The sequence below is a fragment of the Ictalurus furcatus genome, chromosome 14 (genome assembly GCF_023375685.1).
Source record: "Ictalurus furcatus strain D&B chromosome 14, Billie_1.0, whole genome shotgun sequence".
In the NCBI taxonomy this organism is placed as follows: domain Eukaryota; kingdom Metazoa; phylum Chordata; class Actinopteri; order Siluriformes; family Ictaluridae; genus Ictalurus; species Ictalurus furcatus.
Window position 1 is genome coordinate 29,108,094 of NC_071268.1, and position 144,179 is coordinate 29,252,272.

The window sequence follows — 144,179 nt, forward strand, 5'->3', positions numbered from 1 at the left end:
ATGTTAAAGCTTCATGAAGAGTTGAAGCATTAAAGCCAGATGTGTGTTTCTTTGGGCTATAAGTGCACACTAGAGCTCTAGTGGTTAAAAGACTTTAGTCCTGTGTAACATGTAACACTGCACTGTGTGTACAGGCCAATACGAAGTAAATGACTGATATAATCAATATCAAATAAATGAATTCCTGAAGGTGAATTACTGTGTTTATTTTACTCCAGACAAAAGCCCAAAGCTTTATATAAACACACGTGAAACGTGGACAGAGACGTGGTGCAGTTTCCTGCTTTTATTTCTGTCTTTTTTTTTTTAAATAAACCTTATAAGGAGAATTTTAATTAAATATATATTTAGGAAGAGCAGTTGTTTAACAGGAGCATTAGTTTTAAAATGTCCCCGTACTAGGAAGTAACTTAAAAAAAAAATGTTTTAATTATGTTACAAAAGATATATCTAAAATGTACACACACACACACACACACACACACACACACACACACACACACACACACACAGAGGTTGTTGTGAAGAAATGTTTACCTGTGATTAAAATGTACTTTACCTTTGCATACAGATTTGAAGAATGTAATATCAGTGAGACAGAATCAGCACTGCAATCCTGGAATCAGACATTAAATAGTTTAATATAAAGGCTTGTGATGTAAATAAAGTGTTAAAGTATTGATGTGATTTATCTTCACTGTATGTTAGAGGTGTAGACTACAGTAATACAGGAGTGTAGCACATGTACAGTATCCTTTTGCTGCCACCTACTGGATGGAGTGAATTTATTCAGTGTGTAAAGGGTTAAAGAATATAAAAGACATTGTCTCTTTAATTAGAGAGGAGATTATCATAGATGATGTACTAACACTGATAGTATACACGTAAAGACATGTGAAAGGATCTTTTGAGAAATTAAAATAGGTTAATTTTGTTTATGAGCAGGATTTTAATCTCAGATCCAGACTGTATTGTAAAATTACTTCTTCACAGTTAAGAAGCATGTAGGTAAGCGATCTACTTTTTCAGCAGGGTTATTTAAGGGTGTGGTGTTTATGGAAGAATTTTGTTGATATTTATACATCATGTTCATATTGAATCGCAGAAATGTGGATTATTTCAAGCATCAGTGACAGGAATACAGAAATCTAACTTGTGTTTATCTAAAGTTAAACAAACAAACAAACAAATAAATAAACAAACAAAACAATGTTTTAGTACCCTTTAGTTTTGCTCCTGTTGTTCTGACCAGTGAAAAAGCAGCACTACAGCCTGCCCCGCTCTGATTGGATGACAGTCTCAGTACACTGTGGGAAAAAAGTTAGGAAGAAAAAATATTCGGGGTTTAATCCGAATTCTATCCTTCAGTGGAGATGTGGCAGAGCCCCTTGTGTGATTCAGGTGATACTTCACAGAAGAATTATTTCTTATTCGGATTCTGGTTGTTTATTTTTACTCTCTCCTAAAACATGGTACACTGTGTCTCCATTCACCACAGAAACATCACTTCACTGAGGGACAGCAGCGCGCGAGGACCGCTCGAGCCCTGAACCTCTGCTTTACTAGGCAACACGCGCGCCGCGAAACTCTGAGAGAGAGAGAGAGAGAGAGAGAGAGAGACAGACTTGACTTTTTAACACATTTAATACATCAGTTTTGGTATATTTACATATTTACATTTTTATTTGTTTATTTATTTTAAAAGAAGAACCCTATAGACCCCCCACCCACACCTCCACCCAGGAAACCAACCAGCCCCCCCCCAATTAACTGCGCATCAATTTCTGTCATTTAAAGTCAACACACGTAAATTCCCCTCTTGCGGCTGCTGCCCATTTCCTCAATCTGTAGCGTCTCCTTGGTGACATTACGCCCATGGTGTGTTGTACAGATCTGATGAAGTTTCTCCAGTCCGGGAAGAATTTTGTCAGTATGATATTTTGTTTTCCTTTAGTCAGTTCTAGAAACCGGTTGATCTGTTCTGTGGTGTAGAACTGTTCAGGTTGTTCTGGACAGTTAAAAGTGTGTGGTTGATCTGGGGTGACGTCTTCCTCCTACATGTCTGTGAGGGGTTCCTCTCCTGTAGCTCCTGCACTGCACTCTGGGCCCAAGTCTTCCAACATCTCAACATTGTGCTGTGGCTGTTTGGACGATTCCTCCACCATGTCCACCCCTTATTGTTTCCAGTTCAGTTTTATTTTTCTCAATGTTCTTGTCCTGTGGGTTCTTCTGTTTCTGTTGTATGGAGTCACTGTCTCCGACAGCGATAGCAGTGTAGGGTTTGCTATGAGTGCTGTCTGTGGTGTTGGTTTTATTACTATCATGGGCACGGGTGTTGGTGCTATCACTGGGTGCTGTGATTATTTCAGTGGTGTTGTGTTCATGACTGACCTCTTCCTGCTGTAACCTCAGTGTGCTGTTACCCCCCTCTGCCCCAGGCTCCTGTTCTCCGGTGTCCCCCCGCTGGCTGTCTCTGCGCTGCTGCTGCTGCTGTACCCCGGCCGTGTCGCCCCCGGAGCTCCCCGGCTGCACCGCTCTGCGTGGGCAGCTCAGCTGTTTATGCCCGATCTCCCCACACCCAAAACACCTCAGGCGTTCGGCGCTGGCAAAAACACTGTAGCTGCCGACTTTACACTTAAAGTTAACATCAGTGTTTGGTCGCTGTTGTTAATAAACATATAAACCTGTCTCCGGAAAGACAGGACGTGTTTCACCGAGTTCTTACAGCCGAGCGGAATATAAGTCATGGGGCTTTCCGAAGCGGGCCAGCTCCTTCATGATCAGCTCGTCTTTGATGAAGAGGGGTACGTTTGAAATAACGGCTCGTGTCGCAGGGGCAGAAAGAGGGGTAACATGTAGCATAGCACCTTTCAGCAATATTCCATTTTCAGACAGCGTGTTGGCGAATATTTCTTTCTTTAGAAAAACAACCACCACTTTGTTCATTCGGGAGGCGGAGTAGATGTTTTCACACCCCACCTGCTCTCCCACCGCTAGCAGAACCTCCTCCACCTGTTCTCCATTCTCCGGTACACACCTGACACCATGGTGGAGAGACAGCGTCTCCCCTCCGGCCTCAGAGGCCATGGCGTCCCGCTCCCTCTCACGCACTCCCAACTTTCACCAACCACCGATAACTCAATAACTTATCATTCAATAAATTAAATGAAAGAAAAGAAGAAAAAAAAACCAAACTCGCAGAAAACTTTGGCAAAACGCCAAACCGTTCATACGCGCTCCACACACCACACTCACTCCTGCACCGCCCATGCGCAGAGAGAGAGAGAGAGATATTGTGATTTCTGAGGTAAAATGTCTCTTTTGCAGTAGTTTATTCACAACATAGTTGATTGCATTTCTTAATCGTGTTGTTCTCACACAGGAACAGTGAAAAGGAACGGGTCTGATCGAGTAATAAACTTCAGAAGCGGTTTTGAGATCAGACTGATGGCTTTCTCAGGACGCAACTTTTATTCCTAAATGTGAAAATGATGTTAAATGATATCAGTGTTACAGAAATTTCACCACCACAAGAAATATGTGTATTTATGGGACAAAAAAAAAGAAACAGGACGAGAAGAACTAAGAAAAAAAAAATTTAATTGAACTGTATAGTTCATGATAGTTCATTTAGCCTTAGAGAGTTTTGGTGAGCTAGCATTAGCGAGCTAATACATCAGTGAGCTAACGAGCTAACCTATGAACCAATCCTGACGTAAAAAAAAAAGAGAAAGGGTTTGATTCCTGCCAGGGCCCTGTGTGTGTGGAGTTTGCATGTTCTCCCCGTGCTGCGGGGGTTTCCTCCGTAGTGTATGAATGGGTGTGTGAGTGTGTATGTGATTGTGCCCTGTGATGGACTGGCACCCTGTCCAGTGTGTACCCCGCCTTGTGCCCGATGCTTCCTGGGATAGGCTCCAGGTTCCCCGCGACCCTGAAAAGGAGTAAGCGGTTGAAGATGGATGGATGGATGGATGGATTTCATACAATATGTATATTTTCATACAATCACCTCCTCCATTTTCTGAATTAATTGTGGCTCTTCCAGTAATTTGATGTTGAGTTAGCCAGCTAACACACGCTATGCTAATGTGATTTTTAGCCTAAGCCTATGATGGGCCATAGGAGACAGATTTGGACTGCTGGCAGGCCCATCAAGCACACGCACTCTGTGTCTACGAAGCCACGCTGTTGTAGCACATGCAGGACGAGGCATGTCATTGTCCTGCTGAAATAACCATGGACTTCCTGGGAAAAGACGTTGCCTTGATGGCAGCATATGTCTCTCTAAAATCCTAATATACACCTCCGCATCACTGGTTCCCTCACACATATGCAAGTCACCCATGCCTTGGGCACTGATGCACCCCATACCATCACAGACGCTGGCTTTTACACCTTCCGCTTATAACAGTCTGGTTGGTCTTTTTCTTTGGCACAGAGAATTCGATGTCAGTTTTTCCCAAAAACAATCTTAAACGTGTTCTCATCTGACCACAACACACATTTCCACTGCCTTTCAGTCCATCTGAGATGAGCTCTGGCCCAGAGAACTCGACGGCATTTCTGCATAGAGTTGATCTGTGGCTTCCTTCTTGCATAATAGAGTTGCACATGTGTGACGGTACCATTGATGTGGAGGTGTATATTGGGATTTTAGAAAGACAAAGATTCAGTACATCTCTTCATAAAAGGGGTTTAGACCTCTTTAATTTTCTTTGCCACATTCAAGGGTTTAAGCCCACCTTCTTGTTGCCTTTTGGTTTTGCACATTCACCCTGAATAGTACCGAATTTGTTTCCAACACTGTTGAGTAGGTACATCTACATACCTTGAAGTGTGCTTATGTCATCTACTCAGCAGCCTGTAAACATGTTTAACAACAACAGAACAATTACTCTGGATGGAGGACGTGCCACAGATGTAGGGCTGGAGTCAAACAGAACAAATATGGCAGTTCAAATTCTTTCTCCTTTTAATCATTATGGCTAATAAAATAGCGCTTTGTTAAGAATATAGGCATTCCAGTAAGAAATCGGTGAAAACAAACATCAAACCTGACACAGTGCCGGAGTGGACGTGGGTGTGAACCCTTGGGCTCTGCAAAGAAACTGAAATGGGTCTAAACCCAAGAGATGTACTCTGAAACTTTTTTAATGGAGCTTTTGTTTACAAAGGTGTGGGTTATTTCCAATGAAGGGTTTATGGTTATTAACACCTCCAGCTGATATAGAAGTGTTTTGGGTGTTGTTTTTCTGCTAATGAACACTGTCTTGACGTGTGTCTGTGAGATCTGTGGTCATATGCATAATCAGTCTGTAGATACACTTTCCATTACCCATCACCCTGCCTGTTAGGCCTCTTCACCTCTTATACGAGTGCAGGTTTGTAGAAGGACCTGAAGCAATCAGTTCATGCGAGGAAACCCAAAAACTTCCCAGAGTTGAAGCTGTTCTGTACTGAGGAACGGCATGAAATTCCTCCAAGCCGATGTGCAGGACTGATCAACAGTTACCCCAAACATTTATCTGCAGTTATTGCTGCACAAGGAGCTCACACCACATACTGAAAGCAAAGTTGCACATACTTTTACTCCTCACAGATATGTAATATTGCATAATTTTCCTTAATTAAAAAATGGCTTGCGTGAAAACCTGATGATGTTTTAGAAAATTCTGAAGGGTTCACAAACTTTCAAGCACCACTGTAGAAAAAAACTCAGCAGAAGCAACAAAACTCGTGGCTTTCACATCGTCAGGTGCTGGGGTGTGCGTGCGTGCGTGCGTGTGTGTGTGTGTGTGTGTGTGTGTTTCGCTCGCGGGTAATGGGAGGCACTGAAAGTACAAACAGACACAAATAAGTAAACTGGCGGTAATACAACACAAGTGAGAATCATCACGCATTACCTGCCAGTTTAGCCCGCCTCTTCTACGTCCACAGCTGACACTCGACCATATCCCGCAGCCACAATGCATTTAAAAAATATTATTAAAAAACACTATTTTAGCAACTTCTTTACCAGCAAGGCATCAGAAGTCCTGGGGTCTCTTTTATCAACGTGTGCATAAAACAAGTTCAATATTTGTGTGAAAGTGTCACCATTACTCAAGAAAATAGGTGTTTATCACACAACTGTACACAATGACCGTTAAGTCTCACTTAAAATCTCACTCACTGAATGTGTGAGAAGTTTCACACATTCTAAATTGATGTGCTTGTTCACAGCCTCTCTCATTTGCATAAAGAAAGCCCATAACTTGCCTTATATGGTAAATAACTTTAAAAAGCCAGGTCATTGGCTCTTGGCGCTGCGTGTTGTGGAGAACATGGAGCATGTGTAAAAATGTAAAGTTGAACTTCAATGAAATAGAGGGACTGTTACATGAAGCAAAACAAAAATATCTTATTTGGCACTTTTACGAGAGGTTTGTGTAATAAATACATTTTTCAAAGATTTATGAGTACATGTGTGTATTCTATTGCCCCAATTACATTTAGAAACTCTGCAGTGGGGTGAAAATTCATCAATTGTTTTCTGCTGCCAGTTTTGGAAATGTAATGTATTGCACTGTGATTGATATGAATGAAGGTTAGACGTGTCACTGAAATGTACTCATAGCTAAAAGCACTAGAATAGAGATCAACTAAAATGGCATTGTACAAATGAAATGGACTGATATTCCACTCCTCACTTTCAACAAAGAGTTTCCAGTGCTAAAAATGTTCTAAAAACTTTCCTCCCTATGTAAAGCTGCATGAGCCAAATCTTCAAACAAGGCATAATCCTAATCCTTCTTAAAATTTTCCTTTTATACGATTTTACATTTTATCTGTGTCACCTGTCTGCATCTTGTTGTGAGCAGTGAAATCAGTAATTACTCTTTCAGTAACTAGAGAACACCAAGAACAGTGTGTGTTATGTTGGGGGGAGGGGGGATGTATGTTAGGGGAAGCTGCTGAATGCTTGCAGTATGTAACCACAGCCCTGCTAATCAGTCTGATGGTGGGGGGCTGCGGAAAATCAGAGGATACAGAAGAAAAAAACTGATCGTTGTTCATTAAACCACAACAGCAGTGTTTAGTCACAGGCCCAGAAGTCTGATCGTATAATGTTGAGGAAAATCAATCCTTCCAGCCTAAGTCAAAAAACTTCAGAGACAGAGGGTTTGTAGATGTCAAAAAGTAACTTAACTTTATTGAAACAATAAAGTGAGACAGTCTGCAGAGGGTCTGAATTATACACACACAAACATGTCTTTATATACCTCTCTGAAGCAGTAAAATTATCCCTGGGCGGGGCATTCACCTTTTCTTTCTAGAACAGACCAATCTCCATCGCTTTAACTAATTATTCTCACCCATATGATACCTTATATTTGTAGCGCATGCGTATGTTCTTTAAAGCTTTTACCAGACCTGGGTTTTTTACTGTGTCACATAATTCACCCTATAGCCTCATCTTGTTCTTTCCTCCTGGAATTCTTATCTCTTCTTTTGACACTGATGTGCAAGCTTAGGGGGCTTTGTTTGGAAACCCAGTTCTGGAATGTGCATAATTGCTTTTTTATTGCCACAAAGTGAAGCTACTTTAGACAAACACACGGTTCTTAATTTACTGCCACAGAGTGAAGCTGCTTTAGACAAACCCAAAGCACTTAATGTTCACATTTCGAATACAACAGTGTTTTATAGTTTTAGATTATGCTTGCTGTGCAGAGGTACGGATTGACACAGAAAACAATTAGGCCTACTCTTTAGTAAGACACAGAATTCTTCTAACTCAATACACACTTATAACTTGATCAACAAGTTTACTATGAGTTTATATAATGCTTCCCACAAGTAATTCTTAACTGTTGGGTATACATTGGGTATACATACCAGATTATACCTGATGAACATATCCAAACATTAGTAAACTTTGTAGATACACACATTGATTACACTTTATACCCTATACTAACTAGCTAACCTACGAAACAATCCTGAGGTACAAAAAATAAAAATAAAAAAGCATTTCATACAATTTGTATATTTTCATACAATCGCCTTTCATTTTCTGAATTAATTGTGGATCTTCCAGTAATTTGATGTGGAGTTAGCCAGCTAACACAAGCTAGGCTAGTGTGACAGGGTTTGCTAGTCAACTAACTTCAAGGTCTTTTTTTTTTTTTTGGTGGGGGGGGGGGGGGGGGGGAGGATGACTATTTCTACCCTGTAATTAATCCATATTAATTTAATAAAATACTGTAGTAACCTCAGGGCTAAAGCCACTACATCTTATTGTTAGGAAGTTATTTACCTTCTTTATTCTACACTTTCTTTTGATATATTTTTCTGCCCACTTTAAAATGCTACTCATTGCAGAATGGTGCCGGTAGGTGGCGATAATTACTGACTGGAAGAAGAAAGTCATACATATAAATCTGGGTCCACAAAACAGGACAGGTCTTGAACTTTATTTTATATCTTTATTTGAAGAGAGATTAAATGTCAGTTATCAGATTCTGATGGAGGGTTAAATCTTTCTTCTAATCCCTGTAAAAGTCTTTAGATTTTAATACGGTCTGTTAAACCTGACTGCAAATTAATTTTAAGAAATTATAGAATTATAACAGACATATTAAACATTACAGCATTTTGTTATTACTTCTCTTTGAACATAGCAGATGAGAATATTAAGTGAGATCTTTTACGTGTCTGAGTTTAAATAGAACAAAAAAAAAATCTAATGTATTTTACCCAGTTGTTGGTTACTTCCTGTTCAGGACATGTGGTTTTAGTATCATTGTGGTTTCAGTGTTTGATCAAAACAGGTCCTCAGAACCACAGTAACGTGTTTTATTAGGTTTCTGAATTCTAGATAAAGGTTTTTAGTATATTGACATGCCATGCTTCTATTTATAGTTATATGTAATGTTGTGTTAGTTCCTGTTCTCACTTAGGTCATAGCAGCTATAAACAGTTGTTCCATCAGCAGCCTCTATTTTTTCTTTCACTTAAACTTAATGAGACAAAAAAAGCAGTTTGTCATGTTACCGGGAAACCGCAAACCACAAACTCCTCCATCTTAATCATCAACATTTCCTTACTGAAGCATTTTTATGTTTTTAATCTGTTTATATGGAATGTTAGCCATACCAGTCCCTGTGAATGAGCCGTTACTATAGAAACAATAATGTATTAGAACGAGCACATTAATATAAACCTGTGATTTGCAGCTACACTACTGAACAGTAGGGATGCACCAATACAGTTAGCCCATGATTCAATAAATACCTCAGTTTTTTAACCACGGTTTTCGGTTTGGTTCTGATGGCTTGGCACATCAGTATTTTTTGTTATTCTATGCTTAGGCGACAGGAACTGTAAGAGGTTAAGGAGAAAAAAAACACTGTTTTTTATTACAATACACTTTCTTTATTTTACTAAAAAGCAAAAATTAAAAAAATCCGCTTGTACACTTTCCTAGTGTATTGTATAATAATAATAATACTAATAATAATAATAATAATAATAATAATAATAATAATAATAAAATGCCTTTATTTGTCATTACATTATAGCACGGTGAAATTCTTTTCTTCGCATATCCCAGGATGTCAGGAAGTTGGGGTCAGAGAGCAGGGTCAGCTATGATACAGCACCCCTGGAGCAGGGAGGGTTAAGGGCCTTGCTCAAGGACCCAACAGTGACAGCTTGACGGTGCTGGGGCTTGAACCCATGACCTTCTGATAGGTAACCCAGCTCACAGCTGCTGGTAGCCCATATACAAACTGGGGAACACATGAAGTTCTAAATTTTAAAAATAAACATATATGTAAACATAAACTGACCATTTCAAATAAACATACCTGTACTACAGTAAACATAAATTAACCATCACAATTAAACTTACCAGAACTTGCATTCATTTGTTTTCCAGCCAATTCATCTATGATACTGCTGCGTCTTTTCATAGAGGTCGGGAATTACCTTAGTGCTGAACAAAGTGAGAAGGTAGTGTGTAACGCAGATCGAGCGCTTTCATAAGGTGGCAAAAGCACACATCTCCAATCACCAAAAATAGCTGCAAATCTTTAGCACTTTGTTATTTTTTGGTCTCTTGGAACCAGTTGTGTATGTATGCTGGAAGGAATCAGTGAGGGACTGTTGCTTTTTGTATGACTGTATTACCTGCTCTGCTACCCTGCTTTCAGACAATGATATCGCTGGGTGGTGGTGCCGCAGACGTGCAGTCATGTTGGAAGTGTTTCCATTTGAGTAGGCTACACATGTAAAGCAATACTTACACACTGTCAATTTTTTGTTTACCATTTTTACTTCCTCTGCATTATACTCAACTGCAAAACAGACATGTCCTCGCACCACATATTTGAAAGATGGTGGTGCTTCCTCGTACTGAGACCTCACTTCACTGCTTGCCATGTGTGATATCTTATACCAGCATTGCAAGCATGGTAAATCACCCCCTAACTTTAGTGCATTGTGATTGGATATTTACTTGCGGGAAGGCGTTTCCTCACCTCAGCGCATAGACTCACAGGCACACACCAACAGAGCCATTTTGGAGAGAAATAAAATGCATGGAAATGATTTAAATGCAAAACCGAAAAAAACTCAATTCACAAGCGCGTACTGAACCATGGATGTCGTACCGAACAGTTCAATATTACATTAAGACAGGTCAGAGTGCCCATGCTGACACCCTGTCCACCACCAAAAGCACATACAATGGGCACATGAACTTCAGAACTGGACCATGGAGCAATGGAAGAAGGTGGCCTGGTCTGATGAATCAGGTTTTCTTTTACATCATGTGGATGGCCTGGTGTGTCTGCATCGCTTACCTGGGGAAGAGATGGCACCAGGATGCACTATGGGATGAAGGTGAGCAGGGGGAGTGCAATGTTCTGCTGGAAACCCTGGGTCCTGGAATTCATGTGGATGTTACTTTCACACGTACAACCTAAACAATGTTGCAGACCATGTACACCACTTCATGGCAGTGGTATTCCCTTATGGCAGTGGCCTCTTTCAGCAGGATAATGTTCCCTGCTACACTGCAAAAATTGTCCAGGAATGGTTTAAGGAATAGTTTGAGGAACAAAGAGTTTCAGGTGTTGACTTGGCCTCCAAAATTCCCCAGATCTCAATCTGATCGAACATCTGTGGCATGTGCTGGACAAACAAGTCTGATCCATGGAGGCTCATTCAGAGGTCGTGTTGAGTCTATGCCTCGTTCCATCAAAGCTGATTTGGCAGCAAAAAGGGTAGTTTAATATTAGTCAGGTAGTTTTAAATGTTATGGGTGACTGGTGTATATTAGAAGTCAGTCAGTGTTTAAGTTCCAACTCTCAGAGATTCAGATCTTCCGGTGAATCCTGCATTAATTTTATTAATTAGAAATTTAATTTTATACTGTCATTTTCACCACATGACCAGGTTTATTTGTACTTGATCACAGATTTTACACTGAGATTGAAAGTTTTATCATCCAATTTTAAATGTTCTCATTTAGTCCTTATAATGTGTGATCCATTTCCTTTAAAATTGTTTATATCATGGCGCTGTTGATTTCTGGACTGTGATTGCTCAGAAGTTGTTGATTAATTTTCTATAACAGAAGCTCTGACAATACTGCAATTGCAAATCACAGGTTTATATAAATGCACTCTGAAAAAACTTGCCTCAAATATACTTCAGTTTCGGATTTGTTGAAAGGCTACAGTCTTGTCCAGTCAGAACAGTGATGCCACACTCAGATAGTTCCATTTATGGTTCTTTATTGTGCAAAGAGGCACAGGTGTATGTGGGTGTGTGTTGTTCCAAAATACTTAAACAAATATAAAGGTATAAATAAACATAGAAGTATTTACATGACAGAATAAGTACTTTTATACAAGTTATGAGGTTACAGTGGACATCAAACTCGTCTTCAGGTAAATTAAATAATTATGCAAATTGTACTTACTTTTAGATGCACGCACATGCACAATGGACGAAACAAATCTTTACTTTTCTGTTCCTCACCTCTTTGTGAGTATCACTCAGAGAGAATTCATGAAGTGTGTTACTCCATGCTCCCATTTTATGTCGGGGACTGACGGACACACTTTCTGCAGCGGCCATTGAGGGGGCTGACTGCGTGCGTTGTGAACGCTTCACAATTAGACAGCTTCACTCTCAGCTCGCTCTCTTCTTAGCTGAAGGTAGTTGGGTATTGGAGACTCACGGTTCATAGGTCCTGGTGATACCATATCTTTGTATAGGAGAAACCAGAGATGACCGTAGCTCTATCACTTGCCCTGTCCTCCGGACCCAACGCTCTGCTTCCGGGTTTTGGAGCTTGCGCTGTGACTCCTCCTTCCAGTATGGAGAGTCAACCCACTCTCTTTGACTCTGAGAAGCCAGTGCACCAAAAACGGAGAGCAGCTCTCAATCATATGAAGAGCTAGTTGAAGTGATCAGTAGGGCTGTAAAAAAATTTGAATTTATACTGGATGAGCGCTTCTCCTCAATGAAATTAAAACTCCCTCACACTGCAGAAAACTCCCCTTTTTTCCAGAAGTGCATGATGAAATATTGTACTTCTGGGGAAAACTATACACCAGCCATATTTATAACCCCGTGAGGTCTGATTATTCGGCCATCGGGGGTAATGAATGGTACATGTATTTGGCTATGCCAAAGGATAAGAATAAGGTCTCCCTGCTGGAAGCCCCGTTAAACATTCCGGCCCGTTTGGCAGCATGGTTAATGCAATCACTGACAGGTTTCGCAAAGTGAAACAGCAAACGGCAATGTTCAGCCAGTTCCTTCCCCATCATGTCGAGTGGCCATCACTAGTACGAGGGAGGCACAGAAGGCGAGTGTGGTGGCCAAAGCAAGGGGGATCAGGTGGCCACAGTCGTAACCTGCTAGTAGGCCTAATCATAAGAATGATCATTAATACCAAGCAGGCAAAGAAGGAGCGTTCCTGATGGGCCACGGAGGGAGCTATCAGGGGATGTGAGGTTGTTAGGGCAGTTAGCCCCCAGTATTACGGTAGGGCCTCCCCAGCCAATGTCGTCCCAAGTTTTCCATCCCATTTGGTCAGCGAACTGTCACAGGAAAGCAAAAATCTGATGCTTTCCCTCTGACAGAATGTGGAAAAGTTAACATCACTAAAAGACCATCTGGCAGCATGGAAACTACTGGTAAATCATTCTCCATGGGTTCTGTCCATACAAAATGGTTACTGGGTCCAATTCAGAGCTCGACCCCCTTGGTACAGAGGTGTGCTCACCACAGTAGTCAGAACAGAGCAGAGCCCAATTTTAGAGCTAGAAGTAAGATCCCTCTTGGACAAAGAAGCCATAGAACATGTACCATGTTCCTATGAGGGCAGGAGGTTTTTACAGTCATTATTTCCTGGTCCGCAAAAAAGATGGGAGTTTACGGCTACATCTGCTGCCCAGCCAGTAGTGTTGCAGGCTTTCTGCCCTCCTCCGTTCTACACACTGGAACAAGAAAAATTGCACCTACTGTGTCCAATAAGGGCTCTCTGTACTTCTATCCACCGCTCTGGAAAGTGGTGTAAGTTGGAGCAGTTTCTGGTCTGATTTGACGGTGACAGTAGAGGTGATGCTGGGTCAAAACAGTGCATCTCCAATTGGATAGTGGAGACAATCTTTATCGCTTATGAGGCGAGCGGTCTCGCTACGCCTCTGGGAATAAGGGCTCATTCCACTAGGGGGGTCGCCTCCTCGAAGGCTTTATCCAGAGGGGTACCCTTACAGGATGTGTGTGCTGCGGCGTGGAGGTCTGTGTCACACACATTTGTTTGATATTACAGTTTAAACATGAATTCCATGTCCCGGGTATATTCGTTTCCACAGCATGAAGCTCACGCAACATTGAGTTCCCTTTGAAAGGGAACATCTGTGTTACCCTGTTCCTGAGAAGGGAATCAGATGTTGCGTAGCTTTTTCATACTGGGGCATGCCTCTAAATTGCGTCTTCGCTTCAGATAATAGAGGCTGATGACGTGGTTTACAGGCACGGTTTTATAATCACGCGACTGGCGAAATGCCATGTCACCTGACCACAACAGGCCTGTAAATAGGCGTGATTTCACACAGACTTCACATACTGGTCACGTGAGAGGGCATGTTGATTTAAAAAATGTGTGTGATCATTGATATTGTGAAGTTTTCTGACACTATGAAGGTGAAGGTGACACTATGTCTGAAGGTGACAGACACTATCCTGGGAATACACTGTGCACACACATTCACAAACTCATTCACCCCTAGGGGCAATTTATTATTGCCAGTCCACCTACTGGCATGTTTTGGTGAGAAAAATGGAAACATGTGAAACTCCACACAGACAGTAACCTGAGCTCAGGATCTATGAGGAGTAGTGAGGCATCACTGCACCAGTATGCTGCTTCTTTCGGTTTATATATAGTTAAGTAAATAAAACATTATGTATATATTTCATGTTCTCCCAAGTTTCTCTAGAGCAGATTGGAACTCTTCACCTGCTGTGACCCTGACTGTTAGATCAGGTGACATCACACTGTACTGCAACATCTACCAGCACTGATATGGTCTGGTGTTTATGATGTTCCTGAATCAGGTACAGAGAGAGGTGTGTAAACCCAGGAGGCTTAGCCTCTCTATCAGACTGTGTGAGAAAATGCTAAACTGAAGTAAAGGAACAGAATTCTCGTAGTCTGGTCTTGTGAAGTCCGGAGTGGAGTCGATTACATGATACTTTTTATAATGGAGGGTGATTTAATAAATGCAGTCCGTGTGGATTCATATTCCAGGATTTCAGAGTATAAGGAAAGTTTTGCTTGTCTTCTGTTCTTAAGAAATGTAATGTAATGTGATGAGCATTATTGTATTCTAGAGTGCAAAGTTTGGCAGCCATGATAGCTCTAGTGAAACTCTGTGGCATGCACTTCATTAAAGGTTTTCTTTTTTAGATCCAGACATTGTGCTTTGGGTTTATTGAGAAATGGCAGTTTCTAGCCACAACCTGCAGTTCACCCTTTTCCTGTTCTGCATTCATGACTCACTGTGGTTTTATGTTTCATGTGTGGTGAAGGGCATCAGGGACTGTGCAGTGCTGGATGCCTCTCATTTCTATCTGCTCGCTCTCGTTCTCATGCTTAAAGTTGGTGTCCTCTACAAACGAGGTGAAAGGGGAAAGACTAAGGTTAAAGGCTGAAGTGTACGTGAAATTAGAATGCATTTTCATGCAAAAGTATATCTATTTCCTTGACATGCATTTTGGATATTAAATATATTTTAAAAATTATATAAATTAATAGGTAATAATATATAAGGGTATACCATGCTGCAAATACCATGCTGCACATTTTTAAAGTTCATCAGACATAAAATAACTGTTCATGAACAATTGCAAATTATATATATATATATATGCGCAATTTAGCCAGGGTGGCCAAGCTTTTGCACATAACTATATATCAAATAAACATTCCTAATGCATCCTTAAAAACAAACAAACAAACAAAGATTGTTGTGTAGTATTTATTCCTATGAACAAATAATCAGGTCAAATAATCAGCACAATTCGGCACCTGAAATAAAACCTACTATTCTGTCTGGCAAATTACTCCTATCATAAAAATAAATTATATCAAACCTGCACTAGTATAATGCATGAAGAGGCCTAACAGGCAGTGTAATGGAAAGTGTATCTTTCAGCTAGTGTGAAGATAGGCGTTTAACCACACAGTTCTCTTGTTTCTTGCTGGGGGGGAAAAAAACAACAACACACTTCTGTGTCTGCTGATTGTCACGTCTCGTGACGTAGGGAAGATGAGACGGATGCAAGCGCAGTTTAACAATTTTATTGAAGAGACACAGGCTGGTAAATCCAAATCGTAATCCGTAAACGTAATCCAAAACATGCAAAGGTCAGCTGATCGGCAAACAGGCATAAACTGGACAAGGCAGGGATCAAAGTCATGGTCACGGGATACAGGGTCGATATACCAAACATGAAACATAAACAACAGCGAGGGACTGATAGCGGAGAGAGCAGCGTGGACTTAAACTAAACTAAACTAAACTAAACTAAACTAAACTAAACTAAACTAAACTAAACTAAACTAAACTAAACTAAACTAAACTAAACTAAACTAAACTAAACTAAACTAAACTAAACTAAACTATCTAATATTCCGCGTTATGTGCTGGGAGGTGCGTGGTATATATACACAAACATAATCATCGTAAAGTCCTGACGGCTGACACCAATCTAGACACACGTGAAATCCCAGCCAATGACAGAACAGGGAGGAGACATCACAGTAACATAACAAATGCACGTGTCCAAATGTCACAACTGTCAGCAAATGAAAAGCAGGTGCTCGCGTGCCTGCTCGTCCATGCGCGCTCACATGATCTCCCGCGCGCTGCTTAAAGGGGAAATCGTGACACTGATGAGGTTAATAACCACAAACACTGCACATGAAATGATCACCACATTGATAAACATAAGCTTTGTTACAAAGCATTCAGTACATCTCTTCATACAAGAGGTTTAGACCACTTTAATTTTCTTTGTAGCATCCAAGCGTTTAAGCCCACCTTCTTGTTGCATTTTGATTCTGTGGATACACCTTGAATTTGACCAAATTTGTTTCCAACATGGTTGAGTAGGTAGGTACATCTACATACTTTGAGATGTGCTTGTGTCACCTACTCAGCAGACTGTAAACATGTTTAAAAAGAATAGAACAATTACTCTGGAAGGAGGACGTGCCACAGATATAGGGATGGAGCCAAACAGCACAAATATGGCTGTTCAAATTCTTTTAATCATTGTGACTAATAAAATAGTGCTTTATTGATAAAACACTCTGCCTTTGCCAGTCCCAAGCCTGCAAGTTAAAAGAGGAACCTGTAAAATCCCTGTAGGCTACAGAAATGTTTGCTGAGGAAAAAGAGAATATTGGGAAAGTATTGCTTTGTGGTTCATGAGATATGTTTACAGGAGCATATTGCTGATACAAACATCAAATACTTTCAGACATTACTGGCTGCTAATTTCTGTACTACTGTCCTTTTTGTTTAGAATGGTTTTAGGTTCATCCTTGTAAATTGGTATGCCATATTTTGCTGAATTGATTTTTTTTTTGTACTGTATCTACCTTCCTAACAAGCAACTAACCAATCAACATACAGTATCTCACAAAAGTGAGTACTATAATATATAAATAATGGTGGCCACACAAAATATTGACACTTTGGGCCCAATTTGGACATTTTCACTTAGGGGTGTACTCACTTTTGTTGCCAGCGGTTTAGACATTAATGGCTGTGTGTTGAGTTATTTTGAGGGGACAGCAAATTTACACTGTTACACAAGCTGTACACTCACTACTTTACATTGTAGCAAAGTGTCATTTCTTCAGTGTTGTCACATGAAAAGATATAATCAAATATTTACAATAATGTGAGGGGTGTACTCACTTTTGTGAGATACTGTATAAGTGTTTACTTTCAAATATAGGCATTCCAATAACACATGGGTGAAAAAAAACAACATCAGGCCTGACTCAGTGCTGGAGTGTAGGAAGTGGTTGTGAACCCTTGGGTGCTGCAAAGTGTCTAAACTCAAGACTTTATTTTGTAATGGAGCTGTTTACCAAGGTGTAGATTGTTTCCTGTGGAGGGTTTATGGTTATTAACACCACCAGGTCCACCATGGCTATATAAAGTTTTTAAACACCCTTACAATTAACACATGTATTTTAAATGCGGATATTCCAGTAAAGTTAGCACGTTCGCCTCACACCGCCAGGGTCGGGGTTTGATTCCCGTGGCTCTGTGTGTGCGGCGTTTGCATGTTCTCCCCGTGCTGCGGGGGTTTCCTGCGGGTACTCCGGTTTCCTCCCCCAGTCCAAAGACATGCATGGTAGGCTGATTGGCGTGTCTAAAGTGTCCGTAGTGTATGAATGGGTGTGTGAATGTGTGTGTGATTGTGTGCCCTGCGATGGACTGGCACCCTGTCCAGGAAGTACCCCACCTTGTGCCCGATGCTCCCTGGGATAGGCTCCAGGTTCCCCGTGACCCTGAAAAGGAGTAAGCGGTTGAAGATGGATGGATGGATGGACATTCCAGTAAAGGTCGGCTACATGGCAGTAAATGGCAATGACAGCTCATTAAATATGAAAACATCAACTCTCTCTCTCAACCAGCTGTCTGCACAAAGACAAATCATGAAAACATGAAGGAAAACACCCTTCCACAATTACTTATTAATTTAAACAATATGTATTCAAAAAATATTATTAAAAAAGTATTTCAGTCAAATGTATTTATAGCGGGTTTAAAACAACACAAGTGTTGTCCAAAGTGCTGCATATCATGCATAATAACAAATACATTACAAGAGAGCATAAGATATAATTAAAATAAATATATAAACAAATAATTACTATAAGGAAACAAACCAGCTATAACTTGTCATATCTTACCTTGACCCTTGCTTACATTCCCGACCTCGAATTCTGCCTTGCCCCGTATTGTTTATTTTGCCCAATCACCTGACCTTTGCCCGCTTTACGGCCACGAACTTTGAACACCCCTTGGACTTACGAACTGATCCTGCCGCCCGCTTCTACTTCCGTGCTCCCCACGGTACGTGACAGAACTAAGACCAGAGAATAAGCAGGTAGACAGGGCAGATTATAAATAAGTCTGAGCGAAGTTTTCAGAGACTATTTAATTTATTTACTGTAGGGGAAGATCTGATAGAGAGGGGGAAACTATTAGAAAGTCTTGGTGCCATTACAGAAAAGGCCCAGTGGCCTTTGGTTATTAATCCTGACTTCAGAATGTCTAGTAACAATGGTGAGGAGGATCTGAGCAAATGTGCAGAAGATAAAAAGCAGAGGAGATCTGAAATGTATATGGGGCGAGACCATTTAAGGCTTGAAAGACAAACAATAGGATCTTGAAATCGATTCTGTACTTCACTGGTAACCAGTGGAGTGAAGCGAAGGTGGGTGTTATTTGCTCTCTCTTTTTGGTCCCAATCAAAAAGCGAGCTGCAGTGTTTTGTTTAAGTTGCATGCGCGAGAGTGAAGACTGGCTAATTCCAGCATACAGAGCCTTTTTTTAGCCTTCTAACTTCTTTGCCACCAAGACATCAAAAGTCCTGGAATCTCATTTATCAAAGCATACATAAAACAAATTTTAAATTTGTGTGCAAGTGCCACAAGTATTCAAGAAAATTCATGGTTATCACACTTCTGTACACAATGTCCAGTGATAAATCTCACACATTCTAAATTGATGTGCTCATACACTCGCATTTGCAGACAGACAGGCAGACAGACACACAGGCAGACAGACAGACAGACAGAGAGATGGATGGATGGATGGATGGATAGATTGATTGATTGATATATAGATAGATATGCATATAATTGCAGGTGAGAGCAGGCAGTGAAAAAGGGAAACAAGAGAATAAGTCATATCTAAAAATAAAATAAACAAACCAGTACCATATCATATTCAGTTCAATTCAATTTTATTGGTTTAGCACTTCTAGAAGGCACATTTAGTAATTTTAGAACACTTACAGGTTCTTCAGTTGTCCCTCTGGGGATACCTATAACAAAGTACACTATATGGCCAAAAGAATGTGCACCCTGACACCCATATGTGCTTGTTGAACATCCCATTCCAGATTTAGTCCCCCTTTGCTGTTATAATAAACTCCACTCTTCTGGGAAGGCTTTCCACTAGATTTTGGAGTGTGGCTGTAGGAATTTGTGTTCATTCAGCTATGAGAGCATTAGTGAGATCAGGTACTGGTACTGATGGGTGAGGAGGCCTGGGGTGCAATCGGTGTTCCAGCTGATCCCAAAGGTGTTCAGTGGGGTTGTGGTCAAGGTTTCCACTCCAAACCTTAACATACCATGTCTTCATGGAGCTCACTTTGTGCACAGGGGTACTGTCATGCTGGAACAAGTTCGGGCCCCTTAGTTCCAGTGAAGGGAAATTGTAATGCTACAGCCTAGGAAAACATTCTATACAGTTGTGTGCTTGCAATTTTTTGGTAACAGTTTGGGGAAGAACCACATACAAGTGTGATGGTCAGGTGTCCACATACTTTTATAGTGTATTTACTATATAGTTTTATAGCATACTTACAACATACCATATAGTGTATTTTCCCTATCAAAAGGGCTTCTAGGCAGAAAGCTTTTTTTGGAAGCTAAGAACGTGTAATTATTCAATGAGCCCTTGAAGAACATTTTTTCTAGCTAATGCTAGCTGGCTAATGGATAACAGTGTGTGGCTGGTGTGACTTGAAGACTGCAACCCGAACCACATACATATCTAATATAAATATTCATGAATGGTCATTTTTGATTGATTTGAGCTAGTGTATAACTGAGGTAGTGTATATTTATATATCTATAAATGATGAACAAAAGTTTTATTCAAATCACTTCAGTTTATTTGTGCATTTTCATGTTAATATACATTAACATCAAGCGCTCAGGTTGGGCATTACATAGATTATTAATTTAATGTTGGAGTAAAGGTTTGTAACAGGTATGTTTACCTACTTTTAACATAGACAGACCAGTTTCTTATGCAGCGTTGTAGTACGTATCAACTTGTTTCTCACTGCCATTTTATTTCCACCAGTATCTCAACTTTTCATCTTGATCATATGGAAATTTTTATCAGTGAAGGAGGTAGGGCTTACATAGGCCTTATGAGCTGTCTACTTTGCCCAAACATTAAAAATAATTGTATTTATTTATCTAAATATCTAGATGATTCTTGTAACATTAATACATTCATTCCAAATATACTAAGTATTTATTTAAAAATAGCTCATTTTGTGTCCACAGAAATACATTAACAACATTCCCTATTTAAAACAAATTAAGAAGAGGGACAGTTTTTATGATGTAATATTAAATTTGTGACACCTTGTGCTGGTCAGTGTCTCCGTGGCTGTGAGGCGACTGTTGCGTAGGTCACACTGTCTGAATCTGATGCTGTGTTTTCCTTATCAGCTGCTCTGGACCTTCTTTTATACTGGATGCTGGCATAATGAATATTTTCTTCCTGTAGAGAGAGAGGGAGGACCATCGCATCACACCATGAAACAACAATTGTCTTAATGTTGCTGTTTACTACTAAATATGTTATGTGCTCTAAACACTTTTTTCCCCTCATTCATGCATTTTAAGTAAAATATATTTACAATTTATGTATGTATATACAGTGCTATGAAAAAGGTTTTTGCTCCATCCTGATTTCTTATGTTTTTGTGTATCTCTACTAAATAATGTTAGATCTTCTAATAAAATACAACATAAAACAAAGGCAAAAATAAACACACAACAGTTTTTATTCATTTTTTATTGAAGCAAAAAAAGTTATCAACACCCATCACCCATGTGAAAAACTAATTGCCCCCTTAAACTTAAAATCTGATTATACCACCTTTACAGCAATAACTGCAACCAAACATTTCTGATAACTGGAGATCAGTCCTTTACAGTGCTGTGGTGGAATTCTGGCCCACTCTTCTTTGCAGAACTACTTTAGTTCAGCAACGTTTTTGGGCATGAACTGCCATTTAAAGTCCTGCCACAGCATCTCAATTGGTACAAGTTAGGATTTGACTAGGCCACTCAAATTTTATTTAGCTTTTTTGAGCCATTCAGATGTGGACTTACTTTGGATCGTTGTCTTGCTACATAATCCAGTTGCGCTTTAGTTTCAACTTATGGACTGAAGCCGGGACAGGATAACTGGTCCCGGCTTCCTCTGTGGAGGATTTTCCTCTTTCAGAGCCCCGCTGCGACCCTGCACAGCTCTCTCCTCAGGAACATTTTCAACGGGGAAGAGGGATCACCAGCCCCCATAGACACTTCCTTCATGTTACCCTTCTCTATTTATTTAGGGTTTTTTTTAGTTTCATAAATAAAACCGGCACTAATTCCCCTCAATTCGCCTCTGTGCTCTGCCTGCTGCTGCGAGTTCGTTACATTGTGTATTTATATTTTACCATTCCATGGTAAAAAAATTATAATTTCATTAATTAATTAAAATAAAATAATAAAAATGTTTAACCCTCACTTGTAAATTAAACACTCCCTACATGTGTGTTCCTTTCCCCTGGTAAATTGATGTAGCATGCAGGTGCATTTTCATATCAGACCATAGCAGGTGTGTTATTTTTATTTCATGCAGTAACACTTGCCTATCACATGTTTAACACTAACTCACATTTTCTAATAAGATTTTAACTTAACGTTTAACTTTTAACATGTTTCTTAATACAATTAATCAAAACCTGCAACATTGAATATAGTGACTGTGTGCATAGGCCTACTCCAATTATTTCCATTGAGCAGATTTAATCATTACAAATTATTTAAGAGGTTTTTTATTATTATTACTTTTAAATTTGACTTTAATTTTTTTATATTATATACTTTGAAACAAATTGAAATTATTGAAACAATAATGAATAAAACCATTATAATATAATATAATATAATATAATATAATATAATTTTATATTTCTGGTACCTTTTTGGCATCTGTGGTGTTACTGCAACAGCTGCATGATGATACTGACTTTCCTGAAAGAGAAAATAATATATTTTTTTCCCATATACTAAGATAATGAATAAAAATGAACCAGAATTTTTATTTATTTAAATTTCAATGTTAGTTGACCCGTGAAAAATATATTTTTTTCTTTTTGCAGTAGTTACTGTAGTCGTTGCGTAGCAGCTAAATTCTGCGAAAGAATCTTCATGTATAAATGCAACTGGTAAAGAATTTAATGAACTCCTGCAAAATGATGCCCAATTAGAGATGATATGGATAAATGACGGCACCTTTGAGCCTGCAGCAGAACACACACATGAAGATGAGGTTCATTAGGACAGAAACCAGACACACAGTCATTGTAATCCAGAGCTCCACTTCTGTAGACTGCCGGGTATCTGGAGGCTTAGGCAAGTTATTCTCATGAGTAGTCTCATGGTTATCTGAAATACATAAGTACAGAATATCACAGATATCAATATAGTGTTGAGAAAAACCTGTTCTCTACCATTCAAAATGAACCAGACCCTCTGATTAGGCGCTCACTGACACTGTGTGTAAGAGTTAAAAATAGGCTGTCATATAACATTTTATTTACATTTATGGCATTTGGCAAATGCCCTTATCCAGAGCAACTTACATTTATTTCATTTATACAACTGAGCAGTTGAGGGTTAAGCAGTGGAAGCTTGGTAGGGCTGGAAACTGCACGTGCTATTTATGATTCTTTTATTATTGGCAAACTGATCTTCACTAACTTGAAACTTTACTCATATTATATGAATTTATATATTTCATTTAATTACATGGTCAGCTAGAAATCTCTGAGCTGAATAAGAGTGAAAAAGACCCTCATAAGCAGATATAATAAAAACTTATGCTGATTTGTAAAATCTAGAGTTGATTCTAAAATCTTTATTAACCTCTTTACAAGGGTTTAATAAATTTGCCAGATTATCCATTAAAATAGTGGGGGAAAAAATCTTTAATTATATGACAAAATGTTATACTAAACAAGTATACAAATATACAATAAGACAGTAGTAATATTCGGACTGAATAAAGTATTGGCACCCACCTGTAAAGTCCAGTCTGATGAGTTTCCCAAACTGAATGTGTGTCGTTCTGTTTCGACCTCCACAGAAATAAAATCCCAGATCTGTCTCTCTAACTCCAATAATCACTAAACTGACTGAACTGCTGCTTTCTGTCATATCAAAGTGACTCTCGTTCACATTATAAGAGAGGATATAGGTTTTGTCCAGGTTCCCTTGTTTAGCAGATATCAGCAGCTTCGCCTCCTCAGATCTCAGTTGATACCACGATATCTCAGGATAATTAGTGATGTTACAGAGCAGGGTGATGTTCTCTCCAGGATGGACAGATAAATGATCAGTTGAAGCGATATCAAAGAGACTGTGACAAAAGAAACCTGAAAGAACAACACCACATTAAGAGGTTCATCATCACTCTACAAACCAGCTAATCTTTCAATCGATGTAGACATATTTAGCATCTACTTCAGTTCAATGTTAACTTGCAAATCACATCAATTGGTTTTCAAATTTTACACTTAATAAACAGGTGTATGGCTGCATATGATCAGAGATTCTCCTCAGGACTAATAACTTTCAAAAAGTCCTGAATACCATTCATTCTTTCACTGCTACACTGAATAACAGTTCTTTATATTTCTCACCTGTCACCTGTGAGAACTCACCAAACAGCAGCTGTAATGTAAACAGGCTCAGGAGTTTGGCCATTTCTCCCTGAGATACGTCGTAGTCTATAAACAAGTGGGGATTTTTTAAAAACAAATTACTTAGTTAAATCAAACTAAGTTCCTATTGCGTGTCTTAAGTTCCTGTTAGCCACTTTAGCCACAAGCCTCTACATCCTGTTTTTCTCGAAGTGTCCAATAAGCTGCTGACATCACTAGTCCCATTTTAATTCTCAGAAAGCACATACCTTTGATGCACATTCATTTGTGTATCACATGGTGTTTGTGAAACGGCCTGCATTTATTCATGAACTTCAATCCACTCATGCACTTCAATCCACAAACTGAGATAATTCACTAACACCCACATTACTCCAACCAATCACAGCAGTTACATATGCAACCAGTTAACTTCACACCTCTGCAGCACACACCTGATCCGGAGAAATCAGGTCCCAACCCGGTCGCCGGCTTTTTCACCTGGGTGACTGATGTGACACCCGCTGCCAGCTGAAATGCTTCCCTCTTATCCACAATAAAGCAAGGGACCATTTCAAGTGACATCGCTTAGAAAATGAATAACTTGCTTTCAGAGATAGGAATCAAGAATCTTGTCCAAATCTCATTGGATGGGCCGAAGAGTGAATTGGAAAGTATTCGAAATACTTCAGAAGCAAGTGCAGAGTGATCTGGGAAAGTTACTAATCAACATTACACATAGTGCACAATGCGGTCAGACATGGATGTAAATCCACCTGATGGGAAGTCGAACACGGACTCTCTAGCCTGTATTGGCTGTTCCATGATTGCTTTGCCCGTAACGAAGATTTTGTGACAGCAACTGGATGTAACACGCCTATGCTTAATTTTTGCAAACATCGGTGGATTGAGAATGTCAACGTGTTAGAAAGACTGCTCTGGACACATGTCAAAAAAATACATTGAGATGGTAGAGAAAGGTAAACTACTCAGTACAAAAGTGCAGTCATTTGATGAGGTGAAGATGCGATGTGCTGATCCACTTCTTCCCAGTGAAAGTGGGGATATTCAACAGCATTGCAATAGAAATCAACCCCTTCCTCACTATGTGTCAGTCAGACCAGCCCATGCTGCCTTTCCTCCCTGATGACATGCACAAACTTGGATCGTGTGATTGCTAATGTTTTATTGTACACACTGCAGTAATTAGAAATATATGCAAACAACTCCTTATCTGCAGCAAGATATTGCATAAATTTAAGTAGATTAAACAAAGATTAGCGCGTTTTTGTGTTTAGAAATGCGAGGTAGAAGGTCTAGAGACTTTTTCCTTTTTTTTTTTTTTAAAGCTGAACTTCTTTTAACTTGAGCGACACCTACTGACCGGCCCGCAAAGTGTTTTCATTTTTTTTTCTCTCTCTCGTTTTTTCCACCTTATATCAGATTTTAAATACTCTGTCATAGAGATAAAAGGAAGATGTAAACTGTAATGGTCTACTTTTATTTGTGCCCACCAAAAATCGAGTGGAAAAATATAAATGTTAAATATATTATATAAAATTAAAAGTAAAAGTGAACGTAATGTGAATATTTAGACTATATTTCATTGGTTTAGTTTTGTTACAGTTAATGTTCTTTCTTGTAGCTCAATAAATTCATTGATATTTAAAAATGTTTACAAAAAAAAAAAAAAAAAGTAATTTGGAGTGGTTAGCTCTGAACAGGCTGAATCGTCAAGGAATCTGACCTTAATCACCAAATCCAACAGTTTCCGCCGAACTGCAAATGAAGAGAAAGCATCTCTGCAGAAGATCGATAAACAGATTGGTGAGAAGCTTGCGGAAATTACAAAATAAACTCTGTCGATTGTTTTTGGGGAATGTGGAATTCAAATACAAACATTAACTTGTTAAAAATGGTTATCCAATTAGGTTAAATTTATGTCAGTTAAAGTTAATGACAATGTTACTGGACACTTTTTTTTTTTAGTTTAACATTGCTGTCTCCCATTGATTTAGGTTAATTGCCTCCTATGGATTTATGTTAATAAATTTCTAGGGCGTTCTCAGGGTTTGACATTATTGAAATGTTATTGTGTTACTGTGTCAGCATTATTTAAATAAATGTTTATTTTGTATTAAACTGCATAGCTTGCTCATTAATTTTATTTAAGATATGCTGTGGTATATTTTAACATTTTTATTCTTATTTCACATGTATACACAGACGTTTCATGGAACGCTAGGTCATGAATATTTACCTCAAAGTCATGGAAAAGTCATGGAAATGTATTGGTAAAAATGTGTACGAACCCTACAACCTACACCAAGTGCTGCATGAAGCTCCGCTCAACCTGCCAGTGAAAAACAGGAATGTTGTTACCACCCTGGTGACAGTGCAGGCTGCGGATTGACAGGTGCTCTGGGGTCCTGCCCATGATCACATCACAATCATGACCCAGAGGCCTCTGTGGAGCTCTGTGAGCATGCTGCAGCAGCATGAACACGGTTCAAGTCCCAGTGGGCTATATGTCTACTTCTCCTGATGTCAGGCAAGGCCCAGTTGGTGGCCCAACAACTTCTTGTGTAAAATCAACTAGAATACCAAGACATAAAAAAGCAGATTCTGTAGCAATCCATTTGTGTTTGTACAAGAGTTCCAGTACACCTTCCTAAAGTGCTTGTCAGATTAAATAGATCAGGTGGTGCTGGAGGACTTCATTGCATGACTGCCTGTGGAAACACCCTGACGGTGGATGAGGCCATTCACAGATAATCATCTGATGCCCTGTCCTGGGACAGGTGGCACCTCCTCTCTCTCTCTCTCTCTCTCTCTCTCTCCCTCTCTGTCTCAACTTCATTCTACTCATATCCCCACTCCTCAGAAACAAGAAGCTGCCTCCTAAGCTCATTATTTGACTCTAAACTGACCTGATCTGATCTCTCCTTGCTCTAATTCCAGTTTTCCACTGAATGGTCTCACCTCACAGTACCTGAATGACTTTCTGGTCTATTATGATCCACCAGGTCTGCTTTGATCTTATTCACAAGTGATGAAAACAGAAAATGAAACAGATAGGCAGCAGCAGTGTTACAGTCATAGTTTTGGTCTGTGGTGGTGAAACAGGAACTCAGTGTGAAGCTCTCTGTTTATCAGTCATTCAAAATCCCTATCCCTATCACCTATGCAAATGAGCTGAGGGAAGTGAACGAAAGAATAAGGGCCCAGGTACTGGTGGTGATAGAGAATTCTTGACCGACCTGAAAAAGACTGTACTGAAGATGGTACTTATACTGAAGATCCTCAGTACTGTTTGACTTTATAGCAAAGGGTTGTGGATGAGTAATGACTCATAATTGAGCATGGGTTCCGTTCATGTGTTTGGTTCCTCTCAAGGTTTCTTCCTCATGTCGCCTCTGGCTTGCTCATTCAGCATATGAATCTAATTGTGTACCTAGACTGCTGTACAGCTGCTTTGTGACAATGTCCATACGTAAATATAATTGAATTGAATTGGAAGTTCAGACAGTAGATATAAACTATTGACCAGTCCAGAGTTTGGATACCTCTGCTTATACTGTAGGTGGTCTTCTTCTTTATTTATTTTTAATATTTTCTACTATTTTAGAGTAATAATGAAGACATTATAAAATAACACCCATGGCAGTGACTAAGATAAATGTTAAAGAAATAATACTTTGCACACTCTTGGTATCTTCTCAACTGGCTTCAGAAAGGATCTTCACCCATGATACTTTTCTTGAACTTCTCAAATGGTCTGAATTGCTCACTGTTTCTCATCAGTGACTACGTTTACATGGACAGCAGTAATGTAATTATTGACCTTAATCTGATTAAGATAATAATGTGATTAAGGTGTTTACATGAGTCGCTTTTAGAATTCTCCTGTCATGTTCCCGTTTTACATGTTTTAGAACATAATTAGATTAACAGCAGCGTCATTACGTCACCGCGCCACGCCGTCCGACGTCCCTCCAGAATTTCACGTATCAACATACAGTTGGTCTTCGTTATGGTACCGTATACAGTTTTGCGTGTTTTTATTTATTTTTTTTTTTACGAACGCTTTAAGTGCAGTTAATTATTTGTCATGCTGTACGTGCTAATAGACAACTGCTTGAAGCCGTGGGGGTGTCCCAAATCGCGTAGTTACCGTCTATATAGTAGCCGAGATACATATATTTTTCCCCACTACCGGCCTATAGTAGGAAAGTATGTGATTTGGGACACAGCCGAACTCTCTTGTTCGCCGTAAAACGTAAAACTGCCGTGTGTGATCGTATCCTGTCGAAAATGCGGTGAAAACTCCCACACGACGTTCATAATGTGATTGAGGTGTTTACATGTCTGTAATACACGTCAATAATGCGACTAAAACAGGAATACTCCACCTGTCTTAATTAGATTATTGCTTACTTCGATTATGACCTTAATTAGATTAAGGTAAGTAAAAATTGCTGTTTACATGGTAGTTTCTAAATTAGAGTATGGTCTTAATCGGATTAAGAGTGGATTATTGTTGTCCATGTAAACGCAGCTAGTGAGTCAGTACTTAGTAAAAATGGTTATGCAAGAAAATGTGTATTTATTTTCTTAAGTACGTTCAATTAAAAATACATTTAAAAAATTTAAAATTTCTTAGAAACAAATTTCAACCATAGATATTTGTCACGAGTTCCCCTTTAAGCAGCGCGCTGTGGAGCATGTGAGCGTGCGTGCACGAGCAGGTGCGCGAGCACCTGCTTTTCCCTTGTTGACAATCGAGATATTTCGACACGTGCATTTGTTATGTTTCTGTCATGTCTCCTCCCCGTTCTCGTCATTGGTTGTTGTTTCATGTGTGTCTGAATCGCCCTCAGCCGTCAGCCATTACAACACTGATTATGTTTGTATATATACCGCGCGCCTCCCAGCACACGGTGCGGAATATTGAATGAGTTATAGTCACTTAGTTTAGAGTCCTTACGATAGATAACCATAGTCTTAGTTCATGGTTCGGTTCGGTTCGGTTCGTTAGTTTAGTTCACGCTGGTTTCTCCGCCCCCAGTCCCGCGCTATTGTTCATGTTTCTTGTTTTGTTTCTTGACCCTGTATTTCCGTGACCATGACCTTGATTCCTGCCTCGCCCCTTTATGCCTGTTTGCCGATCGCCTGAACTTTGCATGTTACTGGATTACGTTTGTGGATCACGTTTTAGATTTGTCTGCCTGTCTCTCTCTTTAAATAAAACTGTTGTTTAACCTGCTATTGCATCCTACCTTATCTTCGTTGCGTCACGAAACGTGACAATATTTATCATAATGTTTTTCATACCGTTAAAAATATAATTCAGTGTGTCCAAATGTTTGACTGGTGGTGTATAATAAATTGTTGCTATTCAGAGAACAGTCTCAGATAAACTAGGTTAAGTTAAGGATGTTGCATCTTGTTATATAGGAACACAGCTGATGTCTTCGCCTCCTCACCTTTGGGTGTGTAACACTAGCAATCTGCTAGGGGTGTGCCACAGAGGGTAGCAGATAGATAACGGAGGTTTAGACCTCATCATAGCACAGAGATGGCGTTAGTTAAAGTAGTAAACAACCTACTGCTGACCTCTGATCAGGGTTGTGTCTCGCTGCTTGTGTTACTCGACCTTAGTGCAGCTTTTGATACTATAGATCACACTATTCTCCTTGATAGATTAGAAAATGTTGTTGGCATTAAGGGAACAGTCCTCTCCTGGCTCAGGTCTTATCTGACCGATTGCTATCAGTTTGTAGATGTAAATGGAGACTTCTCCACGCATACCGAGGTTAAATTTGGTGTTCCACAAGGTTCTGTTTTAGGCCCACTGCTTTTTACTTTATATATGCTATCTCTAGGTCAAATTATTCGTAAACATGGAATTAGCTTCCACTGTTATGCTGATGATACACAGCTGTATGTTTCAGCGAAGCCAGAGGACAGACAGAAGCTTAATAAAGTTGAGGAATTTGTAAAACACATTAGACGTTGGATGTTTATTAACTTCCTCTTACTTAATTCTGATAAGACAGAAGTACTTGTATTAGGACCAGGTGTAGCTAGAAGTAATCTTTCTGATCTCACACTCTCTGGATGGACTTTCTGTTTCGTCATGTGCAGCAGTAAAAGACCTGGTGTAATGATTGACTCCAGTCTCATTTAGATATTATTATTATTATTACGATAGCCTTCTTTCATCTCAGAAACATGCTAGAACCAGAAAGTATGACCACATCACCCCAATCTGATCCACACTGCATTGGCTCCCAGTGAAATTTTGCATTAATTATAAAATACTATCATTAATTATTAACCTATGAAGCACTAAATGGTCTCATGCCACAGTACCTACTTGATCCGCCACGCCTACTTAGATCAAAAGATGCAGGCTATTTGTCAGTACCTCGAATAGTGAAGGCTACAGCAGGGGGAAGAGCTTTCTCTTATAGAGCCCCACATTTATGGAACAGTCTTCCAATTAGTGTTCGGGACTCAGACGCAGTCTCAGTGTTTAAGTCCAGGCTGAAAACCTATTTGTTTACTCAAGCTTACTGTGGTATTCCGAAGTGGAGGTTCATGTTCATCCCAAATTTAGTAAATCCAACTACACCACCCTGGGGGAGAACCAGGGAAATACTCTCAAATAAAGGCACACAGATAAGTTCTACCAATCAGGGCAAGGGACATGAGAGTGAGACGTGAGTATGAATATAAAAATTATTTTATTTTAATATTATTATGACACTTAAGCATCATTAAAACTTGACATGTAAATATAAAATCACTCTTCCATGAAGCACAGTAAGGATTTTTAAAACTAAGCACTTCTCCAGGCCCAGACTTGGCAGGAACAAGGTAGGACAGCTACAGCTCGGGAGGTCATCCAAACCCACTGCAAGTCACACCAAAATCATCAAACACTACCTACACCATAAGGAAGTTGTTGTGTTGGCACACTGAGCACGCTGTGAAGCACACACCACCAAATAAATGCAGCTAGCCTCCCCTGTCCCACCAAAACTGACTGGCTGCTGGAGAGAAAGAAAACACCGGTTAACCCAAAATTACACAAACACTAAACAATAAAAAAAAAGAAACAAATTACAGACACCATGGGGTGGTGGCTAGATCACCCAGGCCCACGGACACCACCACATGAAATAGAGGCAGTTAACAGCACCTAAGCAGAGTCAAAATTATGGTAAACAGTAAATAAAATGAAAACTATAGCATGGAGACAGTAAGGCTTAACATATACCGTCTCAATAGTAAGGTGGCTGTGTGGAACAACAAACCTGAAACAGGTTTGAGGCTGGAAAACACTCATTTGAACGGAAATGCCAGGGGAGCGAGGAACTTAGAATCACCAAGACACATGTGTGCCTAACAAAATAAGGGTCTTTAAATAATCGGGTAGCTCCCAAACTATTGGTCTGCCGAAGCCATACCTTGAGCAGAGCCAAGCCACTTACCCTGCCACATTACCACGAATAGACTTTCTTTTACACAAAGTACACAGCCTTATCCATCACAGGGTAGTAAGCATAATGATAATGACATGAATGAATGCCTTGTATTGTCACTATACACATGTACAATGAAATTAAGAGCCACTCATTTTTGTTCCATGCCAACATGTACATAAAATAAACAAGAAAAGTAAACAAGATAAATAAACAAGATAATGGGGGGGGGGGGGGGTTCTATGAAATGCACAGCTCTGAGACACTATATACATATACTGTGAAATCAGTACATGTATGTGTTTCGAATGGTTATAGCTTTTGGGAAAAAACTATTCTTAAATCTATTAGTCCTTGTTCTGATGCACCTGTAACGTCTCCCTGAGGGCAACAGATTAAACAGATCAGAGCCAGGGTGAGAGCTGTCCTTAATGATGGTTTTTCCTCTGCTGAGGCAATGGGAGGTGTAAATATCCATCAGGGAGGGGAGAGGGCAGCCAATGATCTTCTGTGCTGCTCTTATTACTCTCTGAAGCCTCTCCCTGTCTGCCGCAGTGCGGCTACCGTACCACACCGTGATACGGTATGTCAGCAGGCTCTCGACGGACGAGTGGTAGAAGGTCAGCAGCAGATTGGGGTCCAGATTGACCCCTGAGAACCTCTTAATAACCGTTGTGATGTCTGTAATGAGTCTTAATTAATCACATATACAGTAGAGCACAGTGAAATTGTTTTCTTCACAAACCCCAGCATGTCAGAAAGCTGGGGTCAGAGCACAGGGTCAGCCATGATACGGGGCCCTTGAGCGGAGAGGGTTAAGGGCCTTGCTCAAGGGCCCAACAGTGGCAGCTTGGCAGTGCTGGGGCTTGAACCCCTGACCTTCCGATCAGTAACCCAGAGGCTTAACCACCAAGCCACCACTGCCCCCTAAGCATATTTAATAATCTCTCCCTCTCTTTACCTCCCTCTCCCTTTCTGTCGAGCCACACATGATTTTAGGAGATGCCAGTGATCCTGACCCTTCCTACACTCTAGACCTGCCTGATCCATCCTGATACCCTACCTCTGGATGGAGCTCTCATCAACTGGAGGCTACAGCCTGGAGATTGCTTAGGATGGTACCACTTGAAGTACCATGAAATGGTTTTGGATCTCAATTCCACATGGACGTTCTCGCTGTGGTTGCTGAGACTACAGTTGCTGCGATGACCTTGGGACTGCAATTACCACATGCAGTTTTACACTCAGGTCTCATTTAGTGAACAGTGGACTAGTTCAACAAACAGACTTCATATTAAACCCTAATGAACTTTCTTTTACTTTGACACTATCCGTTGTTACCCTGATGAGGACGGGTTCCCTTCTGAGTCTGGTTCCTCTCAAGGTTTCTTCCTCATATCATCTTAGGGAGTTTTTCCTCACCACCGTCACCACCGGCTCGCCAAATAGGGATAAATTCACACACTATCTCTAATCTCTCTAATCTCTATCCTGTGTTTATATGGTTCTGTAGAGCTGCTTTGAGACCATGTCCGTTGTTAAAAGCGCTATACAAATAAAATTGAATTGAATTGAAGAGGGAGGCTACAGGAAATAATGACAGTTAGGAGCACTGGCAAAAAATGTATTCTAGCATGCATGCAGATAAGCATAGGAAAATATGGTCTTCACCAACATATTGCTTTCAATTTTAATAAGTAAAGCATCTATAGCATCATGAATAGTGTTACGTCAGGAGACGTATTGTGTGTGTGTGTGTGTGTGTGTGTGTTCTCTCTCTCCCTCCCCCTGTTTCGCTCTCACAGGTCGTTCCACTCCAATTCAACGTGCTGACGTGCTGCACCGGGATTGGAGAGGAGAAGATTTGGGCGTCATTTAAAAAAGGCGGAAGATCAAGATGTTGGGAGGAATGCGGATGTGTGGTGTGTCTGTGATTGTGTGCGTACTATTGAGTAGCGAATATTTTTCCCGGTGTTTGAGTGAGGTCACCTGCTTGTTGTATTGTGTGTGAGTGAAAGAAGTGAGTGTTAGCATCTTGTGTTGTCCCATTCCCCCGTTTTGTCTTGTGTTGTGGCTGAGTGTACGCCTCTATTGTAAATATTTTCCATTGTAAATATTTCTTTTCTAATACTCACGAAAGCGGTAGGGGTTGGGTGCCATTTATTTTTGGGTGTATCTTTGTTCACTGTTTTTCCTTAGTTAGGGAGTCAGGTAAGACTCTGTATTTTCTTTTGAACTACCTTTTTGTTGTTAGGTAATTTAAATTGATACGGGACAAGATAGTGACTGTTCTGTTTATTATTTTGGCCTTGCCCAGCCCTGAAGACATTTGCATTCTTAGTGATTGTTTTGGATTAATTCTTTCTTCTTGCTTGTATCATTAAATTTGTAAGATTTCAAAGATTTTGGAAGACGTGTGTAACCTCTTTTTTATTTTTGTTTATACTTTCTTTTATGTTACACCTCGACCCTAGACCGGGGTCGTAACATAAATTGGGGGCTCATCCGTCCCATCGTAACTTAAATTGGGGGCTCATCTGTCCCATCGTAACATAAATTGGTCGCTCATCCGCTCCATCGTAACGTAAATTGGGGGCTCATCCCGGCCCGTTGTTCCACAGGGTCATCCGACCCCATAAAGTCATCCATGAAACCCTTGTTGTGGCTGTACATAGGGTAAGTCATTTCACTACTTTTTGCTTGGCTATTTTCCTTGTGGTGTGGGTAAAAAGAGTAGGATTTGAGGGTAGATATGGAGTTTGATTTACTCTCCTTTACACTCTCTCCTATACTAACACATAGGACTGTTTTTTATCCAGTGTTGAGAAGTGATAAGTCTACTGTTCATGGGGTTGACCGGCAGGGAAAAGGTTGGACTGCTGCTGTCAAATCCAGACGGGGAAATGACTACGGGAGTCCTAGAGCTGCTCAAAACCACTCAGTAAATGGTAGTGTGTTTTTACTGTCTTGAAGCAGGTCACTTTATTGCTGATTGTGAAGTCTGGAAGAAGAAAAACAGTTCACTTAAGCCTAAAAGTGGGGGTTTTCTGCAAACTGTTGGAAATGGATTGATGCTTTCCTCTGAGAACTCTGTGAATAAACCATTCATGCTACAGGGGTGTGTATCAAGCAGTAGTGATGGAGAATATTCGCCAGTAACGATATTACGGGACACAGGAGCTGCCCAGTCTCTCATGCTCTGTGATGTACTACACTTACATTCTGACTCGTACACAGGCTCTGAAGTACTTTTGCGAGGTATAGGGGTAGGGTCTCTGAAAGTACCTCTACACAAAATTGACCTCAAAACACGCCTGATAACGGGAGATGTTACTGTTGGGCTTTGTTCTCAACTTCCTGTGGAAGGGGTTGATGTTGTTATATTGGAAAATGACTTAGCTGGTGGTAAAGTTTTTCCCCAACCAATTATTGTAAGTAACCCTATTAGAACCTATTAGACCGGGGTCGTAACAATAGCATTATCTATGAAGTGTATATAGATGACACCGCAGTGCACAAAATAAGTAGTTCACTGAGCAACCATGACATTTTTTGTTTTGTTTCCAGCATGTTTATTACAATGCACAATAAATTTCTTGCTACCTGAAAAGTTTTGGGTGTATTTTCTTGTCACACACTGATTTTAGTGTTTTCATTCCTTAATTTCAATGTTGTGTACAATGCAAATGAAGAAATGTAGATCACATGACACATGCTAGGAATGCAGCTCGGATACACCAAATACTAGGTTTCATTTGTGAATAGGAAGCTGTGCTAGTCTCATTACATAAAATTGTGATGGTCAGACAGTAAGCATATGGTTCTAGGACAGAAAAATATGGTGCATAAAGCATTTGTCAACCCAACAAAAATATGTTTGCCTCTTTTTCATATAAAACATGGACTGATGTTTTTTGTGTGAAAGCAATGAACAAGGAAAATGAAGAATTCCAATGCAAGACAGATGTTTTTCAACATACCTGATGACAAGATAAAGGAAGGGTTTTTTTGGGGACCAGAAATCAAACAGGTCATCAATGACAGGCAATTTGAACCACTACTAGTGGGGCCTGACAGAACTGCAAGGAAGGCATTCAACAATGTTTCTGAAAATTTTCTTGGGAACTATAGAGCACCAAACTACATGCAGCTGGATGACAATACAAACTTACCCATGGGGTAAAAGTAAAATGTGTGTTTATCTAAACTCCTCCATGACACTACGAAATTGTATTTGTGTTCAGTTTGAAGAATGCTGTGGTGATCAGCGAACATTTCTGTGGTAGCAACACTTTTGTAAACAAATTGTTGTCCAGTGTAGTATTGCATTAAGAAAGTTTAGCAAACTATCCATAACCAGAAATTTCTGCAATTAACCGGTAACTGAGCTTTGATGACATGTGGGAGGCACTGATATACCATTGAAATGCAAGAGATTTTATTTGACAGGTGTGTGAGCCAGTGGTCTGATAATGGGTAGTCATTGCTTAATAAATAATTTATTTCCACACTTTCCTGTTGTTCGTAGATGATATTGTTCTCTTGGCACCTTCTGAAATGGGCCTCTAATATGCACTTTATACATTTCGCTGCTGAGTGTGAGGTGTTTGGAATGAAAATAAGCACCTATATGTGCAAATATTAAGCACATTATTACTTATCTTGGTGATTCAAACATCATCAAGCTGGGTCTGATTTTGGGTCTGATTTCTGTGTTTTCCATGGGACTGGTCCCCATTTAATAGAATTATTATTTTAATGAGTGCACGGTGGCTTAGTGGTTAGCATGTTCGCCTCACACCTCCAGGGTTGGGGGTTCGATTCCCACCTGTGTGGGCGGAGTTTGCCTGTTCTCCCCGTGCTGCGGGGTTTCCTCCCCCAGTCCAAAGACATGCATGGTAGGCTGATTGGCGTGTCTAAAGTGTCCGTAGTGTATGAATGGGTGTGTGTGTGTGTGTGATTGTGCCCTGCGATGGACTGGCACCCTGTCCAGGGTGTACCCCGCTTTGTGCCCAATGCTCCCTGGGATAGGTTCCCCCGTGACCCTGAAAAGGAGTAAGCGGTTGAAGGTGGATGGATGGATGGATGGATTATTTTAATGAGTGTTCGGCCACCAGAGGGAGCCACAGGACCACTCTGAAGTAATCAGAAGTAATAAACCACACCTGGACTCCTGGCTACTTAATGCCAGGAATACACTAGACGATTTTGTTTTCTGGTTCGCTTCCTGTAACAAGCAGTTAGCAGTTTTCTCCCTGGCATTCCGAAAGTTTATAATTAGTCAAAGTTTTAATATTTCCAGAAGCCTGTGTGTAACGTTTTCCCAGGTTTGGGCAGATAATGAGGAAGCTGGAGGCAGGTTTGTGTCATTTTGACACATCCGGCTTTGTGTCAATTTACTGACTCGGATCTTTGAGTCTCGTTCAGCAGAATGAGCGAATCTTTTTTCGAGTAATTTCACCAGAATAGAATTATCTCTCTCTCTCTCTCTCTCACAAAACAGATCACGACCTTAGACAAAATTACCGAGTCATGGTAAAGATTCGTTCAAAATGAACGAATCATTCATGAATGACACATCACTAGTCCGGGGCTTTCTAGAAGCACACAGAGACACAAACAAATCACTTCCAGTAATTACACACAGGTGAGAATAATCACTCTGCACACTGTACTCTTAATTCCACCTTTGGTGTTCGTTTTCATGAGCTTTTCTGTTTTGGCTTTCTAACCCTTGAGATTGTAGGCTCGACTCACAATTTGGGGGATCTTTAATTTCTGATTTCTTCTGTTTATTCCTATTTGCTTTGCACTTGGGCCCTATCTATTAGGAACTGTTAACTGGCTTACTCATTTTGCACAGATCTCCCATACACGGAGACCTGGGTTGGATTCCAGCACAGGGCGAGTAACCATGTTATAGTTACTAAAAAAAAAACAACAATTAATTACTCCCCTAATATATCTTGCATCCCTTTTATAAAGTTTTATTATTTTTTGTTTACTACCAGAGAGTTAAATTAAGGTTGCGTCTGGGTCAGTACCAAGGGCGTAACCATAGTATGGACATTGAAGGAATCCAAGCCTCGCCCCAACATCCAAAGTTTGATACTGAAAATTCGCATATTTAGAACATAGTTTTAGGATTACAGTTAACGTTTGAATTCACGTGATTTCTGAGTGATAGAAGCTCCCACAGCATGGGGAAATTGTGAGATGCTGTGGACGTCCTGGAGACATTTCTTACAGACTGAGCTGCTGAAATAAATCAACGAACTTGTGTTGAGTATGGGCGCAACCAAGTATACAATTGGAGGGGGGTTGCACACCTATTTTCCTTAACAAACGGAAATATATTAAAAAGGAATAGACATAAATAAATAGAATAGATGAAGAAAAGACAGATCCGTTGGCAGGGTTCATTAAAGTGGGACATATAGAACATATTTTCTCCTGTATATTGTGGGGGACAGATTGGTATTGCCTCAACATTGGAGGGATACGACCCCCCCCCCCCCCAAAGAGTGCGTGGTGATTAAATTACATACAATTCTCTCTCTCTCTCTCTCTCTCTCTCTCTCTCTCTCTCTCTCTCTCTATATATATATATATAGTGTGTGTGTGTGTGTGTGAAATTGCTGTCCACTCTCTCATAATTGGATAACCACCTCTTTAAGACAACAGCCTTTGACACAAGTTACATCACAATCATCATACATTTTATAGGTAGCAACTGCTGTGTACACAGGTAAGTATCTACACTATTTTCTAATTTTCATCGGCTGGATGAAGTCAGGGGACGCTTTCTGGCATAAAATTAGAATTTAATATTTTTTTTTGTCATTAATGTAATATTCTGTTGCAGAGTTTTACATTGCTTACTGTCAGCATTTTAACAGAATCCCCCCCCCCCCCCCCAATGTAGTGAAACTACAATACCCAGGATGCGATATGCAAATACAAAATTTCTTCATTAGTAATGCTTATTGTGATCAACCAATCCAGACCTCTAAGTGAGACACTCTGATGTCTTACTCTCTTGCATCTCCTGGTAGAAATAACATAGTGGGAGAGTGGTGGTTTGTAACAGCAAGCCAGAACTTCTTTTCTAAAATGTCACATTGTGCTGTTGTGTGTCAAAATCAGAAACATGTTCATGAACATAATACTAAGTTGATGTGCTAATTAAGATTTTAACAGGCTTGGCCTGCTAGTTACACAACATGCCTAATTTATATTGCTTTAACAAAACTTGCATGCCTAAAATCTACATCTCGGAACTAGCTAGCTAATGCTCACTAGGTCATGTTTTCACTGTGGAGTTGCTTTTAATGGACATGTATAACTAGCTAAATTTATAGAGTGCTGCAGGGATGAAGTCATTTTGTATGACCCAGAAACGAGTTAGCATTTCAGCCCTTCCGGTTCCATCATCCCGAAGTCGATGGGTTTTTTTAATGGGATTTCGGTTAAAAGCCTGAAATAAAGTCTGCGGTGAACACAAGCTCAAAATATTTTCACGTTTTATTCTATGACTTAAAATACACCAGTAATACCCCAATCGTGATTTTTTTAAAAAGCTTTTACGTGTGTGAAAAAGGTGGTTGCTAAATGGGACTGCAGATGTTGTCGGGGACTGGTTCAGGTGTACTGTGCACAATTCCCCACAAATTGTAAATCCGTATTATGGAAAACGTTGTTAAATAAAGTTTGGAGAAGTGGAAGGCTTCGTGATGGCGACGTTGAAGTCGAGCAACCGGGGTGTAGTTCGTTTATAGCGTACGGTTAGTTGTTTATTTCTGGAGATTGTATTTAGGTTTCAAACTTCATAAATGTTGTTGATGGACAAAACGTGTACCTTTTGTTGATCACAGAGATTATTTTTTGCGAAAATTCAAAAGTCTATGTGAAAAGCCTAGAGTTTTTGTCGTGGGACCGGTGTGATGATAACTTCTGGGTTTTGGTACAAAATGACGTCGTCCCTGCACCTCCCTATTGGGTGATTGGTCTGCATCTCTCCTCCTGTAAACACTGTTATTGACTTTTCTGCATTCGCCTGAATTGTTTTTATTTGGTTGCATATTATATTTGATGCATATTTTCATTTGGTTGATGGCATTTTTACTTATCCTATATTTTGGATACAATTTTATTTATATTTTGCTTCCACGAGATACACTTTAAGGATCAGTCGAATTTGATGTAAAGATTTGTACATTAGCAGGAATGGAGCACAACATGGAGGTGAAAGCAGCGGTCTGTTTATTTAAATGTGAAAGTGCAATAAAAATATGTTGTCTCTAAAATCAATGAATAATCATGATAAATAATCGAGATCTCAATATTGATCAAAATAATCTAGATTATAATTTTGGCCATAATCGTGCAGCCCTAATGGAAATACACTATAACCCAAAAGTTTGTGGACACCGCCAATGCCGCATTAATCCTTTGCAGAGCCCGGGGCTAATGCATCCCTTGGGGCCCCAGTTATATTGGACACTTGCATTAAATTTGTTGATCAGTTAAAAATAAAGACAAATATAGAAAGCATATCAACCCATATAGGCTAAAAATAATCCACATAAATTAAACAGTGGTATCGAGTAATAATTTTACAAAGCAGAAACAGCCCAGCAAATAAAATTAATTAAATCTCGCTCAGCACTAAAAGGGCTTCTTCCTGCTCTTCTTCAAAGGGAATTCCTCGATTAAATCCTTAATATCAGGTTGACATATCAATGTCGTACTCACTTGACATCACTGGCAAACAGTTAAGCCTATGTTCATGCATTGATCTCAGTCTAATTTTTAAAGGGGGCCCCTAGTGTTCGGGGTCCTGGGCTGCAGCCCATGATGCCCTTTGTGATAACTTGGCCTTGGATGAACATCTCATTCCAGATGTATTCCCCATAATTTCTTATATGCAATAACAGTCCCAACAACACATAAGAGTCTTTTACTGTTTAATACTGCAACAACAATGTAGAAAACATTTTTATTACAAATTTTATTTAGCAGTGCAGAAGATCTAGGTCTTTGTATAGTTTACAGGTTGTTTATATAGCATACATTTTGTTTCCAGAACATAGCCAGAGAAGAGTTTCACACTTGTGAAAGTTTGCAGATTTTGCTTTCCTGGAGTGCTGATCAATCAATTCAATTTGTGATGTTAATATAAGGCATATTCTACAGAAAGTGGGCAGAAATGATACCATCTACTTTTCTGATAATCTCAAAGCAATCTATTATTTTTGCTTTACTTGGTCTTTTTTCACTAAAAGGAGTATTAACATAAAATTTCACACCTGGCCCAATCATAATCTGATAAATACAGGGGTTTAAAATGTTTTTAAATCTGTCTAACAGGAAATCTCACAATTTGTTGTGTACACAACAATGCTTCAATTCATCTACACATGCAGTCCATGGCCATGCAGTTTTTTCCTCATTTCAACACTTATTTCACCGCAAAGATTGTGCAGATTACATATTTCCCTTCTTGAATGATGCATGCGTTATTGGAAGTCATAGATCAGTGGTGAGAATATTCCTTAAACCTGGATTAACTGATTATCCAAAATCCTTTCCAGACAATAGAAACAAGTTGGTTATGAGCTAAATTTCCAGTGTAATTCAGTGTTCGTGAATTCATCCTTTGATGAACAGCAAGGGGTTTTATTAACGTTACACAGGTGGACTGGGATAAAGCATTGTTTTCAGTACTTTGGGATGTTTTAAAACACTGTGATTGCTTATACAGTTACTTTATTTTTATTTCTATTGTACTGAACAATCTTTTTTTATTGTTAGTTTTATTATTTTGATATAATTTGACTCAGATGTGCCTGCTTTCCATAGATAAAGATAGATGTAAAACACTACCTTTTGTACAAAACACATCACACTACAAATCAGCTCCCTATCCCATAACATATAATCTATGTAAGGGCAGCATTCTGGCTGATACATGACTAATAACATCTTTAGCTTCTACTTCTATTCTCCCTAGAAAAATATTTACAGTATGAATTGTATAAATAAAAGGCCAAAAACTACAGTGCATCTAGGTAACTCTCATAAAAGCTACATATGTGTTTGTGTGTATGTGTGTGTGTGTGTGTGTGTGTGTGTGTGTGTATATATATATATATATATATATATATATAATTTATTTACACATTTCCATCCTTTTCGCTTCAAAGATTGTGTTAGACCCACTGGTGTGCAAATAGGTAAAGTGTGGAATGCTCTTTGCCCTGCGATGGATTGGCACCCTGCCTTGTGCCCGATGCTCCCTGTTATAGGCTCCAGGTTCCCCGTGACCCTGAAAAAGGAGTAAGCGGTAGAAGATGGATGGATGGATGGAATGCTCTTTGGGACTTGGTAAGTTTTTCTGTGTCTGAAATAGCATCCTACTCTCAGTTCCCCACAGAGTGCAAAGCACTAGAGTTGTGCAAACAGGACTGGGATCCAGCAATCCAGCAGAATCCAATGAAAATGTCAAAAGCATTACATGATTTGACACTTTCTATATTTTATCATACACACTAATAATTCCTGGTTTATAGTTTGGCATTCAATCCGTCCCCTTCCCTTTCTCTTGCATGTGGTGAAAATACAAGATGTTTCCAGATCACCATTTCAGGCTGGACCTGACCGAGTGAAGTGGGTCGTCCAGTCACCAGATGCTCACCTGCAGTCATGACCCTCGAGACTGATTCCAGGACTAGGTCCTGGTGAACCTAACCCAGGCAAGGTACTTTTCATCTTTTTTGTACATTTCATGGGGGTCATTAGGATGTGTCTTTCTCTGACCCCTCCCCTAAGATCTGTTCACCAACGATGGCCCTACTAAAAGCATTAAGCTCACAGAGAAAATCCTGAGTTGAGTTAAGCCCCTTCACCACACAAAGTATATAAACTTTTAGCAAATAAAATTGCTAGCATTGTCAAATATCTGTGGTATAAATGGCCTTTAGCAGCTTTTCTATGAAATTGTAAAATTAGCTTTTTTCGGTGGATGTTGGTTTAAAACACGCCATCCTGTGCACAACTCTAGATCTCACTCACGTTTCCTCATAAAAAAGCTGGAAGACAAAACAAGAGAAGAGGGACAAGACCATGACCTGTGGGTGAGGCCAGTTCGTTCTCGCATCCCCTGGAAAGACACACAATTTAATCGTTATATCTAATTTAACTGATACAACACACACACACACACACTTTTATTAACATTACTCTGCGTTTTAGCCAACATGGTCCATGCTAGTGGCCCATGTGCAGGAAATCCTGTAATATTAATATATTTATTACATATTAACACAACAGCTATAACTGACTGTTTATTATGTAACCGACCTGATTAAAATGTGTAATTTACTTATTATCTCAATGACATTTGTTTCTCATGTGGAACAAAAGAATTTGTGATTGAGTGCTTGTCTTGTTAGGACCAGTATTTATTTGGGGTTCAAGAATTAATTTTCCAAATATCTCCTGCCGTAAAAAAAAAAAAACTTCCATTAAAACTGCAGAGGAGAGCAGCGATATTAATTCTTTTAATTTGATCTTCAATTCACTGTGGTAAACAGCTACGTATAGTTTTTTCAATGTCCAAATATTTATAGACTGTATTTGGTGTATATAGGCCAAATATCCATGACATAATCTATATATTATGTAAACCTTGGTGGGATTGGTCAAACTTTCTGCAAGAGCATCGGGTTCGGGCAAAAATAGGATACAATAAACAGTCCATTTTAAAATAAACTGAATTATTGGTTTTACAAGAAATTAAGTGTTTTGCAGATAATTAAATATACAAGTTTGATATTGACTCACCTGTGGGAACTGATAGTTGAACTGACTTTTGATTTGTTTCTTTAGATGGCACAGGTGTTACTGCAAGGGGAAAAAACACACACCCTTATTAGATTTATCTTTTATCTTAACCTTTTAACCATATGATAAATTGTACATTTCATAATGAATTTTGAATAATGGCAGCTGAATATGTTGACAACCGGTGACTACCATTCAAACCGTTTTTCAAAGGAAATACACCTCTGCATGTCTCTGGGCAGGGTATAGGAAGAAAAAAAACAACAACTACAAAAATGTATTTGTAGATATTCCCATTTTAATTGCATAGTGTGTCACTTACAGGGAAAAATGACCAAAAAGAACAAATGTTCCAGATTTTCTCACCACTGAAGGCATTTCTTAATCTAGAGCAGGGATCTCAAACTCAACTTTCCTGGGGGCCGCTGGAGGTAGAGTCTGGGTGAGTCTGGGCCACATCAAGTATTCCACAAAAAAAGGGTTTCAAGTATTCCAAAAACAGTACAACCGATCCAATCTTCTTAATCTTTAATAATAACAATTCAGAACATGCAGAACATGCAGAACATGAACGGTTCTTCAGAACATAGGCTTCTCTTACTTCCTCCTACTCCTTGCTGCCAGAGACTTGGCAGCGCTTCCTCTTACACAGCTGAGCCACATTTGGCTTGAGGGAGGAAGCAACTGAGACCCTCAGTATGGCTCGAAGATGCTCATCTATAAGTCTGTACCTGAACTTTGATTTATTAAAGTTCATAGTGGAGAAGAGCTTTTCACACAGCTAGGTTCTCCCAAAAAGGCACATGATTCGCTTGAACATCTTGGAAAGCTCAGGGAACGTGGGGGGCAATTCTCTCAAATTGTCCAAGCTTGTCTGTTTTTCCACTCACCTCCCTGAACTTGGCTTTGAGTTGAGAACTGCACTGCAGGTCAATTAGCTCCATCTGAAGCACCGGGGGCATCTTCCACATCGAAGCAAAAATTTGAAACGTGCCTCTGTGTGTCTTGAAGTCTGCAAACCTGTGATCAAATTCTTCCTGTAGCTTTACAATGGTATCGGCATACTTCTCACCACTGAATGGTGTGCATGAATCCATGAGTGCCTTGCATGCTGGGAAATGGCAGAGGTTTGTCTGAGAAAGCTGGGCTTTCCATAACACAAGTTTTGTGGAGAATGCTCTGACATTGTCATATGCAGCACTGACAAGCTGGCCCTGGCCTTGTAACTTCTTGTTCAGTACATTCAGCTCCTGTGTGATGTCAACAAGAAAAGCTAAGTCCATTAGCCATTTGGGATCACTTAGTACAGGAACAGCCATCCCATCCTTATCCATGAAGGCTTTCACTTCTGCTCTCAACTCAAAAAACCTCTTCAAGACGTCCCCCCTGCTAAGCCAACGTACCTCGGTGAAGTAGAGCACATCCTCATATGCTGACTCTATTTCCTCCAAGAAGGCGCGGAACTGCCGGTGCTTTAAGCCCCTGGATCTGATATGGTTGATGCATTTCACAACGTCAGACATCACATTGTCAAACTTCAGGCATTTGCTGCAAAGGCCCTGCTGATGGATAATGCAGTGCAAAGCAATGGCCTCTTCCACACCCTCCTCTTCCAGTGTTCTTTGAACAAGTGCCACCAGTCCATTTCTCCTCCCTGTCATTGATGGCACTCTGTCGGTTGTTGTTCCAGCAAAACTCTTCCATAGTAAGCCGGCATCCACAATGGCATCACACAGCTGGCGGAATATCTCCTGACTGGTGGTCTGGCTATGCATTGGAATCATTGTGAGCAAATCCTCCATCACTTCAAAATTGTCATCAACACCACGGACATATATTGCGAGCTGCGCAGTATGAAGAGCGACTGAGTATGAATGGAAATGTTTAGCTTTCTCACGCAGCTGATCGTAAATGTTATCCGACAGGTCAGAAATGCGCTCCGCCACTGTGTTGGCTGAAAGGCTGATGTTGCTAAACTGACCTTTCTTTTCCGGACAGACTATACTTGCAGCCTGTAACATGCACTGTTTGATGAGCTCGCAGTCTTTGAATGGCTTTCCTGCCTTAGCAATCATCTCACTCACCACGTAGCTAGCTTCGACTGCTGCATCACTCTCTTTGCTTGCTTTCTTGAAAAAATCTTGTTGCCTCAGTACTCCTCAGCATGTCTAGTTGAGTAATGACGTCTGATGTTATACTCCTTGTGCACCGCAACTTTATCTGTGCATATTAGACACGTCGGAATGCCCCTGTGCTCTACAAAAAAATATTCCGTTTCCCACTTCTCCTGAAATTGTCTGTGCTCATCGCCAACCTTTCTCTTCACGGCAGGTTTTGAAAAAGACATGACTGGGTGACAAAAAAATGTATTTGCACTGGGTGACACTCCTGAAACACGTTTCAAGTGACCAACGTTGATAATTCGTGTTGTTGTCACGAGCCTGAGCTATGGTAGCCCACAAGTGTTAAAAAATATAAAACGCCCAGGGCAACGACTCACGCAGGTTCATGTGAGGAAAAAACGCGCGGGCCGCACTAACACTAAGCTTTGATTTCAAGTAGGAGGCCACAAAATATCGTTCCGCGGGCCGCAATTAGCTCCCGGGCCGCGAGTCTGAGACCCCTGATCTAGAGTAGCTGGCAGCAAACATGGTTCATCTGTGTGTTTGGCTCTGTGTTTCCCCCCACACACTAGCTCCTATTCCAAACATTGCTTGGTGAATAAAATGATTGGCGTTTATTCGTTTTGAAGAAGGTGGTATTTGTATGATGTTCTGGTTATGTGCACTTCTCTGAGGTGCTTTACCAACTTGAGATATTCCAGCATTGAACAGCCCCTTCACAATTCAACGGGATTCAGTCCTTCCACCACAAGGCTCTTGTTAATCTCTTCTCTGCTCTCCATATTTATCTAGGTCACTAGTGTGAAAGTTTAGAATCTGGAGAGTGTGGTGCATCTTCAACTATATTGCCTGGAATATGCTTAAAGATGTCACTCTGACTTCCTGTTTATTGTCTTGTGTGAAGTTAATCATGCTGTGTATACTGTACAGTATATACATATTTCCAGATTGTGTTTCATGTTCTTGTTTCTTGTAATCCTAGTTATTTTGAATATTTAACCATGTTTTTTAAGTTCTGTATTTTATTTATTTATTTATTTTACATTTATTCCTGGGTCTCGACAGAATAACATTCTGTAATAATGGATTCAGGCAAACATCCAAGTGGGCATGTATCAACATTCAGTTTGGAGGACGAGGTAGTGGGACAACATCTGTTGCAGTGACAAAACTGAATCCATGAACAAAAACAAAAATGTCTGTACCAACTTACCACTGCAATCACAGGGCTTTCACAACTGGTCACACTACATGCTTCCACGATCCCTAGAGCATAGGGGTGGCAGTCAGCCTGTGCAGAGGGTAAGTTTGGTCAGGCTTCCTCAAAGGAAATCTGTTGTGGTAATTGAAGTGCTAAGGCTTTAATAGCAGTTGTAAGTCTTAGCCATCGTAGCATAACTGTTCATATGAACTGAGGTCCAAATGAGGTCTTCACTTGACCCGTTGTTGCCTCCACCAGACCCCGCTAAATCAGTCATTGTTGCTCCTTGTGGGCAATGCTGTCATCCAGTCCCCTGCCACATGTGGACATTATGGCCAGCAGCCCAGGACCCCCTCCCTTCCTGTCACAAATCACACCTGTCAGCACAGCTCCTTACACAGTACAACATGGAGTAAAATGCAGCATATGATTGTCCAGTGACATAAAACAGAATTGTAAAAGCAAAATATATTTATTTATTTATATAAAAGCAGAATTTGCTTATATAGAAAGAGGGAAAAAAATATATAAACAAATGATATAAAAGATAGATGTCAGAAAAAGTATGAACTGTGTGTGGAATAAAAGTGCAGATGTGTGCAGTTGTATGTACAATACAGTGCTGTGCATTTGAGCTGAGGTTGTGTAGTGAAGAAGCTAACACTGCAATAAAAATGTATAAATACAAGATATGCCGTGTGTGTTGACAGGAATGTTGGGTGTTGTGCAAAGAAATCTAAGGTCTGTATTTTTGTGCATGTATAAATAGTCCTGCGTGTTGTCCTGGTTGAGGGCCTGAATGGCCTGTGGGAAGAAGCTCGTCCTCATTATGTACAGTAAGTGTTGGCCTTCAGGGAGCAGAAGTGCATCCCTGACTGCAACAGGGAGAAGAGTCCATTGTTCAGATGGCTGAGGTCCTTCATTATCTTCCTGGCCTTGGTCCAGCACTGCTTGCTTTAGATAGACTGCAGGTCATGGAGCTCAGTGTGGACGGTACACTCAGCTGATCACTCCCTCCTCTTGAGAGCCGCCTATCCTGCTTGGTGCTGTTCCCAAACCAGGCTCCGATGCTTCCTGTCAGGATACTCTCGATGGTGCAGGAGCAGAAGCTCTTTAACACCTTAGAGGGCAGTTTAAAGTCCCTTAAGTGTTTAAGGTGGTAAAGACCTTCTTGCTTGACATTTCTTATTTCTAGTTTCTCATCATCCTTGTTGCTTTGCACGTTTACTGTTCCTTTTGAATTCTATATATTTATTCATTGAAACTTGTATTTGTTACCAGTGGTTTGAAGCTTCAGTTTGAAGTGTTTTAAGCCTCGTCAATACCAAGAAAATTTGTTAATTCTTGCTTTCATGGGTAAACCCCATGGGGAGGCTGTGGCTCAGGTGGTAGAGCAGGTTGTCCACTAATCGTAGGGTTGGTGGTTTGATTCCTGAGTCCACAGGCCAAAGTGTCCTTGGGCAAGACACTGAACCCCAAGTTGCTCCTGATGGTAAGCTAGCACGTGTGTGTGTATAGGTGTGTGTAAACAGTTTAAAGCGCTTTGTAGAAACACTAAGGTTAAAAGGCACTATATAAGTGCATACCATTTAAACACATTCTGATTTAAAAATATTGTTATGAAATGGCTGAATGTGTTGAAACAGAAATTCAAAGATGGCCCGTTGATTTATGTTCTCCTAAAACACCATTCATTTGCATGCCATTAAATAGGCATACATAAACAATTTCTGTTGAACAGCAAGTTTAATAAATTTCCACATAATCCCGTTTTCTGGTGTCACTGTGTATTATTATTATTATTATTATTATTATTATTTTTTAGAGTAACCCACTTACCATCGACTGTGACACTGCTGATTAGATCCCATTTTTCATCGACATGTGTAGATCTTTTTGTGCGTCTCACTGCCTGGTAGCTCTGGTACACACCCTTATCAGCAAGTGTAAGATTCTTCAGCTCCAAGGAACAGTCCCCCTTAAGCAGCTGGGTCTCAGGAACATTCACACGGCCCCCATATCCAGGACCCTGAAATGACTCCTTGCCTTTTCGCTCAAACACATCATCCTTATCAGTGCTCCACCTAATATATGGAGTTCCACCTACAACTCTCAGTGTACATGGCAGGACAACTGTGGAACTCTCTTTGCCAAATACATGTTCTGCAGAGAGGAGGCCTGAGATGGGAAAATTAAAACTTTAGATTAATTTTAACACCTTTTTGGTAATGCTCTTATGTTAAGAAACATATAATTGATTTATTTTATTTAAACAAGCAGGATACTTACCCACATAGGTGGTGATCCACACAATGCAAATGGGAAAAAAGGTGGTCATGATGCCCAGATAGTCTCTGGAGGAGTGTGTGCCAGTTTCCTACAACAAGCACAACAGGATTTAACAGAGAAATTTATACGAATATCTACAGGTAACAGTATATGATGGAACTGATCAATAAATTCTCATTTAAATAATTATATAATAATTAAAATTAAAGAACACAAATCCTTGCCTAAAAAGCAATATAGCTAAAGCCATAGTATCAGTGTAAATCACAAGTTTTATCAGTGTAAAATGACTCTAAATGCCTAGCCCTAATGGTTTCTTTTCAAGCAACTCAAGAAACTAAGCTTCCGTGTACATTATTTAATCACCAGTTACCACTCAGTGGAGTTCATATGTCTTTCTTACAGGAACCTTTAACTAAAGTGATAGTTGTGTTACCAAGATATTATATAGTACTGAATCCTTGTTGTCTTGTGTACGTTAAAATAGTTCAAGTGTACAGTTTTCCAGCAATGACCTGTACTGCACATGTGTTTTGTATATGAGGATGTGTTCATAAAAGATAAATATGAACATCTATTTAAACTAAGTGTTTCCTAACTTCAGTTATAAATTACATTGCTATTTTTAAGAATATTCTGTGAAAAATGCAGGCAAGACAAACAGCCCATTCTGACACACACACACACACACACACACACCAACATGTTTTCCCCCCAGTGTCCCAGCTTACACTACACAAAAGTTAATGTTAGCCATAAGGACTTAAAGCTGTATGAATTTAGACCAATTTACACCACCATTTCCAAGTCAAAATATCAACAACATTTAAATGTCAATACCAGCGGCGGGTCATGCATTTTACAGCTAGGCCTTCAGTGCTATCCTCCCGCAATTTAACCACCTTCAAATAACCTCACCATGACACCAGGGCTATAAGATATTCAACAGCCGTTATTGTAACCACTTTAGCCGCCATTTTGCTTATAATTGTGGAAGGATACCATCAAACCATCAAGGCTGTACCACTAATATGCAGTATGACAGGATGCTGCATCACAAATAGACATCACATCAAATCAATGTCATTACCAAAGGAAAAAAAAAAGAACAAACTCAGTACAACCAGTCACATTTACTCATACAACTACCAAGCAAGCAAAAATGCTATAAAACACAAAACACAATCAGTTTTCAACAGGCTTTCCTACTGATTCCAGCCAAGCTGCTGGGCCTAAACATACATACCACCACACACACTCAAAGGCACAGCCAGACCACTGAAACTGAACATCATTAACACCAGCAGCAATGATAAAGCAATCAATAATAATAATAATAATAATAATAATAATAATAATAATAAACTAGTAACAGGTCTATCGATCTTCTCTCGTACTATGGTACTATGGACAATACAGAGTAACTGTATGATCATCTGGTAATTAAAACGCCTGAATAATTAAACAACAGTGTGATGTAACACAAAAGTGTCACAATAAAAATATGAAGTTTTTAAATTCTTCAATTCAAATATCATTTTAAGAAAAAGATCTTACCCTGATGAAGGTAGAACACAGTGTGTAAAATAGGCCAAACTTTTGATATGACTAAATAGAAAGAAAATGTGTTTAGAAGTTTCTACCAGTCACCACCCTTCTACTGCTGCCTTTGTTTCCCATAAAGGTCACATTTCAATAACGCCTCTTACTTCCTCATGCTGAGTGTTGAATGATGATGATGGCAATACATTATTTCTTAGCTGTATTCTACTGTATATATTGGCTTTACATAACAGTATTTTAAATATATTAGACTTACTTGTCAGTAGAAATAAACTATAGACATTTGAAAACAAACACTGGTTGTCTACGAATAAACAAATCCTGAGTCACTGGAATTACAGTGAATTACAGTCACTGGAATTACTGGTACAAACAGCAGAAGGCGCATTGCTGCCATCTGCTGTTCGATCCGAGTTCCAGCGATGTGCCGCGTCTTCTACTCTGACTAAAACATTGCGGATAATTAGCGGATAATTTAGGAATATCATTTTATTAAAAAATTCTAGTTCGCGTCTTTTATGCATTTTTTCACTTTCAAAATTCATCCTGCCGGGCGGATTTGGCCTGCCGGCCGTACGTCTGACACCCCTGCAGTATAGTCTCAAGAAAGAGAAAAAAAACCCAGTCACATGAATATGCACTTTCGTGTGGAATATAGAGTAGTACAGACTGCATACACTAGATACTTTACTATTATATATATATATATATATATATATAGGTTTTAACCAGATTAGTTTAACCAAGTCCCATTAATCTGATTTCTTTCTTTATCAAATCACTCTACGAATCACGAATCAGACATTTATTTTTAGGTGTACTATATTACCATTTATTGATATTTCTCATTTGTAAGTCGCTTTGGATAGAAGCGTCTGCTAAATGAATAAATGTGAATGTAAATCCTGTAGACTCTTACCTCGGAGAAGGGAAATACCGCGTTTATATTCCGCAGATTCACAAAGCGAGTCTCCGACTTACTCGTAAACACATGAAAGTTTGGGGCCGTGTGCAGAAACCAAACCCTATCCGGGCCGTGTGCAGATCTCAGCATACACACTCCGCCACGCCTATCCCGAGCCAGGCCGTGTGCATAGTTGCAAAACACTTCCTGTAAACAAGTCTGCACCTCTTGAGTTTAAAAACAAACTAACATTACATTCGGGTTTCCCCGAAGCAATAATGTTTATGTAGTATTATTCAATTACTCCACCTAAAACAAACAAACAAACAAACTAATAAATAAATGCAAACGCAGCAAGGTGAGCTATGTTTGTGCTTTGACACACGTTTAAAAATACAGGTAGCAAACATTTCTTTGTTTGCTGGAAGTACTACCATAAATGTACCATTACTACGTCTCTTTTACTGGGTAGATGCAACTTTAATGAGCTTTTAAAGGGTCATGAAACCTCCCTCTTTCAGCTCAAGTCTACCTCTCAATGTTTTTGAAAAATGCAGCTGAAATGGGCGTGGGTGGCTGTGCGAAGAAGGGAGGGGGAGTGGGCTCACAATAAAGATGGATAGTGACATAGAAGTTTGCAGATGAGGCAGAGGACTTCTCTCCTCCTGAGTACCCAGGGCTAAACGGAGACACAATAGATAGCGGTGCAGGTCTTCTTCCCTATCTATTTGAAAGGCCCGTGGAGCTTTAAGTGGTTTAATTAGCTCAAAAGGCAAGTAAAACGGTTATGTTTAAAAATTAAACATATGCCTCATTTGAAGGGATGGAAAAGTCCTTGGGACTACGGCATCATTGTGTAGACACAAACTGCTTTCATGAGCAAGTCCGAAGTCCACCTTTCTCCAATTCTCATAGGTCTCCCGAGAAAACACACTCGAACTCTTACACAGCTGAAACAAATACCTGCGACCCATTTGAACGCCTCTCTCAAATACTACATCTGTAGGAAAGCACCAAGTGCTGTCATGAATAATTAAGAGACAGCATCTTCTCATAGGATAAGAACACACAGGCTCATGAATAATTATGAGACACAGACGCGTCATTGAAGTACTATAGTGCATTGCCACGTCACTGCCTGTGACAGGATGAGATTTTAAACCAGGAAAATAAAAATAGTGTAAAGAAGCTCAAAATGAACCAGTTTTCTCCTACAGTTAAAATTAACAGATGCTAAGATTGTCTTTCATGATGTGCCACACAAACACCTCTGTTAAAATCTCAGAAAATGTAGTTTAGTGTTTCAAAAGGCACATCAGTGGTCCAATTATGCACCTTACATTATTTTTAAAAGTACACTACATTCAAATTTCCAGGTGAAAGACACTAAATGTACAAAAGGTGTACGCTTTATGGTACCAACAAGAAAATGTACTGTTTAGTACAATAGACACGCCCACACACACTCGCACGAATATAGGGAAAAGTTTAGAAAACTTTATGTAGTTTAATTAAGTAAAACACATAAAATAATTATTTTCTAACAGTCATGGGTTTTACATAAGATTTTGGGGGATGCATAGTTTTCCTGTTTACATGCCCAGGGGATTTGGGTGGGCTGGGTGCCTTTAGAAGCAGGAGGAATCTGGGGAGTTTACGTGCCATTAGACATTCTGTAGTATGTTTGGACAGCTGCATCCGAATATCTTTTCTTTATGTAGGGCACTTAAATAGAAGTTTGAGTGAATGTGTTAGATCTTCTTCTTGGGGGAGGAATAGCAATGCGTGTCTGTGTAGAGGCCTCCGTTCTCTCTTTCCAGAAAGGCAGCACGGTTAAACGTGTTTGAGTGCCAGAATCCACTTTACGCCATTTGAGAAGGGGCCCGGTGAAGTGGGTCTGGGAAGGGAACTGTCACCGTCTTCATCTTAAAGGATGATCTAGGGTTTTGTTTAGAAGAACCAGGGTTGATGGGTTTAGATCGTACATCTAGAAATTAGGGATATAAAATACTTAAATACTCATAAAATATACATAGGGCTGGACAGAGAGCAAAAGGAGGATAGATAAGGAACAGTTTGTACTTACCCATGGCTCAGCGAAAGAGAGAGAGAGGTGCAAGGGGAAAAGAGGCTGGTAGATAAGGAGAGGCCTCCCAAAAAGTAGTAAATAATAAAGAAAAACAGATATTGGTTAATGACGTCCGAGAGCAGATGTAGGCAAAAGTTATACTAGAAAAAACTTGAGGGCCGACTTAGGGAAGAAGGTGCAAGCTGAGATAAGGGACACTCCCTAAAGGTACATGGATGCTTTAATTGCATATAAGACTCATTGTAAAAGATTGTTTCTTGTTGCATGTTCCACTTTTTGAGTGAAGCATGTAATCCTGGGCCTAGCTGGGCCAGCCAGGTTCATTTTGCTGTCTGGCTGACTGCTGAATAACACTGCCTTATCTGTATCCAGTCTCCGTGAGTTCTGCTATGCTATTTCTCTAAAAAATACAAGTCAGATTGCATAATAAATTTCATAGTTGAAGTTTGTGAGCTAGCAGGGCCAGTGCAGGCTGCAGTGGCCCAAAATTTCCTGCAGCAGATACTCTAGGTAAAATGGAAATTAGGTACAGCCCAATGAGCCTAGCTGTTCTTGGGTACAGGGGCCTTACTCAAGAAGCCACAAGTTTCTTTCTGGCAGTGCACAGAACCTTAAATAAACCTTACTGAGCTACTATCCCCCACTCACTTCACCCGCTTAAAGATCAAGTGAGGAGGGGATTTTATGACCACATTTCTGCATAAACGTTGGTTAGCCCCACATGCCTACAATGTGTTCTGCAGGGTTTCATCTTGTTCAGACATGTCCGATACTGAATAATATGGACATGTGATACATGATGAAAAACACAAACCTAGTTTATGTGCCAGCCTGGTGTGAAATAATGTTGTGACCTTAAACACAAACCTGCTGGGACACTAGATATAGTACTGTTTCCTCAAAAGAAAACAGCTTTGATCACTTAATCTCCTTTAAAATAAAAAAAATCTTATCTCTATCTTCATCTCAGTGATCAAGAAAATGCATTCTTAAATAATATATTCAGAGATAATGTTAAGAACTTAACTGTGAAAGTAACTTAAGTGACAGTGTAATATTTTTATTTGAAAATATTGTTAGACTGATGTAGAGGCTAAAAAAATGACTCAATTCATGAAAAAAAAACAGTCCTAAGCAGAAGCTTAACCCAGCAACTTGTTTGCCAGAGCAAGAGGAACCGAAAGTATGATAATGCCTTGGTTTTGCTTTCCTGTAAAGGCTATGAGCTGTACTTTGTGTTCCTGTAAGTCACATGGTTCTCTATTTATACAAGCCAATGATTTTCCCCTTGGGCTTTTCATGAATCAGTAATGAGTGTGTGGTGAGTGGAAAAGCTTATTGTATCAGTCCATTTCTATAATAAAATTATTTATAATTATTTAAGAAAATACATCTCTAGTCTATTATTATTATTATTATTATTATTATTATTATTATTATTATTAAATAAATCCCAAGTCTATCGACTATTTTTCATGCAAACTCATGATCCCCAGAAACAGAAGTCCATTATCATTTAGGTCAGTCATGAGACATGGTTTTTCCCAGAGGGGTGTGCAGCTCTAGAAGAGAAAGCCATATTAATGTTAACAAAAATGTTTGGAGGACAGGTTCAGGGCAGTCTTCTGGGCATATTTATCCGGTGTAACCCAGATGAGAATGGAGTCCCTATTGAGTCTGGTTCCTCTCAAGGTTTCTTCCGCTTGTCATCTCAGGGAGTTTTTCCTTGCCATCTTCGCCTCTGGCTTGCTCATTAGGGATAAATTTCAATTTCAATTTTATATCTGGATTTCTGTAAAGCTGCTTTATGACAATGTCCACTGTTAAAAGTCCTATAGAAATTAAATTTTATTGAATATGCGTTTTCTCAATAGTGAGACCACTATGCCATTGCATTGACCCAGTGGGTAGAATTTGGTAGAATTTGGTAGGCCTTAAGCCCTAATCCCTGGGTCAGTGGCAGAAGTTAAGTTAATATCCTTGTATCTTAGGAAGCAGAAACTCTATTTAACAGCTCCTGCATCAGAAAAACATCCAATCATAAACATCCAGTTGGCAGCTCTTTCCCTTCCTCTGGGTGGGGCACTGTGGTCAACAGCTGCAATCTAAGGCAATTGCTCTCAATTAAGTAAGTGTAGCATATGTCCTGTCTGTGATGTGCTTGAGGCAATGTCATAAGATTTTAATCAGATGACAGCAGTTTTGGCCTTGTGGTTCTGTCTGAACATGGTGCTTTGTGCATTACGAGTGATGGACTACGAATGACAATGGCCAATATATAGCCAGGTTAAGCCATTTGTAAGCATCCCCTGCAAGCTCAGCTGTGGTGCTGCATAGCATTATGCACCTAGTTCCAACTCTAAAGAACTGTATGTTGCCTTTGCAGCTGGTAAAGGCTAAATGCTGTTTGTTCCCAGATAATGCTGAAGCCAAATTTGTAAATCACAGCTCAATATTCATTCACCGTTAGCTGGGAAATCAGATAGTCAGCTAGCCCCACAGTGGCTATCAATGTCTTAAGAGAGCTTTTAACTGTTTTCTCAGTTCTTCTTTGCTGCACAATGAGAAGCTGTTTGCCTGCAACTGAGAAAAGTTAATTAAATTACTGTATGAAGATAATATGAAGTTAGTCACAAGCTGTTATGCAGATAGCCTGAACTGATTGTGGGATGTGAATTTGTAGGAAGTGAGAAGTAAAGGAATGTCTTCAATTACCACTGAAGACATTTTATAGTGTCATATGTTCACCATTTTTATATGTTTTTTTTTTTTATTCCATTTTTATTTAGTTTGGAACACTTTAATTTACGTCAGTTTGAACACTCATTAGAACAATCAGCAGCAGAATGTATAAGCAGCACATTGTATAAAAGCATGCAGATACAGGTCAGAGAGCTTTGTTTACACATCAGAATGCGGGGAAAAATATTATCAGTGACTTTAACTGTGACATGGTTGTTAGAGCCAGATTGACTGATTTGAGTATTTTAGAAACTGCTGATATCCTGGAATTTTTTTATGGCCACATTTTTTGCATATATACTCTCATACTTCTACATTGCTCTGCAATGTACTGTAAAGATTAATTTGGAATCCTGCTCAGGCATGTTCCAGGTAAAGGGAGTTTCTATTGCGTGACAGGAGTGTTAGAGGTAAAACTTGTCAGACCTGTCAGACACGATTGCTTGTTCAAAACAAACACTCCAGATCATGTCATCTCTTTTAATTTACTGACTGTACACCTATAACAAAAATTATAATGAATGATTCTAACAGAAATAGAGCCTCTTATCCTGGCAGAGTTTGGAAGTATAAATATGACACTGCTGGGGTTCTCATTTAGCTTTAAAAGTACAGACCAGCCATTTAACCCTTATTTCACCTTATTATTCTCAGGAGCAAATATGAATGTGTATTATATACAGTATCTCACAAAAGTGAGTACACCCCTCACATTTTTGTAAATATTTATTATATCTTTTCATGTGACAACACTGAAGAAATGACACTTTGCTACAATGTAAAGTAGTGAGTGTACAGCTTGTGTAACAGTGTAAATTTGCCGTCCCCTCAAAATAACTCAACACACAGCCATTAATGTCTAAACCGCTGGCAACAAAAGTGAGTACACCCCTAAGTGAAAATGTCCAAATTGGGCCCAATTAGCCATTTTCCCTCCCCGGTGTCATGTGACTTGTTAGTGTTACAAGGTCTCAGGTGTGAATGGGGAGCATTTGTGTTAAATTTGGTGTCATCGCTCTCACACTCCCTCATACTGGTCACTGGAAGTTCAACATGGCACCTCATGACAAAGAACTCTCTGAGGATCTGAAAAAAAGAATTGCTGCTCTACATAAAGATGGCCTAGGATATAAGAAGATTGCCAAGACCCTGACACTGAGCTGCAGCACGGTGGCCAAGACCATACAGCGGTTTAACAGGACAGGTTCCACTCAGAACAGGCCTCACCATGGTCAACCAGAGAAGTTGAGTGCACGTGCTCAGCGTCATATCCAGAGGTTATCTTTGGGAAATAGACGTATGAGTGCTGCCAGCATTGCTGCAGAGGTTGAAGGGGTGGGGGGTCAGCCTGTCAGTGCTCAGACCATACGCCACACACTGCATCAAACTGGTCTGCATGGCTGTCGTCCCAGAAGGAAGCCTCTTCTAAAGATGATGCACAAGAAAGTCCACAAACAGTTTGCTGAAGACAAGCAGACTAAGGTCATGGATTACTGGAACCATGTCCTGTGGTCTGATGACACCAAGATAAACTTATTTGGTTCAGATGATGTCAAGCATGTGTGGAGGCAACCAGGTGAGGAGTACAAAGACAAGTGTGTCTTGCCTACAGTCAAGCATGGTGGTGGGAGTGTCATGGTCTGGGGCTGCATGAGCGCTGCCGGCACTGGGGAGCTACAGTTCATTGAGGGAACCATGAATGCCAACATGTACTGTGACATACTGAAGCAGAGCATGATCAGTATGCAGTATTCCAGCATGATAACGACCCCAAACGCACCTCCAAGACGACCACTGCCTTGCTAAAGAAGCTGAGGGTGAAGGTGATGGACTGGCCAAGCATGTCTCCAGACCTAAACCCTATTGAGCATCTGTGGGACATCCTCAAACGGAAGATGGAGGAGCACAAGGTCTCTAACATCCACCAGCTCCGTGATGTCGTCATGGAGGAGTGGAAGAGGACTCCAGTGGCAACCTGTGAAGCTCTGGTGAACTCCATGCCCAAGAGGGTTAAGGCAGGGCTGGAAAATAATGGTGGCCACACAAAATATTGACACTTTGGGCCCAATTTGCACATTTTCACTTAGGGGTGTACTCACTTTTGTTGCCAGCAGTTTAGACATTAATGACTGTGTGTTGAATTATTTTGAGGGGACAGCAAATTTACACTGTTACACAAGCTGTACACTCACTACTTTACATTGTAGCAAAGTGTCATTTTTTCAGTGTTGTCACATGAAAAGATATAATCAAATTTTTACAAAAATGTGAGGGGTGTACTCACTTTTGTGAGACACTGTATGTTATTTTAATGAACTGTAATGTTTATAAGTGTTGAAAAAGTATAAAACAAAAGTTTTTAAATAATATATTTAGAGGTAGCATTAAACAGAAATGAATCTTGTAGCTGTATATAATTTTTAATGGAATTTATTTTGTGACAAATATAGTATGTAAAAAGCCAGTCATGAAGAGAGGCAGAATCCAATAGCTTGTTTACCACAGCACAACGGAATGTTCCTGTAACTCATGTGATTCAGTATCTGTTCACACTGCAGCTTTTATTTATAGTTAGTCAGTGCAGCCATGCAGTATAATAATAGCACTCTGATATACACTGTAATAAAAACAGTCACAAATGACATATTATGCATCTATTTTGCTTTCTTTTTAAGATACATTATATGTCTGAGTACAGATAAAAAGTAAAAGATTTCACTCAATTCCCTTATTACCCCAAGGCTTAATGGTTAAAAAACATTTTGTGTATTGATTTGTTGAAGCAAACAAATGCAGAGGCTCTTGTTACGCATCTGGCAGAAGCAAAATATAATTACCCACTGAAATAAACCTGACTCAAAAAATGTCATATACAGTATAAACTTGTTTTCATGTATTACTGTATTTGCCAGAATACAAGGATAATATAATCTAGTAATAATATATAAGGATATTATATCTTATAATTTAGGGCCAATATGGTAATGTTGACCCCTGGATTCACAACGTATTCAAAAAACTAACATGGGTACCATGTGCAGCTGTAATTAGCATTTCATAGCTCCATTAGCCATACTAGTATTAGCAATGAGGTTTCTGTTCAATAAATATTGACAATCTTAGCTCTCTTGAATGTTGTACCATTATGATTGAAGTTAACTAATAATATTGTAACTGACAGTGTTAAAACATTATACATCATACACTGGCCAGAATTTTGATTTTAGTAACTATATCGACTTTTCCTACTCTAACTCTACACTAATTTCCACAAGAGCATCTTAAAGAGAAGTGTCACTGACACCTAGTGGTGGAAGTGTAGCAGATTATTCTCCTTGTAAATAAATGAAAAGTTCAATCATGAGAGACCAGTGAATGAAGTAAAGATAATTGTTTATTGAACAAATTATGATATGATTTGTCTTGACAAAGTCATCGGCAATTCGCCTCTAAAAGAGTCCTCACTCCGAGGAGATTTGCACCTATAAGTCAATGTCTAATATTTTATAAACTGAAGCAGCACAAACTAAACTTTTAGTGGCACAAACCAGCACAAACGGAGCACAAACAAATGAGAGTATTTGGGGTGAATTTGGAGCATGTGGAAGAGGGGGTGAGTGACCTCAGAATGACCTATAAATATTCCTTAAATATCTCCAAAACCGAAGCAGCACAAAGGAAATTGTTTACGGCACAAACGGAGCACAAATGATTGAGACTATTTTGCAGACGTTTTGTGTTGGGTGGGGGGCCAACTTCATGCAGGTATCAAGGCAACTCTTTTTCCAGGAAGTCCATGGTTATTTCAGCAGGACAATGAGACCTCATTCTGCATGTGCTACAACAGCGTGGCTTCATAGACACAGAGTGTGTGTGTGCTTGACGGGCCTGCCAGGAGTCCAGATCTGTCTCCTATGGTGCATCATGAAGAGGAGAATCAGACAATGGTTCTCAACTAGTAGTTAAAACACTGAGATCATTAAATTGCCCCATATGAACCGCTTTTGTTATACAGTAAGCTTAGTGCCTTTCCAATTTTTCCTCATGTCCAGCTTTGATTTCTGATGTGTGTGATGGTCAGTGTGTGATCTACTGAGACTAACTCACTTACCTTCGACTGAGAGATGAACACGGCTGATCACTTCTATTTTTCCCTCGACAGATCTCTTGGTGCATCTCACTATCTGGTAGCTTGTGTAGACAGCTGCATCAGTAAGTGTCAGATTGCGCAACACCAAGGAACAGTTCCCGTTACGCAGCTCTTCCTCAGGAACGTCCACACGCCCCTCATACCCCTCACCCTGATAGGTCTCCTCACTACGTCACTCAAAGAGTCTCACATTCGATCTGCCAGATAATATGCAGATAATATACAATGTTTCAGTGAGTTTGTGCTGCATTTCACACGGCAGGACAGCTGTAGACCCCACATAACCAGATACGGTGAAATTAAGTACTGTAGAGAGGGGGTCTGAGATGGGAAAATTAAGGTAAAACATAATAATAATAATAATAATAATAATAATAATAATAATAATAAAACTTAAAAAAAAACTCTCCTACTTAATACTGTAGGATATAAAACCCCAAAACAAGCAGCTAGTGAACACTGTTATGTAAAAAAAAAACAAAAAAAAAAAACAGCAACAACAACAAAAAAAAAACTGTCTTGATCAAATTTATTTACAACCATTACCTATACTACACTATACAGATGTAAACAAATTGCCCACAGAACAGCGAGACAGTGATCGGTTAACTCAATACTTTTAACATCACTTTGTTGAAACCATCAAATAGAGGTGAGAATCTCTTAAAATGGCTGCCATCATGCCTTTACATGCTCAAAGAGTTCTTTGTGTTACAGATATGTAAGAAGTCAATAGCGCCCTCTGCTGTTTATTCCCTTCATAACAAAAAGAGACAGCAAAGTAAACATGGCAGAGCTCCACTCCAGCTGTGAATATCTGCCTGCCACATTTCTGTATCCACGTCCTGTATTTATACTACTATAATACACTATTTATCCATTTATACTGTTGTATATAAAATATACATGAAAAACACGTGGGAGACCTAGTATGAGTAATATGTAATTTTATTGAGAATTCACTGGGCTGGTGGATTGTATGAACAGATGTTCACCTAAGACACAACACACAGATAAGCAAGGCACAGGGGGATAACAATACATGTATTTGATTAAGTGCAGCAGGCCTCAGAGCGTAGGTGGAGTATGTCTGCACGCAGGCAGAAGGTCAACTAAGAGACACACACACACACACACACAGAGGCCTGGTGTGTATGCAGAAAACAGAAATGAATCTGTTTCATATTCTGTTTCATATTCTGTTTTATGAAAAACTATTATAGGGTAATGTACATGCAAGCACCATAAAAAAATAAAAATAAATGTAGAACAAACATAAAATTTACTCATAATGTAGAGATGGTGTGTTTGAAAGTGTCCTTTCTCGACGAAAATCCAGTCAGGAAGCGACACAGACAAGGTCAAGTTATTTTTAAAGAGTGAAACAAGACAAAATATATTTTGGAGCCGGAACTGCACCTGCGTGATAACGGTCGCTCAACAGTGCCAATTGATGTACGTAATGGTGTTCCGGGATAGCTAACTCTAAACATATTGGTGTCTGGGTCATACTGAACCTAAGAAAACTGTATAAATAGAAGAGCTTCAGCTCTGGTTTTTTGGATCATCCTTGGGACGTCTCAACTGTGTGGATCTCATGCAACAATAAATTTGGACCCTTGCCTCTCCTCACTCATGGGCCTGGTGTCTTACTTTCATCCTTCAACTGGTTAATGTATGTGAGTATCTGTTTATATGTTAAATATTAATTGTCTTTGGGTAATAGGCAAATTTTGATACAACAGTACCAACATGGGATGGATCTAATGTAAGTATCTCAATTCCAAAGGTGCAAAATGATTTCATACATACATACAATGTACTGCAATACATTTTCACAAATCTTTTTTCAGCAGAATATTTGAAAGGAAATGACCATACACAGCAAATATAAAGATTAAGAACATTCATTAGCTTGAAACACCACAACACGTGTGAGGTCAAACCCCAGCAGAACCAAGCGGTTACTGTTCCACAGGAGACATCTCAATCCTAAACAAACTGTAAACAAAAACAAACTAATATTTCACTGTACTGTATGAGTATGTGACAATAAACACAAACCACTTCTACAAGCTAAAGCTGTAGACCAGAGCACTTCATCCACTGCCAGGTGGACAAAATGATCAAATTAACTCCGTTTGTGGTTAAATTTACTAAACTAATCCTGTTTAAACTTACTGAGCAGCAGCATGTGACACAGAACTGTAATCATTAACCAATATGGAGGTAAAATATGGAGCTGAATTCAGGTTTTGAGCTCGACAGCAAAGGGTTAATAACAGTTTAAGAATGCACATGATGTCCATCTTCTCTTTCAGGAGTGAAACACCTGGTCAACATGTTTAACATGAACTCTGTTTCTCATTAAATCTATTTCTCCTTGTGTGTTCATTAATGTAGAAGTGATCCAGGTTTATCTCCCTATACTCGGGTCCTGTGTACACTAAAACACAGCTGCTCATCTGCTTGAATAAACGAGGCTAAACTCCTAAACTCTACAATTCACAATCAGAAATACTCACCAACACGTCCAGTAAACATCCTTAAATACTTTAAAGACAATATAAAACATTGTGTGGATAAAATAAGGATATTTTCGTACCTCAGCCCATGACAGAGCGGCGACAGGCTGTAGGATGATTTTACTGTATTTTTTTTTATAGCACTAATGTATGTGAGAGTCAGTTAGTTTGCTTCTCAGTTTACACTTGTTCAAGTTCATCAGACTAAAAGTCTGCTCACAGAGGTAGGTTCTGCCAAACAGAGACAGCATCACTTGTGCCTGTTTGCACATCTTTAGGTACCTGTTTGCTGGGACACATTTGTAGAAGTCTGTCAAGGGAAGGAACATGAACTTCGAGTTCGAGTTCTTAATCACACTGAAGCTCAATTAGTTTCATCTGAAGATCATCACTGACTGCTTCCACACTGATGGTGAAGGGTTGAGCAAACAACTCAAAGTCACACATCACATCCACAAGCCCGATGGCTTTAGCACATAGCTGTTCTTGATGTAAAATACAGTAAAACTTTACCACTTTCCCCCCACATTCACTGACTTTGAGACGCCAACGTAGCAAGTCCCGATTTCCTCCCTACCATCGCCGGGGCTCCATCAGTTGTAATGTCAGCCATATTGTCCCACTTTAATTCATACTTTTTCAACACTTTCTCAACAGCAAGAAAAGATCCTCTCCTTTAATAGTACCAGAAAGAGTCTCAATGCCAGCCAGCATTTGTGTCACTCCAAAATTTTAATTTACTCCACATAGAAATACCAACAGCTGTGTGGAATCAGATATATCGGTGCTCTCGTCACAAGCTATTGAAAAGGCAGAAAACGCAGTTGCTTTTGCCTTGATTTGATGTCAGTGTCTTGGGCCATGTCCTCTATGCGTCAGGTAACAGTATTCCTTGGCAAACTGATTTGTGAGAACGTTCGTATCTGAGAAGGGCACACTGCTTCTGTAGCCACTGCAAGGCATTCTTCGATGAACTCTCCAGTAGCGAAGGCTCTTCCACATTTAGTAGTTAGTGCGGAAATCTGATAGCTGGCCCATGTGGCACTTTCTTGAGCTGATGAATGACGTATTTCCCTCTTCTCATATATGGCATGGTGGACCAAATCAAAAGTCACCACGGGCCAACTTTGGCCCACTGGCCCTAGTTAGGGCATCTCTGCTATAGAGGATGGTCATAATTCAGTTGACTTGAAAAATCACATTGAGTAAATGTTCAGATGAGCCAAGACTATTCAAACACCAACCATCAAAATTCAAATATAAGCTAACCCGTACAAGGCCATATGCTTTTCACTGTGTCTACACCACACACAAGACTCTGGAGTAGTTGAATGAATGAATGAATGAATGAATTAATTAATTAATTCATCCATCCATCCATCCATAATTTGTACTTTCAGGCCAGACTTTTTCAAACCAATCTCAAAGTTTTTCTTCAAACTTTGTTTTGTAGTTTCATCTATTTTTATCTTGCACAGTATCTCCATGTAGCATCCAGCCAGGTGTTTGTGGTAGACCCAGCAGGACATGATAAAGAAGTAAAATCCATGCATGCAGCCACTAGATTTCCGTAATATGTTTAGCTTTATTTTATTTATTGTGCTTACAAAGATGGGTAACAAATTAGAAAAAAGCATGTCTGCTTAGCCCCTAGTGTGAAGAGGCCCTTCTTCTTTTTGATGTGTTTTCTTGTCATGGGGTATTGAATGGTGAATGATATGCTGTGTCCACCGGATCTTTAATAACTAAACAAAAAATGAGATTTTGTACCAAACTGTTTGTCAGTGCTCTCAGTATCATCTTGAAAATGTAAAAATGTAGAAATATATTTTTTTTAAAAATATGTTCTAGCCCTGCTGTTGGTTTTCCAGACTTGGCATAGACCTCGCAGATCTCTGGATCCTTAATGATTATTTTCGTAAGAATTTACATTTGTGTAAGTATACTAGCCTTCTCACAAGGTTTTTTTTTTTTTTAAAAAAACACCATCGAATCCTTAGAATAATGTTACCTCTTACCTTTTACTATAAGTAGCAAGCAATTCACAATCATTGTTAAGTGTAAAGTGAGTGAGATATGTAAAGACAATAATTATCATATACTACATATATAGGAAATTAGTAGGCAATAATGTTTTAAAGCTTAATGTTATCCTGTCAATCATTCTGATTCACTTAACACACTTGTTTCCACACATTTTGTGTTTTATTCACTAAAGTAAAATTTATAATGTGGTCTTCTAATAAAATAATTATATATATATGGCCTGTAAAGAGAACGGAGAGCACAATGCAGAACATTCATTTAAATTGACTAACACAATGGGTCTTAAATAAAGATTCACAATAACATTTATTGTTTGGATTTTGTAATGATATTTGGTAAACATATAGTTAAAAAGATGAACCTTAAATTAGTTTAAATGAAGAAAATGTGTTTTTATTGGTTTTGGGGCCTTTTTTGCTTTATTGGGGTAGGGATAGTAGAGAATTGACAAGTCAGTATAGGGTAGAAGAGTGGGGGTGTGATCGGGAAAATACCCTATGAGCTGGGAAAGGAACCCTTCACTGTAGGAGAGAAGCAGTTGATTTTGTCACCTTTGCTCATTATGTGCTGCTTCACAACCCCCGGTGGTGGTGCAAAAACATTTTGGGTGGGTAATATAGCAATGATAACATGATAACATTTTTATGGGCATTCTATATTGTTTAGTTGTTTCACTTATAGTTAAGTGTCTTGTGTGTGTAAGAGAGTGAGTGAATGAAAGAGAGAGAGAGAGAGAGAGAGAGAGAGAGAGAGAGAGAGAGAGAGAGAGAGAGAGAGAGAGAGACTAATTGATTACTGACATTCAGATTGAATGTCACCGCTGCAGGTGGTTTCATGTGGCACGTCTTTCCATGTCAGAGAAGCAGTTCAACACGCCTCAAAAGGTTGACTGGAAATGCTGTAAATAAATTTTCATTCCTTTGGCTCCCATCCACAATCTAAACATCTACATAAATAAAATAAAAGAAAACAAATAAACATGTTTGAATTATTAAAACATTTGTGTATCATCAGTTCTTTTAATTATTTCATTAATAGGACATCTATTTTTTTTTTTTTTAAGAAAGCCATTCAATCCAGTACGGATCATTTTGACCCCTTTTATGCATTCATGTAGGTTTTTTTGGTTCATGCATTGTAGGGTTAAATATCAAAAATCTAAAAAAAAAAAAATGGTGTGCATCAGACCTGACACCTTCATGAATACTATACAGTTGGTGATGTGACTGTAAGACATTCCTTTCAAATGCTATTGAAGTTAGAAACGTGTATACCCATGTCGTATGTAACTTTAGAGATGGTCCCTTAATCTGTGAATATCGACCGTCCAACGTCAAGCCAAATCACTTTGAAACTAGGTCCTGGACTTTTGAACGAACAGGCCACAGACTGTTAAAGTCCACGGCATCTCATGTTCACCTATCATCCTTAAAACCGGCTCCCCTCAGGGATGTGTCCTGAGCCCCCTGCTGTACATGCTATTAACATATGACTGCTCGGCTAAATATCCGGGCAATCATATTGTGAAGTTTGCTGATGACACGGCTTCTGGCAGCGTTCCTGAGGAATCTTAACCCATTCCTCATGAGCAGAGGTCTTTTGCAGTCACTGGAGGGTTTTACACAACCTGCCTTCTCAGAAATCTGCTTGCAGCCATTGATAGCTTCTTTTTTCTGCCCCGTCCAGGTATTCCATGCATTTTCTGCCCCTAGCCAGTTCAGGTATTTCATGCATTTTCTACCCCTGGCCAGTTCAGTTATTTCATGTATTTCCTACCCCTGGCCAGTTCAGGTATTTCATGTGTTCCAGCTCAGGCACACCTGGTGCAACTATTGAAGCCCTTGATTAGTATCAGGTGTGTTTGAGACACCTGTTCTGTATATTTGTGAGGGATTCTATTCAAGGGGTGAATAATTTTGAAACTGGAGAAATCATTATAAGTTGCACTTTCAGTTGAATTTGGGGAAACCACTTGAAGCATTCGTTGTGTTGAACTATTTCAACTGCTTTTGTTTGATTTGTTCATCGCAAACATCTGAACGTCTGTAAATTTTGAATTATTTTGGTGAATAATTTTGATTGCAACTGCATATAAACATACAGTTTTCTATTATTGTTTATATTTCATTTTATAATTGTTCATTTTATATTCCTTTTCCTTCATTTAAGTTTTACTACAATAACTAGTATTACATGATTTTATATTGTGAATTGTATCTCTACAGTGTCCTCAGGTACCCTAAAATACACTTATAAATAATGTTACTGTAAGCATCAGTTTAAGGCTCCATGTGTGAGTCCAGTTCCACAATAACACACAATCCAGAAAGCTAGGCCACAAAGGGTCAAAAGGGTCACAGTGAGGTCAAAGGGCAAATCCAGGATAAGAAATCATAAAGCAAGGGTCAGGGTCAGGGTACACTAACAGGCAAACACATTTGATTAGATCTTACACTCAAGAACTAAATATCTTTACATAAACACACAATGTGAAGTTTACATATGTACTGTATATACTGTGCAAACAGGAAGTGGACTTGTGAATAATGTTTACTACTTAGGACAGAGGAGGAGACAAGACCTGAGCTGATGTTCCAGCTGTTCTTCTCCTCCTCCTTCTTCTTCTTCTTCTTCTTCTTATTATTATTATTATTATTATGAAAACTTTATTACAGAATGTGGCAGGGTAAGTGAGTTAACTATCCTATTGGCTCTGCTCGGGGTATGGCTTCAGCAGACCAATAAGGTGGGAGCTACCTGACTATTTAAGGACCGTTATATCGGTAGGCGCATAGGTGTCTAGGTGATTCAGGGTTCCTTGCTCCCCTGGCATTTCTGGATCCCATTTCCATTCAGGTACGTTCAGGTACATTCAGGCATTGTTCACAGTGTAATGAGGTGAACATCTCAAGGCTATTGTTTATTTATAGTCTTAGAGCGGTGCTGGTGGCGCGTGCATTGTGGCGAGTTGGCGCCGGAGATCGCGCTCAGTGATCGCAACATTAGCCGATGGCTGAATGATATGTGTATGCATATGTGTATGTGTATGCATATGTGCATGCATATGTGCATGCATATGTGCATGTATATGTGTATGCCTATGTGTATGTATATGTGTATGCGTATGCGTATGTGTATGTACATGTGTATGTGTATGCGTATGCGTATGTGTATGTACATGTGTATGCAAATGTGTATGTACATGTGTATGTATATGTGTATGTATATGTGTATGCATGTGAATGTATATGTGTATGCATGTGAATGTATATGTGTATGTATATGTGTATGTATATGAATGTATATGTGTATGTATATGTGTATGTATATGTGTATGTGTATGCAAATGTGTATGTACATGTGTATGTGTATGTGTATGTGAATGTATATGTGTATGTATATGTGTATGTATATGTTTATGTGTATGTATATGTGTATGTGTATGTGTATGTGAATGTATATGTGTATGTATATGTGTATGTATATGTGTATGTATATGTGTATGTATATGTGTATGTATATGTGTATGCATGTGTATGTATATGTGTATGTATGTGTATATGTGTATGCAAATGTGTATGTATATGTGTATGTGTATGTATATGTGTATGTATATGTGTATGTGTATGTGTATGTGTATGTGTATGTATATGTGTATGTGTATGTATATGTGTATGTGAATGTATATGTGTATGTATATGTGTATGTATATGTTTATGTATATGTTTATGTATATGTATATGTGTATGTATATGTGTATGTGTATGTGAATGTATATGTGTATGTATATGTGTATGTATATGTTTATGTGTATGCAAATGTGTATGTATATGTGTATGTGTATGTATATGTGTATGTGTATGTGTATGTGTATGTGTATGTGTATGTGTATGTATATGTGTATGTATATGTGTATGTGAATGTATATGTGTATGTATATGTGTATGTATATGTTTATGTATATGTTTATGTATATGTATATGTGTATGTATATGTGTATGTGTATGTGTATGTGAATGTATATGTGTATGTATATGTGTATGTATATGTTTATGTGTATGCAAATGTGTATGTATATGTGTATGTGTATGTGAATGTATATGTGTAATCAAATGTGTATGTATATGTGTATGTATATGTGTATGTGTATGTATGTGTATGTATATGTATATGTATATGTATATGTGTATGTGTATGTGTATGTATATGTATATGTGTATGTATATGTGTATGTGTATGTGAATGTATATGTGTATGTATATGTGTATGTATATGTTTATGTGTATGCAAATGTGTATGTATATGTGTATGTGTATGTGTATGTGTATGTGTATGTGTATGTGTATGTGTATGTATATGTGTATGTGAATGTATATGTGTATGTATATGTGTATGTATATGTTTATGTATATGTTTATGTATATGTATATGTGTATGTATATGTGTATGTGTATGTGTATGTGAATGTATATGTGTATGTATATGTGTATGTATATGTTTATGTGTATGCAAATGTGTATGTATATGTGTATGTGTATGTGAATGTATATGTGTAATCAAATGTGTATGTATATGTGTATGTATATGTGTATGTGTATGTATGTGTATGTATATGTATATGTGTATGTGTATGTGTATGTGTATGTGTATGTGTATGTATATGTATGTATGTATATGTATGTATGTGTATGTGTATGTATGGACTGACGTGGTGTGTATTGGTGAATATTCCAGTGCCGCCATTTCCAGCACTTGATCTAGCACGTAAATGGTGAAAAGGAGACCAGATGGCCAATATTTGCTCATCAACAGAGGTATCAGGGAGACTGGAAGTACAAAGTTTCCCTCATGAGCAGCGATGAACATAGCGTGGGTGACGAGCAATTCCCAGTGTGACACAGGTTTTGTAAACTCCGGCCGCCAGGCACGATGATGAATTCCAAGGATAAACCTCTGCAGAAGAGTACCGATAAAACATTATAAAAAAGATATTGTGAAGAACAGCATATAACAACTGTAGTTGACATGCCAGGAAAAAAGATTACAAAATAAAATGTCCATATGAAAATTAAAAGTCCATATGAAACATAAACTATGTAATCCAGGGTGCAAATTCACAACGTCGAACAGTATAATCCAGAAAGACAAACAAATATCAACCAAAAACACTTTAGAGCTGCAGCAGATAAACACGCCAGCGTTCACACATTCACACGTAGGGTCAATGTAGCACAGCCAGTCCCCCTACTGGCATGTGTTTGGGAGGTGAGATGAAACCTAGGGTTAGTGATATTACCAACTGTTGTGCTGGAAGTTGCATTACTCAGGATCTGTCCTGACTGGAATGTATCGGACAGCACCCTTCTCCAAAACCACAGAACCTGAAACAAAAGGATGCACAGCTATAAATTCCATGATATTTTATTGAATACATTCTACACCACTCGAATGTGTCTTTAATCGATCAGGATTAAACCCATCAGTGAAGGAAGGTGTTTCTTTTTTCCCCTCAAGATGATTCACTGTATATTTGAATCGGATGTAAAATAATATAGAAGACATATTTAAAGGCAGACAGTGAATCATTACAATATGTTGTACTTAATTTAAATCTCTGGAGAAGTGATGTGATGCAGAGCGATAAGATGCATTAAAGGTTTATTATAATTTTATTAGGACTGGCAAAGTTTACATGTTAATAATTTCATTCTAATGCATGCAGCGAATGCAGCCAGTGTTCTGTTCTTCTGTTTGGAGTTCTTATCACCTGAAAATCACTCACTGATGCTGAGGATGGAACCTCATGAACAGCCTAAAGATCACCGTGAGATTACTGAGGATGGTACCACTTAAAAACCATGAAGATGGTTGTGGATGTTCTTGCTTGGATAGCCTTAGGACTGCAATTGCTAACAACAGTTTACACTCAAGTCTCCATCACTGAACAGCTAATATCTTCAGTTTGATACAACAGACTTAAATTTAAGATTATAATGAATACAGAAATAACTCAAGTTTCTCACAAGCTCATGAATTCCTGGTTACACTACTGAACTTTTCGATTGCACTGGTGTCACCCAGATGAGGATGGGTTCCCTTTTGAGTCCGGTTCCTCTCAAGGTTTTTTCATTATATTTTTGTTGAGTTTTTACTCACCACTGTCATCTCTGGCTCGCTCATTAGGGATAAATTTATCAATTTAGATATTATTTAATTTAATTTAAATTGAGATATTTCTGTAAATCCAGATAGAAATGATCTCAAACGAAATGATCTCAAAAGAAATCAATTTTAATTTAAAAAATATATCTGGATTTCTGTAAAGTTGCTTTGTGTCGTGTCTATTCTTAAAAGTTCTATACACTGTAAATATAATTGTTTGATGTATCAGTGGTGGAGACGGATGCAAGTGCAGATTGTAGTTTAGTGAAAAAACAAACAATACAAATAAAGTTGCTTAGAAACACTAAAACATGAATTGGGACATCAAGGCAAAAACGTACATAACTAAAGCAATGAACAGCAACGGAAGACAGACGCTAGACAATGGGTGAGGTGTCTCTGCAGAACAAAAACCGTGTTTTCCATTTATTGGACATTTTCAAACCGGCATGAGAGTTTTTCAACCCCCTAACCTGATTTGTTAAAATAACCCAAACCCTAACCATAACCGTAGTTTGGATGGTTGAACAATGCCTATCCGGTCTGAAGACTCACTTATGTTCCGCAGAAACCTTTACTTGAGACATTCTGTGAGGTGCTAGACATGACTTACGTAATAGTGCTCATTAAACCCTAAATGTGAAACATGTGACATGATCAGTGAGGTGCAATGGCTGATAGGAAACGTAGTTCAGTGCCGATTATTTTGGCATAACCCTACCATTCTGTGTAAAGCAAAAACAAAAGAATTTGTCGTTTCAATACTTTCGGAGGGGACTGTGTAAGCTTTGGGAATTACACTAATATGTAAATAAGTACCAGGTGTGTGTGTTAACATCATGCCTAATATTGTAAATGTCATTAGTAACCGCTGTGGAGAGTTTGTTAGGTGGAATAAAATGTTGGTTAAAGACCTAATGTCAAAAGGCACCAATAAATGATCTCCCATTCTTTATAGTGAGTATGAGTAGAGCTTAAATGTAAAGAAGAACAAGTCAAGTAAAGACTTTCACATGATGCTGAGGATATCCCTTTTAGCAGTGCAGTCACATAAAGAGAGTAGCACAGGAAATGCTTCTTTATAGCTCTGAATGTGACCACACACTGTTCAGAGGGTCCACACCAATTCTGTCAATAATCTCTTCAGTAACATGGGTCTCGTCACATTCATGTAATTATCAGGTTTCTGTGTTAGTGAACACAAGTAGGTTCAGGGGGTGTAACAAGGCCAGATCAAGACAAGAGATAAAGTGAGTAAGGAGACAGTTTACAGCTGTCATCAGGTGCAGAACAACTTTTTCTAATTGCAGTGTCATTTATTATAATGTTTGTTAAATAGAAATGAAAAGAAATACATCCTCAAGTTTAGGGCTAATAAGAAAACAAGGATTAATTACATAGTTATTGAGTACGATGCTGTTTGGGTTAAAAAGCACTTTCAGATAGCATGGGCGGCTGTGGATCAGGTGGTAGAGCGGGTTGTCCACTAATCGTAGGGTTGGCGGTTCGATTCCTGGCCCACATGACTCCACATGCCGAAGTGTCCTTGGGCAAGACACTGAACCCCAAGTTGCTCCCGATGGCAAGTTAACGCCTTGCATGGCAGCTCTGCTACCATTGGTGTGTGAGTGTGTGTGTGAATGGGTGAATGAGACACAGTGTAAAGCGCTTTGGATAAAAGCACTATATAAGTGCACCAATTACCATTTAACATCTTGTGGATTAGTGTTTCCATCTGATACTCACCATGATCGTCCTGTGATGTGTTCAGCAGGAGATGTTCTCCTTGATCATTAGGATTTTCATCTGAAACATAAAGTTAAGTTTAGTGGTTAAAGAACATTTACAAGGGTTAAAACAGCAATGATTCTCACCTTGACTTGTGTTTGCAGGATTTATTTGTGTATTAGGCAGTGAGTAGGTTTGTGGAGGATCAGGGTTTCTGCGGTTTTCTGCAGAAAAAAAAATTCCCAAGTGAACTCACTTCAGAATCTTAATAATGGGTTAAGTCTAGTTAATTTACTGTGAAAATGATGTGTATGTGAAAGCAATGTAGAAGCTGTCATGTTATTCCTTGTAAACATTTACATAGATTTCTTTGTAAGAATAAATCACATCAGTCTTGCACAAAAATTTAAACATCATTAAAAACTGTCAAAGTGACAAAAAGTTATGTTTAATGTTGCTTCTGTAGCAGCCCTCTGGTTTAATTCTGCTAAAGAATTAAACACCATGTAACAGCTTTATGGTAAACACAGCATCCTCCTCTAATCATACGGTGCTACTCACGGTTTCTTCTTCTTTTACACCAGTACACCACAGCAACAATCACTCCAATCACTGCAATAGTCCCAGCTGCTCCTACTCCTACTCCTGTCCAAAACCCGGCTAAAGGAAAGAAAGATCAGATGAACAATTGTGTTATAAAATACAGGTCGAGCAAAAACTACTACAGCTGTTGTTTAACCTAACAGTCACCCCACCTATAATCACAATTATATTACTTATTCAACAAATGTCTTTTTATGTACTGTATAATCACATTTATGAAATCACAACACAGTTAAAAATAACATCAAATTTTGTCCATTTTTTCCAATAATGGAAATACGGATGTTTTATTTATAAGCAAAAATATTTTTTCTCTATTGTAACAAAATGAACACTTAACATCTGTTATCATGGAAATAACTAGAGTGCTATTACAGATGCTCTCATATAATTATTAATTGTTAATAACCCAGTGTTTCATGTTTTGAGTAAATAATGCTACAGGGATACCAGAATTATAAGATTATAAGCTCGAGAACATGTTTTTTTGTTGTTGTTTTAAATAATAAGTAATAAGTAGGTAATGGGATGGTAAAACTGGTTTGTACTTGTTTACAAACAACACATCAATTTTCTAATGTGAACTCAATAATAATCAGTAACTGTAGCAGTGACATATTACCATATTAAAATTACCCATTAATGTAACTTTTCCAGTTAAAATATCATAATATGAATATCATTTAATGTTGAGTAATAAACAATTAGACATTATAGTGTACTTTTTAAACTTTACACCATTTTAGTGTCTTACAGCCAAAACATCTGCTTATTACACCAGTGCTTCCAAAATTAACATTTTTATTATAAAGTTTTTCTATAAATATTATTATAATGATTATAAATTAATATTTAGCAAGAACTAGAAATAAATACCAACTTTTAACCATTACTGTACTAGTTACTAGTAACTGGTGTGTTGTGTTATTTGTGGATACGGAAAGTGAAAGGAAATTCTCTTATATCCTGTATGCTCTTATATTATGAACTGCTATTAAGACACCTTAGATACGCAGATTACTGGGTTATAGTTTCTATTTGTGTCTCTGCTATCAAATACCTATGATGAATGTATTAATTTAATTACTTCTTTGAATAAGCTGATCACCTACAATCTTTATTATAGATGACACATGTATTTTCTGTATCTAGAAAAGACTTATTTTCGTAGTGTGCTGTGTGTTTTGTCTTTCTGTCTGGTACCTGCACAAGTAGAAACCCGCCTACACACTACTGCTTATCAATGTATATAAATACTCCTGTTTTGCATGAAGAAACCAGAAGTCTAAAGGCACAGCATGTGTGTCAGTGTGTGTTCATTTGGACTCTCCAGGCACCTGAATACTCTGTGGTAAATCACACTTTCTTGCTTATAGCACAGAACTAAGAGTTAAAGTGAAATATAAGTCTGAAAAGGCTGACGGAGGTCTGAAAGACATAATCTGAGATTTGAAGATCTCTAACAGAAAACATGTTACTACAATATTACACTCCCATTACACACTCAAAACTGCACTGATGCGAACTTCCATTACAGTCTGAAGTGAGTGGCGTGGTTTTCTGCTGCTGCTCTTCAATGGGTTGGGATGCTGCAGCTCCACACTAATTTAAAGTCAGAACCACATATGGGTGTAATGGTCCGGCCACATAAGTTTGGCCATGTATTATAATTAACCAAGTGTCACGATCTCCCCTTTAGACAGAGCTGCAGCTTGCAGCGCGCTTGGAGAGCCGGAGCGTGCGTGCGTGCAAGAGTCAGATGTGCGATTGCTCAGCGAGCGCACGCTCTTCGAATGTTGATAACTGTGACATTGTTTACTGTGGACACTTGCGTTTGTTCTGTTTCTGTTCTGTCTTCTCCCTGTTCTGTCATTGGTTGTTGTTTGAGGGTGTCTCTTCATTGTTTTCAGCTGTCAGCACTTAACACTGATTATGTTTGGGATATATACCCCTCGCCTCCCAGTACACTTCGCGGAGTATTATAGTTCGATAGTAGATAGTTAACATTACGTACCTTGATAGATTAATTTAGTTTAACATTAGGTTAGTTCTCTTAGACCACGCTGGTGTTTTCCGCTCCCAGTTCCCAGTCATAGTTTCATGTTTCCTGTTTTGTGTTTTGACCCCGTTTCCAGTGACCGCTACTTCGATTTTTGCCTAGCCCCGTTTATGCCTGTTTGCCAATCGTCCGACCCGGTGACTGTTTCTGATTACGTCTCCGTTTTATGATTTGTATTTATCTGCATATCTCTCTTTAATAAAGCTCTTAACCGCAATTGCTTCCACCTCTGTTCCCGATTCGTGACACCAAGTTAGAAAATTAAAAACAAAAATAACAAAAAAATGAAGGACAGAATTCATTAGGGAGTAAAAAAGTCCAGTGAACTTAACATACTGAAATAAATGGAATGAATGTTACTGGTTGTATAAGAAATTAAATCTGCTTTACAGATAATTAAATACACAAGTATATCTCACCTCTGGGAACTTCCTTTACAGCTTTATTCTCTTCATTCAGGTTTTCTGTAAGAGAAAAAACATTTGATCATCTTGGTACAATCACAGCTCGTCTGTGTGAACTCTTCTCAATGATGCTAAAGTGTTTTACTTTGTACCTGTAGATCAGGGACACATGTAGGTCAGGTCACTACTAATGTAGCTCAGTGTTTACATTCTCAGTCTTACCTTTAACTCCAGTACTGTTTTAACATGCCTTATTAACTTACCCTCTCCACTAAAATAAAAGCTTTCATATTAGTAACACTATAATATGTGATTATAATAAATGATCAAATATTTTAGAATAATGTCAACTGAATATTTTGACAATGAACATCACTTAAATAGTATTTCATAGGTAATACATTGTACAAATAACCAAGAGAATGATTTCAGCTCCACTGTTCCTGCTGTCTGGGGTAAAGACGTTCTGATTTAAAAATCTACTGCACATTCGTGTAATGAAAATGATTTAGATGTAAAGTTGTGATGCTTCTACAAGTGTGTGATGAAACAAAAAAGATGGACAGGTGTTGTGTGTTCTCCTGGCTCAATCTAACACACATACATAAAGAGCTTTGTAATTAGCTGTTCAGTGCAGAAGTCCTCAACTAGTAGTTAAAACACTGAGATCATTAAATTGCCCCATATGAACCGCTTTTGTTATACAGTAAGCTTAGTGCCTTTCCAATTTTCCCTCATGTCCAGCTTTGATTTCTGATGTGTGTAATGGTCAGTGTGTGATCTACTGAGACTAACTCACTTACCATGGACTGAGAGATAAACACGGCTGATCTCTACTGTTTTTGTCTCGACAGATCTCTTGGTGCGACTCACTATCTTGGCGCTCCAGTAGAGAGCTGCATCAGTAGGTGTCAGATTGCGCAACACCAAGGAACAGTTCCCCTTACGCAGCTCTTCCTCAGGAACATCCACACGCCCCTCATATCCCTCACCCTGATGGGTCTCCTCACCGCGTCGCTCAAACACAGTCTCAGATTCGATGCTCCACTTAATATACGGTGGTCCATTGACTTCAGTCTGCAGTTCACACGGCAGGACAGCTGTAGACCCCACATGTCCAGATACAGTGAACTCAGGTACTGCAGAGAGGGGGTCTGAGATGGGAAAATTAAAATCTAGATTACTTTCTCACCTTTTAGACAATGATCTTATGTTAAGAGCCTTATTTCATCTATTTTATAACAAAAAGTTACTTACTCACACACACGGTACCCAAGACGATGCAGATGGAATAAAAGGAGGTCATGATGCCCCGATAGTGTCTGGAGGAGCGTGTGAACGTTTTCTAAAACAAGGAAAGGAAGGTGTCAAAAAAGAAATATATCTGAATATCAAAAGGTAACAGAGTGCTTATTGGTTTATATCAATCATTTCTCTTTTTATTAATTTATGCTATATTACTTATACAATATACTGTAATATTTAATTTCAGATTCCAATAGGACAGATAAAGTCATATCCTTGTAAATCACCACCAGTTCCACAGCGTCAAATACATCAATACTTTCACATGATAATCACCATCATCTCCTCCAATGGGCTTTTCTCAAGTTTTTCCCTATGGAGCACACAGCAAATATCCTTCAACATCAAACATACATCAAATTTAATTTAAGAAAATGTATATGTGCTCTCTCGCTCTCTCTCTCTGTCTGTCTCATATATATATATATATAAGTATATATATATATATATATATATATATATATATATATATATATATATATATATATATATATATATATATATACACACACACACACACACACACACACACACACACATCATTGTAACTGGATATGAATAACTATGAGGTTCTAATTAAGTTTCACATTTATAGTTAATTTGTTTAATCTTATAGTATGAATAACAAAATACAGTTAATAGTGATAATAACTATTTTCTCTACAGTAAACAACTATTTAAGGTAAACATAATAATAATAATAATAATAATAATAATAATAATAATAATAATACCATTTGGCAGACACCCTTATCCAGAGCAACTTACATTTATCTCATTTATACAACTAAGCAGTTGAGGGTTAAGGGCCTCGCTCAAAGGGCCCAGCAGTGGCAGTGCTGAGATCTGAACTCATGACTTTCAGGAGTCCAACATCTTAACCACTTAGCTACCACTGCCCTCAGTAGTATAAGTATAATAATAATAATAATAATATTTTAAAATAATAATGAAAATAAACAAACAAAAAACCTCTCCAAATGTTGTGGATAAAAATGTCATAAAATAAACATGAGGGAGACCTAGTATCCAGTAAAGGGGAGAAGAAGAAAAGACGGGCACCAAGACACACAGAAGCGGTGTGAGGCGGATATTGACAAATATTGAATATTGAATTGGATTCACACTTTAAAGATCTTAGATCTTTAAGAGTAATACACTATGGTTTATTAGTCAAAAAGTCAAAAAGAAGTATACGAGCTGAGGAGTGCTAACACACACACACGCACACACACACACACACACACACACACTCTCGTACAGTCAAGGGCGGGCATGTAGACATAACACACACACTCTCTCTCTCTCTCTCTCTGTCTCTCACACACACACACACATAACATTATAACTTTATAAGAATAATAAAATAGAGTATTAAGGTAATATCTTATAATAATAGAATACTCTTTATAAAAAATGGAATAATAGGATATGTAGGACAGTAGAAGGGTAGTATAATGATAGTATGAAGTAGGAAGTACAATAAACCGTTTTTCAAGCAGTATAACTATATATAAAATAGAGATATAAAGCAAATATGAAAATAAATTATAAACTAGAAATGCAGGCTTGCAAGGAAGGCCATTTTTTAAGAGAGAACCATGAGGAGCCGTTTATAAGGGTGGCTGAGTCAAGCTGCCCCCCCCGATTGTTTTGTCTCTCCACTTTTTGATTCTACGGGTAATTCAAATCCCTTGATTTTATTCTCTGGGTTAGTCGAAATCCCTTGGTTTTGATTCTATGTGTAATTTGAAAACCCCTTGGTTTTGATTCTATGTGTAAGTGGAATAGCCCTTTTCTTGAACATAAGAGTAATGTAGATGAGCTCTTTTTTAACCCTATTGGTAGTGATATCATAGTCTTCTTGAAACATATGGGTTATTTAGTGTGTAAATACAGTATAAATACTGGAGCTTAAGCTCAGGGTATCAGATCACTTCTGAGAATTCTCATCGGTGTGGATCTCGTGTGGTAGAACGGAACCAATAAAGCTGGACCCTTGCTTCTTCTCACTCACGGCTGGTGTCTTTTTTCTCTCTCCAACTGGGCTCAGAGGTAGATGTGAGTATTGACTTCTAAGTTGAATTTTAAGTGTTTTTGGGTAATAGGCTAAATTTGAGCCAGCATTTGGCACCCCAGATGGGACTGGGCTAAGATCTATATGTCTGGAATCTCTCCCGTGGGACTTCGCTCTCTAAGCAACAGATAGGCCGTGTAGGAAGAAGGCATTGCAGACGCCTGTTATTTCAAAGCTCTGTTTTAGTGGTCTGTTGTTACGATTGGGAAGCCCCCGGGGTGGGAAGAAAGACTAAGTTGGTCTCCAAAAGAACCTTGAGTGAGTGAGAAGAGGTAAGAGAAGTGTAGATTGTAGAAGATTGTAATTTTGTAATTGTATAAGGTTCATAAGACTGTGTAAGGAAATGGTATATGTGTTGTGTGAGTGAAAGTCCTGCAATATCGCTGGAGGAAAAAAAAATAATAAGACTCCAGGGCTGAGATAGAAGGCAGGTGGAAAATGAGGCCTCGAACCCCAGATACCAGCTACTAAAAGTGTGGCGATTGCTTAGTGGGGACCCCTAATACCGCTGGTGAAAGATTCCAGTTCTGAGATAGAGAGGGGAATAAATCCTGGGCCCAGGTCCGGGTCGCGCAATACAGCATGCCCGGTGTATGAATGGAATGTGTAATAACAAATGTGTGTGCTTATAATATATATGCTTATAATAGGAGTGCGGTGTGAGAGCGTGTAAGTTTTGGAGACAGGGAAAAATGTATTTATTAGTGCTCTGAACATGAGCTCCATACATAAAGAGATATGTGTGTTGGATAAGATTTAAAAATTAGTGTCGGGGAAAGTTGGATTTAATTTGTATGACTGTAAACTTCATGCATACGGAGCTGGTGTGGAGGTGCGTTATACCCTGAAACCTCATGTAGTAACATAAATAGGTGTAATAGTGTGGAATACAATGTGTGTATGTGAGCTTGCTGGCGTTGTTGATAGAAAGGGGGGTATGTGTGTGTTCCTGTCTGTTCTTATCTGCTCAAGCAGGCCTGCCGTCTTTGTGGAAAGGAAAAAAAAAAGGAAAAGAAGAAAAATGTGTGTGTGTGTGCGCACTTCAGATTGAGCTGAGTAACACAGAACAGTGTGAGATTTTATTTATTTTTTTTATGTTTTGAATCTGGTACAGACTTTCAGTGAGTCGGGTGTGACTGTGTGTATAATTAATTTGGTATCAATAACTGCTGTATGAGTGTTTTAAAAATGGGGGAGCAGTCAAGAACATTGTAAATATTTTAGACATCTGCCTGATTGCGCATTGTGTAAATCAGAACTTCTAGACCTGTAATATATAAAAACATATTCCCAGATTGTGTGATCCAGGGAAAAAGGAAGACTGAAGGCAGAAAAAAAGTGTGCATTTTCAGGCCCCAGAAGCCATTGTTGAGAAATGAATGAGTCAGATGCTCCAAATGTGGAGGAGAAAGTCCATTTGGACCTTTCATTTATATTCCATAAATAAAGTTATAATAAAGGGTTTCTCTTTTATGATGTGTGAGCAGAGAGATAATAATAATAATAATAATAATAATAATAATAATAATAATAATTTGTCTATATGGCTCGTTTCATTCAGTGCCTTGTCTATAAATCCCTGCAAAGATGTTAGGTATAATATTTGTAGCATTTTAGTAACTATTGTTATACAACTTGAAGTTAGTAAGTTATAAAAAATTGTGTTCACAATTATGGTAATTAAGTACATAACACTTAAATTCCTTTTAAATTATGTGGAAAAACTAGTTGGAACAATATGATTTTTATGAGTAATCAAGTTAAAAACTTGTGTTTATTATACAGATTATTAAATGAGTTTTAATTGAATACATTTGACTGTAGAGGTAAAGGTGATTTCTCCAACTCAGTGTGGTTCGTTGGTTGAAATTAATTTAAAGTTGTCAGAACTCAAAAATGATTGGTGTTTTGCAAAACTGTCTGTGTGGTTCGCCTGAAAGAGTTTTAGGTGTGTTTATTGTTTGTTTAGTATTATGGTGTTACTGTGCGTGTTCCAAGTTATGGGGTAACTCCTCAGTCTCCTGGCATGACACCAGACTGGATTAAGACCGTGTTGAGCGGATTGTATACAGTTCCATATTTATTTCCATATATAGATTGTGGCTGGTCAAAAGCATGCGTGCTGGAGCTCCAAAGCATTCTTTTCATTTTAATTTGAATTCCGTGTGTTTCCCTGTTTGGAAACTGAATGAAAGTGTTTTGAGTTCCATGGTGACGGTTATCTAAAACACAGAGCGCGCAAGAGAGGGAGGGAGCGCGTGCGAGATATTTCTTTTTCTTCCCCTTTTTCCAATCCTTTAGTTATCTCACACTCTACATTAAAGTCAAGGTGACTCAATATATATATGAGCGTAAACATATTCCTGTAAAAATTTAAATCAATCAGTATTTTTGATGTTATCAGTCCGGAGAGAACTTTAATAATAGTTTATGTGTTGTGCGGTGTGCCACATAGATTCTTCTGCACAGGCATATCGACATCTTTGCCTGACTAATGATAAAATTGATCAGCTGACATGTGAACCTGTTCATTTTGAGTGATGTACTTAACATATTAATAAAAATAAAAAAAACCCTGAAAAGTAAAACAGACCCGAGGTTACAGTCTCTCCCCGTATCAGGCTAGGTCACATCCTCCCTGTTGAGATAATGTTGAGCCTAAACATTTGGTTTTAGAGAACGCTGTACCTTCATGAACTGACTCGCTAACAAGAGCTGGAATAACCATAGCTAATTTGTGTATCGGTGATTCCTATACGGGTACGTGTCTGTACATTGTTAAACAGTGTAAGTGTAAATTCTTCTGGCGTGTGGTATTCATGTTGCATAATGATGAATAATTTCTGCATGTTTTCTCTTCAAATGCTGGTTATGTCCAGTGATGAGTAATTAGTAAGATCAGATGGCAGTAGTAGTCTGCACATTTTAAACCCTCTGTAAGGTGTTGTACGCCTGTTACAGATGTGATATCCGAGTCCGTAACATTAGAATAAGGTGATGATTACGTAATGTGTGTAGTTAATGTGGAGTACGAGTATCTGGATTAGGCAGCCTTGCATAATGGTTCCTTTTGCCGACATGTTGTGCTGATGTGAGTTTGGGAGTCAGTTTAATTACAGTCTCTTTACAACAGTGTAGTTTGAAGTGATTTGTTTCTCTTCTGAACCGTAGATTGGTGAATAGAATAAAGTAGTTATGCAAATATATATGTGTGTGTGTGTGTGTGTGTGTATATATATACATATGTGCTATACGGTGTGCTATGGATATGTCATACAAAGTATACGAGTTACAATATTTAAATGATACAAAGCAGTGGTCACAAACTCGAGGAAGGGAGGATATACTGCACAATCTGTGAAGTGAATTGATAAGTCGATAAAACTGAGAGCTGAGAACTGGATGCAGGTGTGTGTGATCTGGGAATTGCAGTCCATGGCAGCCAGCCATGTTTGTGGACCGCAGTGCAGGATGGGAAATGTGGTTTGTGACATGAGTAGATTTAACACTACCTTAATATGGTCAAATACAGTTTAAATGAAATGGATACATTTATAGGACAAATCTTATGCCTTTCACAATTGGGCGCTCAGTCAAGGTAACAACTTGGTGGTAAATTGAAACAAAGTTCATAGATGATAAATTTGAGTGTGGTACAGTTATAAGTTAATAAGAGACAAAGGGGTACATGCATGTCTACCATTTAGACTAAACACTATTGTTGTACACATAAAACCAAATTCACTAGGTTGTTTTGAATGAAAATTAGGGGGATAAAAGTGACTAGAGGACTGTAAATACATAACTAGATCTCAACCTCATCTACTCTATTATTGGGATTATCACTCGTTGGCACAGATGGGTATGTTAGGTTAGTGTACACCACAAATTTTTAGACTAAAGGGATTTTGTTTTCCTTTCTTGTAAATGAAAAATCAGGAAGGGATAAGAATGTATCATTGCCAATTGGGTTTGTAATTTTAAAGTAACTATACATGAGAGTGGAAGACCCCATTAAGAGAGGTGTTATTCGTTTGATTAGAGCAGTAGAGATTACTTTAGTAAATTTTTTAAATGATTTAATAGACCAACATTAGTTAATCTCTGCAGCAATATTTCCTGATCCACTGTGTCGACTAAAATAGACAGACAGGGAAGTGCAGAAGGCACCGTGACATTGTTTTAGGACTTTCAAAACAACGGTTGTGCTGATATGTTTATATGACCTTAGACTTTTTGCAGACTGATAACATGTCAACGGTTCACTGAAAAGGCTTTCTAAAAGGGACATAGGACAGGAGGCTTTGGGATTTGACTGTAATGATCTAATACAGTGGGAGTTCCCTGGTTTAATAAATAAACAAATAAATAAGCTGATTTCCAAATTTCTGGTATAACCCCGTTGTCTAATGGAAGATTAAAATGACAAGTTAAAAGAAATGAAATAATATCAACTGCTAAGTTTAGAAATACAGACTCCACACAATCAGGGCCTTGTATTGGATAATTTGAGTGATCTGTAAACATCAGACGTCCTAATACGTTAAAGACTGAACTCCTCATTTTGTGTTGTTTTTGAATGGCTTTCTGCTTTATTGAAATCAGTGTACAGTAAATTACTTGATAAATATTCACCGTTTTAATAGACCTAGATCTGATGCATAAATTTAACATTTAATGAGGAGTTTTGCAGTTGTGTGTTCCCAGTTGTCTGTCTCCAGTTTCCAAAGTGGACAGTGATGATGGCACCCCTCATCATGAACGCGCTAACATACCTGGCACATTGTGGGCTACATAAGGTTGAAGCACAGCAAGTAACAAGTACACTGTAGTAAGCTAAAGTGAAGTATAGTCATCCTGTGTCCTGTAAACAATATCTTCAATCCTCAGAAAAGGATGAAGGGACATGCCCACTTAGTCTAGCATTATTACAGCAAGCTGTGATAACACCTTTCACACAAAATGCGATAAGTTCTGCAATACAACCAACCCACCCAGTAACCTTTAGTTATAGTATGATGTATATAGAATTTATATTATATTTATATTTTATATATATATATATATATATATATATATATATATATATATATATATATATATATATATATAAAAAGATGTCCCGACTGTAACCCATTATTGATCAGCGCTTTTTCCAAGTGACTGCATGTGAGAGCTCAAGGCCGGTGCTCCCCTTAACATTCCTAGATCAGTAGTACACCTGGAAGCGTCTCCTTCGGGGGCTGTGGGCTCCCCTGTGGTGTACTCCTCTGTGGTCATAGACTCCCTTGCATGCTCCAAAGGCCGTCAGGACATGATTGGGGTCATCCTCCGCCCCATAAAAGCACAACAAATGTTCCTGGATGTTATCAAGTATGGTCTGCAATGGATCACTGATTACTCACTACAGGACAACATCCTGAGATCCAGGTGTTCTTGGGACAAGCCTGACATTGAATGGACTTATGCTCTGCACCTGTACTAGGGCTTTCAAACATCAACAAAGACTGTGTCTTACATGTGACTGGGGGGGGGGGGGGGGGGCGCTGCTGGGGGGGGGCCCGGCTCAGGAGTGTGAGACGCTTACAAGGCTGTAGTTTATGTATTGAAAACATTGGATTTGGTGGCACAAGGATTGCCAGCACGGGGAGATGCTCTCTTAGTGCAGATCACTGGGAAAATTGCTCTCTCACACATCGATCTTATGTTCATAACACCAGGACATATCTATTTTGAAAGAACAGGATATGGGGATAGGGGGTTAATCTATGTGCCACCCAAGGTGAAATTCTTAAGCCTATTAGTGTGCCTAACACACCAACTGTAGTGTTGTAGTGCCTAATTAATTCTGTGGAGTCAGTCACTGAGAACACTCACGATTGCCTAGCCGAAATTCATATTTCCTCGAGCTTAAAAGTTTCGGGTCTGAAATTTCACAAACATTATGAACACCCTGATCTGCCCAATGGGCTGAATTGAAATCTATCACTACAGAGTGCAACCTGGTTAAGGGTAGAATTGTTAATATATATAAATATACAGATAAATACTGACGTTTAGGCCCATGGATTGTGTCGTCTGTTTGGAGTTGTTTGAATGCAATGTGGTTCTAGAAAAAAACGTTGGAACGCCACTTATCGAGCAAATAGTTTAACTGAATTCTGATTCTGACTGCACTTCTCGCTGTATGTATTACAGATGCCCATGATCTTAGCCAGTGTGCGAGGGGGAAGGTAGAGGAATGATCTCTGTACTTGCAGGCAACGGTGGAGGATAATCTAAGTGTGATATTTGTGCTCGAAAATTTCTTCCTTGACCAGGGATAGGTCCTAGATCTGGCATACCATCTCAAGTTAACGTAATTTGTGCTGATACTAAACGTATTTCGGTAGATGCTCTACCTCTTGCACTAATGACCTATCACATGCAGACTAACAGCAATATGTATCTAACACCGCATGAAATGCTTACGGGTCGACCCATGTCTGTGTCTGTTCCTCATGATGGACTGCCGCTGGAGTAATTGCAGATGAATCAAAAACATATATGAGACAACTAACTATTATGTATGAAGCTATCTGTTCACAGGAAAAGAGCTAGGTGCATTGTTATGGGTGAGGCGTTACCGCCTCAACGGGGGGAGGTGTTCACCCGGAGGTGGGAGACCCGGAGCAGCGAGAGAATGCTGACTACAAGGCAGCAGCGGACTACAAGAACATGCGACCCCCGGAGGATGCTCAATCCTCCAATGACGAGATGGTGGGGAACACGTGAAGGTCCGGTACGAAGCTGCTGGGTACGAAGCTGCTGTGTACGAAGGTGCTGTCTACTAACTCTCAAGTCAGTGGCAGACAGGATGAGAAGATGTGAAGATCCATACCCTGGATGTACGTGCTAGCCTAACCTCTCCCCAAAGGGTGGCTCTCTACAGTACGTAAAGTGCTTGAGCAGAAGACAACCAGCATACAGAGAGATACTGCCAACAGAGACTGTCAAGTTGTATTATTATAAAATGTTATAACATGTTTGTGATATGACGCACTCAGGCACGAGAAAAGTATCATGGTGCTGTCGAGCACATAGTGCTGGCAGGGTGGGAATTTTTCCTCATAGGATGTTTTTTCGCTCACCCCTGACTGCGAAGGATTGGGGTTTGTTTTTTGGGGGGAAGCAAACTCTGCAGGTCCCGACAAATACAAAACTGTGGGCTGACAGGCCTAGTTGAGAAAGATAGGGACGTGTAGATCCACGTACTGTGCTGTAGTGGCCACTCATACTTCGACTAGTGACGGCAGTAGTAATAATGAATGATTAGGGGAACTCAGTTAATCACACGTATAATCGATGTAGGCAAACAAACGTATAATCAAGGTAGTTAGATTCGAGATAACATACATATATAGTTGAAAGTAGAAATTAAGGGTTATGGTTAGGTACATCTACATGGGTCCGGCGCAAAGTGGACGTAGGGGGGTCCTAAGGCCCGTTCTACAGCTGGCAATCTACTATGAAGCCTCGGGGCGCACAACGCTAGCACGTCTCCCACCGGGTTTACAAAACCTGCTCAGCTCCTATTCTGATCAGTGTTGCGTAGAAGTGGTTAATGTAAGGGACCCATTTGATTACGAGGACAGAGCAGGAATTATGGCGTCGTTAGAGTAATCCTCCGACAGCTAGCGAGGGACAGCCATGGGGTGCGGCAGAACCAGTTCCTCCACAGATACCCGCTTAATTAAGGTAGTGTATGAGGCTTTATAGCCTCAGAGGGGGGAAATGTTGTGGATAAAAATGTCATAAAATAAACATGAGGGAGACCTAGTATCCAGTAAAGGGGAGAAGAAGAAAAGACGGGCACCAAGACACACAGAAGCGGTGTGAGGCGGATATTGACAAATATTGAATATTGAATTGGATTCACACTTTAAAGATCTTAGATCTTTAAGAGTAATACACTATGGTTTATTAGTCAAAAAGTCAAAAAGAAGTATACGAGCTGAGGAGTGCTAACACACACACGCACACACGCGCACACACACACACACACACACACACACACACTCTCGTACAGTCAAGGGCGGGCATGTAGACATAACACACACTCTCTCTCTCTCTCTCTCTCTCTCTCACACATAACATTATAACTTTATAAGAATAATAAAAAGGAGTATTAAGGTAATATCTTATAATAATAGAATACTCTTTATAAAAAACGGAATAATAGGATATGTAGGACAGTAGAAGGGTAGTATAATGATATTATGAAGTAGGAAGTACAGTAAACCGTTTTTCAAGCAGTATAACTATATATAAAATAGAGATATAAAGCAAATATGAAAATAAATTATAAACTAGAAATGCAGGCTCGCAAGGAAGGCCTTAATTTTAAGAGAGAACCATGAGGATCGTTTATAAGGGTGGCTGAGTCAAGCTGCCGCCCCCCCCAGATTGTTTTGTCTCTCCACTTTTTGATTCTACGGGTAATTCAAATCCCTTGATTTTGATTCTCTGGGTTATTCGAAATCCCTTGGTTTTGATTCTATGTGTAATTTGAAAACCCTTGGTTTTGATTCTATGTGTAAGTTGAATAGCCCTTTTCTTGAACATAATAGTAATGTAGATGAGCTCTTTTTTAACCCTATTGGTATTGATATCATAGTCTTCTTGAAACATATGGGTTATTTACTGTGTAAATACAGTATAAATACTGGAGCTTAAGCTCAGGGTATCAGATCACTTCTGAGAATTCTCATCGGTGTGGATCTCGTGTGGTGGAACGGAACCAATAAAGCTGGACCCTTGCTTCTTCTCACTCACGGCTGGTGTCTTTTTTCTATCTCCAACTGGGTTCAGAGGTAGATGTGAGTATTGGCTTCTATGTTGAATTTTAAGTGTTTTTGGGTAATAGGCTAAATTTGAGCCAGCACTACTTAATACTGTAGGTCTGTAGGATATCAAACCCCAAAACAAACAGCTAGTGATCACTGTGATAAAAAACAAAAAACAAAAAACAAAACCCTGTATTGGTCAAATTTATCTCATAACACCTTCCAAATATTTCCAAACACGTTTTACTGACAAACTGAATATACTCTAAAGATACAGTTGGAGAAACTGCTGAAAATTTTCCAGAGAAATGTAATTTTCCTGACTTCCTCTTTCTCTTTTTTCCTTTTATGTATCCCAGAATTATTGGCACCCATATTTTTAAGGAATATGTTGTATAAAACAGTACACAGCTAGTTAAGTTTTCTGTTCAGACAGTCCTTACAGTATGTTCAATTTATGATGAAATGCAGTTCATTGGATGTTTACTGGCAATGATTTGTACAATGAAGTCTTTTTTTTATATATATATATTCAAAATTTACTAATTAAAATACGCCCTTATAACATATACACATGAACTCCACCTATTTAAAATGAGCATTTCCTATTTGAGCATTGTATATTCTGTAGAATATGCCTACAGTAAAAAACAGCATGTATCAAGACACACACACACACACACACACACACACACACACACACACACACACACACACACACTATTCCTAGTGTCCCTGGCAGCCTAGACTACATTACACTACACCAGAGCTTAGCCAGAGAAGCTGTTTTAAAACAATATTTACACACACTAGATGTGGGACCAATTCCTGTGGCAATATTATTATTAACCGCTGAGTGGCAGTAGACTCAAGGGGATACATTAAGCACCTGTGTAGTAAGTCAGGTGATTGGGAATGGGGAGAGAGACAGTTTTTTGATCGTTTTGTGGATCTTGGTGTAAACATGTTCATGAGGGACTATGTAATTTAATCATTTCTGGAAAAAATAAAGAAAGACCATGTACAAGAACAAAAAGGATTTGGATTTATTGCACGTGTTAATGACTTGCTCAATCTAGTTACCAGTCACCTCTGGCTTTGCTGGGAAGTTATTACACTAGACACTAGTCAACACTAGTTTTCCCAAGTTAACAACATTTAAATGTTAATACAGACTAGGCTAACTGTATTATTGTCTTATTAAAAAGAGTCAGACACCAGGCTGTTGAAATACATGAGTGTCAAAATAAGGAATTTGAGGAAGAAAGTTAATTTCAAGAAAAGGTTTTCTTTATTCATCTGCACTTATGTATAGTTAAATGGTTGTTTTATTATTATTAAATTTTTATTTATTTATTTTTTACATAAACCAGGCCTTATCCTATTGAAGAAAGAACACTGGGTTTGTGTAAACAGGCCAAATATTTTATAAAACTAAATAGAAAGCAAAGGTTTCAGAAGTTTGACAGTCCCAACCTTAAGCATTCTAATGAAGTGTAGTTGGTTTTGTTTACCATAAAAGGTCAGATTTCACTAAAGACTCTTACTTCCTCTGTTACTGTGCGCGTATGAGAGGGCAGAACTAAACACTTCCTCGGGTGTATTTTAATTTACATGTTTATTTGTTAGATTTAGTTGATGTTAGTCGGTATAGAGTATGTGGTTTATTAATCTTGTCAGTACCCAGTAGAAATAGACTGCAGGCTTTTTGAAAAGAAACAACATTGGTTAACTATGAATAAATAAACCCTGGGAGTTGTTCTAATTGTGCGGTTGTTGTAATTGTGCGGTCAGTACAACAGAGTCTGAACAAGAAGGTGAATTATACGCAGTGTGTGAATTATACACGGACATTCAGGAGGGTCAGCTTTTTTCGGTTTGCACAGATTAGAGTTGGTGTAATGCAGATGTGTGCTTCAGAGACCCACTGTCCTGTATCCTTAAAACAGCACATGAACACAACCCTTTAAATGCTACAGTTCATACAGTGCTGTTCAGCTTTATGTGATGAATAGTGCCTTGAAGGCCTTAAAATGTAGTATGTACTTTCTGAACTTCTCCTCAACTTACTTGTCTTTTCTTCCAGTAAAAACCTGCCTTATGTCTGTTCCCTTTCTCTTACTCATGACATCACCAGTGTTAAATGAAATCTGAGTGCACAAAGGCCTCTGTTATTCATATGTGAGAAGGTCACTGCATTAAATTTGTATTTATGACCATCCTAAACTACACGGATAAAACAGGAACCAGTAAGTCGTGACGAAAGTGTTGCATCTTACACAGTGGTATGGTATTGGTATCGAACAATTTAGTAAAGAAGAACAAAAAGAAGATGTTTAAAAACGTCACAGTTTTTGTATGATACACCATCTCAGTATGGCACAGTTATAGTGAAGTGATTCCTGACCATTTCACCGCTGGGTGGATAAGAGAACGCATAGCTTACTGTTACTATATTCAATTCAATTCAGTTTTATTTGTATAGCACTTTTAACAGTGGGCATTGTCCCAAAGCAGCTTCACAGAAATATATAACTTCAGGATATAGATTTTAAATGTATGAATTTATTTAATGAGCAGACAGAGGTGATGGTGGTGAGGACAAACAGGATCCAGACTCAGAAGTGAACCCGTCCTCATGACCACGGATAGTAGAATTATAAATAAATGTCTTCTATAACTGTGTTAACACTACATGGTCAGAGAGTGCAGTTGTGTAAGCAGGAAATGAATGACAGTTTTTACTATAGTGAAGGCTGTAACTTCCATGCACGCGCATAAGCACCAGTTAAAATACACGCTGTGAGTAATGTATTTGGTCTAATTTACATTTTTGTGGTCGTGAATTATTATTTATTTAAATTCAGAGTCGTGTGCTATTTTAATTAACAGTATTTTATCAGCTTGCTTCATTCACACTCAAGCCTTAAAATGACCTGAAGATAATATCTACACATCATCTTAATCATTTCACCATAATCATTTCATTTTGATGAACTGTGTGGGGAATTTATACTCGAGATACAACTTTATTAAAATGATGACATTTATTTTCTCAGATAAAAATAAATTCTCTCCATCACATTCTACCGACTGAGTGTAATATTCCCCGCATTTACTCCACTGCGCGCGCTCATGCATAAATAAGAATAATATAACCCATTTTAGGAGCGGACAAGTTTAATATTGATTTTTTTTTCCATTATTAAAATTTAGTAGTAGTCTATGTGGAAGTTTAAAGATGTGGTTTCTACACTGTAAAGAAACAGATCTAGACTAACACATGGTCCAGAGGTGAGGATCCCGCTGTCGGAGAAGCGGCCTGGGTTACAGTGTCACTCTCAGTGCTGTGAGGTGTTCAGGTGTTGAGGTGTTCAGATGTTGAAGTGTTCAGGTGTTGAGGTCTCTCAGTGCAGTGGGGTGATCAGGTGTTCAGGTGTTGAGGTGTTCAGGTGTTGAATCAGGACTCTGGTGTAAAGTTTGTGCCAAATTAAATATACGGATCACACTGATGATCCTTTGTGACCCTTAACAGGAACACTCACAACACCACAGTGTATATAGAAGATCAGATTAAACCAGTAAGAGACTCCTGTTAGAGCTATTAAACGTGTTGTTTTGTTAAACGTTGAGTATCACCTTTCAAAAAGATACTTTTTCTAAAGTATAAAACACCCGATAGAAGCTGGATAAGAATTTAATAGTAAAACAGTTTTACCTGAATTCACTCGATCAGATCTTGTCCAGAAATGCCTACATCACTGCAGAAACCGAGGCTGTATACTGGTGAAGGCAGAGCGTCGTGTTTACAGTCCTCCACTCCCTCTATAACCTCTATAACTACTCCCTCTATAACCTCTATAACTACACTCTCTATAACCTCTATAACTACACCCTCTATAACCTCTATAACTACTCCCTCTATAACCTCTATAACTACTCCCTCTATAACCTACTATACTCTTCTCTTGCTTTTGTGTATGAGGTAATTATTCCTCATGATGAGTTAAAGAGTATTTAATTAAATTAAATAGATTCCGTTGTATTACATTATTCATAAACTAGAAGTCTATAAAAGTCAAATCTAACACAAGGAAGTCGATTCTTTTAGTTTCGTTTCAGTAATTCCAGATTATTTGCATCAGATTGGGTGGAGAAGACACTCATTCTTTTTTGCAGGCAGCATAGACAGTGGCAAATAGAGATATATAAAATGCAAATAATACTATTTACAAAAAAAAAAAAAAAAAAAAAAAAATACAAATGAAATGACATTTACAATTAATTACAATCAATTAATCAATTAATTAATTCCATCCATCCATCCATTTTCAACCGCTTACTCCTTTTCAGGGTCATGGGGAACCTGGAGCCTATCCCAGGAAGCATGGGCACAAGGCGGGGTACACCCTGGGCAGGGTGCCAGTTAATTAATTCCAATTAAATTAAAAAGTACAAATTACAAAAAAAAAAAAGTAAAAAGCATTGTCACTCTCAACATGTTACAACTAGGCTAACCCACAATATCCTGTTCAGTCCTTCTGCCAGCTTCATAATGCCTCAGTGACTTTCACCCAGTCGTATGTCAGTTATAGCATATAAGAAAGCAAGTTGTTTCAGCATCTTATTATTCTAACAATTTGCACTTTTGCGTAGCACAGACGCAAGCAAAAGCAGTAAATCATCTTTGTTATTTTAACACTTTGTATTCGTTCCTTTGACATGTACAATAGAGCTTGGCTTAGATCATGTTCATGTGGGTCAGGAAGTGGTTTCTCACTCAGTAAACAGACTTGTGCGCTGGTTGCTTCATTAACAGCAACATTTTCTATTTACATTTCTATGTATTCATATGACTTTTCTTATCTGTTTCTGAACATCTTCATGGCACTTTCAAAGTCGATTAGCATTGCAGTTAAAGCAATCTGTTGGGCGCTGCATCTTAAAAAATATATTTTAATATTTTGCAATACTGGATTTGAGATTTCCGTGAGCTGTGAGCTATAATCATCAAGATTAAAAAAAAAAAAAAGTCTTGAAATATTTCACTTTATGTGTAATGAATCTAGAACATATGAAAGTTCCACTTTTTGAATAAAAATTACAGGGGAAAAAAAAAACTTTTCCATGCATTCTAATTTTTTGTGATGCACCTCTATAACAAACATTATAATGGACTATTCTGATGGAAACACAGGCCAGATGTTTGAAGTGTAAATTAGAGAGGGAAGGAGATGGGACACCACTGGTCTTTGTTTTTCAGCTTTAAAAAGTAGAAACAGCGGCCATTTAACACTCATTCCACCTGATCATTCTCAGGACTGAATATGAATGCGTAATACAAATATTATCTTTATGATTTGCATTAACACTGCATCTGTTTTGAATGTTGGAAAATTATATAAAAGCAGAAATGTTTTTAAATAATGTCATCTCACTGGCTGTGTATAATTTATTTTTATTTGAAGATATTTTGAGACACTATTATTAAAAAGCCAATCAGACAGAGAGACAGAATGTACCATGGGATTTACCAGAACAATTTTCCTGTAAGTCATGTGGGTCAGTACCTGTTTACACTGTGGCTTGTTTAGAGTTACCCAGTGCAGTCATGCAGTATTATATTAGTGACCGATACGTACTGCAATAAAAACGGTCACAAAGGACACATTATGCCTCTATTTTTGTCTTTTTAAGATAGAAATAGTCAAAACTACATTCTTTTTGTATCCGAGTGCAAAAGAAGAAGAGGTACAACTAAAGGTTTTCTCTCAACTCCCTTATTAAACATTAAGCCTTGGTTTAATAAACACTGTGGTGAGTTGATGAAGTAAATAAATACAGAAGCTCTTGTTTTTGCCATAATTCTTTTTGGTAAAGATGAGCGTGTTGTTGTGAATACAGTGAGGGAAAAAAATATTTGATCCCCTGCTGATTTTGTACGTTTGCCCACTGACAAAGAAATGATCAGTCTATAATTTTAATGGTAGATTTATTTGAACAGTGAGAGACAGAATAACAACAAAAAAATCCAGAAAAACGCACGTCAAAAATGTTATAAATTGATTTGCATTTTAATGAGGGAAATAAGTATTTGACGCCTCTGCAAAACATGACTTAGTACTTGGTGGCAAAACCCTTGTTGGCAATCACAGAGGTCAGACGTTTCTTGTAGTTGCCCACCAGGTTTTCACACATCTCAGGAGGGATTTTGTCCCACTCCTCTTTGCAGATCTTCTCCAAGTCATTAAGGTTTCGAGGCTGACGTTTGGCAACTCGAACCTTCAGCTCTCTCCACAGATTTTGTATGGGATTAAGGTCTGGAGACTGGCTAGGCCACTCCAGGACCTTAATGTGCTTCTTCTTGAGCCACTCCTTTGTTGCCTTGGCCGTGTGTTTTGGGTCATTGTCATGCTGGAATACCCATCCACGACCCATTTTCAATGCCCTGGCTGAGGGAAGGAGGTTCTCACCCAAGATTTGATGGTACATGGCCCCGTCCATCGTCCCTTTGATGCGGTGAAGTTGTCCTGTCCCCTTAGCAGAAAAACACCCCCAAAGCATAATGTTTCCACCTCCATGTTTGACGGTGGGGATGGTGTTCTTGGGGTCATAGGCAGCATTCCTCCTTCTCCAAACACGGCGAGTTGAGTTGATGCCAAAGAGCTCCATTTTGGTTTCATCTGACCTCAACACTTTCACCCAGTTGTCCTCTGAATCATTCAGATGTTCATTGGCAAACTTCAGACGGGCATGTATATGTGCTTTCTTGAGCAGGGGGACCTTGCGGGCGCTGCAGGATTTCAGTCCTTCACGGCGTAGTGTGTTACCAATTGTTTTCTTGGTGACTATGGTCCTAGCTGCCTTGAGATCATTGACAAGATCCTCCCGTGTAGTTCTGGGCTGATTCCTCACTGTTCTCATGATTAGTGCAACTCCACGAGGTGAGATCTTGCATGGAGCCCCAGGCCGAGGGAGATTGACAGTTCTTTTGTGTTTCTTCCATTTGCGAATAATCGCACCAACTGTTGTCACCTTCTCACCAAGCTGCTTGGCAATGGTCTTGTAGCCCATTCCAGACTAGTGTAGGTCTACAATCTTGTCCCTGACATCCTTGGAGAGCTCTTTGGTCTTGGCCATGGTGAAGAGTTTGGAATCTGACTGATTGATTGCTTCTGTGGACAGGTGTCTTTTATACAGATAACAAGCTGAGATTAGGAGCTACCCCCTTTAAGAGTGTGCTCCTAATCTCAGTGCATTACCTGTATAAAAGACAACTTAAATGCAAATCAATTTATAACATTTTTGACATGCGTTTTTCTGGATTTTCTTGTTGTTATTCTGTCTCTCACTTTTCAAATAAATCTACCATTAAAATTATAGACTGATCATTTCTTTGTCAGTTTGCAAACTTACAAAATCAGCAGGGGATCAAATACTTTTTTACCTCACTGTATCTCATAGGGATGTCACAATACCAAAAATCTAGGACTCGGTACCAATACCACCAAAAGTACATGATACCAAAGTCGATACCACAGTGTGGTTTAAATAAATAAATTGTACAAATAAAATTAAAAACTCCTGGAAGGCATCCTTCTCTGGCTGATACTGGCAAAAAAGAGAGACAGGGGGATATTTTAGTTATCAAACACTGTCTGACAATGAATAACAACAAGTGCTAAGGTGCACACCTAAACACACATGCATACAATTGTATACAATTAATATAAATACAATTCCATACCATACCAGACAGGTTTATACAAATTGCCCACAGAACAGCGAGACAGTGATGGGTTTACTCAATACTTTTAACATCACTGTGTTGAAACCATTACATGGAGATGAGAATCTCTTCTAAAATGGCTGCCATCATGTCTTTACATGCTCAAAGAGTTCTTTGTGTAACAGATATTTAAGAAGCCAGTAGCGCCCTCTGCTGGTAATTCCCCTTGTCTGCCTGCCAAATTTCTGTATACACTTCCTGTATTTCCATTTATACCACCATGTGATGGATCTAATGCAAGTATCTCAATCCAAAAGGTGCTAAATGATTTCATACATACACAAAATGTACTGCAGTATATTTTCACAAATCTTTCAACTGCAATGTTTTTTTTTTAAGAAGCAGGAAGTAGATTGTTTGAAAGGAAATGACCATATATAGCAAATATAAAGATTAAGAACATTCATTAGCTTGAGACAACACAACACGTGTGAGGTCAAACCCCAGCAGAACCACGCGGTTACTGTTCCACAGGAGACATCTCAATCCTAAACAAACTGTAAACAAAAACAAACTAATATTTCACTGTACTGTATGAGTATGTGACAATAAACACAACCCACTTCTACAAGCTAAAGCTGTAGACCAGAGCACTTCATCCACTGCCAGGTGGACAAAATGATCAAATTAAACCCATTTGTGGTTAAATTTACTAAACTAATCCTGTTTAAATTTACTGAGCAGCAGCATGTAACACAGAACTGTAATCATTATCCAACATGGAGGTAAAATATGGATCTGAATTCAGGTTTTGAGCTCGACAGCAAAGGGTTAATAACAGTTTAAGAATGCACATGATGTCCATCTTCTCTTTCAGGAGTGAAACACCTGGTTAACATGTTTAACATGAACTCTGTTTCTCATTAAATCTATTTCTCCTTGTGTGTTCATTAATGTAGAAGTGATCCAGGTTTATCTCCCTATACTCGGGTCCTGTGTACACTAAAACACAGCTGCTCATCTGCTTGAATAAACGACGCTAAACTCCTAAACTCTACAATTCACAATCAGAAATACTCACCAACACGTCCAGTAAACATCCTTAAATACTTTAAAGACAATATAAAACATATTGTGTGGATAAAATAAGGATATTTTCGTACCTCAGCCCATGACAGAGCGGCGGCAAGCTTTGGGATGACCAGGTGTGGTGTGTTTTTTTTTTTTTTTTTTTTTTTTTAAGCAGTAATGCTAACTTCTTCCTTGGTTTTAATAACGGTTGGCAAACCAACTTAAGGTGCATTACCGCCTCCTACTGGACTGGAGTGTGGGCAGCAGATTGGCACGGACAAAACCCCCGATAATAATTACAATAACAATATAAATAATAATAATAATAATAATAATAATAATAATAATAATAAACTATATACTAGATATTCATACTAAATTAATAAAGTCTGACTTATTCAAGTATTTTGTAGATAATTTATTAGGGGACGGTGTATTTTCCCAGATGTTTTCCCCAGCAAATTCTTTAGTGTCATGTTTTGTTTTCCAATCTGCATCTCTAGCTCAGTTCTTTCCTCCTCATATCTTTTGCAGTCTAACAGAATGTGTTTTCTGTCTCTTGTGTATTGCAGTGTGTGCAGAGTCCAGTGGGGTGTTTTCCTATTCTGTGTAATGTTAGATTTAAGTCAGCGTGATCTATTCTAAGACTCGTAATTATCATCTCTTCCTCTCTCTTTTCCTTTATAATGGTTTTAATCTCTGCTCTACTTCATGGTATTTGAATTTCATCTGTTTCATGCTTTATCGATATTTTTGTCAGTACATCTACAGTTTCATTTCCTTCTTCCCCTACATGTTCTGCTAACACCCCCAACTGTAGAGAACTCTTTTCAGGAGAAAGTTGCAGATGACGAGTGAAGAATAAAACTTTTTTTAATAGAAATGGTGCCTTTTTTTTCAGAATAGAAAACAATAAACATATTTCTTAATTTAAGTCTTTTTTGAGGTTCACTGAAAAAAATTGGAGCATTGAATTTAAATGTGTACATTAAATGTGTCATTGTTCCTGTTAATATAATTACAAAAGTATGGAAACTCAAAGAAAAAAAAACAACAACAGTGAGATGATCATGGTTGTACATGACACTTTTGACACACTGCAGTGTTGAAACAGTTAATTAAGGTTTGTATTAAAATATCCAAGCTACATACTTTCTGTGACTCTTTATTAGAGTTTTGAAGCTATTTTGGTCAGTCTGAATGAAATATATGGCAACCACTGATCTCAAATCTGTTTGGATCCATACCGTCTGATTCAATAAGTTTGGGCTGAGCACCAGTAGTTCCAGGTTCAGTATTTAATACAAAAACCTCTGAGACATTCCAGATAAAAGAGAGAAAGATAAAAGCACTATATAAGTGTGCTATTTACCATTTAAATTGAGCTTTTTGTACATTACAGGAGCCAAACAGTACATCCTTAAAAAAACAAAGAGAACCCCGGAAGCACATTGCAGTTAATAAACCTAGAAAATTCGACCCAAAATAGCTGCGTGTGAGGACAATCCCAGAAGATATGAAGAACGGTTTCATTAGGGGCACCACAAAAAGAACAACTTGCATCTATATCTAACTTAAACATTTTATTAAAAAAAAACAAAAAACTTTAGCCAGGTAAAATTTGTGGAATAATTTGAATGGAATTTCTCTATCCTTGTTAGTTATTATGTATTTCAAAGGCAGAGTCCATACTTTTTTCCAATCAATACGGTCAACCAAATTCTTCCAATATGACTCCACATATGGAGTTGTTACAAGCTCCTTTTGAAAGAGATCTAATTCCATAATTACGTGATGAAGGATGTGACCAAAAGCACAGTTTTCCTACTGGGAACTCAAATGGGTCTAAAGAAATGGGAAAGGTGTTAGATGATGTAACAGACTCCATTAGAAGCATAACGACTCCTTTATGAATAGTGTCTATTACAATGGAAAATTCCTTGGGAGTTACCGGGAAATTAAATTTACATAAAAATTCTTCATTTTAAATAAGACCTTCTGAATTAAATAACTGGGAAACAGCCACAATTTTCTTCTCAAACCAATTACTGAAAAACAAGACTTATTCTTATATACAATATCTTGGTTGTTCCAAATAAAGTACTGATGAGGGGAAAAGTTGTGATTAAGGATTAATGACCATACAAGTATCTCTTGCTGATGGAACTTAAATAAGTTGTGAGGGATTCTAGCAATATTATAATTGCAGATCACTAGGAAGGGGAGAACACCTAATTTGGAAAAGTAATTAGGAAACTGTCTAATCCAATTAATTTTGAAAGTGTTGTTCAGAGATGAGAAATCAAGAAAGTTCAACCCACCATACTCATGTATTCAGTATTACAGACTTCTTAACATAATGTATTTTGTTTTTCCAAATAAAGAGGATTTGATCAACTGACCTACATATCTTATTGTCCAGATACAGAGAGAGTGCAGCGTATGTAAACCTGGAGATAACCTCAGCCTTAGCAAGCAATACCTCTCAAGGTCAAGTCTCTCTGCAACCACGCATTAAATCTTTTTTGGGCTTTTATTATAACAGGGTCAAAGTTCAAGGTACATCTATTATCTTGATTGTTAGTGATCACGATGCCTAAATATGTAGCTTCAGATTGAACTGGAATATTATAAAGAGAGGGTGCTACGCAATCTTTAATAGACATTAACTCACATTTACTTATGTTGAGATTAAGACCTGAAGCTTCAGAGAACAGTTTTATATAATCAATTGCTATAAGGATTTGGGAAACATCTCTTAAAATAAGGTGGCGTCATCCGCTAACTGACTAACAGTAACTTCCCGAACCGCAATACGGATACTCCGAATACCACTTTCACAGACAAACGGTGAAAGTAGCTGCACATAATGTAGAAATAAATAAGGAGAGATAGGACACTTGTCTGACTCCTCTAGATAAACTAAACCTTGGGGAAGTGCCCCTCTTTAATTTAATCCAGCAGTTTCCATTATTGTAAAAGGTTTTAATTACTTTGTAAAACATATGTCCATCCATCCATCTTCTATACCGCTTTATCCTTTTCAGGGTCACGAGGAAACCTGGAGCCTACACCAGGGAGCATGGGGCACAAGGCGGGGTACACCCTGGACAGGGTGCCAATCCATCACAGGGCAAAACATATGTCCAAAACCAAATTTATGCAATGAATTAATAATAAATTGGTGCTCTAAAGCAGGGGTGTCAAACTCATTTTCACCGAGGGCCACATCAGCATAATGGTTGCCCTCGATGGGCCACATTAACAGTATGAAAGTAACAAAATGCAATGTAATTTAAAATAAATTACACCTTATTATATTGTTAAATAAATGTTACTGGATTTATTATGTATTCAACTTACAAATATTACATATGCATTTGCACAGATGTAAAAATAAATGTTCAGTTTGAAACCCACATTACTTGAATCAGTGTTCAAACTATTTACACAAATAAAGAAAAATATTATAAATAAGTTATGATATTAACCCTTAACTTAATTCAGAACTTTTTTCAACACAGGCGGGGGGGGGGGGGGACTATGGCACGACCAACATGTATTACAGAAGTAGCATTTTACAAAAAGAACAACAACAATGAGGAGATGCTGCCTGTCCTTGAACACATCAAGTAGATCCGTCCTCACCCTGAGCCACCATCTCACACTCATCCTCATTCATAGATCATGTTCTGGAAATAACAAACACAAAACAAAATGCTCCCACCTTACTTCTGTATGGTATGGCATATCTCCATGCTCTGAGCCCCCCTCCTGCAAGAACAGCCGGAACTGGCGGTGATTCAGGCCACGCGCCCGAATACAGTTCACTGTTTTCATGACCATGGTCATGATATCATCCAGCTCCAGAACCTTTCCACACAGAGCTTCTTGATGGATGATGCAGTGATACGTTATCAGGGGTGGGTGACACTTACTTTTTTGCAATTTCTCCTTCATTAGTCCAACCAAGCCTGTTTTTCCTCCACACACCGCAGGTGCACCATCTGTAGTTAGTCCCACCAACTTTTCCCACGGCAATTTATTTTTACTTACGGACTTCTCCACTGCAACAAAAATGTCCCGGCCCGTTGTGGTCCCATGCAGGGCAGCTACATCCAAGAGCTCCTCAGTGACACAGAGGTCCGGCTTCACGCCGCTAATAAAAATGGATAGATGCGCCGTATCCATGTTGTCTGTGCTTTCATCCACAGCTGATGAAAAAGATAGACAGCTGCGTGTCTCTTCGGCCAGCTGTGTTACTAAATTTCCTGCTAATTCCACATTCTGCTGCGACTGCAGTTTGCCTTTAAATTCTGCTGCAATTCTTTCTTTTTCCTGGAGGCTAAATTGACTATACTTAGCGCCGTGTTTGGTGTCAAAATGGCGACGTGGATTGTACTCTTTCACGACTGACATCGCCTCATAACACAAAAGACATACTGGTTTTTCACCTTGAAGTACAAACATGTATTCGTTCTCCCGTGGTTCGTGAAACTGCCTTCCTTATGCATCAATTTTTCTTTTCTTGGACATGTTGAGGTTAATTTGTGGAGATTTCTCAATTCCAAATCGCCTTGACGGGACTTCGCTGCAGATGTAGTTTATGTGGCCCTCAGTATGATTTTTTTTTCTCCTTCGATTCTGAGAAATAAAATTTTATTCGTATATTTTGGATAGCGGAAATTTCCTACATTACCCATAATCCTTGACCACCGATGACACTGATGATTCTCTAATCAGACTGAGGCTCACAGCGTCATCTATCGCCGTGATCAGGTTATTATTGGAGTGAATGGACGGCTGGAGCGTCTGCTCTGAGCGTCTCTGACCGCCGCGGACGGGTTTACATTGGAGTCAATTGAGAATCCAGAGCGTTTCATACAGACGTGGAAGGGTCCCTTTTGCGTCAGTATCAGACGCCTAGGGGCGTGACAGCTCGTCTAAATTTTACGAGTTGGGAATGAGAACAGCAAAAACGTATGTTAAGACAATCATGCACCTATCACGTTCTCGCGGGACAGATAAAATGACGTGGCGGGCCACATTTGGCCCGTGGGCCTTGAGTTTGAAACATGTGCTCTAAAGAATCAAACACCTTATAAAAATCTAAATAAAACAGAATAAAGCTGTCCTCCTGTATCAATTCTGAATAATCTAATAAATCAAGAACCAATCTTATATTATTAACAATGTGTCTTTTATTCATAAAACCAGACTGTGTCTCATCTATTACAGAATCCAGTACAGATTTTAATCTTTTAGCAAATATAAGAGCTAAAATTTTGTAATCATTGTTAAGCAGAGATACAGGATACCAATTGTCAATTAAAAGTAAATCTTTCTTGGGTTTTGGGATTAAAGTAATTAAACCTTGAGTGAGGGTTGGGGGAAGAGTCTCATTCTGTCCGCTTTCTTCAAAAGACCTTAAGTAAAAAAGGGGATAATTCTTTAGAAAACTGTTTGTAGAACTCTGTGGTAACCCCATCCGTTCCGGGTGATTTATTGTTTTTAAGTTCTATAGCTGAGTTATTAACTTCTAATAAAGTAATTTCACTATCGCAGAGGTCTCTGTCATTTCTTGAGATAGTCTTGCAGTTTTTAACAGACTGCAGAAAAGTACAGGCTGCCTCTTCAGAATAACTTCGATGGTAAAGTTTACTGTAAAAATTAGCGCAGAAACGTGCAATTTCTTGAGGATTACTGGTCACTGTTCCATCAATATTTAAAGTTTCAATTTATGAGGTTCTTAAATGACTTTTTTCTAATCTGAAAAAATATGATGTGTTGCATTCTCCCTCCTCTATCCATTTCTGTCTAGATCTAATGTAAGCGCCCTGTGTACAGCTCATCTAATTTACCTTGCAGTTCAGCATACTCTAGCTTATCAGCTACAGAAAGCAGCTCTGGGGGTTTAGAAGAAAGTATTGTGATTTTAGACACCACCTTATTTTCTTCTGCTCTTTTAAGTTTAGCTAAGTTACTACCAAATTTTCTAAGATATTTACCGATTTCAAACTTCAACAGCTCCCGCTGGCAACAATATGAATCTAATGCTGAAGCTCTCCTCCAATACTGCTCAATCAATAATGTAATATGCTTTTAAACATCTTTAAACAGGAGTAGAGAATTGTTCAATTTCCAATAAGAAGGAGTTGTGCTGAAATCAAGGGATGCTGAAAGAATAACCTTAAGAGAGATAGCACTGTGGTCTGTAAGAGGTGTAGTGTGAAGGCTGAGTTACAACTGTTTGTTAGGCTTTGGGAAATAAGCCAATAATCTATTCAAGACTGCTTAGAGTGGTCCTTGCTGCTACAGGTATAGAGACTACACAACACTAAATCACATCATAAAAGCATTCATAATTGGACTTACAGAAGCAGCTCTAGAAGGAAACCTATCCAAATCACTATTTAATACCATATTAAAATCCCCACCCAAAATAAGAACAGCACTGGGGTATTTATTTTTCCAGTACTGTATATTATCAATAATCTCTTCCATTAAGGTGGTATTTTCCTTAGAAATATTATATCTATATACATTTAATAGAACTGTGATGGTCTGGCCAATAAAATCACTAACAAAAGAAAATGACCCTTGGGGTCACTGACATGGTGAAGTATTTCACCAGCCAACTTATTTTACAAAATGGGGACACCTGCTGTTCGCTCTGTACAGTAAGACATTGACACATCACTGCTCCACTGGGATCTCCAAAAATTAGAACCATCCTGCGAGGAATTGGCTTCTTGAAAAAAACAAAAATCTGATCTGTGGTTTTTAACAAACAAAAAAAAGGGCTCTGCGTTTCACATTGTTTCTTAATCCCGTGGCATTGAAGAGAAATGAACAATATCAACATTAATAAATGAACAACAAAGAACAATTATTAACAAGAAAAAAGTCAAAATTGACTGGTAATAAGAAGAAAACTGAAAAGAACAGAGTTAAGTGATAATTTAAAATGACCAGATGAAAAGCTCCAGCTGTAATATGTCGGAAGTTCAAATGCCCGAGTGACGCTAACTGTCACCTATTTAGAAAATCAGTAATCACACCTGACTCTCTTTACGGAATTCACCAAGTAATCTCCACACCTTCAATAAACGCGCGCGCTCCGATGTAATAAGCAGTTTTTACAGAATAAGTTTCTCTAGTTGTGAATACTTGTCGTTACGTCATCGCTCACTTTCGGTACTGTAAACGCCCCAGTTCGGTACGCCCTGGTGCGGGTCCTGTGTACACTAAAACACAGCGGCTCTTCCGCTTGAATAAACGACGCTAAACTCCTGAACTCTACAATTCACAATCAGAAATACTCACCAACACGTCCAGTAAACATCCTTAAATACTTTAAAGACAATATAAAACATAGTGTGTGGATAAAATAAGGATATTTTCGTACCTCAGCTCATGACAGAGCAGCGACAGGCTATAGGATGACTTCAGTGTTTATTTTATTTATTTATTTATTTATTTTTAGCATTAATGCTAACTTTTTCTTTTTCTTTTTCTTTTTCTTTTTCTTCTTCTTCTTCTTCTTCTTCCTCCTCCTCCTTCTTCTTCCTGTTTTAAAGGCGGTTGGAAAACCAACTTAAGGTGCATTACCGCCACCTACTGCACTGGAGTGTGGGCAGCAGATTGGCAAGGGGGAAAAAAACAATAATTACAATAATACTACTAAATAAATAAATAATTATATACTACATATTCATACTAAATTATTAAAGTCTCTGACTTATTAAGGATAATTTATTAGGGGACGGTGTATTTTCCTAGATGTTTTTCCCAGCAAGTTCTTTAGTGTCATGTTTTGTTTTCCAATCTGTATCTCTAGCTCAGTTCTGTCTTCCTCATATCTTTTGCAGTCTAACAGAATGTGTTTTCTGTCTCTTGTGTATTGCAGTGTGTGCAGAGTCCAGTGGGGTGTTTTCCTATTCTGTGTAATGTTAGATTTAAGTCAGCATGATCTATTCTAAGACTCGTAATTATCATCTCTTCCTCTCTCCTTTCCTTTATAATGGTGTTAATGTGCTCTACTTCATGGTATTTGTATTTCATCTGTTTCATGCTTCATCAATATTTTTGCCAGTACATCCACACTTTCATTTCCTTCTACCCCTACATGTTCTGCTTACGCCCCCAACTGTAGGGAACTCTTTTCAGGAGAAAGTTGCAGATGCCGAGTGATGATTGACACTTTTCTGAATAGAAATGGTGCTTTTTTTTCAGAATAGTAAACAATAAACGTATTTCTTAATTTAAGTTTTTTTCGAGGTTCACTGAAAAAATTGGAGCATTGAATTTAAATGTGTACATTAAATGTGTACATTGTTCCCTGTTAATATAATTACAAAAGTATGGAAACTCAAAGAAAAAAAAAGTGAATGTAATAAATTTTATTTATGTAGAACTTTGATCAATACTAAACCATTTATTATTTAAATATTAATAATCATTTGATTTGGTTTCCATTTTGTCTTTTAGTCAGTATATTCATAAGAAATATAAACAATCCCATCAATAGTTGGAACACCTTAAAAGAAAGGTACAAGGTTTCCAAATGTTGAATAAATTGTTAAGCAATAAATTGATTCTTTAAAGTTAATCTGTGAAAGTTGTACGCATGCAAAATGGTATGAGGTATTATCCCATTTTTCTTTGCCCAGGAGTGTACGGCTGTAGACAGTTTATTATGATTTGCAGCAGAATATCTGATATGAACATGGCACTGCAGAGTGACTGCACTTATTTTTAATCCGGGTGAACACGGTGTGATTTTTAATAGTCCTTTGTGACTGCTGCTTGTCAGACTGTACGAACACGATCCCCGCTGTACTGTAAGCCATGTCACACTGTAGGATCTCATTAATGTCAGACTTTATGACAGTCAAGACGTGAAAAACGGACGCACACAAGAAGACTCGTACGGAGTAGGAGAAGTCACACTACAGGACTGTGCCTCAAATCTTCTGACACTACCAGAATTTAATCAGAGGGAAAATTTGATCACAATGGTCATTAATCTGCTGTCGGAGAACACGTCAAACTACCGATCAAAGACTACAGATTTTGGCCCAGGATTATAGGAATTTTTTAGGATTTTCAAAATTAGTCTCAGACATTTATTCATTTATTCATCAGACGACTAAATCGTGGTCAAAATCGTACAGTGTGAACCGGCTTAAGTATTTATACTCAGCTGTTGCTTATAAATCCAACATTTCTGCATATTGCAGCTAAATATCAGTTAAACCAATATGATTTAATATTTATTCTGCTAGCATAGATCTGTCCCTCTTCTGACATACATTCAGGGTCTTATTGTGGTAACATGTTTTTCCTTCAGCCTGCTAGGATGTTCATGTTAGCATTGTTGGTGGATCGCGTAAAGAAAATAAACGGATAAAATGATGAATGTGCTCGGATCTGTATGCACCGTCTAAGAAGAACACCAGTGATGTGAGCAGATTATTGGACTGACAAAATACAGAACAGGATGTAGGACCGTGTGGCTAAAACCAGGTGTGAAACAGCAGCACTTGTCCTCAGAGCGCTGGAGGGAGTGTGTGAGAAATGGCCAAACTCCTGTCTACATTTCTTCTACAGATGCTGTTTGGTGAGTTCATACACACATTAGCAGATGATCAGATAGTAAACTATAAAAGACTGTTATTAGCCGCTGTAGCTGTGAAAGTGTGAGTAATGTTCAGGACTCTGAATGTATTAATGCACTATAGCTGGTTTGGACAGTGAAGATGAATCTGCTCTCTCTTTGTTCCTTCAGGTTTCTTTACACCGTGTCTCCTTGAGATCGCTTCAACTGATCATTTATCTGTCCATCCTGGAGAGGACATCACCCTGCTCTGTAACATCACTAATTATTCTGAGATATCGTGGTATCGACTGAGATCTGAGGAGGTGAAGCTGCTGATATGAAAAATTAAAGCTGAAGAAAACCTTTTCCCTCAGTTATAATGTGAATGAGAGTCACTTATATATAACAGAAAGCAGCAGTTCAGTCAGTTTAGTGATTATTGGAGTTAGAGAGACAGATCTGGGATTTTATTTCTGTGGAGGTCGAAACGACGCAACACACATTCAGTTTGGGAAACTCATCAGACTGGACTTTACAGGTGGGTGCCAATACTTTATTCAGTCTGATTATTGCTTTTTTTTTTTTTTTTTAATATTGTTTTAGTTCGTGTGTTTATTTTTCATAATATTATTGATATCTTGTGTATTATTTCAAGGATTATTTTTATGAACAAACAGTAAAATCCCGTGCACCTGACACTCCAGACTTTTTAAAGTTCTGCTAATCTGGACATTATTTCCTCTCTGGCTTCGTTTTCTTCAAGGGTTCTTTATTTTGTTCAGCCACACTTTAAAGAGCAGTGTTGAGAATGTTGTTGAACTGTGAGAAGATCAGTTCAGTGTGGAGGAGAAAAGTGTTTCAAATAGTGACTCATGTCCCAAATTCATGACTGAGAGAAACCTTAATAAAAGAAAAATATAACGAGAGATATCAGTACAGATGTGGTGAGCTGAAACTGTGAAACTGTGAAATTGTGATGATTAATAAAGCAGAAAAGAAAATACTTTTCTATCGGTTATTGTTGTTGTTGTTTATTGTTACACAGTGTATAAGTGACAGCCTGATCGTTGTGTGTTTTACACTAAATTAAAGTTATAAAAGATATCAGATACACTTTCCTCTCAGATACTTTACTGATATCTCTGTGTTCCTCTGCGTTTCAGCTGATCAGCATGACATGATTGACTATTCATGCACATTCTCTAACCCTCAGTACTCTGGTCTTACACTCAATGGAATTATTATTATAATCCTATCATGTGTGTGTGCGGTCTTTGTTTCAATAAGCATCATCTACTCCTCTCTGTACTGTTCCATGCTACAATGTGAGAACTTACAGCCTGAAGACCAACATTTACACCGTTTACCCTGTCACACACACTTCCCTTTATTTATGACACTTCCTGTTGTTCCAGGCCGTACAGCAGCCCTTATACACTAGTGCAGAATGAATGTGTAATGAAAACGGTAATTATTGTAAAAAGCTGTGTAGTGAAATCTGTGTGTTTGACATTTTTGAAATTGTCGTCTTTGTCTATGTTAAATTCTCTTATTTTTCAGTTAAGTGTTCTTCCACTGGGGACTCAAACGAGAAGGTACCAGAAAAACGATGAAATGATGAAATGTAATTGATGGAAGTCAGCGCTGAGAATCATGTCACTATTAAAGCAGACTAATAATGTCACATTATCAGACGTTTCTCTCTGCAGGAAGTGGACCTGCACCTGTCTGATTTCCGTGTGGTCTGAAGATTAATGACTTCCTGCTCTGTCCCCAAAAGCATGTTATCTGGGTGATTCCCCAACTGTGCCATCATTCAGCTCTCGTAACTCTTCAACTTCAATTTTTTAAGTAATTGTTCAACAATGAATCGAGGAAAATGTTAATTTAACTATTAAAGAACGTGTTAACTTCAAACAACAACAACAAAAAAATATTTACAAGGACTCTTTGGTACATTTTGCTCTTAAAAGAGTTCCAAGGTTAAAAGTAGTGATGTTAAAGCTTCATGAAGAGTTGAAGCATTAAAGCCAGATGTGTTGAAAATGTATGTTTCTTTGGGCTATAAGTGCACACTAGAGCTCTAGTGGTTAAAAGACTTTAGTCCTGTGTAACATGTAACACTGCACTGTGTGTACAGGCCAATATGAAGTAAATGACTGATATAATCAATATCAAATAAATGAATTCCTGAAGGTGAATTACTGTGTTTATTTTACTCCAGACAAAAGCCCAAAGCTTTATATAAACACATGTGAAACGTGGACAGAGATGTGGTGCAGTTTCCTGCTTTTATTTCTGTCCTTTTTTTTTTTTTTTTTTTAAATAAACCTTATAATGCTAATAGTTCCACATTATTTGCACTGTTTTTATAGAACTTTAATCTGTTCTCGTCTATAAGATTAAAATGTAGGGAGGAATATTATGTTTCAGCTGCACAGTATTTTGTTAAACAGGTAGTGAATGGCTCTTTGAGATTGAATATGGCTTGTACAAAGTCAGAGGGTGATGAAGTGTGTGTGTGTGTGTGTGTAAGTGCGTAGAAGATAGTAAGTGAAAACAATAAGGAGACTGTAATGAAATATGTATTTAGGAAGCGCAGTTGTTTAACAGTAGCAATATTTTCAAAATGACCCCATACTAGGAAGTAACTTAAAAAATGTTTTAATAATGTTACAAGTGATTTATCTAACACACACACACACACACACACACAAGTTGTTGTGAAGAAATTTTTACCTGTGTTTAAAATGTACTTTACCTTTGCATACAGATTTGAAGAATGTAGTATCAGTGAGAGAGAATCAGCACTGCAATCCTGGAATCAGTCATTAAATAGTTTAATAAAGGCTTGTGATGTAAATAAAGTGTTAAAGTATTGATGTGATTTATCTTTACTGTATGTTAGAGGTGTAGACTACAGTAATACAGGAGTGTAGCACATGTACAGTATTATTTTGCTGCCACCTACTGGATGGAGTGAATTTACTCAGTGTGTAAAGGGTTAAAGAATATAAAAGACATTGTCTCTTTAATTAGAGAGGAGATTATCATAGATGATGTACTAACACTGATAGTATACACGTAAAGACATGTGAAAGGATCTTTTGAGAAATTAAAATAGGTTAATTTTATTTATGAGCAGGATTTTAATCTCAGATTCAGACTGTATTGTAAAATTACTTCTTCACAGTTAAGAAGCATGTAGGTAAGGGATCTACTTTTTCAGCTACGTTATTTAAGGGTATGGTGTTTATGGAAGAATTTTGTTGATATTTATACATGATGTTCATATTGAATCGCAGAAATGTGGATTATTTCAAGCATCAGTGACAGAGGAATACAGAAATCGAGCTTGTGTTTATCTAAAGTTAAACAAACAAATAAATAAATATATAAACAAACAAAACAATGTTTTAGAACCCTTTTAATTTTGCTCATGTTGTGCTGACCAATGAAAAAGCAGCACTACTCTGATTGGATGACAGCCTCAGTACACTGTGGGAAAAAAGTTAGGAAGAAAAAATATTCGGGGTTTAATCCGAATTCTATCCTTCAGTGGACATGTGTCAGAGCCCCTTGTGTGATTCAGGTGATACTTCACAGAAGAATTATTTCTTATTCGGATTCTGGTTGTTTATTTTTACTCTCTCCTAAAACATGGTACACTGTGTCTCCATTCACCACAGAAACATCACTTCACTGAGGGACAGCAGCGCGTGAGGACCGCTCGAGCCCTGAACCTCTGCGTTACTAGGCAACACGCGCACGCGCGAAACTCTGAGAGAGAGAGAGAGAGAGAGAGAGAGAGAGAGAGAGAGACTTGATTTTTAAACACATTTAATACATCAGTTTTGGTATATTTACATATTTACATTTTTATTTATTTATTTATTTATTTTAAAAGAAGAACCCCATAGATCCCCCCCACCCACACCTCCACCCAGGAAACCAACCCCCCCCCCCCCCCCCCCAATTAACTGCGCATCAATTTCTGTCATTTAAAGTCAACACACATAAATTCCCCTCTTGCGGCTGCTGCCCATTTCCTCTATCTGTAGCGTCTCCTTGGTGACATTACGCCCATGGTGTGTTGTACAGATTTGATGAAGTTTCTCTGGTCCGGGAAGAATTTTGTCAGTATGATATTTCGTTTTCCTGTAGTCAGTTCTAGAAACCTTTGATCTATTCTGTGGTATAGAACAGGTTCAGGTTGTTCTGGACAGTTAAAAGTGTGTGGTTGATCTGAGGTGACGTCTTCCTCCTCCATGTCTGTGAGGGGTTCCTCTCCTGTAGCTCCTGCACTGCACTCTGGGCCCAAGTCCTCCAGCATCACAACATTGTGCTGTGGCTGTTTGGACGATTCCTCCACCTTGTCCATCCCTTATTGTTTCCAGTTCAGTTTTATTTTTCTCAATGTTCTTGTCCTGTGGGTTCTTCTGTTGCTGTTGTGTGGAGTCACTGTCTCCGACAGCGATAGCGGTGTAGGGTTTGCTATGAGTGCTGTTTGCGGTGTTGGTTTTATTGCTAGTATGGGCATGGGTGTTGGTGTTATCACTGGGTGCTGTGATTATTTCAGTGGTGTTGTGTCCGTCACTGACCACTTCCTGCTGTGACCTCGGTGTGTCGTTACCCCCCTCTGCCCCAGGCTCCTGTTCTCTGGTGTTCCCACGCTGGCTGTCTCTGCGCTGCTGCTGCTGCTGTACCCCGGCCGTGTCGCCTCCGGGGCTCCCCGGCTGCACAGCTCTGCGTGGGCAGCTCAGCCGTTTATGCCCGATCTCCCCACGCTCAAAACACCTCAGGTGTTCGGTGGTGGCAAAAACGCTGTAGCTGCTGTGACCGACTTTACACTTAAAGCTAACATCCAGTGTTTGGTCCCGGTTGTTAATAAACATATAAACCTGTCTCCAGAAAGACAGGACATGTTTCACCGCAGAGTTCTTACAGCCGAGCGGAATATCAGTCATGGGGCTTTCCGAAGTGGGCCAGCTCCTTCATGATCAGCTCGTCTTTGTTGAAGGGGGGTACGTTTGAAATAACAACTCGTGTCGCAGGAGCAGAACGAGGGGTAACATGTAGCATAGCACCTTTCAGCCATATTCCACTTTCATACAGCGTATTGGCAAATCTTTCTTTCTTTAGGAAAATAACCCCCGCTTTGTTCATTCGGGAGGCGGAGTAGATGTTCTCACACCCGACCTGCTCTCCCACCACTAGCAGAACCTCCTCCACCTGTTCTCCATTCTCCGGTACACACCTGACACCATGGCGGAGAGACAGCGTCTCCCCTCCGGCCTCATGGGCCATGGTGTCCCACTCACTCTCACCCACTCTCAACTTTCACCAACCACTGATACTCACATAACTTAACATTCAATAAATTAAATTAAAGAAAAGAAAAAAAAACAAACTCACAGAAAACTTTGGCAAAACACCAAACCGTTCACATGCGCTCCACACACCACACTTACTCCTCCACCGCCCATGCGCAGAGAGAGAGAGAGAGATTTTGATTTCTGTGGTAAATTTTCTTTTTTGCAGTAGTTTATTCACAAAATGGTTGATTGTATTTCTTAATCGTGTTGTTTTCACACAGGAACAGTGAAAAGGAACGGGTCTGATCGAGTAATAAACTTCAGAAGCGGTTTTGAGATCAGACTGATGGCCTCAGGACAACTTTTATTCCTAAATGTGAAAATGATGCTAAATGATATCATTGTTACAGAAATTTCACCACTACAAGAAATATGTGTCTTTATGGGACAAAAAAAAGAAACAGGAAGAGAAGAAGTAATAAAAAAAAGTTAATTGAACGGTATAGTTCATTTAGCCTTAGAGAGTTTTGGTGAGCTAGCATTAGCGAGCTAATACATCAGTGAACTAACGAGCTAACGTATGAACCACTCCTGAGGTAAAAAAAAAAGAGAGAAAGCATTTCATACAATATGTATATTTTCATACAATCACCTCCTCCATTTTCTGAATTAATTGTGGCTCTTCCAGTAATTTGATGTTGAGTTAGCCAGCTAACACACGCTAGGCTAATGTGATTTTTAGCCTAAGCCTATGATGGGCCATAGGAGACAGATTTGGACTGCTGGCAGGCCCGTCAAGCACACGCACTCTGTGTTTACGAAGCCATGCTGTTGTAGCACATGCAGGACGAGGTGTGTCATTGTCCTGCTGAAATAACCATGGACTTCCTGGGAAAAGACGCTGCCTTGATGGCAGCATATGTCTCTCTAAAATCCTAATATATGCCTCCACATCACTGGTTCCTTCACACATATGCAAGTCACCCATGCCTTGGGCACTGATGCACCCCATACCATCACAGATGCTGGTTTTTACACCTTCCACTTATAACAGTCTGGTTGGTCTTTTTCTTTGGCACTGTTGTATATAAAATATACATGAAATAAACACGAGGGAGACGTAGTATGAGTAATATGTAATCTTATTGAGAATTCACTGGGCTGGTGGACTGTATGAACAGATGTTCACCTAAGACACACACACACACACACACACACACACACACACACACAGAGGCCTGGTGTGTATGCAGAAAACAGAAATTAATCTGTTTCATATTCTGTTTCATGAAAAACTCTTATAGGGTAATGTACATGCAAGCACTATAAACAAAAAAAGAAATGTAGATCATACAGTGTTTGAAAGTGTCCATTTTTGACAAAAATCCAGTCACAGTGACACAGACAAGGTCAGGTTATTGTTAAAGAGTGAAACAAAACAAAATATATTTTGGAGCCAAGCTGCACCTGCAAGATAAGGGTTAACATATGTAATGGTGTTCTGGGACAGCTAACTCTAAACATATTGGTGTCTGGGTCATCCTGACCCTAAGAAAACCGTATAAATAGAAGAGCTTCAGCTCTGGTTTTTGATATCGCATTTTGGGACGTCTCAAACTGTGGGGATCTCGTGTGGTGGAACGGAACGAATAAACCTGGACCCTTGCTTCTTCTCACTCACGGCTGGTGTCTTATTTTTCTTTCTCCAATTGAATATGTAAGTATCTGTTTCAATGTTAAGTGTCTTCAGGTAATAGGCAAAATTTGGGCCAGCAGCACATAGAATTCGAGGTCAGTTTTTCCCAAAAACAATCTTAAACGTGTTCTCATCTGACCACAGCACACGTTTCCACTGCCTTTCATTCCATCTGAGATGAGCTGTGGCCCAGAGAACTCAGCAGCGTTTCTGCATAGAGTTGATGTGTGGCTTCCTACTTGCATAATAGAGTTGCATTTGTGTGACGGTACCACTGATGTGGAGGTGTATATTGGGATTTTAGAAAGACAAAGATTCAGTATCTCTCTTCATAAAAGGGGTTAGACCTCTTTAATTTTCTTTGCCACATCCAAGGGTTTAAGCCCACCTTCTTGTTGCCTTTTGGTTCTGCACATACACCCTGAATTGTACCGAATTTGTTTCCAACACTGTTGAGTAGGTACATCTACATACCTTGAAATGTGCTTATGTCATCTACTCAGCAGCCTGTAAACATGTTTAACAACAATAGAACAATTACTCTGGATGGAGGATGTGCCACAGATGTAGGGCTGGAGTCAAACAGAACAAATATGGCAGTTCAAATTCTTTCTCCTTTTAATCATTATGGCTAATAAAATAGTGCTTTGTTAAGAATATAGGCATTCCAGTTAGAAATCGGTGAAAACAAACATCAAATCTGACACAGTGCTGGAGTGTTGGAGGTGAGTGTGAATCCTTGGGCTCTGCAAAGAAACTGAAATGGGTCTAAACCCAAGAGGTGTACTCTGAAACTTTTTTAATAGAGCTTTTATTTACAAATGTGTGGGTTATTTCCTATGGAGGGTTTATGGTTATTAACACCACCAGCTGATATAGAAGTGTTTTGGGTGTTGTTTTTCTGCTAATGAACACTGTCTTGACATGTGTCTGTGAGATCTGTGGTCATATGCATAATCAGTCTGTAGATACACTTTCCATTACCCATCACCCTGCCTGTTAGGCCTTCACCTCTTATACTAGTGCAGGTTTGTAGAAGGACCTGAAGCAAGCAGCTCATGTGAGGAAACCCAAAAACTTCCCAGAGTTGAAGCTATTCTGTACTGAGGAACGGGATAAAATTCCTCCAAGCCGATGTGCAGGACTCATCAACAGTTACCCCAAACGTTTATCTGCAGTTATTACTGCACAAGGAGCTCACACCACATACTGAAAGCAAAGGTTCACATACTTTTACTCCTCACAGATATGTAATACTGGATCATTTTCCTAAATAAATAAATGACCAAGTATGATATTTTTGTCTCATTTGTTTAATTGGTTTCTCTTTATCTACTTTTAGGGCTTGTGTGAAAATCTGATGATGTTTTAGAAAATTCTGAAGGGTTCACAATCTTTCAAGCACCACTGGAGATAAAAACTCAGCAGAAGCAACAAAATTCGTGGCTTTCACATCGTCAGGTTCTGGTGTGTGTGTTGGTGTGTGTGCTGGTGTCTGTGCATGCATGCGTCTTTCACTCACGGGTAATGGGAGGCACTGAAAGCACAAACAGACACAAATTAGTAAACTGGCGGTAATACAACAAATGTGAGAATCATCACGCATTACCTGCCAGTTTAGCCCACCTCTTCTGCGTCCACAGCTGACGCTCGACCATGCTCCGCAGCCACAATGCATTTAAAAAATATTATTTAAAAAAAACTATTTTAGCAACTTCTTTACCAGCAAGGCATCAGAAGTCCTGGGGTTCTCTTTTATCAACGTGTGCATAAAACAAGTTCAAAATTTGTGTGTAAGTGCCACCATTACTCAAGAAAATTGGTGTTTATCACACATCTGTTCCCAATGACCGTTAAGTCTCACTTAAAATCTCACTCACTGAATGTGTGAGATAAGTCTCACACATTCTAAATTGATGTGCTTGTTCACAGCCACTCTCATTTGCATAAAGAAAGCCCACAACTTGCCTTATAAGGTAAATAACTTTAAAAAGCTAGGTCATTGGCTCTTGGCGCTGCGTGTTGTGGACAACATGGAGCATGTGTAAAACTCTAAAGTTGAACTTCGATGAAGTAGAGTGACTGTTACATGAAGCAAAACAAAAATAATTTATTTGGCAATTTATGAGAGGTTTGTGTAATAAATACATTTTTCAAAGATTTATGAGTACATGTGTGCATTCTACCCTGAAAAGGAGTAAGCGGTAGAAGATGGATGGGTGGATGGATGTGTGCATTCTATTGCCCCAATTACATTTAGATACTCTGCAATGGGGTGAAAATTCATAATTTTTTTTTCTGCTGCTAGCTTTGGAAATGTAATGTATTGCAGTGTGTTGATATGAATGAAGGTTAAACGTGTCACTGAAATGTACTCATAGCTAAAAGCCCTAGAATAGAGATTAACTAAAACTGCATTGTACAAATGAAATGGACTGTTGTTCCACTCCTCAGTTTCAACATAGAGTTTCCAGTGGTGCTAAAAACATGTTCCTCCCTATGTAAAGCTGCATGAGCCAAATCCTCAAACAAGGCATAATCCTAATCCATCTTAAAATTTTCCTTTTATACGATTTTACATTTTATCTGTGTCACCTGTCTGCATCTTGTTGTGAGCAGTGAAATCAGTAATTACTCTTTCAGTAACTAGAGAACACCAAGAGCAGTGTGTGTTATGTTGGGGGCAGGGGGGATGTATGTTAGGGGAAGCTGCTGAATGCTTGCAGTACATAACCACAGCCCTGCTAATCAGTTTGATGGTGGGGGGGCTGCGGAAAACTCAGAGGATACAGAGGAAAAAAACTGATCGTTGTTCATTAAACCACACCAGCAGTGTTTCGTCACAGGCCCAGAAGTCTGTCCGTATAATGTCGAGGAAAATCAATCCTTCCAGCCTAAGTCAAAAAACTTCAGAGACAGAGGGTTTGTTGATGTCAAAAAGTAAATGAATTTTATTGAAACAATAAAGTGGGACAGTCTGCAGAAGGTCCGAATTATACATACACAAACATGTCTTTATATACCTCTCTGAAGCAGTAAATTTATCCCTAGGTGGGGCATTCACCTTTTCGTTCTAGAAAGAGACCAATCTCCATCGCCTTAACTAATTATTCACATCCATATGATACCTTATATTTGTGGCGCATGCGTAGTCAGTTGTATGTTCTTTAAAAGTTTTACCAGACATGGGTTTTTTACTTTGTCCCATAATTCACCCTATAGTCTCATCTGGTTCTTTCCTCCTGGAATTCTTATCTCTATTTTTGACACTGATTTGCAAGCTTAGAGATCTTTGTTTGGAAACCCAGTTTCTGGAATGTGTCTAATTGCTCTTTTATTGCCACAAAGTGAATCTGCTTTACACAAACACAAGGTTCTTAATTTACTGCCACAGAGTGAAGCTGCTTTAGACAAACACAAAGCACTTAATGTACACATTTAAAATACCACTCGTTAAAAGTGTTTTATAGTTTCAGACTATGCTTGCTGTGCAGAGGTACGGACTGACACAGAAAACAATTAGGCCTACTGTTTAGTAAGACTCAGAATTCATCTAACTCAATACACACTTATAACTTGATCAACAAGTGTACTATGGATTTAGATAATGCTTCCCACAAGTAATTCTTAACAGTTGGGTATACATTGGGTACATACCAGATTATACCTGATGAACATATCTAACCATTAGTAAACGTTGTAGTTACACACATTGATTACATTTTATATCCTATACCAACCAACTAACCTACGAAACAATCCTGAGGTACAAAAAATAAAAATAAAAAAGCATTTCATACAATATGTATATTTTCATACAATCATCCCTTCATTTTCTGAATTAATTGTGGATCTTCCAGTAAGTTGATGTGGAGTTAGCCAGCTAACACAAGCTAGGCTAATGGGCCAGGGTTTGCTAGTCAGCTAACATCAAGGTCTTTTTTTGGGAAAGTAACTATTTCTACCCTGTAATTAATCCAGATTAATTTAATTAAATACTGTAGTAACCTCAGGGCTAAGGCCACTAATATTATTGTTAGCAAATTATTTACCTTCTTTATTCTACACTTTCTTTTGATATATTTTTCTGCCCACTTTAAAATGCTACTCATGTTGCAGAATGGTGCCAGTAGGTGGCGATATTTACTGACCGGAAGAAGAAAGTCATACATTTAAATCTTAGTCCACAAAAGAGGACAGGTCTTGAATTTTAGTTTATATCTTTATTTGAAGAGAGATTATATGTAAATGATTAGATTCTGATGGAAGGTTAAATCTTTCTTCTAATCCCTGTAAAACTCTTTAGATTTTAATACGGTCTGTTAAACCTGTCTGCAAATTAATTTTAAGAAATTATACAATTATAATAGACATATTAAACATTACAGCATTTTGTTTTTACTCTTCACTGAACATAGCAAATGAGAATATTAAGTGAGATCTTTTAAATGTCTGAGTTTTGATATTTTAAAAAAATCGAACCTAATGTTTTTTACCCAGTTGTTGGTTATTTCCTGTTCAGGACATGTGGTTTTAGTATCATTGTGGTTTCAGTGTTTGATCAAAACAGGTCCTCAGAACCACAGTAACGTTTTTTTTTTTTTTTATAGGTTTCTGAATTCTAGATAAAGGTTTTCGGGTATAATGACATGTCATGCTTCTATTTATAGTTATTTGTAATGTCGGGCAAAGTATGCTGAACAATTTAGTTCCTGTTTTCACTTAGGTCATAGCAGCTATAAACAGTTGTTCCATCAGCAGCCTCTATTTTTTCTTTCACTTAAACTTAATGAGACAAAAGAAAGCAGTTTGTCATGTTACCGGGAAACCGCAAACCATAAACTCCTCTGTCATAATCATCAACATTTCCTTACTGAAACATTTCTGTTATGTTTTTAATCTGTTTATATGGAATGTTAGCCATACAAGTCTCTGTGAATGAGCCGTTATTATAGAAACAATAACGTATTAGAATGAGCACATTAATGTAAACTTGTGATTTGCAGCTGCTCTACTGTCAGTGTAGTGAACAGTCACTTCTTGAAGTTGATGTGCTGGAAGCAGGGAAAATGGGCAAGCGTAAAGATCTGAGCTACTTTGACAAGGGCCAAATTGTGATGTCTAGACGACTGGGTCAGTGCATCTCCAAAATGGCAGGTCTTGTGTGGTGTTCCCAGTATGCAGTGGTTAGTACCTACCAAAAGTGGTCTAAGGAAGGACAACTGGAAACCTTTGGTCCTGGCATTCATGTGGATGTTACATTGACACCTACCACATAAACAATGTTGCAGACCATGTAACCCACTTTATGGCAAAGGCTAATGGCAGTAGCCGCTTTCAGCAGGATAATGCACCCTGCTACACTGCACGGTTTAAGGAATGGTTTGAGGAACAAAGAGTTCAAGGTGTTGACTTGGCCTCCAAATTCCCCAGATCTCAATCCGATCGAGTGTCTGTGGCAAGTGCTGGACAAACAAGTCTGATCCATGGAGGCACATTCAGAGGTCATGTTGAGTCCATGCCTCGTTCAGTCAGAGTTCTTTTGGCAGTACAAGGGGGACCTACACAATATTAGGCAGGCAGTTTTAAATGTTATGGGTGACTGGTGTATATTAGAAGTCAGTCAGTGTTTAAGTTCCAACTCTCAGACATTCAGATCTTCCAGTGAATCCAGCATTAATTTGATTAATTAGAAATATAAATTTAGATTGTCATTATCACCACATGACCAGGTATATTTCAAGTTCAAGTTGTTTTATTATCATTTAAACCATATACACCTGGTACAGTACACAGTGAAATGAAACAATGTTCCTCCTGGACCATGGTGTTACATAAAACAACACACTAACCACATGAGTCACAGAACTAATAAGATCTACAAATCTATTTGTACATGATCACACATTTTACACTGAGATTGAAAGTCATACCATCCAATTTTAAATGTTCTCATTTAGTCCTTATAATGTGTGATGTAATCCATTTCATTTAAAATTGTTTATATCACAGCACTTTTGATTTCTGGATTGTGATTGGTCAGGTGTTGATTAATTTTCTATAACAGCAGCTCTGACAGTAGTGCAGCTGCAAATCACAGGTTTATACTAACCCCATTTCCAGAAAAGTTGGGATTTTTTTTCTAAAATGCAATAAAAACAAAAATCTGTGATTTGTCAAGTCTCTTGAAACTAACTAACTGACAAAAGTACAAAGAAAATGTATTAAATGTTTTACTGAATTGTATTTTGTAAATACAGTCAAATTTGATGCCTTCCACACACTCAAAAAAAGTTGGGACAGAGGCAGAATAAGACTGAAAAGTTTATAGAATATTCAAGTAACACCATTTTGGAGGATCAGGTTAATTGGTAACAGGGGAGGGTATCAGGATTGGCCATAAAAGGATTGGGCTTCCACCAAAAGCTCAGACTTTGCAAGCAAGGATGGGTCGTGGCTCACCACTTTGTGCCAAACTTTGTGAAAGAATTGCCAGTCAGTTCAAAAAGAACATTGCTCAATGCAAGATTGCAAAGAATTTAAGTCTTTCACCATGTACAGTGCATAATATTGTGAAGAGATTCAGGGAATCCAGAGAAATCTCATTGTGTAAAGGGCAAGGCCAGAAACCACTGCTGAATGTGTTTGACCTTCGAGCCCTCAGGCGGCGCTGCCTGAGAAATCGTTGTGTTACTGTGATAAATATAACCACATGGGCTCTTCGGAAAACCGTTGTCACTTAACACAGTCCACAGCTGCATCCAGAAATTCAATCCGAAGCTCTATTACCCAAGAAGGAAGCCGCACATCAACTCTATACAGAAATGCTGCTGAGTTCTCTGGACCCGAGCTCATCTCTGATGGACTGAAAGGCAGTGGAAACGTGTGCTGTGGTCAGATGAGTCCACGTTTCAGCCAACCAGACTGTTATAAGCGAAAGGCGTAAAAGCCAGCATCTGTGATGGTATAGGGGTGCATCAGTGCCCAAGGCATGGGTGACTTGCATATGTGTGAAGGAACCATTGACGCAGAGGCATATATTGGGATTTTGGATGCTGCCATCAAGGCAACGTCTTTTCCCAGGAAATTCATTCAGCAGGACAATGACAGGCTTTGTTCTGCATGTGCTACAACAGCGTGGCTTCGTAAACACAGAATGTGTGTTCTTGAGTGGCCTCCCAGCAGTCCAGATCTGTCTCCTATGGTGCATTGTGAAGAGGAAAATCAGACAATGGCGTCTAAGGACTATTGAGCAGCTGAAGTCCTGTCAAGCAAAAATGGGCAAAAATTCCACTTGCAAAACTGCAACAGTAATGTAGGGAATTTAGCCTGTGGTGGTCAGAGCACAGACACACAGGAGGCCGTTTTAGAGTTATGCATGGAGGGATCTTTATTTACGACTGTCTGTGAGGGGAGTGCGGGTGCGTGTGTGTGTGTGTGTGGGTTGAAGTGCAATCGGGCGGTGAGGGTCTCAGCCGTCACTCGCGTCGGAGTCGCCTGAAACCAGAAAAAACACACAACAGCGATTAGCAGACAGGCACCTGTCCACAAAATCACCAAAAAATACACCAGAGACTTGCACACATGCTCGGAGATACTTCTCTCCCCTCTGCGAGTGGAATATCGCCCTTTTATACTCTCCCTTCGCTTGCTGGATGGTGGAATTCTTCCGTGGCGCGCACCATTCACTGGCCGTGTGTGTGTGTTGGCGGCCCCGCCCCACTGCCACGTGCTCTCTGGCCATCCAAAACATTGGTGGCACTGAAGCGGAGCTGTCTCTTCAGCGCCACCGCGGCAGTCGTAGGAAGAGCGATCTTTGTTTCCTGTGCGGCGGCTGCCGGCCTGTCGCCACAGTACCGCCCCTCAGCTCCGAGTCCACTGCCGTCGTGTGTCGGGCCCACAGTGCATCCCATCGTGAAAGGCCATCTGCATTCCCATGGTGGGTCCCCGCCCAGTGCTGGACCTGGAAAGAGAAATCCTGCAACGAGAGGAGCCATCAGGTTACCCTGGCATTAGTGTCCTTGGCCTTGGCCATCCACTGCAGTGGGGCGTGGTCTGTCACCAGGACGAAGTGCTGACCGGCCAGGTAGTATCGCAGCTCCTCAATGGCCCACTTTATTGGCAGGGCCTCTCTTTCCATGGCCGCATACTTCCTCTCAGCTGGGGACAACTTTCAGCTGATGTAGAGGACCGGGTGTTCCTCTCTGTCAAAGGTCTGCGAGAGAACAGCACCCAGCCTGGTCTCGGAGGCATCTGTGTGTACAGTGAATGGGAGGGCGGAGTCTGGGTTGCGTAGCACTGGGGCTCTAGTGAGGGTCTCCTTTAGGGCTTGGAATGCCTGCTCTGCCTTCGCAAACCATTTCACCCGGTCTGACTGGCCCTTCTTCATAACGTCTGAGAGGGGGGAAGCTACAGAGGAGAAGTTAGGCACGAACCTGCGGTAATACCCCACCAACCCCAAGAAGGCACGCACCTGTTTCTCTGATGTGGGCCGGGTTTAGTCCTTCACTGCCTCGATTTTCTTTGCCTGTGGCTTCAGCATACCACGGCCAATACGGTAGCCCAGGTACTGTGCCTTGGTCAGCCCTAGGTGGCATTTCTTGGGGTTGGCTTTCAGCCCGGCCTTCCGGAGTTCCTTCAGAACCTCCCCAGGTGGAACAGGTGGTCCGACCAAGTGGAGGAGTGGATGACTACGTCGTCTAGGTAGGTGGCCGCGAACATATGGTGGGGTCGCAGGACAACGTCCATCAGCCGCTGGAACGTTGCGGGTGCCCCATGTAGCCGGAAGGGGATAACCGGGTACTGCCAGTGACCGGTGGCTGTGCTGAAGGTCTCGCGTCCGGTGCCAGCGTGACTTGCCAGTAGCCTTTCATTAGGTCCAGGGTGGATATGAACCGGGCCCTCCCCAGTCGCTCCACGAGGTCGTCCACTCGGGGGAGGGGGTAGCTATCGAACTTGGAGACCTGGTTCAGCTTCCGGAAGTCATTACAAAGCTGCATACTTCCGTCCGGCTTTGGCACGACGATGATGGGGCTGGACCAGGGGCTGTTGGACTCTTCTATGATGTGGTCCCGCAGTATTTGGCCAACTTCTTCCTCGATAGCCTTGCGCCGGGCCTCTGGGACATGGTAGGGCCGCTGTCTTACCACTACTCCTGGACGGGTCTTGATCTCGTGGTGGACCAGCTGCGTCATTCCTGGGGAGGTAGAAAACACATCAGAGAATTGGTCCACTAACTTGGTTAGCTCCTGTCTTTGTGTGGGGGTAAGATCTTCCCCCAATTCTACCAAGGTACCCTTGCCATGATCTGTGTCCAGAGCTGCGTACGCTGATACTACTGGCGCCGGTCCTATCCACTTCTTCAGCAGAGTTTTTCCTGTGCTCGCTTACCGGGCTGCTGCAGGCGGTAGTTGACAGTGCCTTTTTGCTCGAGGACTGTGTACGGGCCCTGCCACCGGGCCAGGAACTTGCAGGAGCTACTGGGCACTAGTAGGAGCACCTGATCGCCCGGTTGGAACTCCCGAGGCTGCGTGGGCCGGTTGAATACCCTCTTCTGTTCTTCCTGGCAGCTCACATGTGCTCCTGAACTATCGGGGTTACCCGGTCAATCTTCTCTTGCATCTCCTGCACGTAGTCGATGACTGAGCGGAATGGGGACGGTTGTTCCTCCCACGCTTCGCGGGCCACGTCCAGCAGTCCTCGAGGTCACCGTCCAAAGAGGAGCTCGAGGGGGTGAAGCCCATGGACGCCTGGGGGCACTCCTGGATGGCGAAGAGCATGTAGGGAAGGAGGAGGTCCCAGTTCCTTCCTTCCTCATGTACCACCCAGCGTAACATCTGTTTTAGCATCTGGTTGAATCTCTTGACCATTCCATCAGTTTGCAGGTGGTAGACAGACGCCTTGAGGTGTTTCACCTGTAACAGCTGACACAGATCAGACATTAGCTTGGACACAAAAGGCGTACCTTGGTCGGTCAGAATGTCCTTTGGGATCCCCACACGACTGAACAGGAGTACCAGTTCTCTCTCGGGAGGTAGCTTTGCATAGTGGCAGTGCCTCGGGGTACTGGGTGGCGTAGTCCACGATGATGAGTATGTACTCGTGGCCCCGGGCGGACTTGGGGAGCAGCCCTACAAGGTCCATGCCAATCCTTTCAAAGGGGACGCTGATGATGGGAAGAGGGATCAGGGGCTTCCTGAGGATGGTACACTGACACTGAGGGCACCGTTGACAAAAGTCCCTTACCTCCGCGTCCATCCCCGGCCAGGTGAAGCGGTCCTTCAGTGCAACAATGTTTGGGTTCGGGTCTTGGGGGCTACCAGGAGGTCCACGTTTTCCCCTCTGTGCTGGGTTCGGTGGTATAGCAGGCCTACCCTGATTAAAAAGTAGGAGGTGGGTAGCCTGTGTTCTGGGTTTTGGTTGACCCTGTCAATCTGCCACACCTGGGCCCAGCAATGCTTCAGGTGGTCATCCTCTTTCTGCTCCCGGCCGAAGTTCCCCTGCCGGCTCACCTGTTGAATTACAGAGGAGAGTGGCTTAGGGTGTGTGTGACTTACCTTTGGCCAGGGAGTTCTTCTTGCCCCAGGCCATGTAGGCTGGCCGGGCTGGGGCCTCCTCCCTTTGCTGGGCTGGTTTCGGTGAGTCCGGAGTGTGGGGGCCCCCTCCGGCCGGCCCGAAGTCTTGACCCTCCTTCGGCATCCCCGATCTGGTTTCATCAGCCTGGCCTCCCCCTGGTGAGTCCCATAGGCGGGGCGGTTTTGGATGACCTCTTTTCCTTCGGCAGCGAGCTGGCTATCGGGCCGATGTGGCGGCCCCCTTCCGGGGCAGGCTATGTGGTCGCTGCCCATCCCGGCCAAACTCCAAGAGGGGCAGGGCGAGTTCTATGGCAGTTAGCAGCTCCTTGGGGGTTCCGGGCGCACGTATTCCCACAGCTCAGCACTCTGGGTGCGGCAGAGCTCTCAGGAACCGGTCCATGGCCACCTTTTCTGCCACCTCGGTGGTGGTGCACTAATCAGGGTGGAGCCACCGTTTAGTGAGGCACAGGAGGGTGTTCATTTGACCACAGGGCTGGGCCCCTGGCCGATAACTCCGCCGGTGGAATTCCGCTGCCGCTCGGTAGGGAGTTCGGCCATACCATGCCAGGATCTCCTTCTTTACCTCTCCGTAGTCCGCCGCATCCTCCAGAGAGAGGGCATAGTATGCGGTGCTGGCATCTCCGGAGAACAAAGGGCTGAGGATGCGCGGCCAGGCTTCCATGCCCCAGCCTTCTCGGTGGGCGACCTGTTCGAAGGTCTCGAGGTAGGTCTCAATGTCATCTTATGGGGTCAGGCAGGGGAGAAGGTGCTGGGCTTCTCGGCCAGGGTCCCGGGATGGCGGGGCCACTCTCAGGGCCAGCAGCTCCTGGGTAGCAACTCGCAGGCTTTGGGCGAGCTGCTGTGTTGTGGCCTGCTGCTGGAGGCTAGTCTCCATGTGACGCTGTAGCGTGGGGTCCATGTTACTGGTGTCCCGCTTTCTATACACTGAAATTATTGATGATTATATATGTATATATATATTTTTTTTTCCATGTGGCTTTTCGTTTATGTATTTATGTGTGTGTGTGTCTGTGCTCTAATGCCTGCATCCTCCACCAGGGTAGGGGTGGGTGGAGCACAGACACACAGGAGGCCGTTTTAGAGTTATGTGTGGAGGGATCTTTATTTACAACTGTCTGTGAGAGGAGTGCGGGTGCGCGTGGGTTGAAGTGCCATCAGGCGGTGAGGGTCTCAGCCGTCTGCGGTTACAGCCAAGGGCTGGAGCCGTCACTGGCATGTGTCCACAAAATCACCTAAAATACCCCAGAGATTTGCACATATGCTCGGAGATACTTCGCTCCCCAATGCGAGTGGAATATCGCCCTTTTATACTCTCCCTTCGCTTGCTGGATGGTGGAATTCCTCTGTGCCGCGCACCACTCACCAGTCGTGTGTGTGTCAGTGGCCCCGCCCCGCCGCCACGTGCTCTCTGGCCGTCCAAAACATTGGTGGCGCTGAAGCAGAGCTGTCTCTTCAGCGCCACCGGGGCAGTCGCAGGAGGAGCGATCTTTGTTTCCTGGCTGCAGGCCGCCGGCCTGTCCCCACAAGTTATTATCCTCAGTTCCCAAACGATTAGAAAGTGTCATTAAAAGGAAGGGTGATGTAACACAGTGGTAAACATGCCTCTGTCCCAACTTTTTTGAGTGTGTTGAAGGCATCAAATTCTAAATTTGTTAATATTTACAAAATACAATGAAGTTGGCCAGTAAAAACATTGAATATCTTTTCTTTGTACTTTTGTCAGTTAATGTAAGTTTCAAGAGACTTGATAAATCACAGATTTTTGTTTTTACTGCATTATTTATTGCAACTTTTATGGAAATGGGGTTAGTAACAGAGTTATTGTTTACGAATGTGGGGGTCGTTTTCATGTGCAGCATTTGTGGTTATTAACATCAGCAGACACAGAAGTGTGTTATGGTTTTTCCCCCAGCAAGAAACAAGAGAAGTGTGGTCAAACACAATCTGAAAAGTACTCTTTCCATTACACTGTCTGTTAGGCCTCTTCACACCTTACACTAGTGCAGGTTTCGATAGTTATTTTAATGATGGAAGTAATTTACCAGACAGTTCATAGGAATAAATACTATGCAACTATGTTTGTTAACAGGATGTATTGCATTAAGAATGTTTGAGAGAGAGATAGGCCACCCTTGCTAAATCGGATTTTTAAATAAATAAATAAATAAATAAATAAATAAATGCCACCCCATGGATTCAGTACATCTCTTCATAAAATGGGTTTAGACCTCTTTAATTTTCTTTGCCGTGTCCAAGGGTTTAAGCCCACCTTCTTGTTGCCTTCTGGTTCTACACATACACCCTGAATTGTACCAAATTTGTTTCCAACACTGTTGAGTAGGTAGGTACATCTACATACCTTGAGATGTGCTTATGTCACCTACTCAGCAGCCTGTAAACATTAACAACGATAGAACAATTATTCTGGATGGAGGGCATGCCACAGATGTAGGGCTGGTGTCAAACAGAACAAATATGGCAGTTCAAATTTTTCTCCTTTTAATCAATATGGCTAATAAAAGCTTTTTTGAGAAAGACTGACTATACCAGTCCCAAGCCTGCATGTGAAAGGAGGAGCCTGTAAAATCCAAAGTTACAAAGAGGGACCATTTACCATTTTCCTTGAGGGACCATTAATGTACTGTACATATGTTCCTACATACCTGCCTACCTACCTAACAAGCAACTAACCAATAAAGATATGTGTGTTTAGCTTCAAATATAGGCATTCCAGTAAGAAATGGGTGAAAACAAACATCAAACCTGATACACTAAAAGGTGACCATATTTAAAGAGGAAGAGGTGCAGAGTGAGAGGAGGATGTTGGAGGTGGTGACCTGTGATGTGATGTTAGGAGATTGTGTTTGGTTTGTGTTGCTTGCCCTTGTGGCTATAGTATTCTTGTTCTGACTGCTGTTCTGGTTCTGACTGTGAGTTTGATTATCCCTGTACCTGTTTAAGTATATATATATATTTACCATTGTATATATGTTTCACTTGGTTTACCAGCAGTAGGGGTGTAGCTGCTGTTTCTGTTGGGAGTGGGGTCGTTTTATCTCGGTTTTTGGATTAGGGAGTTAGGGAAGTACGTTTGTATTTTTGTTGTTTTTATTTTATCTAAACAAGCTCTCTAAACCAAGAACTCTTTTGTTTATTATTTTGGCCTTGGTCCACCCTGAAGTTATGCCTGGTGTGTTCTATGTACAGTTGTGTATATATGTACTTGTTGATTTGTACACTATTTGCCACACCTTCACTCAAAACTGTTTGTGTCTCATTCCTGGCTTCCCTTATTTAGAGGTCTTTCCCTTTGAACTGTGAGCTCAACCTAGACTGGGTTATAACATCATAGTCTGCTCTTGTGGAGTTGATTACATAATACTTTTCAAAATGGTGGTGTTTTAATAAATGCAGTCCATGTGGATTCATATTCCAGGATTTCAGTCTATATAAAGTTTTGCTTTTCCTCATTTCATAAGAAATGTAAAATTCTGTAATGTGATCATTGTATTCCAGAGTGCAAAGTTTTGCAGGCATGATGGCTCTGAAGCTCTGCTGCCTGTACTTCACTAAAGGGTTTAATTTTTTTTTTTTTTTTTTTTAGATCCAGACATTGTGCTTTGGGTGTAATGAGAAATGGCAGTTTCCAGCCACAACCTGCAGTTCACTCTTTTCCTGTTCTGCATTCATGACTCACTGTGGTTTTATGTTTCAGGTGTGGTGAAGGGCATCAGGGACTGTGCAGTGCTGGATGCCTCTCATTTCTATCTGCTCGCTCTCGTTCTCATGCTTAAAGTTGGTGTCCTCTACAAACGAAGTGAAAGGGGAAGGACTAAGGTTAAAGGCTCAAGTGTACGTGAAATTAGAATGCATTTTCATGCAAAAGTAATCTATTTCTTATACACACATTCTGGATTTTAAATATCATACTAATGATATAAATTAATAGGTAATATATAAAGGTTTTTACATACCATGCTGCAAATGTTTGAACTTTTTTTTTCATCATGTATATACTAACTGTTCATTAACAACTGCAAAAAATAAAAACTGATCATTTAAATAGCTTGCTGCAGTGGTTGGGTTGGCATTTATTTATTTATTTATTTGTTTTAAAAATCCAATTTATCAAGGGTAGCCTATCTCTCTCTCAAATATTCCTAATGCAATACATCCTGTTAACATACATAGTTGCATAGTATTTATTCCTATGAACAAATAATCAGCATAATTCAGCATCTGAAATAAAACCTACTATTCTGTCTGGCAAATTACTTCTATCAAAAAATAACTATTGAAACCTGCACTAGTGTAAGGTGTGAAGAGGCCTAAAAGACTGTGTAATGGAAAGAGTATCTTTCGGATTGTGTTTGACCACACTTCTCTTGTTTCTTGCTGGGGGGAAAAAACCATAACACACTTCTGTGTCTGCTGATGTTAATAACCACAAATGCTGCACATGAAAATGACCCCCACATTCATAAACAATAGCTCTGTTACTAACCCCATTTCCATAAAAGTTGCAATAAATAATGCAATAAGAACAAAAATCTGTGATTTGTCAAGTCTCTTGAAACTTAAATTAACTGACAAAAGTACAAAGAAAAGGTATTCAATGTTTTCACTGACCAACTTAATTGTATTTTGTAAATATTAACAAATTTAGAATTTGATGCCTTCAACACACTCAAAAAAGTTGGGACAGAGGCATGTTTACCACTGTGTTACATCACCCTTCCTTTTAATGACACTTTCTAATCGTTTGGGAACTGAGGATAATAACTGTTGCAGTTTTGCAAGTGGAATTTTTGCCCATGCTTGCTTGATACAAAACTTCAGCTGCTCAACAGTCCTTAGATGCTATTGTCTGATTCTCCTCTTCACAATGCACCATAGGAGACAGATTTGGACTGCTGGCAGGCCACTCAAGCACACGCACTCTGTGTTTATGAAGCCACGCTGTTGTAGCACATGCAGAACAAAGCCTGTCATTGTCCTGCTGAAATAACCATGAACTTCCTGGGAAAAGATGTTGCCTTGATGGCAGCATATGTCTCTCTAAAATCCCAATATATGCCTCTGCGTCAATGGTTCCTTCACACATATGCAAGTCACTCATGCCGTGGGCACTGATGCACCCCTATACCATCACAGATGCTGGCTTTTACGCCTTTCGCTTATAACAGTCTGGTTGGCTGAAACGTGGACTGATCTGACCACAGCACACGTTTCCACTGCCTTTCAGTCCATCTGAGATGAGCTTGGGCCCAGAGAACTCATTAGCGTTTCTGCATAGAGTTGATGTGTGGCTTCCTTCTTGCGTAATAGAGTTGCACACGTGTGAAGGTACCATTGATGTGGAGGTGTATATTGAGATTTTAGTGAGACAAAGATTCAGTACATCTCTTCATAAAATGGGTTTAGACCTCTTTAATTTTCTTTGCCGCATCCAAGGGTTTAAGCCCACCTTCTTGCTGCCTTTTGGTTCTGCACATACACCCTGAATTTTTCCAAATTTGTTTCCAACCCTGTTGAGTAGGTACATCTACATACCTTGAAATGTGCTTATGTCATCTACTCAGCAGCCTGTAAACATGTTTAACAACAATAGAACAATTACTCTGGATGGAAGACGTGCCACAGATGTAGGGCTGGAGTCAAACAGAAAAATATGGCAGTTCAAATTCTTTCTCCTTTTAATCATTATGGCTAATAAAATAGTGCTTTGTTAAGAATATAGGCATTCCAGTTAGAAATCGGTGAAAACAAACATCAAATCTGACACAGTGCTGGAGTGTTGGAGGTGAGTGTGAATCCTTGGGCTCTGCAAAGAAACTGAAATGGGTCTAAACCCAAGAGATGTACTCTGAAACTTTTTTAATGGAGCTTTTGTTTACAAATGTGTGGGTTATTTCCTATGGAGGGTTTATGGTTATTAACACCACCAGCTGATATAGAAGTGTTTTGGGTGTTGTTTTTCTGCTAATGAACACTGTCTTGACATGTGTCTATGAGATCTGTGGTCATATGCATAATCAGTCTGTAGATACACTTTCCATTACCCATCACCCTGCCTGTTAGGCCTTCACCTCTTATACTAGTGCAGGTTTGTAGAAGGACCTGAAGCAAGCAGCTCATGTGAGGAAACCCAAAAACTTCCCAGAGTTGAAGCTATTCTATACTGAGGAACGGGATAAAATTCCTCCAAGCCGATGTGCAGGACTCATCAACAGTTACCCCAAACGTTTATCTGCAGTTATTACTGCACAAGGAGCTCACACCACATACTGAAAGTAAAGGTTCACATACTTTTACTCCTCACAGATATGTAATACTGGATCATTTTCCTAAATAAATAAATGACCAAGTATGATATTTTTGTCTCATTTGTTTAATTGGTTTCTCTTTATCTACTTTTAGGGCTTGTGTGAAAATCTGATGATGTTTTAGAAAATTCTGAAGGGTTCACAATCTTTCAAGCACCACTGGAGATAAAAACTCAGCAGAAGCAACAAAATTCGTGGCTTTCACATCGTCAGGTTCTGGTGTGTGTGCTGGTGTGTGTGCTGGTGTCTGTGCGTGCATGCGTCTTTCACTCACGGGTAATGGGAGGCACTGAAAGCACAAACAGACACAAATTAGTAAACTGGCGGTAATACAACAAATGTGAGAATCATCACGTATTACCTGCCAGTTTAGCCCACCTCTTCTGCGTCCACAGCTGACGCTCGACCATGCTCCGCAGCCACAATGCATTTAAAAAATATTATTTAAAAAAAACTATTTTAGCAACTTCTTTACCAGCAAGGCATCAGAAGTCCTGGGGTTCTCTTTTATCAACGTGTGCATAAAACAAGTTCAAAATTTGTGTGTAAGTGCCACCATTACTCAAGAAAATTGGTGTTTATCACACATCTGTTCCCAATGACCGTTAAGTCTCACTTAAAATCTCACTCACTGAATGTGTGAGATAAGTCTCACACATTCTAAATTGATGTGCTTGTTCACAGCCACTCTCATTTGCATAAAGAAAGCCCACAACTTGCCTTATAAGGTAAATAACTTTAAAAAGCTAGGTCATTGGCTCTTGGCGCTGCGTGTTGTGGACAACATGGAGCATGTGTAAAACTCTAAAGTTGAACTTCGATGAAGTAGAGTGACTGTTACATGAAGCAAAACAAAAATAATTTATTTGGCAATTTATGAGAGGTTTGTGTAATAAATACATTTTTCAAAGATTTATGAGTACATGTGTGCATTCTACCCTGAAAAGGAGTAAGCGGTAGAAGATGGATGGGTGGATGGATGTGTGCATTCTATTGCCCCAATTACATTTAGATACTCTGCAATGGGGTGAAAATTCATAAATTTTTTTTCTGCTGCTAGCTTTGGAAATGTAATGTATTGCAGTGTGTTGATATGAATGAAGGTTAAACGTGTCACTGAAATGTACTCATAGCTAAAAGCCCTAGAATAGAGATTAACTAAAACTGCATTGTACAAATGAAATGGACTGTTGTTCCACTCCTCAGTTTCAACATAGAGTTTCCAGTGGTGCTAAAAACATGTTCCTCCCCATGTAAAGCTGCATGAGCCAAATCCTAAAACAAGGCATAATCCTAATCCATCTTAAAATTTTCCTTTTATACGATTTTACATTTTATGTGTGTCACCTGTCTGCATCTTGTTGTGAGCAGTGAAATCAGTAATTACTCTTTCAGTAACTAGAGAACACCAAGAGCAGTGAGAAAGACTGCCTATACCAGTCCCAAGCGTGCATGTGAAAGGAGGAGCCTGTAAAATCCAAAGTGACAAAGCAATTTCCCTGAGGGACCATTAATGTACTGTACATACCTTCCTACATACCTGCCTACCTACATAACAAGCAACTAACCAATCAAGATGTGAGTGTTTAGCTTCAATTATAGTCATCCCAGTAAGAAATGGATGAAAACAAACATTAAACCTGACACAGTGCTGGAGTGGAGGTGGGTGTGAACCCTTGGGCTCTGCAAAGAAACTGAAATGGCCCTAAACCCAAGAGATGTATTCTGAAACTTTTTTAATGGAGCTTTTGTTTACAAAGGTGTGGGTTATTTCCTATGGAGGGTTTATGGTTATTAACACCACCAGCTGATATAGAAGTGTTTTGGGTGTTGTTTTTCTGCTAATGAACACTGTCTTGATGTGTGTCTGTGAGATCTGTGGTCATATGCATAATCAGTCTGTAGATACACTTTCCATTACCCATCACCCTGCCTGTTAGGCCTCTTCACCTCTTATACCAGTGCAGGTTTGTAGAAGGACCTGAAGCAATCAGTTCATGTGAGGAAACCCAAAAACTTCCCAGAGTTGAAGCTTTTCTGTACTGAGGAACGGGCTAAAATTCCTCTAAACTGATGTGCAAAACTGATTAACAGTTACCCCAAACGTTTATCTGCAGTTATTGCTGCACAAGGAGCTCACACCACATACTGAAAGCAAAGGTTCATATACTTTTGCCATTCACAGATATCATTTGTGTGTTGATTGTGATGTATGTTTTGGATCATTGTCCTGCTAGAAGATCCAACCATGGCCCATTTGAAGCTTTCTGGCAGAGGCAGTCAGGTTTCCATTAAATATCTGTTGATATTTGATAGAGTCCATGATGCCATGTATTCTAACAAAATGTCCAGGTCCTCTGGCAGGAAAACAGCCCCAAATCATTAAAGATCCACCACCATATTTAACCGTGGGCATGAGGTAGTTTGTTTATTAACAAAAAGCTCTATTTTGGTTTCATCTGACCATAGAACCTGATCCCATTTGAAGTTCCAGTAGTGTCTGCACACTGAAGACGCTCGAGTTTGTTTTTGGATGAGAGCAGAGGCTATTTTCTTTATTTTATTAATTTAAGATATTAAACAGCGTTCTGGGTCTGTTTGAGTTCTAATATACAACCTGATCTGACAAACAATTCTGAAAAAGTTGGGACAGTATGGAAAATGCTAATAAAAACAAAGAGGAGTGATTGTAAATATACTTTGACTTGTATTTTAAACTAAAAACATATAAAGACAAGACATGTGAAGTTTTACCTAATCAACTGCATAGTTTTTTGGAAGGTAAACATTCATTTTGAAATTGGTGCATGCAGCACGTTCCAAAAAAAGTTGGGACGGGGCAATTTAGGACTAATAGTGATGTGACAAACTAAATAAGAAGGTGATGTGAAACAGGTGAGGCAATCGTCTAATCATAGTACAGATGCAATCAAAATCTGCCTGCATGGTGGACCACCAAAACCGATTACAAAATTTTGGAGGGTGGCAGTGATTCTGGGATGGCCAGATTCCAGATGTCATAATTCTATTCAGCGGCACAGAGCTTGTGGGAGAAGTAGGTGCAGGGGAAGAGATTGGGAGGAGTGCCATGACACTGGGAGAGTATGGCTCCGATGCTGGTATTCGAAGCGTTCACTTTGACAATGAATGGCTTATCCGGGTCAGGATGGTGGAGGATGGGTGCAAATCCTAGGAAACATTGGAGCTCCTTTATAGTAGTGGGCCACTGTAGCACTGCCCTTACTTTACTGTCCTCCATTGTCACACCCTCAGAACTGATCATATAGTGTAGAAATGATATTGCCTTTTGATGGAACTCACAATTCTCATCCTTGGCATAGAGTTGGTGAGATATGAGACGTTTCAGGAACGCACTTTTGGATATGGATATGATCTTCAAAGGTATTGGAATAGATGAGGATATCATTGACATATATGATCACAAACTGATTTGGTATGTCGCGGAAGGTATCGTTAATGACGGCTTGGAATACTGAGGGCCTATTGGCTAGTCCGGACAGCATGATGAGGTATTCATAGAACACCGTCTTCCACTCATATCCCTCACGAATCCGAATAAGGTTGTAAGTACTGTTCAGGTCAAGTTTTGTGTAACACCCGGCCCTCCACAGTTGTTCCAGGGCTGCTGGCACGAGAGGTAGGGGGTAAGAAAACTTGACCGTGACTTCATTAAGACCATGATAATCAATACATGGGTGGAGCCCTCCATCTTTCTTGTTTACAAAGAAGAACCCAGCTGATGCTGGTGAGGTAGAAGGTCTGATGAAGCCTTTGGAAAGCTCCTCTGTGATGTAAGCTTTCATGGCTTCAGACTCCAGTTGAGATAGGGGAAATATTATGCCTAGTGGAGGCATGGCACCTGGAAGCAACTCTATGGTGTAATCGCTGGGATGATGCGAGACTTTCGTTTTGCTGAAGGCTTAACTTAGTTCTGAGTACTCTGGAGGCAGGTAGGGAACTATAGGAGTCTGTACTTGCACTGCGGCAGCATGGAGGATCTTCGGAGATATGGATTTTAGGCAGTTGGAGATGCAGAACTTGTCCCACTGAGTAATTTGTCCCTCCTTCCAGGAAACCTGGGAGTTATCTCTCTGCAATACAAGCAAAGATGTTGTCTCATGCGACGGTTTCTCTCCTCAGCGGAAAGATGAGCGTACCTGATTTGCATGGTCTCTGGTTCACTCACGTTGAAAGGAGCAGCTGAGCTGGATGCTGCCACGTTGATGGGTCTTCAAACTTGGAGGAGGTTATCGATGCGAATGGCTAACTCAGTGAATGGATCTAGGGTCCTCCCTTCGTCACGGCAAGCCAGTTCTGATTGGAGCTCCAGGCGCAGTCCCTTATGAATGAGCAGTTTCAGAGTAACCACTATCCACTTGGTTTGAGCAGTGAACATGCGAAAAGCAAGCGCATAATCCATGGCGGTCTCTCTCCCCTGCTGGAGAGAAAGAAGCTTGTCACCGGCCTCTCACAAACACCTCGCAGAATCCTTGAACAAAGTCACTGAATGAGGAAAAGGTCGAGTGATCATTATTCCATACCGCGGTTGCCCAATCCAAGGCTCTTCCGGTGAGCAGTGAGCAGACAAAGGAGATGTGGCTTTCGTTGGTGGGATATAAGGTGGGTTGTTGATTCACAAAGTGAGCATTGTGGTAAAAACCCCTTTACATTTGGCTGGTGATCCATCAAATTTCTCCAGAAAAGCGAAACGCGGACTAGCGGTTATGGTGTTAACAGGAGTGGAACGGTCTGCGGGGCAAGATGGCAGAGCTGCTGAAACTGCTGGGCTTGGCGTGGGTAAGTGGAGGTGTTGCATAGCCTTTGCTAGTTCCTCTGATAGCGATGTCAGCTGCTCCAGTTGTTGCTGGTGCACTACTAACACTTTCGCTTCAGCTGAGACCTTGGTCGATAAATGTACGATAGCCGCTGGATCAGGATAGGGCGAAGTCTTTTGTAATGAAGGGTCAACGGAATGGAGATCCATGTGCAGCTTTATTAAATTAAATAGACATAATGGCAGGCAGAGGTCAATGTTGTTGGCAGAGCAGAGACATGGTAGTTAAACAGGCAGACAGTCAGGGCAGGTAGCGAAGGTTAAAAAAGTGTAAACAATCAAAGTTCATACACAATACAATACATGGTCAGTACAAGTTCATAGATCTTGTTGTGAGCAGTGAAATCAGTAATTACTCTTTCAGATATGCTGATTTAATGGACAATATGTAGAATGGAAGCTCCTCATAATCAGTTTACCCACTATTACACTTTTTACCACTAGTGATTCCTGCATAAGCATGGTCAGGAGTGTGCAGAAATATATGCACATAGGACATGTTGTGGAGCATGACCTGCTTGTGATCCTAGATAAAGAGTGCACCACTAAGCCCGGACATGTTCAAGCAGTAAGTACAGATCCAGTTTTATAGTTCTAGATAAAATCCTTGCATTATGGCATAATGAATAATCATGAACAACAAGTGTGTTCAGACACTAGTTTCAAGCCTTGCAGTATGCCCTGTTTATTTATGTAACTAGAGGTCACCAAGAACAATGTGTGTTATGTTTGGGGCAAGGGGGATGTATGTTAGGGGAAGCTGCTGAATGCTTACAGTACGTAACCACAGCCCTGCTAGTCAGTCTGATGGTAGGGGGCTGTGGAAAACTCAGAGGATACAGAAGAAAAACACTGATCGTTGTTCTTCAGTTGTCCCTCTGGTAATTTTATTGTTGTAATACTGTGGTTAACCTTTGGGTGGCAGTATCATGAAATGAATAAATGGATGCACCTGGCATAGAAGGAAAAGTGTTTCTGGGAAAAGAGGAAGCACACAATTTTTGACCGTGACCATGAGCGTGAACTTGAGCGTTTGTATATTTTCACCATGTTTGATTTGAACTTGTATTATATTTGATTGCATTTAACAATGCACAGTTCAGGACTGGCTTGAACATGACAACATCAAACTAATGATGAAACATATTTAACTGTTCCTTTTGATAAATAAAAGACACACAATGAGCAATGAAGAGAATATTTGCTTTACTGAAACGAGTTGATTACTTGCTCACTCTTCAAACCCAATTCACCTCTGGCTTTAATGGAAGGTCATTACAGGTAACACATCGATTCATGTTTCCTTTGATGATGTGTAATGCTCAGTACATTTTGCAGAGAAGCAGCATCATATCATGATGCTCCCACCACCATGCTTCACTGTGGGTATGGTGTTCTTGGGCTCATACGCTCAAACCTTTTTTCTCCAAACAGCTGATTTATTCCAAAACAGTTCTTTTTTTGTTACATCTGTCTATACACCAATCAGTCTTAACATTAAAACCATTGACAGGTGACGTGAATAACATTGATTATCTTGATTATATTTAGCAGCAAGTGAACAGTCAGTTCTTGAAGTTGACGTGTTGGAAGCAGGAAAAATGGCCAATCTTAAGGATCTGAACAACTTTGCCAAGGGCCAAATTGTGTTGACTAGATGACTGGGGAAGATGATCTCCAAAACGGCAGGTCTTGTGGGGTGTTCCCGGTATGCAGTGGTTAGTACCTACCAAAAGTGGTCCAAGGAAGGACAACCCGTGAATCGGCGACAGGGTCATGGGTGCCCAAGGCTCATTGATCCAGTATTCTCTAATGGCAGTGGACGCTTTCAACAGGATAATGCACTCTGCTACACTGCAAAAAATGTTCAGGAACAGTTTGAGGAACACAACAAAGAGCAGTGGTTAGTACCTACCAAAAGTGGTCTAAGGAAGGACAACTGGAAACCTTTGGTCCTGGCATTCATGTGGATGTTACATTGACACCTACCACATAAACAATGTTGCAGACCATGTAACCCACTTTATGGCAAAGGCTAATGGCAGTAGCCGCTTTCAGCAGGATAATGCACCCTGCTACACTGCACGGTTTAAGGAATGGTTTGAGGAACAAAGAGTTCAAGGTGTTGTCTTGGCCTCCAAATTATCCAGATCTCAATCTGATCAAGCATCTGTGGGATGTGCTGGACAAACAAGTCAGATCCATGGAGGCCCCACCTCGCAACTTAGAGGAATTAAAGGATCTGTTTGGCTAATGTCTTGGTGCCAGATACCACACCTTCAGAGGCCTCGAGAAGTCAGAGCTGTTTTGGTGGCACAAGGAGGACGTATACAATGTTAGGCAGGTAGTTTTAATATTATGGCTGAAGTGTTCTGCTTTGTCTATTTCCTCATTTGTAAGTCGCTTTGAATATAAGCGTCTAAATGTAAATGTCTAAATGTTTTTAGACATGCACCTCTGTGTTTTTTTTTTAGCAGAGGAGTTTAGCATGAGGTGTAGGAAAGGAGATGATCGTGGTTCAGTTTACTGCATTTTCTTCTCTTTGTAACTGTTGTTCTTGCTGCTTTCAGTTCATACTCAAACTTTTTTTGAGTGACTGTTGGCTTTTCTCTTACCTTCCTATCATTAGTCAGAAAGCGCATTGTGAAATCTTGTGTGGTGCACCTGTCCACAGACAATTATTTGTGGTCTCATTAACTTTTCACCTGCATATTATAGAACCAGATGTGTGGGGGGAAAAAGAATTTCACTGTGCTGTAAGTGTGTATGTGACAATAAAAGGCTTATTCTTTAATCTAATGTGTTTCGAGCCCTTAGGAACAGGTACCTAATATTTCTACCCAGCTGTAGTTTATTTGCTGTGCAATGTGTGTGGTTATTAACACCACCAACAGATTTGATAAAAAAAATAATAATTGCTTGTTCTTCTTTGTGGTTTTATGCACTGATCATGGAAACAAACCTTCCTCAGGACCAAGGTAATATCTGCTTTATTGCGTTTTGCCTAGTGAATGCTAAAGTTTACCCAAACACTCTATTATAAAAAAGGATAAATAATAACTAATCAACTAAAAAAGTACTAATCAACTAGTTGTAACTATGTACTTAACTAATGTGGTTAACTAGCATGCATATGCTAATTGCATGAGAACATTAAATATAGTCTAATGATTTGCTTTAAAAAATTATTTAGTAATAAGAAATTTATAATTTGGTAATCAGGGTGTACTTTCAAAATCAATATTCAGGATTCTTTTATAGCTACACGATGGTGTTGGTGATACTTGGGTTTGGTACAGCTCAATATTCAACAATGAACTAAATAGAGTGTTAAATAAAGACAAAACAACATGTGCAAGACATTAGAGATACAACTATGTTCTCAATAACACAGCTGAGTGCTACAGCCATGGTATAGAGCACTGTCAAATCAGTGAAATAAAGAAAATAGAATGAGAGAACATTTCTCCTTTGCATGAACTTCAGTAAATTGAAACAGTGCAGCTTCCTGTTGAACATGTGACTTCTAGAATATTCCAAGTAATTCATAGGGGGGAATGTATTCAGATAACAGGGTTGAGTGAAAGTAGTAATATGTAAATTTTTCATTAGCCACAATGGACAAATTGTTGAAAAGTATTTTTATGCAGGATAAATTAAATGATTTCACACACTATGTTAAAAGAATATGATTTTTGAAGTATTTAGATGATTATATTTCAGGGTAAAGTGTAGTTATAGTGTGCTGGGACAGGCAAAAAGCTGTAGGTTTTATTATTTAGCTGAAACATGCATATGTAATGGGTATGGAAAGTATTCTATACATTTAATATGTAGAATTACACAAGAATGTTCAAATGTATACCTGAAGTGACTGTATGTGTATCTTCCCCTTTAATTTTCTGACTGCAGCGTGTAAATCTTAACTTCCTGTCTTTGCACCTCCTCTTCCCGTTCTGCACTGTGTTTGCATGAGGGAGGTGGGTTTCTAATAAGCTTTAATTAATCCAGTTTTATCGTTGCCTTAAAAATCACTTTTAAATAGCATTCTTTTTCCATTTTGTATTTATGACATTATTTTCATGTTTTCACTTTAATTAAGGTTATTATTAGTTTTATGAGTTTTAGTTTTACCATCCATGAATTTGAAGCATGTGTTAATTGCATTGAACTTGAAATTTATTTTACAGAAATGTTGAGGGCAAAAGCACACACTGTATGAGACTGAGTTATCACTTTGTCAGTTATGTTTTTTGTGATTCATGTTAAATCTTTATTTTATTGATTTTATTCCTCTTGCTCTTTCCGCACTGTGTTTGCATGGGAGAGAAATGTTGAGGGCAAAAGCACACACTGTACAAGACTGTTATCTCTTTGTCAGAGTAAATAAAGAATTGACCCAGTTGCCAGAGAATCATTTTCACATTTTCACAAAACACATCATTTACACCCCATCCACTAATATCTCTGTATTCACATGACTGTTCTATCACACCTCATGCATGAGCAAGGGAAAAGGTCAATTAACAATTAACTTTATATAGTTATACAAAGTGACAAAGTGCTGAAATAACTAATGAGGCTGGGTGTGTAAGTGCTTTCTATGAATAATCAGAGTAGTGATGTTAGCTTCTTGGAAACAGGATGCATGGGCTTGTGGCTTCAGCTAAAACCGGAACATAAGGCATAAAAACAGAATCATTTTGACTTCCCTAATTCAGTGGAGGATCTGTGTGAGAATCGCTGTAAATAAATGTAAACTATGAATAAGTAGAATAACTTCACTACAATTTCTACCTCAGACAAAAGATTGAAGAAATGACTATAATAAATATTTACTGTTTATGCTTGAAAAAATTGTTCTTTATTTGATCTGTGTAAAAGAATTCATGTAAATTATTAAATTTATTAAATAGTTGAGGCACATAACGATCAGTTTTCATGATGGCAGTGTGAGAACACTTGCCCACTTTTGTGGTATTTCCTGTTCACGCCATGTGGTTATTAACACAACCCACAGATCAAAAGTAGAACAAGAATAACTGAGCTTGTAAAATTGCCTTGTTTAATACCAGAGAAATGTTTTGTTCTTTTGTTGTATTTCAGAATAAGATTTCAGACTAGACCATTTCCTGAGTTATAATTCTTAGACTCTACGAAATGTATAGTTTGAGTTGAAGTTTAAATCTGTACAATTTGTTAATACTGACTGATTTATTTGTATGAACATATGAACATAAAGATATGAAAACAGCTCACTTAGATTATACATACGAGGTACGTACAGAAAAATGAGAGGCACTTTTATTGTACATCAGAGTGTTGTATACTTAGACTGTGTTCCAAGACAGATACTACTGTACTAAATAATATTTCAGTACACCAGTGATGTCAGTTTGGATGCAGCCCCGAGTTCTCTATGAATGTGTATTACTTTTTTTTTTTTAGACAGACACAGCACAACTCTTGCAATAACAGTTTATTGGAGAAGGTGAAATTCACAACATTTACATCAAGCACGTCAAATTGAACAGCAGCTTTATACCACATAACATTTACCCCTACACTGATATACACTGAGGAGGTGAAAGACACATTTCTCTCTGTTTCAGGCCATTTCTTTTATACGTGTAGCTCTTAGTGATATTTCTTTTAGTTTAGATGTAGTACATTACCAATTTAACACTAGTTCATGTTGACCTTGAGAACAAATCTATAAACATCTTGCACAAACATTTAATAAAGGTCTTTTTGATAGAGTTGGGCTAGTGTATATCTGAGCTTAATTTCTAGAATCAATAATGATGGACTAGAGATTCATATTTTAAGTCATTTCAGTTTATTTGTGCACTTTTACATATACATTAACATCAAGTGCTCAAGATGGGCATTACATCAATCATCAATTAACTTCCATAGGTATTCCATAGGTTTGTAACTGGAGCTATTTACCTACTATTAGCATAGACAGAGCCATCAGTAACCAGTTACAACATGGTTTTTTTTTATCTCCACCAGAATCCCAGAAGCTCTGGGTCAATTTTTTAATCAGTGAATGAGGTTGGGCTTATATAGGCCTTATATATATATACAGAGTTTTTTAAGATACAGATGATTCTTATAATGTTTATTCATTAATTCCAAATATTTAGTCCAAAACGGTTCATTTTAAATAATGCATTGTCAACTAAATAACCTATTTAAAACAAATAAAGAAGAGAGCCAGAGGGAACATCACAAGTTTATGATGTTGATATATGATATATGATAATATTAAATTTGTGACACCTTGTGCTGGTCAGTGTCTCCGAGGCTGTGAGGCGACTGTTGCGTAGGTCACACTGTCCGAATCTGATGCTGTGTTTTTCTTAGCAGCTGCTCTGGACCTTCTTTTGTGCTGGATGCTGGCATAATGAATATTTTCTTCCTGTAAAGAGAGAGAGGGAGGACCATCGCATTACACCATGAAACAACTGCCCTTCCATTTCTCCCCCAAACAGTGAAAACCAACACAACTGAATCCCTAAATATATGACGTTGTACAGATACACATCTATATTGAGTATATTATGAGGCTAGTTTTGTGAAGTTAGCGTGCACTGTGTCATGACCTGAACTGTCCTGTGTAGTGAGAATAAAAAGTGAAGCTATTTATGATTGATTAAAATTCAGTTATATATTTATTTACAGTTTATTTAAAGTATTTTTAAAATGCAGCTATATAATTGCATGATGTAACTGATGCTGAAGTTCACTCTGTCCTTGGCACCATAACATTATAGGCTCTCTAATATTCAAATACAGTAGCATGCTAAATCTATAATTAAAATATATTAAAATGCATTTTTAAAGAAATTTGAAAGTAACCTGCATCACCCCCTGTTTTGTCTCTTCCTTTGAAGTGAGGCTTTTTTTAAAAAATAATTAAACAGCTAAATTTCATTTTAACCTTTACGGAGAAATGCAGATTAGATTAATATGCAAATGTACACTCCTGAATCCTACATGTGTGTTCCTTTCCCTGGTAAATTGGTATAAAATGAACTACATGTGCACATTAGACTACGGCAAGCACTTATTAAACACTAACCCATAATGAGATGTATAGCTTCTTACGTTTCTTAAAACAATACATTAAAAAAAAAAAACTTTTAGAAAGGCACTTTTACTCTATTTTTTTTTCTTTTTTAAACAAAAGTTGATATATAAACAGTGATGAATAAACCTGTAATAAAATGTCTTTGGTACCTTTTCAGTGGAATCTGTGGTGTTACTGCAGCTGTTGCCTGACAATGCTGACTTTCCTGAAATGGAAAAGAATTTAATTTGTTAAAAAAAAAATATGATACATACAAAAAAAATGTAACTAAAACTTTAAGATAACAAAATTCAGACTATTTTTATTGGTTCATAGTTCAGTATTAGTTTACGTAGTTTACCAAACACAAAGTTCTGTGAGAATAGAATGCTGTGAGTCACTGAACTTGTTTATAAAGCACATTTAAAACAGCAGAGCTGACCAAAGTGCTTCACAACCAGAAATTCAAAGAACAGTAAAATGACACACACAGCACTACAAACGCCAACAGAAACTGCATATACAAAGTGTGATCAATATCAGAACACACATCTCAAGTACTCAGGGTTTCCCAATTCAAATGCCAAATTAAAAAAAATGTGTTTTCAGCTGAGACTTAAAAATTTCCACTGATGGGGCCAAGCAAATATAAAGGGAGATCATTCCATAATTTAGGAGCAAGTACAGAGAATTCCCGATCACTCTTTGACTTGCTTAGACCAAGGTACAGCCAACAACATCTGATTTGTAGACCTCAAAGGCCTTGATTAAATATAAAGGCTTAGGAGGTCTGTGATATAATGTGGAGCCAAGTGATGTACTGCTTTAAAAACAAGTAATCGAATCTTTAAATCAATCCTGAATTGAACCGACAGCCAGTGAAGAGATTATAGCACATGAGTAAAATGCAGCATTCTGCACAAGCTGTAGTTGGGACAGTTTCCACTAAGTCCTGCATAAAGAGAGTTACCATAGTCCAATCTAGATGTAATAAAAGCATGAACAATTATCTCTAAATTTTTCAAACTAAAAAAAGGTTGTAGCTTAGAAATCATCCTAAGCTGATGGAAGCTACTTTTAACAACAGAATTGATCTGTTTATCAAAGCTAAGTGTTGAGTCAATTATCACACCAAGATTTCTCACACTGTCTTTCACAGTTATATAAAAGAGGAAGAATACGGGTTATCTTCTCTGTGTGTTTTGGTGGACCAAATATAATCATCTCTGATTGTCAGACAATTTTCCACATCTTCTAAACAGTCCATAAGGGACTTTAGAGAAAGATCGTTCCCACTGTTTGACTCTTGTGCAATGCCTTTATACCATTAATGCATATATATATATATATATATATATATATATATATATATATATATATATATATATATATATATATATGCACTTGTATTGTATATTGCCACACTCATATTTCTGTCACTGGTCCATTAACTCCACTTTGCTTTG

General features: G+C 39.2%; 3 protein-coding genes across 4 annotated transcripts in view; all 3 read right to left on the reverse strand.

Moving 5' to 3' along the window:
* Window positions 1-40,761: 40,761 nt before the first annotated feature.
* On the reverse strand, window positions 40,762-53,822 carry LOC128617784 (uncharacterized). The gene is made up of 7 exons (XM_053640930.1): window positions 53,819-53,822; window positions 53,649-53,719; window positions 51,748-51,939; window positions 49,266-49,353; window positions 48,816-49,154; window positions 43,653-43,712; window positions 40,762-42,969 (listed from the first exon to the last, which is right to left on the reverse strand). Exons 1-7 carry the CDS (start codon window positions 53,820-53,822, stop codon window positions 42,878-42,880), a joined length of 846 nt encoding a protein of 281 aa, XP_053496905.1. The 3' UTR covers window positions 40,762-42,877.
* Window positions 53,823-69,992: 16,170 nt separating this feature from the next.
* Window positions 69,993-95,083, reverse strand: LOC128618006 (uncharacterized). 2 transcript variants are annotated; one of them, XM_053641346.1, is made up of 9 exons: window positions 92,166-95,083; window positions 77,498-77,585; window positions 77,044-77,394; window positions 76,256-76,300; window positions 73,736-73,834; window positions 73,321-73,398; window positions 73,193-73,252; window positions 70,581-70,665; window positions 69,993-70,237 (listed from the first exon to the last, which is right to left on the reverse strand). In XM_053641346.1, exons 2-8 carry the CDS (start codon window positions 77,544-77,546, stop codon window positions 70,604-70,606), a joined length of 744 nt encoding a protein of 247 aa, XP_053497321.1. In that variant the 5' UTR covers window positions 77,547-77,585; window positions 92,166-95,083; the 3' UTR covers window positions 69,993-70,237; window positions 70,581-70,603. The 2 variants fall into 2 exon arrangements, with proteins under 2 accessions (XP_053497321.1, XP_053497320.1); XM_053641345.1 differs by lacking the exon at window positions 92,166-95,083 and adding an exon at window positions 77,822-77,941.
* A 46,760-nt stretch (window positions 95,084-141,843) lies between these two features.
* The window catches only part of LOC128618007 (uncharacterized), a 9,366-nt gene continuing 7,030 nt past the window's right edge, over window positions 141,844-144,179 (reverse strand). Inside the window, exons 5-6 of the mRNA XM_053641347.1 lie at window positions 142,884-142,939; window positions 141,844-142,062 (exon numbers count right to left, since the gene is read on the reverse strand). Of these exons, the coding sequence (XP_053497322.1) occupies window positions 141,934-142,062; window positions 142,884-142,939 (185 nt within the window). The 3' untranslated portion in view covers window positions 141,844-141,933. The remainder of the gene's footprint in view (window positions 142,063-142,883; window positions 142,940-144,179) is intronic.

Excerpts from the sequence above, each read along its gene's own strand:
- LOC128618006 (XM_053641345.1), bottom strand. The coding sequence starts at position 77,890 with ATGTTGAAGGATATTTGCTGTGTGCTCCATAGGGAAAAACTTGAGAAA. Across the intron at positions 73,835-76,255 it reads TGTAAAGGAAGTTCCCAGAG|CCGGGTTTTGGACAGGAGTA; the intron begins GTGAGATATACT and ends TCTTTCCTTTAG. Across the intron at positions 73,399-73,735 it reads GTGTAAAAGAAGAAGAAACC|AAAACCGCAGAAACCCTGAT; the intron begins GTGAGTAGCACC and ends TTTTTTCTGCAG.
- LOC128617784 (XM_053640930.1), bottom strand. Across the intron at positions 49,155-49,265 it reads GTGGATCACCACCTATGTGG|GCCTCCTCTCTGCAGAACAT; the intron begins GTAAGTATCCTG and ends TTCCCATCTCAG. Across the intron at positions 43,713-48,815 it reads CAGCAGTGTCACAGTCGATG|TAACACCTGTGCCATCTAAA; the intron begins GTAAGTGGGTTA and ends TTCCCCTTGCAG.